The sequence below is a fragment of the Vulpes lagopus genome, chromosome 3, assembly GCF_018345385.1.
Source record: "Vulpes lagopus strain Blue_001 chromosome 3, ASM1834538v1, whole genome shotgun sequence".
Classification (NCBI taxonomy): domain Eukaryota; kingdom Metazoa; phylum Chordata; class Mammalia; order Carnivora; family Canidae; genus Vulpes; species Vulpes lagopus.
The window spans coordinates 30,826,940-30,971,118 of record NC_054826.1 but is presented as its reverse complement, the minus strand read 5'-3'; the positions used below and the strand labels follow the sequence as shown (position 1 = coordinate 30,971,118).

At 42.8% G+C, this 144,179-nt stretch overlaps 1 protein-coding gene across 2 annotated transcripts; it reads left to right on the top strand.

The window, feature by feature from the left end:
• Window positions 1-46,024: 46,024 nt before the first annotated feature.
• GLRA1 (glycine receptor alpha 1) lies at window positions 46,025-132,038 on the top strand. 2 transcript variants are annotated; one of them, XM_041747653.1, is made up of 9 exons: window positions 46,025-46,293; window positions 80,608-80,735; window positions 86,316-86,383; window positions 107,908-108,131; window positions 110,819-110,901; window positions 112,065-112,202; window positions 114,341-114,555; window positions 124,512-124,658; window positions 131,748-132,038. In XM_041747653.1, the coding sequence occupies exons 1-9, from the start codon at window positions 46,238-46,240 to the stop codon at window positions 132,036-132,038; spliced, it is 1,350 nt and encodes a 449-aa protein (XP_041603587.1). In that variant the 5' UTR covers window positions 46,025-46,237. The 2 variants fall into 2 exon arrangements, with proteins under 2 accessions (XP_041603587.1, XP_041603586.1); XM_041747652.1 differs by having other exon boundaries at window positions 131,724-132,038.
• The last annotated feature ends 12,141 nt before the right edge of the window (window positions 132,039-144,179 follow it).

The window sequence follows — 144,179 nt, the reverse complement described above, 5'->3', positions numbered from 1 at the left end:
ATGGCAGCAGGTCACTTACAATCCACCCAAGTCTTGCCCTGTTTTTTTAGTGCCACTGACAAAAGGGAGGAGGAGATCCTTGGAGCAGAGCTGTGGCTTCTTGGAAAGGAATGAGGTAAAACAATTGTCTCCCCACCTGAACGTCAGCTCAGAGGCCTCACTGTACTCTGGAGGCATCCTAAATGGCACAGAATTGTAGGTGTCTCTGCCTGGAAAGCAGGGGGGCTAGGACTGCCTCGGGATTTCAGGACAATTTGAAGAGCCCCTGCCCAAAGCTATCACTCCCACCACCTGCAACAATGCCTGAACCCACATTATTAGAATCTAATGTGCTCTTGTAATCTAGCGATTTCCAGCCTAAAGGATTTGCAGTCTTTCGTATGGGATAATACTTTAAGCTTTTATCATGTAATTCTTTGGGGAGTTTGAAGACCAGTAAGTGAAAGCAAGGCGTCTGGAATGAGACTCTGCATGTGAGCCACTAGTTTTGTAAAACTACCTAAAAAGTAAATGTGACCTTTGGTTGTTCCATTAAGAGCAGAGGGTACAAATTAAGATGATGATCCCAAAGATTTCCATATATTCAGAGTCCACCAGAGTGGCCAGAGTAATTTTCATTGTTGTTGGAAGACCCAAGCTCTTCTAGTGACCTGAGAAGTCCTGTACAACACAGTCCCAGCACCCCTCCAGCCCCTGGCTGCTGTTGTTCTCTCCCTCACTAAGCCCCAACTATATGCCTATCACCTTGTCTTCCTCAGGACCTTTGCATGTGCTGTTTCTGCCCCTCTCCCTCTTCCCCTAGCCAGCCCCTGCTCACCCTGAAGCCTCAACTATATGCTACTTCCTTACCAAACTTTTCCGTGACCCCACAATTCCTCAGGCTACACACCAGAGGGTCTTCTTCTGCTCCACTATAGTAGCAGTAACAACAGCTAACATTTTCTCAGCATTCAAAATGTGCCACCCTTGACTCTAAGCACTTTTCATTTATTAATTCCTAATCATAACCCTAATGAAGTAGCTATTATTATTTTCCCCCATTTAATAGATGGAGGAAATTGTGTACCAGAAAGATGAATCAACTTGCCCAACATAACCAAATAGTGAATAGTGAAGCTCAAGTTCAAACCAACCCAGTCTAACTCCACAATCATTTGCTCAATGCATGTTTTTCCCCACCACACTCCAGAAACCAGGAACCAGATCCTCTGAAGCCTTCCATCACCAACACCTAGCACCATGCCTGGCACATTGCAGGCACTTAGCAATTATTTGTTGAATGAGTAATTGAATGAGTAGCTCGGGGGGGTGGCCAAAGAATGATGAGAAGTATATAAATTATATCACAAGAGAAATGGGTGATGTTAAGAAGATGGTGAGCTGAGAAAAAGATGCAGGACCAACCTGAAACTTGAGGAGGAAACAGGTTTCTTCTGGGTGGCTACAGAAGATAGAGCCAGAAACAACCGGTTTAAAAAAAAAAAATCACAGAAAGATTTTAGCTCAGTAAAAAGACCATCACTCAGTATTACTCCAAAATATAAAGTGCTTCCTTTAGGCAGTTAAACAAAGGCTGGAAAAGCATTTGATAGGATGGTACCTGGAGAGACTGGTGTTCCAGATGGGGATCCAAACTGGATGGTCCCTCTGCATCCCTCCAACCCTGATATTCTAAGGACACACCCACCTCTTCTTTTTTAAAGATTTTATTTATTTATTCATGAGAGACACAGAGACTCAGAGAGGCAGAGACACAGGCAGAGGGAGAAGCAGGCTCCCTCTGGGGAGCCTGACGCCAGGATCATGCCCTGAGCTGAAGGCAGCGCCCAACCTGAGCCACCCAGGCGTCTCCCACCCACCACTTCCTACCCCTCGTTCCCAGAGGCTCCAAAGAGAACATTTCAGCAGAACAGTAAGCCCACGATGTTTGTCATAATTTGCTCCTGGGAATAAAAAGATGAAGTGGAGTTTTAACAAACAATCCAAAAGGCAGACGACCCCCTACTCCACTGCACCATAACAAGAGCCTGGCAGTCCAGTGAGGAAGGAAAGCACGTGAAACAAGGAGGTCCTCTCCTAAACACCCCCCTACCTCCTCCTCAGCCACCAGCCCCCAATCCCCCACCCCAGAGCAAGCCTACTGCTCCTGCTGCCCTGCCTTTCCCAGAACAAGTGCTGCTCAGAGAGACAGAGGGATGCCTGGGGCTCCTCCAAGGGCTTGAGCAGTTTTCTTCTGCATTTCAGTGAATAGAGAGATCAATGCTTCTACTAGATACCCTTTGAAATATTTTGATATATTTTGACTTTATGAATTGAATTAGATTGAATCATTGTATACTGAAACTAGGAGGGAACCTAAATATTATTCCCTCCAATCCCTTTGTTTTAAAGGAAAGGAAACTCAGGCACAGAAAGGGGTGATAGCTTGTCTAAGATTACACAGTAAACTGGTACCAAATTGGAACTCAATCTGCAGTCTCCCAACCTCTGATCTAAACCTTACTTTTCTAAAGTTCTCCAAGACTGCTTTCTCAGAGTTGTGGTGGGTTTTTTTTTTTTTTGTATATTTTTTTTTATTGGAGTTCCATTTGCCCACATATAGCATAACACCCAGTGCTCATCCCATCAAGTGCCCCCCTCAGTAACCATCACCCAGTCACCCCGTCCCCTTGCCCACCTCCCCTTCCACTACCCTTTGTTCCACTAACTCCCCAGAGTTAGGAGTCTCTCGTGTTCTGCCCCCCTCTCTGATTTTTCCCACTCGTTTCCTCTCCTTTTCCTTTTAATCCCTTTCACTGTTTTTTATATTCCCCATATCAGTGAAACCATATAATGTTTGTCCTTCTCCGATTGACTTATACTCAGCATAATACCCTCCAGTTCCATCCATGTTGAGGCAAATGGTGGGTATTCGTCATTCTCAGAGTTGTTTCTTTCTGAGTTGAGGCAGGCTCTGTATGTTCAACTTCTTGCATATCACCCCCCTTGGAGAGCCTTTAGCATGGTTCTACTAGGTGGAAACTCCACTTGTGACTAGGAATTAACTTTCAACTCTTGAAAACCTTTTCACAAGGACCAGGTGATTTCTTTCCTGTCATTCAAACCAGAGACTCTGGAAACAGGAGCAGAACAGAAACCAAAGGGCATGTGCCCAAATGACCTACCCATAATACTCTCTGACATTCTGATGTATGTTTGGAGGCTGGGCTGGTGAACTGGCCCTCCCTATAACACTGGGGAAGAGGCAGCTCTGGAATGAGCAAGCTGAAAATAACCTTAAAGATCTCCTGGCCCCGTGATTCTCCAAAAACTAGTTCCTGAGTCTGCCACAGCAAAGTGAAAAAATGAGGAAATGTTTAATGAGGTTTGTATGTATGCACAGACACCTTTCCTGAGAAAGACCATCCTTTATCCTAAGACTATGCTCTTCTTTCCTTTATAGTCACTATATATCACTGCTTTTATAAAACAGTGCTGACAGTAGATAGTACTTGGTTTGTGGTTTTGTTTTTAATATTCTTACCAGCAAAATGAAAACTGACAACAAAGCTGACAACCCTGTGCTTGGGTACCCCAATTTTTTGGAAACTTTAGAAATCTGTAAAGTCTGAAAATCATCGACCTGGTATACCAGGTATACCACTTCTCTTTTTACAGTTGTGGGACCAGAGGGCCTTAGAAAAATAAAATGTATCATGTTCTGTGAAAGAAAATTCCTTAAATGGAGTCAGACATGTTTAGGGGCCATAAAATAGAGCTGGGAGCCACTGGGGAGTTCTTCAGCACATCCTCACCCAGATGGAACGTGCACCTAAGGACTGTGCAAACAAAATCCTGGAAAACATCCATGCACTTTGGCCAGAAGGCCAGAAAGATGCTTTTCCAACCTTTTTCAATTTGACTATCCAATCAAATCCTTAACAACTCAGCATTATTTTAACTAGCACCAATCACATTTTATTCAAAACAACTTAGGTAAATTTCCTCTTTCCTCTTGAAAAACCTTAACCTCTTTTGTCTCTTGTGAGTACACTTTCCATTTTGGTTGACTCTGTATCTCCTGGTTTACAATCCCTAAGACCCCAAATAAATGCATACATTTATTTTTGTTTTCCCTTGGTCAACAGTTTTCACAGTCTACAAACCAAATCCAATCTTAAGCATCCATAAAACTACTCCCACCTCAGCATTAGAGTTGCTATGTGATCCTGGATAAGTTGCTTAACTTTGGGTCTCTATTTCCTCATCTAGAAAATGGGCACAATAATTTCCTGCCTTGAATTCTTCCCAGGTGGTAAAGGCTAACATACGTGAGAGTGTTTTGAATATAAGGGGTTATAATCAGCTCTGTGCAAATAACTACAAACCCCAGTACCCAGTACAGGGGAGGCAGGCAGTGGAACCCAGGGAAGGAGGCCAAGAGTGAGTGTGAACAGTCTCACTGTTGAGAATGCAATGAGCACAGTGACAAGTGAAGAAAATTAGCAAGTTTGGCATCTGAAGGGAGGAGAGTGCCTACCCCAGCTAAGTATTGCTGTGCAGTAATAGAAGCTTAGTTTAACCAGATATTTTCATTTTCAAGAGCATTAGGACTTGAATTTTTATGCACTATCCTTTAATTTTTAAATATTGGCCACAAATTCAAGCTTGAAAATTTGTGAGAGACAAAATAATGTTATAAGTGGGCTGCTTATGTCAACATTTGGTCTCAGTGACTCCACTTCTCCCCTTTTCTGGAAGATCCACGTGTACAGACAGGTCGTATCAATAAGTGCCAGAGTGCTCTTTATTGCCTAATGACAAGAACACAGTTCATGACAAACCTGAACAATACAAATGGGCAGCCAAGACTAGCCCCTGAGGATCTGTACACACATTTCGGAATTCGACAAGAGATAAAGCTGGCTAAGGAAAACACTTCATGAATTAGGATGACACTCTCTGTAAAGGCTCTCCTCTCTAACACTCTAAACCATTTCTCTGAATTATCTAACCAACTTGAAATAAAACTTCCTCATCCTAAAAACAGAACCAATTATACATGTCTTGCCTACCTACATAAGATATTGCATATAATTTGAATAAAATGGGTAAGTATACAGCAAGATTGTCGTCATCAGTATTCATTGTTGAGGACAGAACAAACAGCATGGCAGGCACTGTTGTATACTAGGTATATTAATTTATTTAATCCTCATAGCAATTCAATGAAGCAGATACTATTACCAATAACATTTTGTAAATCTGAGAACTAAGGCATAGAAAGGTTAAGTAATTGCCCAAGGTTGCACAGCTACATCGTGGCAGAAATGGGAGTCAACTGATTACAACCTTCTTTCCTGCTGAGTCTCAGAATCCTTGTCGGTAGACTGATCCAAGAAAGCCTTCCAACTGACCAAGCTGGTACGGAGATTAAAATCTATTTTCCCAAGCTGAGGGTCACTGCGAGGGAGGGGGTGGGAGGATGGGGCAACTGGGTGATAGGCATCAAGGAGGGCATGTAATATAATGAGCTCTCGGTGTTATATAAGACTGATGAATCACTGACTTCTACCTCTGAAGCAAATAATACATTATATATTCATTAATTGAATTTAAATTAAAAAACTAAATAAAAAAACAAAATGTTTGGTAGAATTTTAAAAATAAATAAATAAAATCTATGTTCCCCACTCTAGCCTGACTCAATGCCTGGCACCAAAGAGGTCCCATTCCCCTTACTCAATATTAGCTTCTCTCCTCTCAGACTTCTCAAGCTGCTGTGAAGATCCAGTCATATGATGGGTATAAGGAAGGATATCTTAACCTCAGCACTACTGACATTTGGGATCAGATAACTCTTTGGTATGAGGAGCTGTCCCATGCACTGCAGGATGGTTAGCAACATCCCTGGTCTCCCCCCACTAGACACCAGTACCACACTCAACCATCCCCTTTCCTGTCAGCTGAGACAACAAAAAATGTCTTTGAGCATTGCCAGATGTCCCCTGGGGGACGAAACTGTCCCTGGTTGTCCAGATGTGTAAGGTATGATTAGTCAAATTCCTCCTCCAGGACGGAGGACAATTCACCCTGTCTCCCTCCCTCTGCTCCCCTCTGTTGCTCGGGGCTGCCAAGCCATCTCCCTGCACAGTGAGCGGGCTCAGCCCTGGACTGTGGAGTAAGAGACATCTCCCCAGGAGCTGCCTCTCTGCCATTCTAGAACAAATCCCCAAGAAACTTCTCATGTTAAGGGTTTCACGTTAATTCCTGCAGGAAACAGATGAAGTTTGAGGAGTAACAAACAAGACAGGAATGGGGAATAAGAACAGAAATCCCGGAGTTCTCCCAACAATAGAGACATATTATAAAACCTACCTCATAGCATTTGGAGAACCCAACAAGGCTTTGGGAAGCACTCAGGTAAATAATAAGCACAAATAGTAGCCACCTTAAATTATTACCCTTTCATTCCACAAATACTCTTTCATCCACATGAGGCATCAGCGATTTTGTAACAGCTTTACTTGCAGGATCCTACCCCTAATACTTACAAGGAAGGCTCTGTCACCACTGCTGAGGTTCTCAGCAGTTTATGGATCAAAGCACTGAGCTTCAGTGTAGTAAACAACTTGCCAAGTGCAGGCTACACGGTGGACAAACAGGATCCAAGGCTGGGGCACCACAGCAAACACACACAGCTTGATACAGCAAAAGGAGATTCGCATCCCAATCGCTCTGCCATTTATTCTGTGGTGGTCCAGAGTCCATGTCTCAGCCTCCCTGAGGCCCAATTTCCTCATCTAGAAGACAAGGGGTGCTATAATTCCAGAACCTTCATATGTTATCTCCTCTCGAACCTTCCTCCACAACAAGCAATGGTAATTTGTCATTAAATTAGGATTAAGAAGAAAATGTTTGAGGGGAAAAAAAAAAAAAGAAGATTAACTCTCAAAGTGAGTGTTTCCCATTATAAAACTCCATTTTCTCACTAAACACTGGATTAATGTTGTTTCAATTGTGTTGCTAGAATGGGTGGGGGAGGGGAGTGGTAATGAATTTCTGCTAAGCAAAAATATTCATCAGCTGTAGAAGAAGATCTAAATTAATGAGGAAGAAACACTAAAACACAAAACAAAAAAACTTTCATGCCAGGCCAGCTTTCACTAGAATCATATTATTAGCAAAATGCAGCGAAACAGCAATTGGTTCAAAGTGGAGAACAAAGAACAACCAAAGAGAAAGCAGTGGCCTATTTATTCATAGAAGCCCAGAATTGTGGAGCAAGAAGGAAACCTTAGTGAGTAAAACATTCTCCACAAGTAACCAAATAATAGTAATGACGACGATTAAGGGCTTTACATATATTATCTCATTTAATCCTCACAATCCAAGAATATAAGCACTGTCTCCCTCTTTTTGCTAAGGAAACTCCACCTAGTGAGACTTACTTCCTTGCCCAGCTAAGCAAATTGCAGAGCCACGATTCAAACCCAGATCTGATGTCAAATTTTGTTCTCTAAACTCTACACCATATCGCTTCACTCAGGCTGACCTGTTTGAATGTCTCTAATTGCCAGCATACACGCCACCCCATGAAGTGGCCCAATCCCATGGTAGACAGGTCTTCACTACAAGAGTGCTTCCTAAATTGAGCTGAACATACCTACTTGTGACTTTATCCAAAAGACACTGACTCTGCCACCCTCTCACCCCCAGTGCTGTGACCCTCCCACAGAACCAAACAGCTCCCTTTTCTTCACAGTAACCTTCAGAGATTTAAAGTCACTGATCACTCTGACATCTCTCTTCTCCACGGTAAACATCTCCAGCTCTTTCCTTTGTTCCCCACTGGCAACATTTCCAGACTCTTCTTATCTCAACCGCCTTCTTCAGGACACATTCAAGTTTGACAGTGAGACTCTTAGAGAACTGAACCCAGATTTTATTTTTTTAATATTTCATTTATGTATTTATTCATAAGAGACACAGAGAGAGAGACAGAGACATAGGCAGAGGGAGAAGCAAGCTCCTCAAAGGGAGCCTGATGTGGGACTCAATCCCAGGACCCCGGGATCATGACCTGAGCCAAAGATAGGTGCTCAACCGCTTAGCCACCCAAGCATCCCTGAACCCAGATTTAATAGTGTATCCCAGCCAGAAGAGAACGAAGAAGGACTATCTCTCCCTTCATTCTAGGTGTGCTCCTTCTGTTCGTGTACTCCAGGAGCCTATGATCTGGATTGGCAGCCAGATCACATATTGGCTCATGATGGGCTTGCTCCCAAAGGGCTAAGATGTCTCTGAGTCTTCTGCAAAGTGGTCTTCTGTAGCCAGTGCATGATTCAGTTCATGCAACTAGTTCAATAACTAGTTGATGCATAGCAGAATGTGACCAAATATCCCACCAGACAAAAGCACCAAGGAAGCTCATGTGTTCTGTCCTACTCAAAATCACTTTTCTTTGTGAGGTGACTAATTGCTATCAGTTGGTCCAACAGGAACAGATCATCCTGTTAACTAATAAATTAATCATCACCCCTGAGGGCTTTATTTTATAAAGCATTTCATATCAATAACAAAACTACCATTTTGAGCACTATTAGGTGGACACCAGGCCAGTTGATTGTCCTAACACTCCAGATAATCCTGAAAGTTTGGCATGATTCTTCCCTTTTTCCAGATGAAGAAACTGAACCACGGAGTTTAGTAACCAGCCCAAAGTTTTCACAGCCCAATTTACCACTTTGTCTCTTATAAGAACCAGGTCTGGGATTCAAATCCAGATCTGCTGGAACCAAAGCTCCCACATTTCTGGCTTCTGAGTTCAAACTTCCTGCACTGGTCCATCGTGGGCTGCTGAGTTTGTCCATTTGTCTAACTTCTCAGTTAATTGTCACAAGGATCTTAAATCCTGAGAAGGGACAGACCAAGGGACTCGTCCATGGTCCCAGAGATGGGTCTTCTTCTTTCATCAGCTAGTTGCTCCTTATCCTGGAGCCAGGCACAGAGGACCCCACCATGGCCACCCTGCTTTATTAATCCATGCTCTTGTTTCTAGCTGAGGCTCCCAGAGCTCAGAGGACCTCTGCAGGTCAGAGAGTTGGAGAGGGCCAAGTCACATCTCCTGCAGAGAAAACCAATCAATCTCATGTCAACCCACCTGCTCTCAGAAAGAGCAGCTGATCAGCCACAGCTGATAAGAGGGAGGTAATTTAAAGGTCAGATGAAGGCTGGATGTCTATCTGCCCTTCTTTCGTGACAAATGTGTCTGAGATGTGAGCATACTGAGATGGTGATATTTTAAGATGGGTAGCTTATCAGGAACACTGAATTTACCCAGCCTATGGAAATCCCATTTTATAAAATGCAGTGTCTAGGGTTATGAAAGGCAGAGCAATGGACTGAAATGAGCACTAGAATAGGAGCAGAGAGCCCAGAATATATATGGGCCTTGGCATCAGCTGCTCGTCTTTGGACCCATTGCTTAAATCCCTTGAGTTTCACTTTGCTCATCTTTAAAATGAGGAGTTATGTGAGCCACTGTCATAGCAATGCTGTAATTAGATGGAATTGCCCTTAGATTTCTAGTCTCATGCTGCACAAGGCTAGCTAGAGCTCCGAGGACACTCAGAAAGCAACTGGCAATGCAGGTTATCAGTGGTGGAAACCTATTCTCAAAAGGAATCTTGTGTAGAACCCCAATATGTCAAACTCATTAAATTTGGACTACTGCTCTAGTCGTTAGAGTTGGAGCACCCCACCCCCACCCCAGAATCACCAGCACCTCTCCGAAACCTGAACACACGAGAGAACAATCTGAAAGACAGCCATCCAAGAGTCCATTTTACAAATGGGGAGACTGAGGCCTAGAGAAGCAAATTAACTCAGAGTCTCAATGTGAGCTTAGGTCAGAATCCTGGCTAGAATGCAGGAATCACAAATTCCAACTGAGTGCACTTTCTACAACATTCTGAGTTGCTCATTCTTTTGCTTCTGTGTAACTATATGTGTATGATGTTAAATACGGTGTTCTAGAAGGTGACATCTCCCACCTCTGCTTCAATAAAAACAAGTCCACTTTTAGGTCTGTGTCTGTTAATAGCATCAGCTAATATTTATTGAGCACTTACTATGTGCCAGGTCCTATGCCAAGCATTTTTATATACATTATCTCATTTAATACTCCCAGTGAGCTTGTAGGATCACTGTTGTTTTCATTCCCATCCTAGACATGAGGAAACTGGGGGGGGTTAGAAAAATTAACTTGCTCAAGGCCATACAGCCAGCAAGAAGTAGAGCCAAAATCAACCCCTTTGCTCTCCTGAGTGTCACTTCCTTTTAAGAAAGAGGCCCACAATGTGAAAGGCCCTGCTCTGAGATGGAGGAGCAGCTGACTTTTCTCTTTTTTTCTAGGCTTCCCACCTCTATCTTGGGTGAGTCAGTCAGATAACAGGTCCACCTCTTCCCAGAAGTGAAATGATGGGCCTTTTGCAGGGCCACCAGTTGAGATCCCCGCCAAAAGTGTGCCCTCTACCAGCCTCACACATGCTAGTGACCTGCTGGTACCTTCCACTGCCACCAAAGCTACCACCAAATCCAGCCAGGTTCCTGAGAGCTCAAAGCAAATGGCAGCTACTCAGCCTACTCTGTGCTTCCCTTCCCTCCCCCTGCTTCACCTGCAGCCAGCTGTCTCATCTTTGATGGTTCTACAAGGCACGTGAGATGTGCGTGCAACTTCTCTGGGGTCATGCTAAGTTACTGTCAGGCCCAAACCCAAACCTCAGCTTTGGAACAACCTACTTTCCACCAACCAATCCCTGTAGTTTTTAGTTGTCCCTGACCTTTCCTGCTTTGACCCCAAAAATACCAGCTCTGCACAAGGCTGCTGAGACAAAGGCTATATATAAATGCCTGTGCCCTGACATTCCTATTTCAGAAGTAGTCGATACATTCCAGCTTAAAGGTTCCACTCAACTCACCAAGCTTGCCTGGGACCCAAGTGACTGGGTCCCATTGGAAAGGACTCAAAAAGGAGATGCTAGGTAGACACTCTCTGACCTGAAACACAAGTTAGCAGGGTCAGCTGGGGCAGCAGATCCCAATGCCAGCTCTAGACATGCTGTCCAGCTCAAAAAGAACTCAGATATCAGCTGGCTCATTCTACAACCATACTACAAAATACGGCCACAAAAAGGATAGTACAGGGTGACACTTAATGACAAGGAATAGTGTTCATGCTTTTAAAAAGCAAAACAAAACAAAACAGGGGTACCTGGGTGGCTCAGTTAGTTAAGTGGTGGATTCATGATCTTGGCTCAGCTCATGCTCTCAGGGTCCTAGGATCAAGCCCCACTGTGCTCAGTGGGCAATCTGCTTAAGGATTCTCTCCCTCTGCCCCTCCTGCTCATTCTCTCTTTCTCTCTCTCTCTCTCTCTCAAATAAATACATCTTTAAAAAACAAAACAAAAACATATTTTATTATACTGTCAAAGCATATACATTTGTTGCATATGCAAATAGAATACACACACCCTAAAAATTAAAAATGGGATATTATTGTATGAACTGTTTTCTATCATGATTTTTTCCCTTAGAGTAGCATAAACATCTCTTTGCACATGCATACACATCTGTGTGCATGAACCTCCTCAGTGTTAATTGTCAGTGATTTTGCTCTTTCTTATTTCCATAGTTTTGGTAGACAGATGTTGATTTAGCACATCTACACTCTCCTTCTCCTTTGGGGAACAACCCACCCTGCCCCAACAGTTGTGGCAGGGCAATCATAGTGCTCTTGCCCTCACCCCCAGCATCACCACCCCACCCCCAGGACTGTCACATGACTCAAGTTAGCCAAGCAAAGTTCTCTGCCTCCCTGCACATAATAGATGGTTCAGAGAGAGCTTATGGCCCAGCGTGAGCCTCTAAGATTTAATATCTGAACATTGTAGGAGAAAGAAGCTTGCCTTCCCTCTGGAATTTCAAGCTGAAAAGATCATATAAGCCAAAAACTGCTGGGAGACTTATTTTCCTGCTTTCGTGATATTTAAGGGAGAAACCATGCCTTAAAGTGAAGGCAAGGCAGAGGAGAAAGTAGAGCCAAAAATGCAGAAAGAGCCCTAATAACATGATTTGAGCTTCTGTATCCAATCATGCCTGATGCCTGAAATTCCTAACCATGTCATTCAATAGATCCCTTCTTAAACCAAGTGAAATGGATTTCCATAATAGACCTAATATGTATGTTTTCTAATAGCCAGATGTGTGTATGTCACTTTTTTAAGAACAATGGTAAATAAGCCCAACCATTTTTTAAGAACACTTTTTAAGAACAATGGTAAATAAGCACAACCATTTTTTAAGAACACTTTTTAAGAACACTTTTTAAGAACAATGGTAAATAAACCCAACCATTTTTTGTTATTTAAATTCAATTAGCCAACATATAGTGCATCATTAGTTTCAGATGTACAAATCAGTCATTTATTAGTTGCATATAATAACACCCAGTGCTCATCACATCACATGCCCTCCTTAATGCCTATCACCCAGTTACCCCGTCCCCCCACCCACCTCCCTGCCAGCAACCCTCAGTTTCTTTCCCATAGTTAAGAGTCTCTCATGGTTTGTCTCCCTTTCTGATTTCTTCCCATTCCATTTTTCCTTCCCTTCCCCTATGATTCTTCTGCACTGTTTCTTACATTCCTCATATGAGTGAAACCATATGATAATTGTCTTTCTTTGATTATGTTGCTCAGCATAATACCCTCCAGTTCCATCCATGTCGGTGTAAATGGTAGGATTTCATCTTTTCTGATGGCTGAGTAATATTCGTGTGTGTGTGTGTGTGTGTGTGTGTACACCACATCTTTATCCGTTCATCTGTCGATGGATATCTTGGCTCTTTCCATAGTTTCGCTATTGTGGACATTGCTACTATAAACACTGGGGTGCCCCTTCAGGTCACTACATTTGTATCCTTTGGGGTAAATATCCAGTAGTGCAATTGCTGGGTCATAGGGTAGCTCTATTTTTAACTTCTTTAGGAATCTCCATACTGTTTTCCAGAGTGGCTGTACAAGCTCACATTTCCACCAACAGTATGAGAGTGAACCCAGTCATTCTTTAAGTTATCAATGTATTCCTCAAAGCTCTCTTCTCTCATTTTATAGCACCAATTTTGTATTCCATATTCCCACATATTAATTAGTTTGTTTTTCATATGTTAATCCAATTAAAAAGTAGGCAGAGGAACTAAATACACATCTCTCCAAAGAATACATCCAAATGACCAACAGGTACATGAAAACATGTTTAACATTACTAATTATCAGGGAATTGCAAATCAAAACCACAATGAGATATCACCTCATAACTGTTCAAATGGTTATTATCAAGAAAATTTTTGGTCAGAATGTGGAGAAAAGGGAAATCTTGTACATAGCTGGTGGAAATGTATGTTAATCCAGCCACTATGGAAAACAATGTGGAGGTTCCTCAAAAAATTAAAAATAGAACTATCAGATAATCCAGCAATTCCACTTCTGGAGATACACTCAAAGAAAATGAAAACACAGTATGAAGAGATCCTGTGCTCTTCCACATTTATTACAACATTATTCACAATAGCCAAGATATGGAAACAACTTAAATGCCTGTAAACAGGTGAATGAATAAAGATCATAAAGATAAATACATATAAATGGAATATTATTTAGTTATAAGAAAGACAGACATCCTGTGGACATTATGCTAAGTATGGTAAGTCATAGAAAAACAAATACTATATCACTTATATGTGGAATCTAAAAAAGCCAAACTTGTAACAGGAAGCAAAATTGTGGTTACCATGAGCTGGGGTTGGGAGATGGCAGGGGAACTAAGGAGATGTTTAAGGGTGCAAACTTGGGGCACCTGGTGGCTTAGTGGTTGAGCGGGTCTGCCTTTGGCTCAGGTTGTGCTCCCAGAGTCCTGGAATTGAGTCCCGCATCAGGGTCCCCGCGGAAGTCGGCTTCTCCCTCTGCCTACATCTCTGCCTCTCTCTCTGTGTCTCTCACAAATAAATAAATCTTTTTTTAAGGGGGTACAAACTCACAGTGAGTAATAAATAAATTCTAGAGATCTAATGCACTATAGAGTGAATATAGACAGTAATATTGTATTATAAGGATCAAACTTGCTAGAAGACTAGATCCTAATTATTCCAACTATAAAAAGAAATAATTATGTGACAGGATAGAGGTACTCATCTCCAAATATCAATTATAGTGCAATATATAAATATATCAAATCAACATGTTGCACATCTTAAGTTTTCACAATGTTGTGTGCCTACTATATTTCAATCAAAAAAATAAAAGAACTTCCCACATAAAAATTCTTTCAAAGAAGGAACTAGGTCTACCTCATTCCATGATGCTGAGCACCACTTGCTTTGTTCAAAGTAGGAACTCAGAAAGTCCCTCCCTGCCCACCCTTCAGAGGGGAGAGCACTGAGAGCATTCTTACTCTCTTATGAAGTTCATAAGAGCACAGTCTGGGATTTAGATCTGTGTTCATGTATAGAAGGATCAGATGTTAGAGTAGAAAGAAACTTCAGCCATCCACCCAGTCCAGTGGTTTTCAAACTGGATCTACAAAATCTAGAGCTGTGTGTGGATGCTGGCAGGCAGGAGTCTCAGAGTCTAATGAGAGAGTCAAGTGCTTAAGCTGAGTGAACTAACCTAGCCCCTATTTCCACCAGAGTAGCCCCCATTTAAACCATCAAATATTGAGAGTGGAAAAACAGTCTAGTGCTTTAAAAAAATTAAATCACAGATCCAACCAACTCCCTTATTTTATACAAGAGCAAGTTAGGCCTGGGGAAGAAGAGTGCTTGCTCAGTGTCACTGATAGAGCTAGGTTGGCATTTGGTCTCCTAAAGTCCAGGTCAATACATGCTCTAAACTACTCTCTGCTTTTCCAGATGACTTTGAGCCTCCAGTCTCCAAGGTTTTGAGGGTCCACTACAGTGAGGTTCCAAGGTTCATGAGGCTCAACTATCAGAATCATCTGAGAGATTGAAAATGCTAACTCCCGGGCTCCAACCCAGACCTACTGAAACCTATTGTCAGGTGTGTGATCCCAGAATGCACTTTTTAACAACCTTGCTCTATAGTTTAGGCAGCACTAGTCTAGACTCCCTCCAGAAATTGAGACCCTTGCTATTCTTTTTTTTTTTTTTTAGATTTTATTTATTTATTCATAAGACACAGAGAGAAAGGCAGAGACACAGGCAGAGGGAGAAGCAGGCTCCCTGTGGGGAGCCTAATGTGGGACTCCATCCTAGGACCCCAGGATCATGCCCTGAGCCAAAGGCAGACACTCAACCACTGAGCCACCCAGATACCTGAGACCCTTGCTATTCTTTTTTTTTTATTTTTATTTATTTATGATAGTCACACAGAGAGAGAGAGAGAGAGGCAGAGACATAGGCAGAGGGAGAAGCAGGCTCCATGCACTGGGAGCCCGACGTGGGATTCGATCCCGGGTCTCCAGGATTGCGCCCTGGGCCAAAGGCAGGTGCTAAACCACTGCGCCACCCAGGGATCCCGACCCTTGCTATTCTTATCTGGAAATCCTATCCATCCTACCAGCTCCCTGCCTGGCTAACCCCCTGCCCTCCTGGGGAGTAGTAATTGAATGTCACATGTTGAGCATAATCCTAGAAAATCCTCTGTCATCATGCTCAAGTCCCAACAGCTCAGAGTAATTAGATCTAGACTGGGGAGAGGCACAAAGGAATCATATATTAATGCAATTTGAAGTTTCTGAGGTTCATACAATGAGGGAGACCAGGATCAGCAAAGGAAAGTACAACCACAAATTCCAAGGGAGGGGCAGCGTGGGAGAGCCACAATACCTCTTGGAACTCTCCTGGTTCACTTCAGCTTCTCTTACCCTCCATCAGACAAGTGCAGGCATACATGGTGGCAAATTTCATCCTTTGTAATGTTAAGTGGTGACGAACTTAGAGCTCCCCTTCCCTGGACTAGCTGCATCTTAGCAACTTGCTTAAAAACTACGAACATTTCCTGAGTTTTTTCCAGACCTTTTGACTCAGAAACCACAGTAGTGTAACAATGGCATCTGCATTTTTATAAAGATCCCCGTCGATTTTTATGTAGCCAGCCCAACTGCAATCTATTAACTAAATTTGGGAACCCCCATACATGTTCACATTTGACGGTTGCTGGATGCTATTGAAAAAATTAGGGTAGGAAAAAGATACAAAAGAGGACCTAGAAGGAATGAAAGAATTAGAAGGTCACCATTTGCAACCACTCATGAAACGATGGATGTAGACAAGATGATCAGTGGATGTTAAACCCAGTAGGTAAGAAGTCGATGGAGAATGTTATCATGGTGGGACCAGGCTGACATCGTGGAGACTAGGTCAGCCTAACATGACACGCCCAAAATGTGACAGAAAAGCAAGAACATTGTCACTATGCCTACAGGGTCATCTAGCCTAAAAAAAAAAAAAAAACAGCCTGAATATAATTATATTACAGACTCAATTCCACTTTATAGGAAATGCTGGAGATAAAAGAACAACTTGAACACCACCAGGAAGAAGTAATCAACTACATCCATAATGTGAGATAATCGACAAAAGACCCAAGTTCTCTAGCTAACTCAATGGTATTAAAAGCTGGGGAGAAGAGGACATAATCAGAAAAGAAATGTAATTACCAATACAAAGTGTAAACCTTATTTAAATCCTGAGTTCAATAAATCAACTATTAGAAGCCATTTTTTGAGACTATCTGGGAAATTTAAATATGATTTGCTGTAGATGATATTAAGGGGTTATTATAAATGTTGCTAGGCACAATAATTAAGTCCTTCTCAGTTAAAGCTAAATATGAGGCATTTACAGCAAAAAAAAAAAAAAAAAAAGAAGAAGAAGGATTCTGGTGTTTACTTTAAAATGCTCCAGTGTTAAAAAAAAAAAAAAAAAAAAGTAGAGGGATAGTTAAAACAAGATTAGCAAAATACCAATAACTTCAGAACTGGGTTATGAGTTTATTATATCACTCTACTTTTTCTAAACACCTCCATTACAAAAAAAAAAAATTTAATTCCTGGCACGTACTGTGTGTCCCTAGTAAGAAATGAGTCCATGACTGGTGAGTGGGTGGGTAAGAGTGAAAACAAGCAAATTAAAAATATAACTGACGAAAGCATGGGAGGCTATGGCTAAATGAGCACCTACCCAGCATTGCCCAATATAAATATGAAAACATCTCTTTAGATGTTCATTCATTTTTGTTTCATGATATATTTCAAGCCTTATGTTAGATTCTATGGGGTGAAAAGTACCTTAAGGCAATCCAACTTAAAGCAAAATAGAATGCATAAAACAATAATTAAGAAAAGGCTGTGGAATGTCTGGGTGGCTCAGTCAGTTGGGCATCCAACTCTTGATATCAGCTTGGGTCATGATCTCAGGGTCGTGAGATCAAGCACCACATCAGGCTGGATGTGGAGCCTGCTTAAGACTCTGTCTCTGGCCCACCTCAGTGACTCAGTCGGTTAAGTGTCTGCCTTCAGCTCAGGTCATGATCCCGGGGTCATGGGATAGAGCCCCTCATTCGGGCTCCCTGCTCAGCAGGAGGTCTGCTTCTCCCTCTGCCGTTCCTCTTGCTTGTGCTCCCTCCTCACCCCCCCTCCACCACAAATAAATAAATTCTTTAAAAAAAAAAAAAAAAGATTCTCTCCCTCTGCCCCACTTCCTTCTTAAACAAACAAACAAAAAACTAACTTGTTTGAGCCCTTACTCTAGAAACTGTCCACTTAATATTACCTAACTGAATCCTCACAACCTTTAGAGGTAGCTGTTATTATCCCCATTTATAAAGAAATTGAGTCTTGATAAAGTCAAGTAACTCATCTGAAGTCACGCAGGTAGCAACTGTGGGAGCCAGGCAACCCCAGGGCCATCATAGGACACAGGGAGAAAATGTGCCTAGGAAGATGGAATCACTCGTTGCTTGTTCCTCTATAGGAGTAAGTTTAAACATGGAGAAGTTAATGTCATTGATTTGAACAAATTGGCAGCCTGGAAGGCGCAGGGGCCACTAAGAAGATTATACTAGTACCAGTTTTCTTTTATCTTTGGAACAGGAAGCTTAAAACATTTAAGAAAGTGTAAACATCTGAAAATGCTTAACCCATGAGAATCCTTCCTCCCTGGCCTTTCCTAGTCTTCAATTTCCAGAGAGCCAAGTCTTTAGGGATTGAGGTCTTGGAGTCAACTAGACAAGGGGTTAATCTTAGCCCTGCCACTTACCAGCTAGTGGCCTATGGGAAAGGAGGGGGTGTTCTTAGACTCTCTTTGCCTTGGATCCACCTGTAAAATGGGATGATAAGTTTCTACATAATGTGTTTAACACCATGCAGGGGATAAATAAATATTAGTTGCTATGAGATGAGGACACTTTACCATACTGATATTTTTCCTTCTTTCAGACCCCTTGAGCTCATTGACCAGTGAATTTCAACTATAATAAGCCAATGCTGGGCATACAGTAGACATTCCATAAACATTTATACTATTATTAATATGCTACCTGGTAATGTGTCTCCCACAGGCTTATAACATTAACTTTTATACATGCTTCTCAACTAGAATGTAAACTGAAGGTCAGAAGTTGTCTTTCAATTCTGTATCCCCCATTTCATGCAGTATGACATTAGAAGCTCAACACATGCTTGCTGGAATAGCTAAACAAGCAGAAAAGTGTTGGCTGTTTTTTTTGGACCAAGTGTCCAGGGCCCCAGGCATGTTCATAACCCAGCCTCTAGCTGAGTTCATTCCTATAAGAAACACGGCAAAATCAGAGTCCTGTGGGGGTCATTCCAGCCCCAAGTGACCAGAAGCAATTTCTCCCGACTCTGCAACACCCACCTCTCTCTCTGTTCTGCCGGGCCAGGGAGCGGACACATCCCTCTCGATGATTTGTGACGCCTCCGTTGGGACAGAGGGAATGCAGCAGCAGCGACATTGTCTACGCAGGGACGCATGCAGTGGGCTGGCCTGCTGGAGAGATGCAGGCTGGCCAAGGAGCCGAGGGCTGGCTCCCCTGGGCACAGCGCACTGCCGTGGCTGACCATGGCAATTCATCATGTTTAAAAACCTGCCTGAGGGAGGGGCCCTGAAAGGAGGCAGGGGAGCCAAAGCTGCAGGTTCTCAGAGAAATTCGGAGCTTGTGATCATTTTTTTTTCTTTTTTCACCAAGCCTAAAAGGATGGTGAGAAACATCCAATCTGCAGGATTCTACAAGCATGATCCAAAAGGAACACCCATTCTAGTCTAAACAGTCCAAATAACCCAGGAAAAACTGACCTCACCTATACGACAACTTCCCTTTTTTCCTACAAAGCATCTCCTCATACCAAGAACTTTAGACACCATTCTCTGTGCAAGGGAAAGAGCTCAGAGTGTAGATCCAAATGGTCTAGCCCAACCAGTGTGTGACCTTGGGTAAGTCACTTCTGCCCTCTCGACCTCAGTTTCTAATAAGAAAAATGTGGATAAGATTGAGGTGCACACATTTCAATGCTTTGGTGCAGGGGAGGCAGTTTACACCCATATATATGATGAGTGGGCAGATGGCAATGGTGCTGAGCTGCTTATACCGTCACCCAGCTCAAACTCTGGGTCTAACAAAAACACAGCAAAACAAAACTCTCATGTGTCTACTTGCTTGTGAACCACACTAAAGAGCCACTTAGGACCTTTCTAGTTCTAAAAAATTCTCCTGTTTCTTGTTTTGGTGGTACCTGCAACTTTCTCCCATGGCACCATCCCCTTGCCACCCTGCCACACAGTTGGCAACTGACATGATCATGGGAGGCAGCTGTAGGAACAGTCCAAGAGATTCCCTTCTCCTAAAGAGTGAATTGGGTCAGGGGAAGAAGGGCAGAAAATAGAGCTCTTTATTTAAGTCATTTCCCAATATCCCTACAGGTAAGAAAACTGAGACTTAAGGGAGTGAAATAAATCAGCTCAAAATCCCTCCACCAATGAAAAGCAGAGCCAGGATTCCAACCCAGGCCTGTCTGAATGAGAAACCCTTGCCTTCCTCCTCCTCCACATCTCCCCCAGTGGGGGGTCCACTGGCCCTTACTGAGCAAAACAAAAAAGGCAACCCCCTCTCAACTCACGCATGCAGACACGGGCACACACACATGCTGTGATCACAAGCTGCAGAGGAACATATATCCTCAACAACTTACCAATCCAGAGCTAGGTTTCCCTCTAGGGCATCTTCTCTCCACCGTCACCACCATTTCCATTTTTTGACATTTGACTTCACCCTTGTCTTTGCCTAGAATTTTCCCCTACCCAGGCTCCAAGGACCAGTTAGAGTCTTCCTCCTCCAGGAAGTCTTGCTTATTCATCCCTCTCTGTCCCCATTTGAAGTCCCTTCTCTTAAACAGTTTGCAGCCCATCCTAACAATAAAACTATGAATACAGTCTCAACAATAATAGTTTTTATTGAATTGTCAGGTTCGGTTCTCAATGTTTCACCGACGTAAAATGTCATCCTTGCAACAGCCCTGTGAGGTGAGTTCCAGAAGCACCTCCCTACAATAATAGCAAGTTCAGGCAACTCTTCCCAGGTCACAAACTCAAGCCACAGAGGGACGGGACCTAAACACAGGCAGTCCCAGCTGGTGCTAGCAGTCCCTAGCACCCCGCTGCCCTGCCTCATGCTTCCATGCTGCTTTACAAACAGCCTCTCACTTTCCAGCTCACGTTCCAACGCATAACCATCCTCAAATGTAAAAAAGGAGGAATCTTAAAAGAGAGCAACAAAGCTTCATCCAGGGGACTTGCGAAAATAACACACTTGGAACATGGTCACTCCAGGACTCCAGTCTGACAGACCCCCAGCCAGGCTGCTTACAACCAACACCAGAATATCTCCCAGAGACACGATCAGTACCAAAGAACTGTAGTTATGGGCCATGACCAGGGACCAGGGACAAGACCAGAGTGTGTCCAGGAAACAAAAGCCCAAAGTCAGGATCCAGGGAAGAGGAGGCGGCAGGTCCCAGGAGAGCAAATGCTGACAACTCTGTTCATCTCAGTGGAAGGCATGAAGCTGTTGTGTAGCTCAGGGTTCCCCATTCTAAGTATCCAATGAAGGACACAGACTTTGTGTGTTTCTCTTTTTCAAGAACTCTATGATCCCAAAGAGCCAACACAGTCATCCTCTTCTTAGAGAAAGTAAAACCAAGGCCCAGAGAGGAGAAGGGGTTGACAACAGAGTAAATTAGCACAAAGAACCAAACCCTAAGATGCTCCCATTAGCCTTTCTTCAACAGAAACACCCTCTACAGCACCCAGCAGCCCTGGAGAGGGGACCATCACTCGCTGGACTGGTGGCTTGAGAAATCACAGCCGTCTGGCCTCTGTCCCCAGATGTCCCCAGAGTCTATAGACAAGCACACCATGCACAAGAAGGTTGGGTGCCAAGCACACCATGCGCAAGAAGGTTGGGTGCCATCTGCACACAGCCTTAACGAGAGGACTGTGATTTCTTGGTGTCTTGGCCAAGCTGTTTGCTAGTTCCAACAAGTGAGAACCTTTGGCCTAACCTAACATAGGCCTTTAGCCCCTTTATGGCCTAAATAAATCACCTTGGACTCCTCTCATCTGCTCTGTAATGAATAGCTTCCTTGGTCGGAAAAGACTTTTTAAAAATCCTGACAGCAAGAAAAGAAGGAAATAAATCTTGTAGGGTTTATAGGCTTGAAAGGAAAGCAATCAGCTTGGTCTGTCTTTAAACAAAAAGAGATTCTAAAATGCACAGTTCCTTGGGGATCCCTTTGCTATGGAAGTTAAGGATGGTAACCAAGGGTCTTTGATGTGATGCCTGTGAAGAAGGAGAAGGTCTTTGGGGGAAAGCAGCATATGGAGGGTATTCTGACTTCAATGAAAGCCCACTAACAACTAATGTTTTTTGTCAATGGAATGGTTTGACTCTACTGAACAAGGTGTCAAGTGGAGGCTGAATCTGTAGAGGACACTGTAGCAGATCCTATGCAGGTAGAACACTAAATAGAAGCCTTGAAGTTCCTTCCGAGTCTCAGGTTCTAGTCGATTCTTGGAGGGCAATAGAATAAACAGCATAGATTTTAGAATAAGAATAATGCAGTTCAGTCCTGGCTCTGCTATTTAGAGGTTGAATGACCTTGGGCAAAGCGTTCCTAATCTTTAGAATGTGGCTGACCCTTCCTCTACCTTTTTGGTTAATCATGGGGTGCTGCCTGCCAACCACATAGGTACTCAGTGAACACTAGTTCCCTCCTTCTTAAGGGGATATACAGAATTCCAAGATCCCCTGATCCTAAGATTCATAAAATTGTTAAAAGTCTGTGATTCCAACAAAAGTAGGGCAAACAAAACATGGATGTGGAACCCTCCTTTCCTGCCTCTCCAGAACACCAAGGCAATCTTCTCTCCAACCTTTGAGATAATGCCCACATTGCCTTTTATTTTCAGACTTGCAATTTGGCAACCTGCTCTAGCTTTTCCCCATCTTTTTCTTCAAGTGACTTAGGCTGAGCTCTTGCTTGAGCCAAAAAAACAACAACAACGACAAAAAAAAAAAAAAAAAACACAACCACTACCAAACTGAAGTCTGCACCCTTCCCTCCAGAAGATAAATTATGTTGGTTTTTGCAGTGAGTGAATTGGGGCAGGAGAGAGATTTCACTAGAATAAAATGTTCTGTGCTGAAGAGGTGACTTGAAGTAGATATGCTTTGTTTGCAAAGGCTCCCGGACCCCCTTGGTTTGTGGGCTCCAGCCTGGGACTGCAACTGTCCTCCAGGCCCTCCCATGTGACCTGGGGTGAGCCTATGAAGACCCAGAGTGCAAGTAGCCCTGGACAGAAGGACCCTGACTATTGGCAGCCTGCCCTCTACCCCTCTACCCTCTTCCCCGCCTTAGGACAGAGCTGTCCATGGAGACAGGAAGAAATAAACCACTGTGATTCTTTTCAGGAGGAAGGGTGCTTTTAGCAGACTTGTCTGAGATCTCACACACGAGAAGAGGGGCCTGCTTCCACTGATTCGGTATTTCCCAACCAGTATGACACTGACTTCACATGGTACAGATGACTTTAGGTAAGATGCGGACACAACATTAAATCATAATGACTCATTCAGTAAGGAGGTTATCTCCTTCCCAACTCTCTTTAAATTCTTCTAATGATGAAGAAGGAAGCCTCCACTTGGTACCAGTGTGTCTTTCACCCTGTTCTCCCACTTATGAATCATCCTTTCTAACAAAAAGCAGGCCCTGGCCCAGGTCCTTCAGTAAGCAATAGTACCTGCTAGAACATAATTACTTTTGTTTTTGTTTATTAATTTTGTTTATTATTATTTTTTTATTTTGTTTATCTACTTTTTAAAGCAAATGGTAAAAGCTTCCTGTTGGTTGGAGTGTTATAAAAATCCTTTTTAAAGTAAATATATGTATGATTTTTAAAGTGGGCTGATTTTTTTAAATATTAAGTAAATAATATGGCTGGCACAAATCACAAAGATAGTACACAAAAAATTAAAATTGGAAAAGCACTGCTTTAGCTGGAAAGGAGTAGATGATGTGTAACTTTTGTCCTCCTTTCTCAAATTAAATAATCATGAAATAATACATCCTGTTGCCTCGTTTTTCCAACTGAAATGAAAATTTGGGCTCTCCCACTTCCTTTCTCCTTTCTTTCCCCAGGCTTCCTTAGCAGCAGAATTCGCGGCTGGTGAGTCGCAGGAGTGTATCATTTTCCTTCCCTTTAAGCTCCCAGTGAATGCTTTGAGCTATATGAATGCTCATCATAGTCATGTATTCATTCATCCATTTAGTAAACATCTTTGGGCAACCACTCTGGACCAGTCTTGGGCCGGGTGCCATGATACGGCAACGAACAGGTCTCTGCCTTCCTCAGGCTTATAGGCTAGATGGGGAGACAGAGCACTACACGGCAACTGCAAGGTAGTGTCACAACGACTGGAGCTGGGATCACATGCCACCAGGAGCACAAACCGGGGCTCAGAGAGAGCCAGGAAAGGGTAGCAGTTCCAGTGCAGTGGGATGTAGAGACATCGCAGCACCATCTCTTTCCTGCTGGGAGACCTGGGGCAAGTGACTTCAACCTTCAGCCTCAGTTTCTTCGTCTGTGAAGTAAGGGTAATAACTTTATCTCCCTCTTAATACTATTGAGAGGATTAAATGAGATTAAATGAGATAGTGTCAAATGCTTCACCAAAGTGCCCAGCACATAATAAATGCTCAATAAATGACAAATAATTTCCTTCAGCATCTGTTACCCAAGGCTGGACTCTTACACACACATACACATTTGAGTTTTCACTCCAATATCCCTCCTTGACCAGAGCAAATTCTATTTGAAAAGCCAAAGAGAAGTCAGTATGCTCTTCAAGTACACAATAGACCTAGGACAATACTGAATAGAAAATATGTTCTTGCTTCTGATCTGATGGTATTTCCTTAAGTACAGTTTGATCTGGAGGAAGAATCCTTGGGTTGGAGCGGAGTCAGTTACAATGGCCAAGATGACAATGTTCAAAGGCAAAGGTGTGCAGGGAATGCTTCTTCATCACCAGTTGGGGATGGGGAGGAGAAAAATGTGGATAATAGCAAGATAACAAATATTAGAAGTAGGAAAGCAAGGAGAGAATAATCTCTCCTTACCTTAAAAATAGAAGAGGCTTCCAGATTCCAGTAGAAAATATGAGGGACTCGATGGAGCTGATATTTATGATTACACACAGTCTCTCACAAAACAAAGGTTAGAACTATTAAGGGAAATAAAAATATCTTGGTTTTCTAATGCTTTCACTTTTATGAAGTGGAGGCACACACATCCAATCCTCACAATGGCCCTGTGGTAGTTACTATTATTAGCTCCATTTTCTAAATGGAAAACTGAAGCTTGGAGAGAAGACTTGATTTGCCCAAGGTCACCCAGTGACAGGTGGAGTGCCGGGGGTCAACCTCAGGCCTCCTGACTCCAAGCCCAATGACCTTCTAGAACAGAGGTCAGCAAACTTTTTCTGCAAAGGGCTGAAGAGTGAACACATTATGTTTGTGTGTCTGTCACAACTGTCCCAATTAGCTGTTACGCAGCGAAAGCTGCCACAGACGATATGTAAACAAATGGGCACAGCGGTGTTTACAGGAGAACTTTATTGACAATGAAATTTGAATTTCATGTCATTTGCATGTTCATGAAATATTATTCTTTTAATTTTTTTTCAACCTTTTAATAATGTAAGACCCTGATGGGGTGCGGCAGGGGGAGCCACATGAAAATAGGCAGTAGGCTAGATGTGGTTATGGATAGTAGTTTCCCAATTCCTGTTCCAGAATATCTCAGAGAGGAGGGAAGTATAGCCCCTGTCTTCACAGACTTGAGAGAAAGAGAGGCATAACCAATTCTATTCCTAGAGAACTATCTTAAGTTTCATTTCAATCATTACACTACAACTTCAACAATACTAGTCATATCTGTGGGGAAACTTCTATTTAAACCTTTCTTCCATCACCGACTCACCTTTTGACTTAAATAAGTTTCTTTTTCAATGTTATAATACTTCAATAAATGAAAAACCCGTATTACTTGTCAAAAAAATAGAAAATGAACATAAAGAAAAACAATACAATTAAATTAGCACTATTAAGACTAGCTACTCACAACCACTGTCAAAGACTCTGGGCCTGAGGCCTGCCCTGCCCTCTGCCTTTATTTGAAAAAAGAAACTGAAAAGGGGTAAAAAGGTGTTAAAGACACAGCATCACCAGCATGAGACTTTCCTTTTGATGTAACTAGAAATACCGAAGAGGGAATAACTTTTATGCCATGTACTTCTAATCTATACTATGGGCTTTAGATATTATCTCCCCCATTTCTTCACATGTTCCCCAAGTCAACAGATGTGCAAGGTTATATTTTTAGGCTCTTCTATGTGAGGGAGGTAAAGACATGTTGACCAGGCTCCCTGAAGGAGGCTCATGCACATAGAAAGGTTAATTAGACCTGGCAGCTCTTGACTTTTATACCATGGAGGACCCATTTCACATTCACCTTCACGCATTCCTGGCTTCAAAATACTTCAATTTCCTAAACCACATGATTTAAGTTTTGATAATTGTCCTGTTTTCTTAACCAATTATCCTCATGAGAGACTATTTTGGACCACACTGAGTTACTCTAATTCCAGCCAAAGTTAAGGGGGGAATTCTAACAGGAGAATTGACCAGGATGGTCTCACTTGTGTTACTGTAGTGAGAAACCAGCTGGTTCCAAATCAAGTGCTTTCAACACCAAACACCACTGCCCTGCTCTGATGCCATGAACAGAATATGAATTCAGGACCAGTTCTCCCGGGCCACTGATTATACTATATCACACAGAAGTGGTATGGGAAAGGGAATGAAACAAACTTGATGGTAATTTTTTAAAAAGAAAGAATGCTAACTGTATACACCAATAGACAAAAGGATAAAGAAGATACTTTATACACACATACACAATGGAATATTAGTCAGCCATAAAAAAGAATGAATCTTGACATTCACAACACAAAGATGGACCTAGAGGGTAGTATGCTAAATGAATTATCAATGACAAATACCTTATGATTTCACTTATTTGTGGAACCCAAAAAAAAACAAAACAAGCAAGCAAACACACACACAGTAGTTTCATGAATACAGAGAACTCGTGTGAGAAGGAAGGGGAATAGGGGAATGGATGAAGCAGATGAAGGCAATTAAGAAGAACAAGTGTTCAGGGGCACCCGAGTGGCTCAGTCAGTTAAGCATCTGATTCTTCATTTTGGTTCACGTCATGAACTCAAGGTCCTAGGATCAAACTCTGCATGGGCTCCATGCTCAGCAGGGAGTCTGCCTGGAATTCTCTTTCCCTCTCACTTTGCCCCTCCCCCTGTTCACTTGCTCTGTCTTTAAAAAAAAATAAATATTTAAAAAAGAAGTACAAACTTCCAGTTATAAAATAAATAACTCATGGGGATGAAAAGTACAACATAGGGAATATAGTCAATAATATTGTAACAACTTTGTATGGTGACAGATGGCAACTACACTTATAGCGGTAAGCCATTGTTTAATGTATAGAGTTGTTAAATCACTATTTGTATACCTGAAACTAATATAACCTTGTATGTCAACCATACTTCAATTTTTAAAAATATTTGATAGAAAAAAAACAGAAAACATAGCATATGTTCAATTGCTTGCTTTCACATTCCTCTGAAAACCCATACATAAATATGGGAACTGTCCTTCATTTATAGATTGCAATGTAATCACCAAGAAGTAAATGTACTTTGTGGGAGGTGCTTCCTACCTGCAGTGCTCCCAGAGTGTTGGATAACTCAATAACCTTCTGAGTGGCCAGTAGTATAGCAGTGTAAGGCAACGTGGCTGCAATGCAGCTGCAGAAAATGCCCAGCAGGGCCTCTTCAAGGAGCTCCACAGAAGCAGCAGGACTGTCCCCTGGCAGTAACAGCAGAGAAACAGGCCCATCCTCACATCTCCTTAGTGACAGTCAACCCCCAGTGAACACAGACCTTTGGGGCTTGCAAAAAGCTCACCTCGTGAGCTCATTCTGTGCTCACAACTTCCTGAAAGTGGAACAGCTGAGTCCCAGTACCTGACGTGAGTTAAGCCCAAAACTCCTATTGCCTTAAATGACCTTTCTGACCCTGCCCACCTACCTGAAATGCATAGCCTCCAACTCTGGGATGGAAGATTGTCTCATGAAAAACAAAAACACTGCAAACTCATCATAACTTTCTCATGTTCTGGCAAATGCTTTCTGAGGGTGCGAGCTCCCATAGACCCAAATGTGGGTTCATTTCTAACTCAACTTTGCCTTAGCCTTAGTTTGGATTTCATGTTTCCTGTCAGCTTTATTCCTCACTGGTCTCCTCCATATCCTTGGCTGAGACCCATAGGCTACCTTCCAAGGGAGTTCTTCTAACCCTTGGCTCCTCCTAAGCTTACTCTCTAGAATACTCTCCCCTCCTTGATCTACCGTTGGCCCTCCCCAAAGTTTGAAGTCCACGTCCTTCAGGAGGCAACAAGTCCCTCTGGAGTGTGTCCACAGTCCCTTGCATGAGTGACCTCATGACACTCGTCCTCCCCTCCCCATGTTAGAGGGCTCTGTTTCCCAGATGATGAATTCCTTATGTGCAGGAACTATGTCGTCATCCCCACAGCATTCCCAGCACTAAATCCAAGACCTCTCCCAGTGGAGATACTCAAAGGATGCTGCCTGAATAAATAAATTACTCATGGAATAAGCAAGTGAACACAGGCTTGGGAGTCAGCTATAACTGACCTCAAACCCAGACTCTGATCTTTAAAATACTCTCCACATCTTTAAAATAACCCACAGGACAGTGGGCGAATCACTTAAATTCTCTAAGCCTCAACTTCATCATCTGTAACACCTGTAAGAGAGCCATACTATCCTCCCCAGGGGTTGCTGGAAGGTTAAATGACATAATGCATGCTAAATTCTTAGCACACGCCTGGAGCAAGAAGAGCATTCAACAGATGGCACCCACAGCTATAGACCTAGAACCTCGACTTTATACCAAACCCTGAGATAGGCACTGGGGTTGAGCAGTCATTAAAATACAGGCACTGCTTTATATTGTAATTAATTTATATAAGTCTTATCTACCCATTTATTTGGCACCATAATAAAAGAGCACATGCTTTGTGCTAAACAGTTCATATTAATTATCTCCTGTGATCTTCACAATAACCTTATAAATTAGCTCATTTAACAGATTAGGAAACAAGGTTGAAAAGTTAATTAACTTGCCTAAAGTCACACGGCTAACAAGGGACCAAACAGACACTTGAACACACTTTATCAGACTAGTTTCTCAATACCAAGCTCTCTTGTCTCTAAGAATTTGTTGCTGACCTTTCCCACTCTCACACTGACTTCTACATGAAAGTCACACTTTGGGCTACATAAACAGTTTATAAAACACAATTTGTTCATGAAGTCTGGGGTAGCTGAGGGGTAGAACAGGTGCCAGTAAATGGGGCCCAGGGAAAGAAGGAGTGGGGAAGCAACGGGGAAAGCAGGCTGACTCATTTTCAGGTCAACTCTCCCCTTGACAACTACCTGGCATACAATGTGTGGACTACATGAAAGATGGGGAAGAGGAGGCTCTGAGGAGCACCAGATTAGAGATCCTAAGTGGTCAAGAGAAACTTAACAATTCAAAGAATTAGGGAGTCAGGCAGGACAAAACACGAAACAAAGGAGAACCAAAGCAGAGTTTCCCATAAGTGAGAACAGCTGGCTCAAATCCAACTTGCTGCCTGGTCTCCTTGTTTGATATTAAGTAAACCTTCTAGACTCAGATCCATCATTACTGAAACAGGGTACCTAAAACCTGCCCTGCCACGATTGTTGAATCACTGAGAGACTCCAAGAAGATTCCTTACTGTGCTTTGAAAAAATTAAAGAAGGTATATTTGAGCATGGTTTTTAAAATATTTCTTGTAGGCAACAACCATGATGATAGAGGGTGCATCCGCCAGTTGCTCATGGAGAGGGGTTCGCATCCTAGCTTGGGTTCCTTGGGCAAACCCCTTATGTTCCTGGTGCCTAGTTTTCCTATCTCTGAATCAAGAATATGAACATCAACCTTTCAGGGTTGGCCTGACTGCTTAATGTGAAGATGTACCTATTGGCTCATTGTACACGCATGTTATCTTGTCAGATCTACAACGTTTGGTCAATTTGTTAAATTTATTATATAAATAATAAGTCCTCTCCTATAGTCCTCCTAACAGAAGGCAACAGGAGTCACCAGCAATGGTCCAAACCTTGGGGTCAGGTGGATCTGCTTTGGTGTCTCAACTCTATACCTTATTAGCTGGGCGGGAGGAGTTAGCATGCCTGTGTTTATCTTCAAAGCAGAAGTGAAAACATTACCTCATTTCTCTTCTTTAAAATGGAGATGATATTAAGTATATAAAACATATTCAAGTACCTACCATGTGTAATCATTTCTTATCAAGGAGCTTATATAAAAATTTATATGAGTCTGAGTCAATTTTGTTCCACTTTTATTAAATCTCAAAACTTGCAGGACGGAGATTTACTCTGGGAACAATTTTGCTCTTAAGCAAGGGGTGGGCTGAGGACTTGAGATCTCCTCTTACCATTCTCTAAATGACCAAAGGACAAGAATGGATTTTCTCTTCCCAAGGAACATACTTTGTTGATGCACTAATAACCCAGGCACTGGAAATTCAGGTCAGGGATTTGGGGGGAAACTGAAGAAACTGCCATCAATCTTGTGGGAATCCAATGTTAGACTTTAAGCTTTTAAAACAAAAAAAAGGACCCCTTGCTTCTGAAATTCAGGAGAAAACTGCCTTTAACGAGTGCCGGCATCCAGGATCCCAGAAGAGATTGGAGAAATGATACTCTGTTTTTATATCACATTGTTGGCTTTGGAAGGTAACCGGAGGCTCAAAGGCTCAGATCTCCAGGCGCACGGTCAGCTGTCCACTGAGTGCTAAGGGGCACAGGCTGTGGGGCCCCTGTGGGCCTGCTTAGACCTCTTGCCTGAGAGACCTGAGATAGTACCAGAAGGGGAGGACAGAGCCAGCCCCCAGGAAGCGCAGGTCACAGACCCTGAGTAGCGATCACGACCTCAGCAGCTAGAGAGGGAAGTGATGGGTGATGGGGACAGTGGGGCACTTTCCTTGTGCCAGGCTAAGTGCTCCTTGTACATTACTACACAACATCCCAGTGAGGTAGGAGGTAGGTACTGTGCTGTGACCACCACTTTACAGATAAGGAAACTGAGGTTCAGAGAGGTTAAGTAGCTTTGCCAAGGTCACACATTAGTAAGTAGGGGACCAGAATTTGGACCCTACAGGCTACACTCTTAGTCACTGTCACCATTGCCTATGTGTATATTAAATGAGGATTTGCATCTTGAATATAAGCTTTGCTCCCAAGAACATTCCACAGCCAACTACACTAAAGACCTTGAATACTGCCGTGTGAAAAGGAAGGGAGCCTAGCAGCCCCATCCCTCCTCAGATCTCCTCTACACTATCCTTGCCAACTGGTCACCCAATACCTGCTTTCATATCTTCAATGACACAGATTGTTAACTTACACAGTAGCCCTTCACCTTTGAGGAGCTCTGACTACAGGAAATCCTACATTGAATTAAATATGTCTCACTGAAATGTCTACCCACTGGTCTTATTTCTGCCCTTTGAAATTTTGCAGAGCCAGTTCAACCCTTTTTCCACCTAACAGCCCTCTGGGTACTTTGAAAATGACAATTCTGGTCCCTTTAGATATACCACCCCCATCTCTCCCTACAGCTATAGAAAAAAATATTAAAGCATTTATTTACTTGTTCACACTCTCAATAAACATTGCCAGAATACCGACCACAGATCAAACACTCTGCTATTTATGTGCCGAGGGAACCATGGAGCTTAAATTCTAGAAGAGAAGATAAAAATGCACACAAATGATTACATTACAAGGTGGAAAATTATGAAACTGTAAGAATACCTGAAGAATGACTGTATGGGTTCAGAAGAGTTTTTCCAGCTGGGCATGTGAAGATGACCCAGAGATGTTGTTTGAGCCTGGTCTTGAAGACTGAGGAGCATTACTGACCATCTACCGTTGCAAAGAACGGAGTGGACGAAGGGTCCTAAGGTGGTATAACGATGAGAGCATTGGGCTGGGAACAGATCTACTACACGGCATCTGTCTCTCTACACCTCATTCAGGCAAGGATCTATAAAATGGAACTAACAGCACCTGCCCTGACTCTCCCCAAGTTGCCATGAGGATCAGGTGCAAGGGTTTTAAAATAAGATGATAATGAGAGCAAAATGCCCCAAGTGTGCAAGGAATTGGTAAGCCATATTTTCTTATTTGGAGATTACTCTGGCACTTCCACAGTTTGGTGAGAGCCAGAAGAATCAGAAGACACCTGCTTTGGTGACAGCGCATTGACAGGCTTCTATTCCAGCACAAGCAGAAGGAGAAGATGAAAACCAAAATCTAGAGACCAGCAACATGGTCTGAGTGTGAGACAAAGCAACCAAATAACAGCCTCAGTTCCTCAGCACCATCTCATTACAGAATAATCCTATAAGGCATGATCAAAGAAAGGATCAACAGCTCAAACATATTATCAGTCACCTAAGCCTTGGGAGGAGAAGGCCCACTGAGAGATTAAGACACTTAGGACATGTCAGAGAGGTTTTCCTGCAGTTAGAGCTTCACTAATTGATATCCAAGCATTGGCAACCACTGCCTGGCTCGTTATGACCTCCACCTGAGAAAGGAGAGTCTGCCCTCACACAGACTCAAGGGCCCAAAGCTCAGAGAGGTGCATGGTGAGACTTTCTGCAAGGTCACACAAGATACTCTTTTGCCTCTAATCAGGCTACACCGATACACAGTTGGGTTGGGTACAAGTTGCATGTGCACATAGTCAATCAACCATCAAGAGGCATATATTGAACACTATATGAATCAGGGCTCTTTCAGGTGCAAAGGAAAAAGAAATCCAACTATAACTGGCTTAAGCACAAAATCAATTAATTGGTCCATTTAACTAAAAAGAGGCTGATCATGATTTGAGGCTGGCTGGATGCAGGCACTCAAACAGTATCGCTGGGAAACTGACTTTCTCCAACTCTCAATTCTGATTTCCTCATATTGGCTCCATCTTCTTTGTTTTGTTTTGGTGGGAGGAAGGGGGAGTGAGCTCTCCTATTTACATCCTCAAAGCATGAAGTCTAATTAGTAGATTTGGGTCATATGTTTATTCCTGAATCCATGTTCAGGGGCTGGAATATATTGATGAAGCAGTCTGTCAGACCCTCCCACCTCTGGATCTTGGGCTAATCCCATCCAACCACCTAGATTTACAATGGGTAGGTAAGGGTATTCCTCAAGGAAAAACCAGATGCTTTTACCAGAAGATTGACAAATGGATGCTGGTTGGGCAAAGGCAACAGATGTCTACTCTCAAAATTCTTCTGGTGGAAATCCAAAAGGGAAATACACAATAATGCTACATTTTTTCATCAAGGAAACCATTCTTTAGTTGAGAGAAAGTTGTCACATGTAAAATTAATAGAAAGCCTAACTGATTATAACAAATAACCTTAAACATACACTATACATCATAATTCTGAAAAATGACATGGGCTGCTATACCTGAGCAAAACACTTGATCTCTCTATGCCTTAAATATCATTTCTCTGTAAAATGGGGGCAATAATAGACTCTATTTCACGTGGTCATTGTGATCATTTAATAAAAGAGTTATCAGAAGAATGAAGCACAGTGCATGTCACATAGTAAATAAATCTTAAAAAAATAAATAAATAAAAAATAAATCTTGTAGGACTTCATTCATTCATTCAATGCTTGCTATGTGCCAAGAACTACTATAAGAACTGGTAATACAGTTAGGAAGAAACTTCCTATTATTGTGCTGCTTATATTCTGAAACGAAAAAGCAGGGCACCTGGGTGACTCAGTTGGTTAAGCATCTGCCTTTAGCTCAGGTCTTGATTCCAAGGTCCTGGGATTGAGCCCTGCATCAGACTCCCTGCTCTGCATGGAGCCTGCTTCTCTCTCCCCATCTGCTGCCCCCCTTGCTTGTGCGCTCGCTCTCTCTCTCTCTCTCTCTCTGTCAAATAAATAAATAAAATCTTTAAGAATAAATAAAATGAAAAAGCAAATATATAAATGAACAAAAAATTTTAGGTAAGAATAATTGTCATAAAAAAATAAAACAGAATGGAAGATATACTTCAGGGAGAATGATAAGAGAAGTCTTTTTGAGGAGTAGCATTTTAACAGAGATATGAATGACAAAAACAACTAATTATGTGAAGATCGGTTGCTTGGTAAGATAAGGGGAGAGGGGCATGAGGTATGGTCACAGAGGGGAGTTAGGGCTGATCATATAAGTCTGTGGTGAGGAATTATATTTCATTCTTAGTACAAATGGTATTAAATGCAAAGGTTTAATATTTTACTTTTTATTTTTAAAAAGATTTTATCTATTTATTTGAGAGAGAGAGCACAAACAGAGAGGGAGAAGCAGAGGGAGAGGGAGAAGCAGACTCCCCACCCAGCAGGGAGCCCAATGCAGGGCTCCATCCCAGGACCCTGGATCATGATTGAGCAGAAAGCAGATGCTTAACTGACTGAGCCACCCAGGTGCCCACAAAGGTTTAATATTTTAAATATTACTCTGGCTTCTGTATAAATAATGGACTATGGTTGGATGTAAAAATAAGAGCCAGGGAAGAAAAAATGCTTGATGGAAGAATAGAAGTGAAAAGGTAACAGCCAATCCCTTAAGAAAGCCTAAGACAGAGATAAAAAGGGGCCCTAAGGGAGCCAGTTGAAGGAGTCATGAGCATGGTGCAGAGAAGTGGCGGGAATCCTCAGTGGCTCCTTACTGCTTCCTTATTATGAAGAAGCAACCTGTGTCTGACAAACTCTCCTACTGTGAAAAACTACAAAAAACTGGATCAAAAATAAAACTGAGTGTTTCAAGGTATGTGGGAGCCACCAAGGCAGCCATGACTCAAAAGCCTGAATCAGTGCTTTCTGTACTCAGGACATTTCCTGATTCTCACTGCAGAACAAAAAGGAGAAAGAGAAAACAGTGGCCTAGCAGTTTCACTGGGGTACAAGACCAAAAATAAAAAAAATAGTTATAGGCACCCAGAAATTGAAAAGCCAAGACCCTAGAGAAAAGGGAATCACAGAAAAGTGAGACCAACATCCGCATGCAATTTCTCATCAGTGCCTTTGCCAAGTTCTCAGATGGTGAGAGTCTAAAAAGCCAAGCAAACATCACTGATAACCTCCTCCAGGAGGTGGAGCTGATTTTCCTCTCCCTGAGTGAGAGTAAGACTTAATGACACATGGAGAGAACAGAGTATGGGAACAGAAATACAATAACTCTGCTGTGGAGAAACCTGCCAGACACCACCTAAATTAAGAGTCATGGAATATCACATACCCACTGAGATCCCATAACAAGGAGGGGACCTCACCACTATGGTGTTCTTTCAGAAACTCATAACCTCAGTCTAATCATGAGAAAAAAAATCAAACTCAGATTGAGTGTCATTCCATAAAATACCTAACCACCACTCCTGAGGCCATAAAGGTCATGAAAAACAATGAAGGACTGAGAATCCATCACATCGCAGAGGAGACTAAAGAGACATGATGAGTAATGTGTATCCTGGTATCCTGGATTGGGGTCTGCAGCAGTAAAAGGACAAAAAAAAGAAAAAACTGGAAAAATACAAATAAAGTTTATAGTTCAGCAAATAGTGATATGTCAATATTGCTTCCTTACTCTTGACAAATGTATCATATTATGTAAGATGTTAACATGAGGGAAAACTAGGTGAAGGGTATATGGGAACTTTTCTGTAAATTCCAAAATAAAATGACTGATAATGATGCAGGTGGTACTTCAAGGAGGATGGTCAGGGAGGGGCTTCATTACAGAGACAAGATTCCATCAAAATCCTAGAGGAGAACACAGGCAACACCCTTTTTGAACTTGGCCACAGCAACTTCTTGCAAGATACATCCACGAAGGCAAGAGAAATAAAAGCAAAAATGAACTATTGGGACTTCATCAAGATAAGAAACTTTTGCACAGCAAAAGATACAGTCGACAATACCAACAGGATGGGACAACCTACAGGATGGGAGAAGATATTTGCAAATGACATATCAGATAAAGGGCTAGCATCCAAGATCTACAAAGAACTTATTAAACTCAACAGCAAAGAAACAAACAATCCAATCCTGAAATGGGCAAAAGACATGAACAGAAATCTCACAGAGGAAGACATAGACATGGCCAACAAGCACATGAGAAAATGCTCCGCATCACTTGCCATCAGGGAAATACAAATCAAAACCACAATGAGATACCACCTCACACCAGTGAGAATGGGGAAAATTAACAAGACAGGGAACAACAAATGTTGGGGAGGATGTGGAAAAAGGGGAACCCTCTTTCACTGTTGGGGGAATGTGAACTGGTGCAGCCACTCTGGAAAACTGTGTGGAGGTTCCTCAAAGAGTTAAAAACAGATCCGCCCTTCGACCCAGCAATTGCACTGCTGGGGATTTACCCCAAAGATACAGATGCAGTGAAATGCTGGGACACCTGCACCCCGATGTTTATAGCAGCAATGTCCACAATAGCCAAACTGTAGAAGGAGCCTCGGTGTCCATCGAAAGATGAATGGATAAAGAAGCTGTGGTCTATGTATACAATGGAATATTACTCAGCCATTAGAAACGACGAATGCCCACCATTTGCTTCAACATGGAGGGACCTGGAGGGTATTATGCTGAGTGAAATAAGTCAATCAGAAAAGGACAAACATTATATGGTCTCACTCATTTGGGGAATATAAAAATTAGTGAAAAGGAATAAAGGGAAAGGAGAGAAAATGAGTGAAAATATCAGTGAGGGTGACAAAACATGAGAGACACCTAACTCTGGGAAATGAACAAGGGGTATTGGAAGGGGAGGTGGGTGGGGGGTTGGGGTGACTGGGTGATGGGCACTGAGGGGGGCACTTGGTGTGATGAGCACTGGGTGTTATGCTGTATGTTAGCAAATTGAACTCCAATAAAAAAATTTTAATTGAAAAGAAACAAAACAAAATCCAGTTTTTAAAATATCAGGCAATAGAGGGAGCAGATAGCCCAAATTCTAGAATTCTTAGGCAGGAATTTTAAAATAATTGTGATGATTATGTTCCAGAAAATGGATGAAAAGATGGAGAATTTCTCCAGAGTACTGCAATCTATTTTTAAAAAGAAGAAAGAGGGATCCCTGGGTGGCTCAGTGGTTGAGTGTTTGCCTTTGGCTCAGGACATGATCCTGGGGTCCTGGGATGGAGTTGCATATCAGGCTCCTCACGGGAAGCCTGTTTTTCCCTCTGCCTATATCCCTTTCTCTCTCTCTCTATGTCTCTCATGAATAAATAAATAAAATCTTTTTTAAAAAATTAAAAAGAAATGAAAATGCTAGCCTGAAAATTAAAACAATTGAAATTAATTCAGTATACAAGTGTAAAACCAGATTAAACACAGCAGAAGAGATGATTAGTGAAAAGAGTAGAAAAGATCCAGAAGACTCAGAGAAAGAGGGGGAAATAGAAAATGCAAAAACAGGCATATAGTGACATGGAAACATCACAAAAAGTATTAGCATGTGTGTAATTGGGATTCTTAGCATGTGTGTAAGTGGAAAGGAGAGAAAGGAGGAGCAATAATGAAAGAAATACTATTGATGAACTACATCAAGACACAAATTCAAAATAACTCTGTAAGTCTCAGCAGGATGTTCATAAGAACACCAAACCTCAGCAGTCCACAATGGCTGCTGAGGGTGGAGGTGGCAGTGGATGGGAGGCTGGGTCTGGGGGTCTCTAGGATGGGGCAGAGGGTGGTGCTCAGGGGGCCTAGAAGAGGGCCTGGACACCTGCCTGCTTCAGTTGGAGTATGGGCTCCAGGAAGGCAAATCCCATCACCAGTGTTTGAAGGAAGGATCTCGCAAGGTTTGAAATATTCATTCTTCGGATGTAAAATATCAGTGTTCGATGCCAGATCAAAATTCAGAGGAAGATAACTCTGGGAAATAAACAAGGGGTCGTAGAAAGGGAGGTGGGCGGGGGGTGGGGATGACTGGGTGTCGGGCACTGAAGGGGGCACTTGATGGGTTGAGCACTGGGTGTTGTTCTATATGTTGGCAAATTGAACACCAATAAAAAATAAATAAAAATAAAAACATTCAGAGGAAGAAAAGGATATTGATAGTGCTGTGTCAAAACAAGGTGAAAATGACAGAGGATTTTCTTTGGTCATTGAAAGAGAGAAGCCAAAATGGAAATCATACTTTCTACTCTATCTGTTTGGTTGAACCAGTTTTTCCCTCTATTGAACACTGGAGAAAATGGGTGAGTTCTATTTTTTAATAAGTATAAAGCGAATGATTCTCTTGCTCTAAGTTATTTTTAGAAGAAACACTTAATTGAACAATTATGGGCTGGGAGCATAATCAATGTGTTTAAGAATTATTCTGAAAGCAAAAGGAATGGAAAGTTGCTATTTTCAAACCTGACTCTTCAAGCAAATGACACAATTTGTATATCGTTTGTGAATGGTATAAATGTGGTTAATGGGACTGATATAATCCATTACATAGAGCCTAATGAGAAAATGTCTTTCAGCAAAGTTTAACATAAAACTTTATTCAGTCTTTCCTATGTAGTTCTAAAATAGTGTTCAATAGGATGAAAGGTACAGCATAGGGAATACAATCAATGGTACTGAAACAGTGTTGTATGGTAACAGATGGTAGCTACACTCCTGAGCACAGCATAACATATAGACCTGGTGAATCACTATGTTGTACACTTGAAACTAATGTAACTTTTTGCTTCAACTATACTTCAATAAAAAATATATATGCACACATACACCCACAAAATAACTAGTTAATTAGAATAGTGTTTGACTCCTTGGGAAAAAAGCAAACAATCATAGGCACATGATATAAAACTGATAAAACCAAAGTCAGTAAAATATTAAAACCACCAGAAAACAAAGATGCATTACCTTTAAAGGAACAAAAATAAAGCCTATAGCTGACTTTTCAAAGATATTATATCAGGCAGAAAATGGAATGACATAATCAACAGAATACTTCCAAATACCTCTAAGGATCAAAATCTAAAGCAGAGAGGATACTAGAAAATATTTTGAACTGAATAATATTGAAAACCTAACTTGTGGGATGCATTTCAAGTAAAGCTCAGGAGAAAGGACAAAGTCTTAAATATATATTAGAAAATAAGGAAAGTTAAAAGTCAATTATTAAAGCATCCACTTCAAGAAGCCAGAAAAAAAATCCACAAATTAAACAAGCAAAAAAATGCATAAGTTGAGAGTGAAAAAGAAAGAAAAAGAAAAGAAAGAATAGAAAACAAGTTTATAATATAGAAAAAATGTTAAAGCTAGTTATCTGAAGTGACCAATAAAACGGCTGATCCCCTAGAAAGAACAATCAAGAAAAAAGAAAGCACAAATTATCCTATGACAAATAGAAAAGAAGACATCACTACAGATTCTATAGACAAAGTAAGAGGATTATGGCAATTTTATGCAAATAAATGTGAAAATTTATATTAAATGGACAAGTGCCTAGAAAAAAACAACTTATAAAACCACTACAAGTAGAAATATACAATCAACAATCCTGTAGCTAATAAATAAATTTAATCCGTAAATAAAAACTTCCCACAAAGAAATCTTCAGGCCCAAATGGCTTTACCAATGAACACTTCCAAACATTCCAAAAACAGAAATAATACCGATCTTACATAGATGTTTCTTTTTTTTTTTTTTAGATGTTTCTAAAGAATAGAAAAAACAGTGGTGATGAGGCCACCACCACCTTTATACCAAAACCTGAAAAAGACATCTTTAAAAAGGAAAATTCTGAGTTAACCTCTCTCATGAATGAAGATTATTTAATTTTGCCAAAAACAAGCAAAATGGAAGTAATAGACACTAGAATAGTCGATACATTTGGCATACAATGACTGGCAGAGGATATGAGGCAGGTTTCTAGGGTGCTGGTCATGTTCTATGTCATGGTATGCATAGCACCCATTTTGCAAGTAACTTAACAAAAGTTACACATTTTATATATGTGCATTTCCACTTTAAATGGTTTTTAAATATGCAATACAAGAATCTCTCTGCATCACCCCCTTCCTTCAACCAACACTGATTATGACCCATTTGCCATAGTTCCCAGCATAGAGAAAGCAACTAATAAATATTTGTTAAAAACCAAATGAACAACTCTTTTATTAGAGGTCTAAAACCTCAGCACAGTGTCAGACATACAGCTGGTGTTCAAAATATATGTACTTTTTAAACGAATGAACCACTGAGTAAAAACTCAGAAGAAGAAAAAAAAAAAACATATCCTCTGCCAAACCTTAATGCCAAAACTCCTTGTGGAGGCAGTGAGAGACCCAATAAAAGGAATTGACTGAACAAACATGAAAGAAGAGTTAGGAACAGACTGAGAAGAAAGTGGGAAAAAAGAGACAGAGATGGTTTGATGGAAAGATTGGAAAGCAGCACAGGGGGATAATGAAAAGTCTCACATGGACGTCAAGCCGCTAGAGCCCAGCACACGAGGATAGACGTGGCTGCAAAACTAAATTGGGGTAGTCTCTGGGCAGAAAGCTGGGGGCTGATCAGTCTTGATATGAGGCATTTTTCCTCACTGATCCTACCTCCTCTTCTTTTATTTTAGGTCTGCAAATAAAGTATTGGGAGCTAGGACTGGAGAGACAGGAGTCCGGGGTTCTAGATTCAGCTTTGTAGGGATACCTTAAGCCAATCATTCAAATTTCCGGGCTTCCTGGTGACTAATCAGAAGAATGGGAGGAGGAAAAAAAAAGAAGAAGAAGAAGAATGGGAGGAAAGGTGTCTCAATATTTTAAGCACGCATTCCTTATGATTAAAAATTCTCCAAGTGCCCCTGAGATGTCCCAAGGAGTTCTGAAGTCCCTCCTTTAAAGCACAGAGGACAGGACACCTGGATGGCTCAGTGGCTGAGCATTTGCCTTTGGCTCAGGGAGTGATCCTGGAGTCCCAGAATCAAGTCCCACATTGGACTTCCCATGGGGAGCCTGCTTCTCCCTCTGCCTATGTCTCTGCCTTTCTCTGTGTGTCTCTCATGAATAAATAAAGTCTTTTTAAAAACTAAGCACAATATTTTCTGATGTGTAAAGTGTAAATAACTTCTCCACCCTTGAGTTCTAGTCTTCTTTGTTAAGATTTGATATCCAGGGATGCCTGAGTGGCTCAGTGGTTGAACATCTGCCTTTGGCTCAGGTCGTGATCCCAGGGTCCTGGGATGGAGTCCCGCATTGGGTTCCTCACACAAAAGCCTGCTTCTCCCTCTGCTTATGTCTCTGCCTCGCTCTCTGCGCCTCTCATGAATAAATAAATAAAATCTTTGGGGAAAAAAAGCTAAGCACAAAGGACATACCATTGCTTTGCAATTAAAAAAAAAAAAGGAGCAAGTTCATTCTCTAAGTTGGGCTGGGTTAGGAAAGGCTGGTAGTAAGCCTCCTGCTCCTTGGACGAAAGGCTCTTCCATAATACCATTTGAAGACCCATATTCATCAAAATACTTCAGCACAATTAGGCAAGCTGCTCAGTTGCTCCAAATATCCATCTCTCTTTACAAAGTATCATCGAAGCCTGTCAAAGCAGTATTGAAACATCCAGGACTCTCCTCTGTGAATGCCATTATGGTCAGAGGCTTGGCATTGCGTTAATTACATTAGCAGGTTCAGGCCTGCATAATCTCACCTGATTAACACTATTCCTTCCTCTTTCTTCCTTCAGACCCTCTGCCTGAATTTTTTTCTTCTTCCTTCATTTATTCACTCATTCATCCTTGCAAGAAATATTTACTGAGCTCCTCCTATCTGCCAGGCACTGTGCCAGGTGCTAGACATATGTCAGTAACTTCAGCCAGGTGAAGTCCCTTCCTTTGTAGGTTTCCTTTACCTTCTCACTCCATGCCCTTCATTTCAGTTGGAACAAAAAATAGTGGAAAGACCCTCTAGCTATAATTAGGTACCTGTATTCTTGTCCCAACTTTACTACTAGTCTAAAGGGTGAGTCACTTAACCTCTCAGGATATAATTTTCCTTTCCTGTAAATAAAAGTACTGAACGAGAACAGTCTAAGAATTTCTCACGTGGACTTTTTTCAGTAGCTTCTAACTAGTCTCCCTGTTTTCATTTTGCCCCTCCCTTCCCTACAAATTTTACTCTAAACACAGTAGCCAGACTAATCTTGTTAAAATGTTAAGTCAGATCTTGTTACTCAAAACCTTCTAAAGAGTTTCACTCAAAATAAAACCCAAAGTCCTTACTGTGCCCTGAAGGTAGTATATGCCCTCGCCTCCAAGCACTAGTCTAACCTCCTCTTTCCTCGCCCTCTCACCTTCATTCATTCCACCCAGGCATGCTGGCCTCCTGGCTGTTTCTTGCACACTCTAAGCATACTCACCTCTCAAGATCTTTGTATTTGCTTTCCCACTGCCTGGAAAGCTCTCCTTCCCCTCCCCAAGGTCACATGGTTCATACCTTCACTTCCTTCAGTTATTTGTTCAAATGTTTTCCTTTCAGAAAGCATTGTCTGATCTGACCCTATATTAAGTAGTACCTCTGTATCCCTCTAGGCCCTCAGACTGCTTTCTTCTCTTTAATCCTTAGGATTGCCTACTCCATCATAATTTTTTATCTTCTCTCTCCTTCCACTGGAAGATACACTCCATCAGAATAGAGATCTTTACCTGTCTCGTTCCCTGCTGTAACCCCAGGGCCTAGAATAGTGACTGACACATAGTAAATGCTCAATAAATGAATGGATGAATGAATGAAATGAAAGAATGAATCACCTCTGGGAATAAAATAAGAGTGTAGGTCAAAATGTATTCATACTTAGAAAAGCTCAAATCTGGCTACCTATAAGGAGCCACTCAAGTATTGGAATTAGGCTATACAAAATACTCACCATTACACAAGGGACCATCTGCTGGAGCCAATCCATTCCATTCCATTGAGATTTCTGTTTCATAGCATGGTAGTCATAATAAGATTAGACCTGAACGCCATTTATTTTATTCAGTTTCTTGTGACAAAAAGAATAGATGCTATGCTCCCTGTATGACTTAGGCCCAAAGAGATTTGGTCATTTACCAAACATTATCCAGCCTTTTTTTAAAGATTTTATTTATTTATTTGACACAGAGAGAGAGCACAAGCAGGGGGAGCAGCAGAGGGAGAGGGAGAAGCAGGCTGCCCCACTGAGCAGGGATCCCAATGTGGGCCTTGATCTCAGGACCCCAGGATCATGACCTGAGCCAGAGTCAGGTGCTTAACCCACTGAGCCACCCAGGTGCCCCTCATCCAGCCTTTTTAAGGCAGAGATAAAATAAGAACATAAATCTCTGACCTCCAAGCCTGCAGATATTTTCAATAGTGACTTACAGAAGACAGAAAGATCCAAGTATAATGCTTAGAGGCATAAGAAATATATGAGACGTGGGGTAAAAAAGTGTAGATTCACAACAATAAGGAACTTTTCCCACTGAACCTCTGAAGTGATTTCATGTCCAGAAGTTCAAAGTATTGTTCATCTTACATATTGTTGGATCCCCAGTGCTTGGCATACTCAAGTACGATGACTAAAAGTAACAGCCTCAGAGTAAAGAGAAGCCTACTAGAAAACAGGGGCCCCCAGGTAATAAGTATTCTCATCTCTTGCACAGCCCAAAGCCTTGAAGCCAGTCACACCAGCAGCAACAACAACAACAAAACACACACACACACACACACACAGTATCCTTTGAAGGAATCCAGTTGCTTCCTAGCCAGGTAAGGAACAAGGACAAAGTTGTGACATCACAGTTTGTTTTAGTACCTTCAGGGATACAACAATGACACAAATAGATGCATACATATATGCCCATGTGGACAGAGACCCATTTACAAACACAAATGTACAAATACACATATGCACTGCCCATTCGCTTCAGAATTAGGGCAGATACCAAATCACAAATCAATTTATATATATAGAAATAAACATGTTTGTCTTGCCCAAGCTACTCACAAATGTACACAAACACGTACATAAGCACATTCACAAAGATAATATTTACCTCAAGGTATTACCATGAGAAGTAAGTGAGATTATGTGAACTGCACACTAGTACCTGATACATAAAAGGCATGTAATAAAGGTTAGCAATAGATATACATGGATAGATAATACAAATGTATATCAGATTCATATGAATAACTACCTTCAAAGCAAAATTTCCTTTTCAGTCACTACTCAGAATCTCATGGAAATTCTAAGCAGCCCATCACTGTTCCAGTGTGTAGATGCCAGTAAAAGAGAGTAATGTGGGGTGTGTCATAACAGTGGCATGGTGGTTGGAGGTGAAGGATCCCTGCTGGTAGGAGGCTGGTGAACAAAGCTTTCCAGACTTCTCTGGAGAGAAGGCCTAGGCCTGGAGACAGCTGAGCTGTTAAGAACTATACTAGGGAGAACTAACCTCCAAAACCTCAAAAGAAGGAGTTCCTAACACTGCTGAGAAAGAGGAAAGGGTGGTCCGGCTCAGTAGGCTGGGAGGGAGAGACCTGAGAGTTCCAGCCAGTTCAAATCAGTCAGAAAATCCTGCAGAGGCTATTAATCCACTAAAGTCTGGTAGCTTGGAGAAAATCTGATTAACTCCACCTCCCCAGCTGGGCTCTAGAGTGAAATGTATAGCTGGTTTCTGAGACTCAAATAAGGGGGGAAACGGAGAAGCAGGATGCTGGGGAGAGTAGGAATGGTTAAGTACTGGATACCTGTGTGTACAGCTTGGCTCAATCATTATTAGGGAACAGGACACAGCTCTCTTAGGCTCTGTCACCCCAGCTTGTGACATGTAAGTAAAACTGTCTCCTGTCCAGTCGGAAGAGGGCATATCTTCCTTATCTCCCCAAAGGGTTCCAGCAGTGAGGCCAGGACTGCTCCCTCTTGACCCTGGACAATGCTCAAGGAATTTCTCCTGCATTTTCTTGTTGCAGTGGCCCAGGGGAAGAGGAGGAGACTTTTATGGACCAGACTTCTTGAAACCTCTCCTTTACCTCTGTACCAAATATTACAACTTCAGAGCTTTAAAGAAACTCAGGGATCTGGTTCAATTCTTCCCTTTTAAGATGATACACTGAGCCCCGAGGCAGATTTGAACTGGGACCTGTGGTGTTTGTTTTACTTACATACAACTACATAATTTAAATATCGAGGCAATATTTTGAGACCTCAAGAGATTAACTTCATAATCTCACCCACCCCACTGCCCGCTTGCAAAGGGGAGGAGAGACGCGGATCTCATCCAGCACTTCAAGCGTTAAACTCAACCCAGAGTCTAATACGCGATTGGCCAAACACTGAGAAAAGATCTGGTTTTCGCAGCCGCGGGCCAATGAGCACCTCGAGTGGGAGGGTTTGAAGATACTAAGGAGTTTTTCCCCCCTTTTTTCCCTCTCCACCCCCCTCCCATCGGCCTTCACCCGCCACCCCCTTTCTAACCCCCATGCCGCCAGTTTGTTAAATTAATGCAGTAAGAAAGTCTGAAGATCTGAAGGAGTCCTGGCCAAAGGAAGATGGGCGAGCTCAGAAAATCGAGATGCATCTGAAGCCTTGGGCTCCTGAGCCCCGCGGGGTCGCCATGGACCCCGGCAGCCCCTGAAACTTGCCCTGAGCTCTCTCACGCCTGCAGCCCCGAGCAATGGGACACCTCTCCTGCAGCGATCATAACTTATTCGGCGGGGACCAGAGAACAGGGATCGCAAGACGACAGCAGACCGGCACGCAGGCAGGGGAACGAGATTCCGGGACTCGGTCGCGATGCGCCAGCCTGGCACATTCTCCGGGATTTAACTGAAGGCAGCACCGTCAATCGCTTGCCCTCGCCCCTAACCCCCTCAGGCCAGCCCAGGGGCATAAAGCCCAGCTCTCGCTACCCAAGATGCTCGCCCAACCTAACGGTCCGAGGCCAGCGCTCTGATCGCCACAGAAGATTTTTTTTTCTTGCATGGACCTGGCCGTTTAAACAGAAAAACAGGGGTAAAAAAGAAAATATACCCACCCCCAAACGTGCCTCCCCAGCGCCGCAGGGAGCCAACAGACAAGCTGGAGTTTAACAAACAGCAATACTCTTCGCGCTCCTGAAAAGCAGGGCTGGACGCTCTCCGTGGTGCTGAAACGCTTCGCGGCTGCCTCTGTCCGTGGTACCTACAGCCTCCTCGTTCCAATTTCCCCCGGGGCTCTTCCTCCGCACCCCTGTTCTCCACCTCCCCTTAGCATCTGGATTATTTTTTCAATAGCGCTCGCTGGTTTTGTTAAGTGCCAATCTGAAACATTTTTGCCCCCATAACTCCTGGACTACAAAGCACAAGGACCTGAAAAATGTACAGCTTCAATACTCTCCGACTCTACCTTTGGGAGACCATTGTATTCTTCAGGTATGCAATTTTCTACTGACCACATCGCTGTAATGGAAATGGGGGAAAGGAGCACTGAGGCTGACTCTGTCCGTGATCCCCCCATTTGGGGGGAGGGGGCTGTTGTATACCGCTGCAATCGGGTCCTTCCATCCCCCGCCCCCCCACCCCACCCCGCCCGCAGGGTGTCTGGCTTGTGCGTGGAGAGGTCTGAGACAGTCTCTGCTCTGGCATCTGTTTGCCTGTTTTTTGTGATTTGTTTGTCCTTCCACCTGCTATACCCCCGTCCCATCCCTGGCCCCCAGCCCCTCTGCATATTGGCTCTCACTGGGCTGAGGACTTTAAGGGGAAGCTTTAGGAGTTACTCAGTTTAATTAGGACTGCATTCTCTCTAACCGCAGTGCCGAAAACCTCAGCTCTCCCGTCTGGGAGCCAAGTGACAACTAGCGGTGACGGGGAAGGTTGCACTCGAACTCGCTGGACACAGAACATTTTATTTTCTCTCCTTTTTTGTTGTTGTTTTCTTTTTCTGCGGTGGGGACGGGGCAGAGGGGAGAGTTGCTGAGGTTTACTGCTTGGAAACAATAGTGTTAGGACCTTAGGTTGTAAAGCCCTGAACTTGGGTGCATCTACTTAGGAACAGATCCTGGGAAACATTTCCCTTTTGAAACTTTGACTCCCTCCTCTCACCCACTCACCTTTCCAAACTCTACTTTGTTAGCTGAAGATCCTGAACTGATGGACGATTCTTGTTTGTTTTGTTTAATTTATATCTGTTCCTTAGTCTGCAGCTGAGTTCCCTCACCCATTATCTCCCAGGTTAAAATTTTCTACCTACAGACTTAGCATTCTATGTTAGTACAAGTGAAAAGTGAAAAATCACCTTTTCGGGAAGCATTGAAATAGATAGTCCTTTTGTAAGTGGGTGAATCAGCCATCATCAGAGATGGTTATGATAAATTCCATTTATATGAATTGAAAAAAAAATGTTTCTTCTTCCATGACCCGCAGGGATCATTAATCTTTCTCATTTTAGATACCTGACTCTCATGTTTTACCATGGCATTATATTAACAGCCATTTGAAAAAAAATACTCTAGGTTATTTTTAAAAATAAGTAACCATCAAATATTATTCTCTCCCATCATAAACCAGCAAATAATTCTTGGTTTTCCTTTTAACATTATAGAGAATTCTGCATATGAATTGTTGATTTGATTAACCTGTCGGTTGCTTTATTAAATGAATGACACCTCTCTCAGACCCCAGGTTGTAAGGGTCTATATATGAATCACTCTTCATGTCTTTCTCTTGAGATGAAGAAAAGACCCCCCCCTCCTTCCCTGAGATACCCAGCGCTAAAGCTTCTAATCTCCAGTTCAAATAATTCTTTGATAGGCCATAGTCCTCCCACAGCTCAGAATGCAAATAGTCAGGGACTAAGATAAAATGAAAAAAGTGCAACAATCCAGGGCCCTGTGAATTGGAGTGAAATGTAGCTACTTTATGGGGGAAAGGGCAAGAAGTATCCTCTCAACAATATCAAATCCTTTCTCCCTTCCATACATATAGCACTGTAAAATGATGTGGATGTGGGGTACTTGGTAACATTTGTATGCAAATTGATTCTCTGTTTGGCTTACCGAGACAGAACTGAACCAGAAAGATTAAAGAGCAAATTAATAGGACCAAGCACATCACCCACCCCATGCACACATCAGATTCCTTTTTTCTTGATGAACAACAGTATGCTTGATTTTCTTCTCTCCGACATTGTCTTTCACAAAAGAGAGACACTGTCTAAAAGGTTTGCATTGTAATCATTTTCATAATGTGATGAATCCACCGTGTTAATTCTTTAAGTAAACTGGTGGTGGCCCGTCAAGAAGCCTCACTCTACATCTCCTTCCTCTACGTGTGTCATGGCATATCTAAGCTACAATGTGTATGGGATTCTGTGTTTATAAGGAAAGAAGAGTCATGACTCTGGAGAGCTGGGAAGGGGTTGGCACTACTGCACTTTCAAAATATAGGAATGGCTACATCATCTGAGGAGTAAATGTTGTTTCAGAAATGTTCTGAAACATAAAATAATAAAACTAGCAATTGAACTAGAGAAATACCCTTAGCAATTTTTCAGAGAGATGGAGGGAAAAAAGGTTAAAAGGAGGAAAAGTATTGTCTTTGTGTAATTGGTACTTTCATTTCTAACTCTCTCATTTTTTAAATTTTAGGTGAAAATACAGAAGCACTAAAATCTGGGGACTCAATAGAATTGTATGTGGGGGTAAACAGAGATAGGCAGCTCCCTAGCAGGTTCCATGTGAATAACTCTTTCTCCCCCAAGGGACAGGTACCTGTGTTGGAATAAGCCAGTCCAAGCATCTTAGGCACCCAGGTACTCCTCAGATTAAATGATGCCAGCTGCTCACCTTGTTGGGGAAGTCTAGGGGCTAGAAAAGGAAAGGCCATCAATAACAGAAGTACCGCTGGCTCAGTACATAACCAGCAAAATGGCAATAATGATGGTAAAACAAAATAACAATCAAAGTGAGCCAGAAATATCAGATGGTGCCAACACAGAACAAATTGAGGCCTTAGACAGAGCTCAGGGGAGAGAGATATAGGGTACTGGGAGGCACACAGCATTGCAGTGCTCATCAACTATGACCCCATAAGTAAAATGAGGTGATTTGGCTGAAGTTCCTGCTCTGGTATTTTAAAAGCCTATGGTTCTAAAATTCCATGAGTGACATTCTAGGATTCAATAACCTAAATTTTGTCTCTTTATTTTCAGTTGGAGATGAGGCTTTATATCCAGACTAGTCAAAAATAATAGGCAAAGATATGTTTTGTTTTGTTTTGTTTTTTATGGTAGAAGCACATTCCTTTCAAACCTCCTTTCAAGCCAAAGGGAACTTGCTTTGATTCCCAGAGCCCTTCCAGTGGCTTATGGCTGGAAGGGACCAGGAAGACCCCAACATTTTTTTATCTTCTATTCAAATAGACTCATAGCATATAACATGTTTCTCAGTCTCAGCACTATCGACATTTTGAACTGGATAATCTTTATTAGGAGGGCTGTCCTGCACAGTGTAAGATGTTTAGCAGTACCATGGCCCCAGTGGCACTCCTGCCCCCGCATCATGACAATCAAAAATGTCTACGGACATTGCCAAAAATCCTGCGGTGAGGGTTGGGGTGCAAAAATTATCTGCAGTTGAGAACCACTGGTATAGAATGACCAAATATTTAATCTGCTGTTCTGATATACTAATTATAATGAGGAAAAAAGTCTAGTTTCCTTGAGAAAATGCCCCTTATGAAACACACAAAGCACCCCAATGAAGCAAAAAGGGACCTAGCTTATGCTTGCAAAGGGAATAAAGGTATAGGAGATGAACTAAGTCTAATAGATGGGTGGTTTTCCCAAAAGATGATCAGCTTTTCTTTATGTGCCACTTCCATCTGCCACCCCAGTAGATGCTTCTTTGCACAGGGTTTTGTGCTGAATATGGCACTCATTTACTAAGAAAGGTCACCAAAACCTTAAAGGAAAGATATCTCTATTCACACTAGGGTCAAAAGGAATATGGAAAAAATATTGTTTCATATCTTGGTCCTGGAAAACCACCAAGTTGAAGGGTGAATGAGTCTTCCTTTGAGGTGGCCTGTCTGGTTTCTCAGTCTCCACGCTGGCCAAGAGGGGCAGATAACCATCTCGATCTTTCCTCCTGGTAGCATAACTGTATTTTCCCTCAAATCTTACCCACTGTATTGTGGGCCCTGCAAAAAGTATCTAAGAGCTTCTGAAATGGGCCAAGGATTTTCTCCTAAGGAAAGAAGTTTCTTGGGCAAGTTTGCACCAGGGCCAATCAAAATGTCAGTCTACCCTCTTCTGGGAGCTTAGGAATGTTGAGTAAGAGAAAAGAAAACATCAAGTCTTTTATTCCCAAAGGACAGTTTAGACAAGGACCCAAGGCTGGTAAATAGAATTATGAATTAACACATAGCTTCTGCATATTTGCAAAACTGGTAATGACCTATTGGGGGATATTTAGGAAATTTATTCTTGAGACCAACTTGTTAGGAAAGAGGTTGCAAACATGTGGTGCGGTGGAGAGAGCAGTTAGGCTATGATTTGAAAACCACCTCTCCCCTTCTAAAGTCAGCTCTGCTCCTATCCTGCAGCATGGCTTTGACAAGTCTCTTTGCATCATGGGAACTCAATTTGCTCACCAATCAACTCAAATGACTGATTCCAGCACCTTTAAGTGCCCTCCAATCTGGGGTAAGGTCTTTATAAAAGACAGAGGCCCGTACCCACAAAGGCTCAAACTGGATTTGCCTCAGTGCCGGCACTGCCTTCTTTTCTTCACCAGGCATTTATTTATCATGTATGTATGCACCTGGTCCAAAGCTAGGCACTCTGCAGAGGGGACAAAGGTAACAGATGCCACAGTCCTTGTTCTTGCAGAGAGGAGAGACACTGCTCCCTTTAAAGCTACATTAAAAGCCTTTTTCCTCCTTCAGAAGGCCCATAGAGCTCCTCTCTAGACAGCCTGTGTACGCGTCCTGCGACAGCATCACATTTATGTGGGCGTCATTAACTTTATTTCCTTCATCAGCTGGCAGAAGCCAGAATGATTTTTAAGATGGATGGCACTGTCTCCCGCCTGGCCATCTTGATGCTATTCTGCAGGTTTTCTGCTGCTTTAGGAAAAGCGGCGTTGGCCCAAAGGGCATGAGACCTGGGATCCAGAATTTAGCCAGTGGCATGACCTTGAGAGGGTTCCATGACCTTTCTGGCCCTCAGTTTCCCCAGCTGTAAAATGAAAGGAATCAACAAATCGCTCTCCAAAATCATTTTTAACTGTGCCAGTTAAGGATTATCTTCTTCCAATATCCTCCATGACAGAAGTTTTGCTTATAAATATTGTGGCATATTTCAACAGTTATAAGAAATAGCAATGTTGCATCATATTCAGGCTCAAAAGTCTGAAAGAATTGAGGACCTCATTAAGCAACTTCACTCTGGAGGGTTATCCCACTCTAGATACAATTATTGAAAAATTGCATAAATATGTCCGTTTCCCCAGGAAGTGCTTTGGATGATGAAAAAACAGGGTGCTTGATTTAGTATCCCCATAGATCCAAAGAGTGGCATAAGAAAGAGACCAAAAACTTCTCTGCTTTCACCAGGGATTTTGTTTGGGTTTCTTCCTCCCCCATAAAATCTGTTTCTAAAATTTTGTTTGCCAAAGCCTATTCGTCATTAACTTATTTTCCTCATCTTTATTAATCAAAGGCATACATAACTGTCAGGAACTCTGAACATTATGGGATAAGCGACGTCACCACCCTGAGTTGACCTAAGAGAAAACAAAAGTAGAGACATGTGATGCTTTTTAGTGACTCCATAGAGCTTTGTCAGAAGTAAATATGCAATTTGTTAGAGTCTCCGAAATGTTTAAAATGAATTCTGAATCCTCATTACTATTTCATGAACCCCCTAGGTATCCAGGGACCCCATTTGGGAAACATTAAATTTGATTTATTCTATATAGCTCCAAGAGAAGAAATGGAGCAAATTGATGGATAATTATTTTAATGTACACACTCACATTCTAGTACAATGTAATTTGGAAATTAATGACGGATCTGTCAAATGGTGCAATGGGCTACCTCGGTGGTAGTAAGGGTCCCTGTCACTGGAGGTATGAAAGCAGAGAAATCCACCTCCCAGGAAGGATGTAGAAGAAATTCAAGCTGCTTTTGTAGATTGAGATTTATAATTTTCTGCATTAAAGTCAATAAATGCAGGTCAGAGACAAATCTTCACAATACTTCTATTCCCTCCTTTCCTGACCCCCAAATTACGATCCTATCTTTGTAAGCTCTCTGGTTGTGCCACAAACACGCATTCACTCAAATCATTTCCTTCTTCAAAATGGATTGGTGATGAATAAATTGGGAAATGATCGCGCACACGCGTGCGCGCACACACACACACGATGCAACAAAGGATTATTAAAAGGAAATCACCTGGTTATGTAAGAGGCGGGTTTTAAGAAATGAGAAGGACCTCAGAATAAGAACATATCAGAGCCAGAAAGACCACTAGGTAGTGCACCGGTCTGCAGACAAGTCCATGGGCACGGTGGCCTGTATGGCTGAAGGTCTTTCAACCCTGATCTCCAGCCGTCCCTCCTGAACCAAGCCTCTGTTAAGCCTAACACACAACTGAAAACACCATAGGGCCAGCCAGCAAATTCATTCAGAAAGCACATTGGAAGGGAACAATACCCGGGGATGCTGAGGAGAGGGGCTTATCCACACAGGGCCTATGCTTTGTAATGTAAGCCCTGATGGGGGGTGCTGAGGCCCCAAAGCTTTTGAAACTCCTTATAAAAGAGCCCTTTGTGGTTTTCTGAAGTTGATATTGTCCGAGTCTCCCGAGGCTAATTCAGTGCAATTAGATTACCACTCTCTGCCTTTAGATTCGGCTGTTTTTCAGTGTCCGTTGCTAAATGAGTTTACCGTCTTAACAGGGAGCTGCTGACAGTCATTAATCCCAGCCGTGAAATGGGCAGCGTTCTCTCTTGCCTCGCATACTGGGGAACCCACAGGCACCTAGGCTATAAGCCTTTGCTCCCTTCATGGCAAAGTCCTCAATTTCCCACCCGTTCACCCTGAGAGAATCACACGTTCCTTCTGAGCGTTTTAAGTACCAATAGAATCAGGGAGACTTAAGGCAGTTCTATAATTCAATAGCTCTCAAATCTAGCTGTGAGGGGCTTGTCAAACATCTAGTTTCCTGCCACCATACTAGACTACTGAATCAGAATCTCTCAGGAGGGGGACCCAGAAACTCATAATGTTAGCAAGAGTCTCTAAATCAGTGCTTTTTTAAACTTCAGTATGAACCACTTGAGAACCTCATTTAGCTGCTGATTCGTCTCGGGTAGGGCCTGAGAGTCTGCTTTTCTAACAGTTCCCAGGTGATGCTGATGCTTCCATGGACCAAAGGTTTCAATAGTAGGGCTCTAAATGATTCTGGCTGGGGACCCCTGACATAGATCAACCCTTCTATTTTGCAGATGAGAAGAGAACAAATGACTTCCTTAAGGTTATAGAGTGAAATAGCAGAGCTCCCCAAGTCCTACATAATTATATTCATCCCCAAACTTATCGCCCTGCGTGTCATCTCTCAGGGCTGTGTGCCCTCAACTCTACCACTGCACTTTCTTCGTTTGGCACTCTCACACACTGTCCTCCCTCATGAACACAGACACACACCACAAGAAGGGTTCCTCAGAGAGCTATCCCCATTCTCAAACGGAGGGCCTGGGCCATAAGGTCCTAGTACAAGAGCTCTCATTTACACAGCTGGGAATTCCTGTCATGATGTTGGATAAAGAGAAGGGGCACCTGAGGACCAGGCTTTGAATCCCAGCCGCAGGGGGTCCTAAGACACAGAAGTGAGAATCTATCGGAATTGATGGAGGAGGTAGACCAAGGTGATCAGGAGATCTGTGGTTTCTCGCTCCAAGGGTAACCTCACTGACCAGCACCCCTGCACACATTGCACCAACATAACTAGAGTATTGTTTAGGACTCCCAGATGTTCAGAAGCTGTTGCCCCATGCTACCACCTGTCTAACCTCAGGACCACATCCTTCCTTCTTCTCTGCCTTCTTAGACTTTTTATCCTTTCCACAAAGCACATTATTATCTTATTCATCAAAAAAAAGTAACTGCTATGATCTTCGGCCTTTGAGAGCTGCGTGTTTATTGCTATGTGCTCAGTTCTGCAACATTGCTTAGATCTAGAGAAAGGCGGCACAGCCGCAGCAACCCTGGCTGCCAGGCAGACTTGCAGCACTCTCTTACAAGAGCACTTGACAGTTGGCTGAGTGTTTCGCACTCACAATCCCATGGTAGCATCCCAGTCACCTTAAAAAATAAATACAAGACAGTGGTTACTCTCCCCATTTAGAGTTGAGAAAACTGAGATTTGGAAAAGTGACTTGCCTAAGAATATATATATATATATATATATACACACACACATACACACACACACACATACACACACACATACACACACATACACACACACACACATGTGTATATACACATATATATAAAATTCCTAAAGCTGCAGACCAATGAGCTGGTACAGTTCTAAGGCTGATAGCCCCACCTTCTGCCAGTGGGCCACAGTGGGAGGATGGAAAGAAGCCTACAAGAGAAGAGCTGGGAATTTCCATCAGGCCTTTAGTTTGACAGCCATATTCCTCTGATTCTTAGCCAGATAGGTATTTCTTTCTCTGTTCCTGATCATTTTTAATGATACAATATATGAACACATTCCTTTTTAAAAATCTAATACTAGACTTCAACCTAAGAATCCCTTTTGATAGGCTCTCCAGGTCTGTCCCAGCTTTTGTTTCTTTAAGGGGTGTTGTACTTGATAATTTTTATTCATATATGTATGTGTATATGGATACATACATACATGTGTACAACTATTGAAATATATATCTTATTATTTTGAGGAATCATATTGCCTATATAATTCTGCAATTTGTTTTGTCCACATATCACCATGTCTTGGGAAGCTTTACCTGTTGAGGCATATAGCTCCACCTCATTCTTTTAACTATTGCAGAGCATTTAATGTTATGTATATCCCATTGTTTTCCAGCCATCCCCCTAGTGATGGGTATTTATACTTTCTTCTCAATTTTCCACTGCCATCAGTGCTGCAATAATCTCAGTGTACCAACATCTTTGTGAACACATGTGATGTTTTTCCAGGCAGATAACAAGAACAAGAAATGAAATTGCTAGGGCACAGAGTATGTGCATCTTTTATGCGAATAGATACTGCAGGCTAATGTTCCTTTCTTCCCAAATCTTCCCTTCTTCCTTCCTCATGATGCTCCCTCTCAAGCTGGGCTGCAACAAAGCACTGATAATAGTTGTTACTATTTATTGAATATTTATTGAAAGCCAGGTCCTGTGCTCACAACATCATGTGCTTCATCTCATAACCCTACAAAAATCCTCAGACATAAGTGCTATTATATTCCCTTTTACAGTTGATAAAACTGAAGCATAAAGAGGTTACGTAATTTGCCCAAGGTAAGACAACCAGTAAGAGGCAAAGTCGGGATTCAAAACTAGGCTAACTCCAGAAAACATTCTCTTAGTCATTGCACTGATATTATTACTCCAAGAATGAACTAAGGAGGAGGAAAGAGAGGACCGAACCGGATGAAGACAAAGGTAGCAAAGACATTAATTTCCCTCTCTAGATAACCGAGGGCTCATCTCTTTCAGATGGTTCCAGATAATCATAAAGTTAACGTACATCTATAATCATATGTGAGTTTTCAATCTCCACCCTTCTCATAAGAGGGGAATGGCACTAACTCCCACCCCCATCACAGAGGGACGTGGCAAGGGCTCTAAGGGCACACAGGTCACTACAATACCTTTCTTCTTCATCTGCCTTGCCTTATGAACTAAAGTGCTTAATTGAAAGAGCTGTTGAGGGTTCTGTAAGACAATTTCTGCCTAGGCTGGGAGGCTGAGAAGAAAGGTAGCATAATCTGTGGCCCACATGTTTGTTTGTTTGTTTTTGTTTTGTTTTGTTTTTTTCAAATTTTTTTAGAGAGAGAGAGAGAGTGTATGTGAGCAGGGGCAGGGAGGGGCAGAGGGAGAGAGAGAGTCATAAGCAGGCTCCACACTCAGCATAGAGCCTGGCTTGGGGCTCAATCTTATGACCCTGAGATCATGACCTGAACCAAAATCAAAAGCCGGATGCTTAATCAACTGAGACATGAAGGAGCCCCCAAATATCTTCTTAATTGTCAGTCCTTAGTCCTCAGACCAAAGCCTTGCTTCCTAATCCACAAACACACAAGACTGAGAATACTCAGTTTCCCTTTATCTCCAATCTCCAGGGAAGGAGGTTGGAGAGGCAGCCCAAGCTCCAGCATTGGAGGTCTCACCATAGGCTCCAGATTTGTCATTCCCAAAGCATGGACAAGGGCTTCTCAGAACATCTCTAGTCTGGGAAACCACGCCTGGGCCAGATAAGGATGGCAGGAGCAGAATGGGGACAGGAAGCAAGGACTAGGCCATAGGCCAGCTCTCCTTGTAATCATGAGCGGCACTCCAGGCCTGGTTTGTGGGAAGCCCGAACATTGCTCTCTCACACATCCATTTTCAAGAGCTCTCTGAGTGACACCAGAGACTTCTCCAAGTGTATCCATAGCAGGTCTGCTTCTAATAGAAGAAAAAATACAATAAAAACAAAGTCTCCTATTATCGACTCTTGAAATAAACTTGCTGGTTTGTTTACATTATAAGCATTACAGGTTTGTTATAAAATATTTAAACCACATAGGGAAATATGATTAAAACTAAAATCCACAGAAGTCTTACCCCCTGGGGTAAATCACTTAACAGTTTGATATTCAGCATTCAAGATGATTTTAATAACATAATGACAAAAACATGAGTGCTTACTATGTGCCTGACATCTTTCTAAAAGCTGAATTGGTATTAAGCCATGTAGGCTTCAGAGCACTCCTATAAAGCATTGTTCATTCATAGTATAGATGAGGTTACAGATGAGGAAGCAGAGAGGTTAAATAATTTTCCTAGGGTTACCCACCATGGAAATGGCAATGCTGGATTGAAATCCAAGCAGTCTGGCTTCAGATGGACTTTAACCGCCATGTTACTCTAGTGAGCCATTTCTATTTTAAAAAAATGAAATTATACTAAACACCATGTTCTGCAACTTCCTTTTTTCATTCACTAATACGTTGCCAGTGTGCATACAGATTTACCTCATTCCTTTCTGCATTTGTGCTGCCCTTTGCTGAGCCTGCCAAGTTTTAGCAGGACACAACTCTGCCTTTCACCGTATAGCTTCCACCTCCATGTCCAACTCTTTTCCTTCACACAAACCAAATTCCAGCCCAAACTGAGCTTCTCATTGGTCTCTGCAGTATGCCTGTTATTCCCATCCCTATACTGTCCTCATACTGTTCCCTATCCCTCCATAGATCTAGGGGAAAAAAAAAAAACTCTCCCTCTTTTTGCCCTGAAAGCCATACCAACCAGCTCTGAATTCTAGTTAATTTGACTTTGAATCCTGCCTCTGTCACTTCCTTGCTGTATGATCTTGGCAGTGCACTCAACCTTTCTGAAGCTTCCAGTTTCTCATCTTAAAAACTAAAGATAAGAACTTCACCAATAGATCAATGAAGTTATCTTTCATGCACTTTTCCACACTGCACATAAGCCCTTAACGAATGGCAATTCCTTCTCCACATCTCTGAGATCCCATCCATGCCTCAAGGTCCAGCTCTAGCCTCACTTCCTCTGTGAGGCAGCCCCTGGACCACCATCGCCCAACTGGCCATAGACTCTCTTTCCTAAGTCCCCTTGGAGATGTAGGCATGACCCTTAGCGCTCAGGTTACTCACAGTGGCCTTCTGTGCATTTGAGTGCCCTTCTAACTTCCCTATTGGACTGTAAGCCCTTAAAAGTCTAGAAACTTAATGAATTTTGTGGGACATGTGGAAGGACAACAAGAAGATAAAAACACACCCCCTGGTGCTTCCCAGAGTTTTCAACTTGTTCTATTCCTTCCTCATACATTGCATTGTCCCTGTGGTTTATGTATATCAGGTTTCAGTGCTTGTTGAATTGAATTGCTTGGTCCCCACATGCCTGCTCCCAGAATCTTCTTTTTGGCTCTGCAGAAGTCCAAGACCGGAAGGCTTCCAACCAGCCAACCCCAAAGCACTCCTGTGTCTCACTGTGACCCCTTTTTGCTCCAAGACATGAGTCACAGTGACAGTGAGCAGGACATGGCAGCTCAGCCCAGGCTCAGTAGCCATTGCAGTGAGTTGCTCAGCTTTATCCTTGCCATCTAGATGAACGTGTTCAAACCCTAGGCCTTTCAAAACATCTGAGCCAATACAGATCAAGCTGCTTCCCACCATGACCCAGGTCTGCAGAAAGGCCCCTTCCATAGGGACAAGACAAACTTCCTAAAATGGTTTTCAATTATGCAGAAAGCATGAACTTCATCACAGATAGTTTACTTGGTGTGACCTAAAACATTTAGTAGAAAAGAAAAACTATTGACAGGAGCCGAGAAAAGACTGCATCACATCTAGAGAGAAGGGGCTTGGAGGATTCCCTTGAATAGGCCTTGGAACATAAAAAGCTAAGCTTCCGGGAACCCTGGGTGGCACAGTGGTTTAGCGCCTGCCTTTGGCCCAGGGCATGATCCTGGAGACCTGGGATCGAATCCCACGTTGGGCTCCCGGTACATGGAGCCTGCTTCTCCCTCTGCCTATGTCTCTGCCTCTCTCTCTCTCTCTGTGTGTGACTATCATAAATAAATAAAAATTTAAAAATAAAAAAAAGCTAGGCTTCCTGGAAAAGAGGGTGACAAGATTCAATAAAAGGTGTAACCCCCATTTTGCCTCAAAATCAAACATCCTGGAGATGAGAACAAGATTTTCCTTCCCCTGCAATTCCTGCTCTAGGTTTGTAGCTGAGTCTCAGTTTTTCCATCCCTATAGTAAGACTGGACTGTGTAAAGACTATGGGTCTTTCCATCTGTCATTGCATAATTCTTAAATTAAGTTGTCTCAGAGAAGACCGAGCAGTTAAAAACTCTTATGAATCAGTCAGACATATTCTGGAATCCTGGTTATACCACTTGATACCTGTATGTCCTGGACAGAGATTATTTTTAAGATTCCTAAGCCTCAGTTTCCCTCATCTGTAAAATGGCAATGATTAGTATCCACTCCCCCACACCTAAAAAAAAATCATCCTAAGGATTAAATGGGAGATGGTATATAGGGTGTTAGCCATACATGTGTCACACAGAGACCACGTAAAGCAGGAAAGCCATGATGACTATTATTACTGAAAGGGAATAGGTACAGAGCATTGTGAGAACATAAAGAGGAGTCTGATTAACTCTACCTAGAGGTGGGGAGACAGCACAAAGTTGAAGGAGTCGGGACACTTAAACTGGGCCACAAAGAATGACTAATTCACCAGGTGGCAGCAAGTGCCAAGAGAGAATATTGCAGGCAGAGGGAGAAGGCTTGCAGAACAGACAAGCAGGAGGATGGGGAGCTCAAGGACACTGCGAGGGCCAGCCATCTACTGTCACCAGGCTCAGCCCAGTCCTGCTCCATCCTGTTCCCTCCCAAGGGGCCTTTTATCAACTGGAATCCCCAGCTGAGAGTGGGCAATTTGCTCATGATCCCAAAAATATTTCTTGAAGTCCTACTATAAGCCAGAATTGTTCTAAGTTCTGGGGACAGATACAGTGATGAACAGAACAGATGTAGTCTCTGCTCTCATGCAGCTTAACTTCCAGAGGGGTCTACAAACAAACAACTTAAGAAACTATAGATTTTCAGGTCATGAGCACAACTACAACCTGAGTAAATCAGATAATGGGACAGAGAATAGTCTACTGGAATCCACCCCAGGCTGCCTATACTTGCACATGCAAACACCAACTCCCTTAGACTTATATCATGCAGGGAACACCTGAGTGGCTCAGTCCACTAAGCATGCAACTCTTTATTTTGGCTCTGATCATGATCTCAGGGTCACGAGATGGAGCCCTGTGTCAGGCTCCATGCTCAGTGCTCAGTAGGGAATCTTCTTGAGATTCTCTCCCTCCCTCTCCCTCTGTCCCTCACCTTACTGTGTTCTCTTTCTCTCTCTAAAATAAATAAAATCTTTAAAAAGAAAGACATATCATAGGGAGATGGGCAGGTGAGGAAAGCCCTTTTCTTTTTACTGATGAGGAAACTGAAACTCTGAGAGGAGCAATGATTCATCCAAAATCTCAAGGCCAATAAGTTCCACAGGCAGGTGACCTCATTCCATGCAGAAAAGTCAAAAATATCCAGGACAAAAGATTAAAATGGAGGGGGAGCATGGAGAGCAAGTAGCAAAACAGTATGTACAGTAAGATCCCATTTTTATTTTTTTAATGTTTTATTGTTCTCGTATAGGGAAAAAGAAGTCTAGAGAAATGGACCCAAAACTGTTTATAGTTGTTATTATCTCTTGAGAATGAGACTATGGGGGAATTTTATTTCCTACATTAAATATTTTGGTAATGCTTGAATGTTTTACAATATATATTACTTTTGAAAGCTGAAAAAATAGATTTTGTCAAAAGAGGTTGTCAGAGAGCATGGGAACACAATCAAACTTGGAGCCCACCTAAATAAGAGACACACGTACCAGGTAGGGGAAAAAAGACATTTGGAGTGGTCTGAACCAGTGCCCAGTTGATTGGTTTCTCCAAATGAAAATGAGCCTAGAGGCAAAGACTGTTTGGTGTGTTTGGAGGAATTTTCTGAGCAAATAGAAGTTTCTTCCCCCCCCCTCCACCCCCCACCCCCGTATCACTGTGCTAGAAGTAAGATGTCATTGAAAAATGAGAAGCCAGAGTTATGTTATAGACTTGAGCTTCAGAACAAGTGATGGATGCAACATATTTTCATCAGGATACTGAAGCCCTACCCAATTCTTTTTGTAATTTCATAAAATCCTCCTGGTCATTTAAAAAAAAAAACTTAGGGACCCCCGGGTGGCGCAGCGGTTTGGCGCCTGCCTTTGGCCCAGGGCGCGATCCTGGAGACCTGGGATCGAATCCCACATCGGGCTCCCGGTGCATGGAGCCTGCTTCTCCCTCTGCCTGTGTCTCTGCCTCTCTCTCTCTCTCTCTCTCTGTGACTATCATAAATAAATAAAAATTTAAAAAAAAAATAAATAAATAAAAAAATAAAATAAATAAAAAAAAAAACTTAGAGATGGAAAGAATTAACTGACCCAATCCTTTCAATTCCCAGGGAGGAACAGAAGCCAGAGGGAAAGAGATTTGTATAAAGTCCACCGTGAATTAACGCCCAGCCCAGACAAGGACTGAGGACTCTATGTCTCTTCTCACTAAGACATTTTCCCCTTAAACCTAAAGATTGTTCCACTGATAGTGTGTAAGACAAATTTCAATGGTACAGGATAATTTTCTTTAATTTTACTTATCATGAATTTTCTTTTACTAGGTACTAGAATTTAGCAATTTCATTGTAATGCTAGTAGTTTTTGTTAAGCTAAGAAATAAAATTAAGGGTAAATATCAGTGAGGGTAACAGAACATGAGAGACTCCTAACTCTGGGAAATGAACAAGGGGTAGTGGAAAGGGAGGTGGGCAGGGAGAAGGGGTGACTAGGTGACGGGCACTGAGGGGGGCACTTGACGGGATGAGCATTGGGTGTTATACTATATGTTGGCAAATCAAACTCCAATAAAAAAATGTACAAAAAATAAAATTTAAAAAAAATTATGAATTGGGCAAAACTTGTCATACAATATGTGGGCAATTTGAGTTTAAAGTATGCTGGACTCTACCATTTCATCTTTGACACTGCCATTGGGGTAGATGGAAAACATCAGAAAGAGTGAAACTCAGTGCTGAGCAACGCCTAACTATATCATTAAATCTCAAACAGCTTCTCAGTGTGAGTCATGGACATGGGCTGCTAAATGAATTCAAATAGCTGGAGGAAAGAAGGCATGTTTGGGTAAAAAGTGGTGCATTCAGCAGACAGAGCACAGTGGGGACAAGGTTACCAGCAAGTATCTATTGAAACTGTATTCATAGTTTTCTGTTCCCTTCTCATGTTCTAACATCTAGGACTCCCAAACCTTTGTCTTATGAACAGAAATTCCTCTAAATGATGTTTGGGTTTTTTTTTTAAGATTTTATTTACTGGGATCCCTGGGTGGCGCAGCGGTTTGGCGCCTGCCTTTGGCCCAGGGCGCGATCCTGGAGACCCAGGATCGAATCCCGCATCGGGCTCCCGGTGCATGGAGCCTGCTTCTCCCTCTGCCTGTGTCTCTGCCTCTCTCTCTCTCTCTCTGTGACTATCATAAATAAATAATAATAATAATAAATTTTAAAAAAAGATTTTATTTACTTAATCATGAGAGACAGAGAGAGAGAGAGAGAAAAACAGAGACACAGGCAGAGGGAGAGCAGGCTCCATGCAGGGAGCCCGATGTGGGACTTGATCCCGGGACTCCAGGATCACGCCCTGGGCTGAAGGCAGGTGCTAAACCACTAAGCCATTCAGGGATCCCATAAATGATGTTTATAATATTATCAAATAACATGTATTTAGAGTCTACTATATGCCAGGAACTTTTCTGAAAGCTCCATATGCATTAACTTTTTAATCTGTAAGGCCACTCTATGAAGTAGGTATCATTACCACCCCCATTTTGTGCATGAGTACCCCAAAGCAGTGATTCTATCAATCTGGGACACCTTGAGGCCAATCAGTCCAAAATCTTCATATGCAGAAAGACATTGGACAAACCTCTCCAGAGGTGTGTTGGGGCAGAGTGGAGGAAAGGGAGTCTCCGAAGAAGAAAACTGAGAGACTCACCCCCATTCATAGCCTTTCCCAGTTAGGAAAGGAGGTGGGGAGAACTTGATGAAACAGTTCCCTCAGTTCCGCCACCCAAAGTCCTAATTTCCTTTCCATCTGTCACCATGGATTCATGAAGAGACAAAAGAGAATAAGAAATAATATGGGGGGAAAAAAAGAAATAATATGGGGCAAGACATAAGAGGGGGGCAAGGTGTAGGGGTGGGGGGAAAAGGGGAGACAAGCAGAGTAATCAAGAGGGAAGAATCTCGCCCAGGTTCAACCAACACCATCCTGGGTGAGTCTCTCCCGCCTCTGGACCCCAGTATTCTCCTCTGTAAGTGGATGAGTGGACTGGACTAGCTGACTTTAAAGATCTCTCTCAGCTCCCTCATTCTAGGATTCAGAAACAAATGAAGGAAAAGGAGGAAGGTAGAAAACTAGAGGGGAAGAAGGGAAGGAAAGAGGCAAATGCTAAGGAGGAATGATGGAAGGGGAGGAAACAAGGGAAGAAAAAGAGGCATTTCCCAAATTAGTTGGAGTCTGCCTTCTTGTTGAAAGAGAAGAAAGGACTCTCGTATCAAGAATTATAGCAATAAAATAGCTTTAGCCTCAGGCAGTCAGCTCCAATGCCTCACCCCCGTGGGAGCCATGGCTGGGGGGGGGAGGGCCAGGGCAGATGTCTGAAGAACAGGACCCTGAAGCAGCCCAGGGACGCAAATGGGAGGGGTGGGTGCCTGGTTCTCAGGTCTAGGAAGGAGGGCAGCCCCTCCTCCTCTGGGCCTGACAATGGACAACAATGATTAGCATATTCCCAGGTTCTGAGGGATGTCCCCGGGAAGCAACTAGAGGGTGTGCCCAAAGGAGCTAGAGCTGTAACATTATCACGTAGTGCCTGCAAGGATGCAATCCTGGGAACCACCAAACAGAAAATCCCAGGCTACCAAGAGATCTTTCAAGGTCATCTTCTCCAACCTCCTGCCTCTAAGCATCCCTTCCCTAAGAGCCCTGTGCCAAAGGAGTTAGCACAGAGGGACACTCAGTCCTATTCTCCAGTTTGCAGAGCTGTCTGAGCCACCCCAGGCCTTGAGGCCCTTGAGGACAAAGACATGAGCACCTCTGACTGATTGAATACACCCTTAATGCACAGGGCAGGGTGCTGGGCACACAGTGGGCTCGCCAATAATTGATCAATAGGTGATACGGTTCTATTCTCTCTCCCAATAATATCTATTCTGTTGCTCAACATTTCAGTCTAAACATTCTTCCTTTTGTTTATTCCACTGTCCCTGTTTCAAAGTCCAACCTGTCATTTGCCTAAGAGGGCAGAACCTGGCAGAGCCCAGCCTCTATAGAAGTGAGGTAGAGTACGGACTCTGCAGGTGACGGGCCAAATCTGGAATTGACCCAAGGGAAGAAGTGAGTAGACAGCGTCACTACATAAACGCAGGTGCAAAGAAAAAGATCTTGGTTAACTGTTCACGTAACATAACAATGAGCAACTTCTGTATACCAGGTTCTTGTCTAAGCAATTTATCTGAATTTTTTACTCTTCCTAACAATCCTACAGTTAGAATTAAGTATTCCTAGCTTACAGAAGAAACTGAGGCTCAGAAATGTTAAGCAACTTTCAAGGTCATAAAGTAAGTAGCAAAGTCACAATTTTAGTCCACTCTTTTTTTGTTTTAAGATTTTATTCATTTATTCATGAGAGACACAGAGAGAGGCAGAGACATAGGCAGAGGGAAAAACAGGCTCCATGCAGGGAGCCCAACACCGGACTCAATTCAGGGACTCCAGGATCACGCCCTGGGCCAAAGGCTGTATGAGCCACCCACGTGCCCCATCTAGTCCACTTTTTAACCGGTTCATCCTTACAGCCCATTGCTCAGTTCAGCCTATCCGTGAATACTTCTGGTGACAAGAAACATGCCACCTCCTGATGCTGCTGCCTCTTCCATTACTGGGTGGCCCTAATGGTCAATACGGTCTTCCCTCACATGTATCAGGCAGCCAGCCGCCTCCATCTCTCAAAGTCCCACCTGCCTTCCCTGGCCGCCTGAAACAGGACAGGGGGCTGTAAAAGGTACCTGGGCTACGGACTCAGAAAAATCTGGTTCTATTCCTACCTACCACCTCCCAGTCATGTCACTCTCAACCAAGTCACTTCCACCATCTGTGCCTCGGTCTCTTCATCTGTGCAACAGGAACACAAATATGTATGACGTCAAGTATTTGGGAGAAGAAAAAAGACATAATGCTTGCAAAGGGCTTAACTCAGTGCCTGGCAAACAGTAAATATTCAAGAACATTATTTTATTGAGTCCCTCTTCCCCACGACAACCCAACAGAGATTTATAAAAAATGATCTCTCTGCCTAAATCTTCTCTGAGCCTAACACCCACAGAGTCTTTAATTATTCCTTACAGGTCAATTTCAAGTTTGTTTACCAGCCCAGTTGTTCCTTTTTGGGCCTGTTCCAACCTGCTAATGCCCTTCTTAAAATGCAAGGCCTACAATGGAATATAATAAATTAGCCAAGATTGGAAGTGCAGCCCACATCCCTTATTTCCTGCCATACCTGCCTCTTTTAGTCTTTATATTTTTTTGAAGTTCTTCAGGATTATCAGGTGTAACCTAGACTGGGCATAAAATTTTAGCAAAGAATGTTTGAATCTTTAAGAAACTTTAAGTTTTATTTGTAATAATGGCTAACACACCAAGTGGTGTGCTATGTGTCTAGCACCACATCTGCATCTGACACACATTTTCTCCCTCACCCCAACAGTCCTAGGAATACACTATTACTCTACTTTTTCTGATAAAGAAATAGATTTAAAGAGGTTAGATGACTTGCCCAAGATCACATAGCTATGTGGCAGATTTGAGTCCACCACGCCATCCTATCTCTCATATCAAGCATTTATGGAATGCTTATCATATCTAAGTACTTCCAGGGATAAAAGAAAAAATTGGGTATGAAACAGGCAGAAGACATAGGCAGGGGCAATTTAATATTAAAAAAAAAAAAAAAGAAATGGGGACTCCTGGGTGGCTGAGCAGTTGAGTGTCTGCCTTCAGCTCAGGGCGTGATCCCGGTTCAGGGATCGAGTCCCACATCGGGCTCCCCATAGGGAGCCTGCTTCTCCCTCTGCCTGTGTCTCTGCCTCTCTCTGTGTCTCTCACGAATAAATAAATGAAACCTTAAAAAAAAAAAAAAAAGAAACGTATTGCCCCTACAACATTGGACTTCTGAACTATGCTGTCACAAAGGTCTCTCCTTCTCCCTTCTAGTACACTCCAATGCCTAGGGCTTCTTGGGTAATATGAGTTAATGGAGAAAAAGGAAAAAGATAGAAGTGGTCATCTCTCTTCTTTTAACTTTCAGTGCCTCACCATTTCCTTCAACTCTTTCCCCTAGCAGACTCTACCTTAGAAAGAGTCTCATTTTCAATGAGGAGCCTGCTGGTTGTGGGGTTGGGGGAGATGGAAACTCCTTTACACTGGTGTCATTTTTCTGCCTTAGAAATAGTCATACTCCTTGACTCAGCAATTTTGCTTCTAGGACACAAACAGAGGTTTGTGACCAAGGGAAGTTATTTTGCTTCTAGGACATGAACACAGGTTTGTGACCAAGGGGAGTTTTCATAGCAACATTTATAATAGCTAAAATTGAAAATAATACAAATGCCCATCAGTAGAGGGATAGCTAAGTGAATGCTAATAACGCCACACACTGGCATAGGTTGTCATTTATAATCGTGTTTCTAAAGGTTTAATAACAAGAGAAAAATGCTTATTTAGAATCTTCAGTTAAAAAAAAAAAAAGCAGGAAACAAAACCGATTAGAATCTGTAGAGGAAAAAAGAAAACCCAGAAGAAATTTACTAATATGGTAACAGTAGGTATCTAGATAATGGGATTTCCAGGTGGTTTGGTTTTTTTTTGTTTTGTTTTGTTTTGTTTTGTTTTTTGCAATTTGTGTTTTTCCAATGTACATTTATTGTTTTAATCATCAGAGGAAAATGTTATTTTTTAAAGGGTTGAAAGAATCTGGTCTGAGGCCAGCCAGCCAGCTTGTGAAAAACGGTTTTTGCCACTGGACAGTTTCCATCTGTGCAGCAGCAATTACTACTCTGTTACCATCAGATCATCTTAATCTTATTGATTGAAATGCCAAAGTAATGCTATTAATTTACTACTTAACAGATAAATTACTAAGAGCATGGGAGAAGGATCCCCAGAGAGTGCTCCTTTAGGTGTGACAGTGGGTGGTCCTTGAACATTCAAGCACAAAGCACAAAGAAGCCTCTAGAAATTCATCTATTTATCCCTCATCATAGAGCCTAGATCAACTGACTTTCTCTGAATCAATAAAAATTGTATTGGACATTCACAATGTGCCAAGTACCAAAATAAGCACTACAAAAGAATTACTTATTCTTTACAATAATCCTAGGAGCAGCAACTACCATTACCCCTATTTTACACATGCAGAAACAAAGACAGGATGGGTCACTTGTCCCAAGGCCACACAGCTAGTAGATGGCAGAGCCTGAGCATGATGGCAGAGTCCATAGAACATTCCCGTTTCAGTTCAGAAGGGAGTTCTTACTTGGGTAGCACCTTACGTTTTCAACATGATTTCAAATGTAATTTATAAGTTAGGACAGAAGGTATCTATACTCTATGGATGAGGAAACTGATGCTTAAAGATGATGAAGGGCTGGCTCGACATCACACAAGAAAGGAATGGGGGGGGCAGGGGAGGAGGGGAGTCAAAGCCAGGATTTCTGACTCTACATCCATTGCTTGTCCCATCCCCTGGGCTACTTCTCCTCACAGTCTCTGAGACCTACAGCAAGAAGCAGAAGGCAAAAAACAAAAAAAAAACAAAAAAAAAAAACAAAAAAAAAGAAGCAGAAGGCAGGGACGCCTGGGTGGCTCAGTGGTTGAGCATTTGCCTTTGGCTCAGATGGTAATCCCAGGGTCTTGAAGTCCCATATCAGGTTCACCAAAGGGAGCCTGCTTCTCCGTCTGCTTTTATCTCTGCTTCTCTGTGTGTCTCTCATGAATAAATAGATAAAATCTTAATAATAAAAAAAAGGCAGGAGGCAATGGAATCCACCCCCCTGCAAGGTCCCCCCACGATTTACAAAGAGGTGACCTTGCTGGAGGATCCTGCAGGGTAGAAAGGAAAGAAACTCCAAAAGGAAAAGACAAACTCAGCAGAGACCCTTGTGTTCCTGCAGCCATTAGCCTCCTTCATCCTCAGTCCAGGAAGGGGCACCTGGTCTTTCCTTCATCATCTGTCTATCTTCTTTTCCCCTCACTGGGTCCCACGGGTTTCATGGACACGTCTTCTCCTGAATTCTCCTCAGTCAATGTTTCTTACAGAAGCTTATACTGAACCATAGAGGAGTGGAAACTCAACACAAAGCATATTCCAGTTGAGCGAGCTGTTTTAGCACATGTGAACAGCTGCTGCAAAACTTAGGCCAAAATCCCACCTCAGTTAGTCATGTATCAATTCTACCATCAGAGCACCTTGGTTATTAGGTCATTTAAGCTCTCCACACCTTCGTTTCCTCATCTGAAAAATGAAGGAGAAACTGGTACCTACTTCATTAGAGTTGCTGGATAGATTAGAAAACCTGTATGGAAAAGTTCTTGGCTCTGTACGTGACACCCAGAAACTGTTCAAGCATTGACGGCATCTGCTATTTATTGCTAGCTAACCTCTGAGTCAGTTTCCTTCTCTATGAGATAGAGATGATCATCCCTACTGATTTTGTAAAACTGTAACATACGGTCATTAACTTACAGCAGGTGTTCAATAACTTTTTTTTTTTAATGTACAAGATGACCAAGTCCTAGAATTCTATGACTCCTCTTCCTCTGTCTTCCCCAAGACTTTGGAACCTGCTGAGTGAGACAAAGAAGTTCCACCCCACTGAGCAGAGCTGCAGCTCCCTGTCTTAGAGGATTCAGGGGAATGAACAAGGGCTCTTTAGAGAAGTATTAGAGCCCTGGAGCTTCTGGAAAACTCCATATTTACATACAAATCCCCACTTCAACTAAACCCTCTCCACTCACAGTGAAGTGTTCTCTTTCTGAAGACCAGTCACTCAGTTGATTAAAGGCAGCTTCAGACTTGAATCCAACTTGCTCTTTCTACAATTTAAAGTCATTCTTCCTCAGAGCCCAGTGAAGATTGTTTATTTTCTCAACGTCATCCTTTGAAATCAGTCTCCTGGATGCTTGAGGGCCACACACATCCAAGCTCCACTCATGAAAACCTCTATTTTCTCTGGGATAAATAGCCCCTTTTTTGTTGAAGCATTTCCTATGGCTTCATTGCAGCATGGCTTATTTTCCACTACAGGCCTGAACTAGTATAGACTTTGAAGGAAAAAGTGATGTTTTTTCTAATAGGCCCAGATATTCAAGCACTTACGTGTCTTCATGAAGGACTTCCTCTTTCAGTTTGGGAGTTCGTGCAAACTCAGGGCTGGGGCATATTCGCTACTGATAAAGTTAAGAGAAAAGTTTGTCAGGTCTGGTGTACCTGGAAAAGTTATTTAACCTTTTTGAACCTCAGTTTCCTCATCAGTAAAATGGGAGTAATGAATCCCAACCCATAGGATTATATTAGGGACTAAATATTGAAAATAAAGCTCTTAGTGTAATCCCTGGTACTTTATAACTACTCAACATGGGCCAGCTGTTATTATTACGTTATTCATATTTTGTTTAATAACCTAGTAAAATGCCTGACTTACGGTAGGCACTGCATAAATAGCTTGAGATAAATAAGTAAACAGATGAAGTAATAAATTAATGCTCAAATGAGAGGATGATGACCTTCAAGTGCCTAGTGAATGAAAAAGGCTGACTGCCCTCTGAAAGGAAGAGCTTGTTCCCACTGCATCTGTAAAAGCACGGGACATTTGGCCATTCAAACAACACCTGTAGTGGTAAAGGCAGGTTGTATTTAAAGATGAGTGAACTGAGATGGAAAAAAATTAAGCAAAAGTCAAGTTAATGACAGAGATATTCTGAGAAACAATTTAATGAATAGCCAAGAAGGTTTCACCCATCCCCTTCCAGTCTTTTGGGAATGGCCAAATAGTCAGGATGCCCAGACCACATCTGGAGATCCTAGTCACATTATGGCTCTGCTACCCAAGATCCTGAGCAGATCTCTCAACCTTCCAGTGGAGGCTCAATGTCATCACCAGTACACGGAGATGCTGTCACGGGCATGCAGTGACATATATGGAAGTGCCACATACATGGAAAGCACTATTTGTATGCGAGTGATCCATCATATTGTTCTCAACCCATACTTCCTGATTCCCAGAATTCTAGGAATTCCCATCGGTCATTCTGAGAGCCATGCAAACATTTTATCATGAACCACAGTGGCTCCTCAGAGGGATTTTGCAATCACTACCACTTGGAAGAGTCAGCAGAGTGTAATAGTTAATAGTGTGGGCTTTAGAGGCTGTGTCCCTTATAAGCTATACAACCTTGGCCACATTTTTGAAAATGCAAGCATCAGCTTCCTCATCTGTAAAATGTAAGTAATGATGTCTTCTTCATAGGGTTGTTGAGAAGATTAAATATAGTGACACATGTAAAGTACCCAGCGCATAATAAGTGCTAAGTGAATGGGAGCTATCACTACCATGAGCTAATATCATGACTTTATCTGTTTTTATCCTTTTATTATTTCTTCTCAATATTTATACTCCCAGGTCTTAGCAACCTCAAATGACCAAACCCTGCTTGGTGCAATTTTTCCTCCCAAAACTTTTTGTCCAGAAGCCCTGAGCTCCATTCTCTGCAAAGACATATTTTTCCAGTGAGATTTATCTGATTAAAAAGAAAGCTGCATCGAAGGTAATGAGAGCCATTTGCTCTCCTGTCCAGCTCGTGGGATGCATGCTGATTATGCAGGGCCTGCTAAGAGCTTTGACTCTGGCACAGCAAACCCCATTGGCCTGTTCTTTAGCACTCAAGTCTCTGAAGGATCCCCCTGGATTCTTCATACTATAATTCATGGGAGAGTTGGGGTGGGGGGCTATTTGATACCCACAGGCTTAAGCCAAGTGTTCTTTTGCCATGGAACCAGATTGCAGAATGACACAGATGGTCAGAGGCATGGGAAAATTGACCCAAGTGAGACATATAGGGACAGTCAGTGAGATGGTTGTTGTAGAACGGACAATGTGAGATGGTTGTGGTAAGGGAGGTGCATGGGGGGTGGGGGTGACTGGGTGATGGGCACTGAAGAGGGCACTTGATGGGATGAGCACTGGGTGTTATGCTATATGTTGGCAAATTTAACTCCAATTTAAAAATATGTAAAAAAATTATATACCTCTTAAAAAATAAAAAATAAATAAATTAAAACAAAAAAATTGTATTTAGGGATCTATGGGGGGAGAAATGTGAGGTTTATGCACAGACCTGGGTTTGACCTAGGCCACTGGCCTGAGTCAACCCATGGGAGGGTTGTGGATGCTCTCAAAAGAAAAGGATGGCTTTTCCTATTTTCCTGCCTTGGATTTTCCCAGAGGACATCAAGTATTTTCCTCAGAGACTGACTAAAGGTATCAGAGCCAGAATTTGGGTCAAATCACATCACTGAGGCCCAGTAACTGCACAGCTAAATTCTGCTTCCCCCGGGATACCAGGTGCTTCTTACCCATTTAACAAACATCTATTGGGCCCTGACCATATGCCAGGCTCTGTGCTTCATGGAAACCATACTTATTAAGAGCCTGGAAAGAAACTTGCAAACACCATTCTTTCAGGGTCTTGTCTATAGGGCCCCTCGATTGCCCCCAATCCTGAAGAAAAGGAAGGCTATAGAGTAGAAGGTTGATCTTGAACAGAAAACACAAAGGGCTGCTGTCATTCCAGCCTGGAGACCAACATGTGGAGGACAATAAGAGGGGCTAGAGGAGGGAAAGTTTGGATGTCATTTAAGCAAATACAGTGTGGTGTCCACAGCTAGATCACCGTGCACATCTTAAGCCTTCATTGACTTACTTGTAAAATAGGATAGACATCTTACCACTTGGGCTATTGGCAGGATAAAGTGAAATAAAAGATATCATGCCATTTGTTGCCATCAAACAAGAAAAATAAAAACACAGCTTTTGGGAAATAAAATGAGAGGCTGTGGGAAGTACAGACTCCCTCTCCTGTGGGATTTGATTACCTACAGGAAATTCTACACTAGATAGACTGGGATTGAGGCTCTGTGATGCCATAGCTGGGCTAGGACTAGGGTGAGGCAAGCAAGGCACCCAGGATACCAAATTTAAAGAGGGGCTCACTCTTGGGCCCCATGGTTGGCATGTCCAAAACCCTGAGAGCGAGTGTCTCCTTCAATTTCCCAAGAAGCATCCTCCCCTTGCCCTACTGCTGGCCTGTTTCGTGTAGATACATGAAACAAAGCAGAAGAGTTTGTAGATAGAAGGTTATCCAGAGCAACAGACCAGAAGCAATGATAAAGTAAATGAAAGATCCCTAGAGATTCCTACTTCCCTAGGGGCAGAGGGAAAACCAGAGGGAGTCTCAAGGTTCCTTCCAGCTCAAAGATCCAAGATTTTATCTTTCTTCACAACAGAATTGTATTCAAATACTTGTGCTTTCTGATACAGATAAGGTTTTCTTATAGGAAGCAGATATAGCTGCGGAGGTGGGGTAGGATGGGGAAAAGAAGTGTTTTTCCATAAGTCCCTGGGGGGAACTGGACTCTGAGCAAGCCAACTGTGACATTCTGCTCCCAGGGATGCTTAGCAGATCATGAAGTGAGAGTAATAAGATGTCAGGCACTCCCTGGCCAGCCTAAGCCCCTCACTGCAATCAAATAAAATTGGAATTGCACAGCTGGCCATGAAAAGCCAGATGTTGACCTAAGGATGCAACCCAGGCCAAGCTGAGGGAGACCAGCAGGGGCCACCCTGCACAACAACCCCCAGGTTCCTGGCTGTCAGAGCCAGGGACGGGAAACTGGTCCAGTCCACAAGGCCAGAGAGTGCCAGCCACCCCTCTTCCCAGGAGTCTAGGATATGGAGCCGTCCCCAGTACCTCTTCCCATTCCTTTTCCCAGGACAGCCCGTGGGCAGAAGAAAGCTTTCTCCCCCAAATGCACAACATGGACAATGGCAAACGTTGGTTCTCTCTGAAAGTGCAGGGGCTAAAATTAATAAAACTCAGGAAAATTCTCTGATTCATGTCCCCACCACCCCCTAAACACCACCTGTCTTCTCTGAACCACCATAGCAGTCCGATTATGTCACCTAAGCTGGGTGGCAGCCTCTGATATTTGTTAATATACCTAATCTGTTCTACCTGCAACAGAGGGCAACAAGGGGGCAAAGGCCATTCATCAACAAATGATTATTGATTGCCACCACATGCCAAGCACTGAATGAGACAGACACAAACTCTGCCCACCTGAGGGGCTTTTTCTATAAGGCAGTGACATGTTCATCTGCATCTCCCCCAACACGCTTTATACATATAGGGGGTGCTTCATCAATCAGAAGGATCACAGGATTTCACAGCAAGAGGGCCTGCAAAACTGAGACGACCTAGCACTCCACAATCTAGTCCCTTGACAGACTGATGATCCATTCTACCTTCCCTGCTGGGTCAAGCCCCAGAGCTGCTCTCCAAGCAGCCATCACCTTGAACGGAGTGGACACTCAACACAAAACATTCATCGTGCCCAATCTAATGCCAATCTGCCACTCACAGACGACGAAGCAGTGGGCCGCCTATGAGAAAGATTTAGCCCGAGACCACACAGAAAGTTGGAGATAGATCGACGGCTATACCCACAGTGACGTTCAAAACTGTGTTGTGAGTAAATGCCCGTGGAAGCACAGAGCACACTTTCTAACAACATTTGACTAGATTTCCAGGTACTTTCTGCACAGAATAAATACTGGCTCATTGGATAATGTCCCTTCCAAGGCAAAGCATGGCTAGATATTCCAGCCCACTTCAGAGGATAAGTTGCCTGGAAGCCAAATTGGACACCCCTCATTTGCAGTTGTTTTTGAAGGGCCCATTCCTCAAGCTTGGCCAAACCACATAGTTCAGTACAACCAGGAAGAGCAGAGAAACCAGGATGGCTTATTTTTAATGTAAAGGGATTAGGGGACAGGCAATCTTCCCTTAACTGTTAGATCCACCATAAGGACACAGACCAGTGGGGGGCCAATCTCTACTACTCCCAACCACAGAGACTCCATGTTTCATCCTTACCTCTTATCATTGTCTTCTCTCTCTCTCTCTCCCTCTCTCTCTCTGTCTCTCTCTCTTCCACCCCTTCCTTCTCTCCCTCATACACACTAAGTTTCTTTCACTTCTAGACTGTACACATGCTGTTCCTTCTACTCAAAACACTCCTCCTCCCCTCTTTCTTCCAGGCCAATTCCACACCCAACCTGCAAGCTCTACTGTAAAATTGGCTTTTTCCTCAAAGCCCCCTGGGAAGCCCCCACCCTCCCACTACGTGCAGTCAAGTGCTCGTCCCCTGTCTTCACTGAGCCCCTTGAGTATAGCACTGGCCACAGCTCAGGCACCTTCACATCTGCACACTCTGCTCCCCACTCCACCTCCCCTCTCTTCTCAGCCTGCACCTGCAGCTTCTCCTCCAGTGTGCCTTGCCTCTCCTTTGGCTACCCTCTGCCCGTTAGTCTCTCCTCTGAACCTCACCTTATAACTTCCTTCCCCTTTTCCATCCTTGACCTCCTGACTTCTCTACTGGTGTTGAACCAAGGAGATGCAATCTGTCGGGAGGATGTCCTCTGCCAACCCAGAATGGTTCTTGGTGGTGCGGTGTCATGCAGGGTATAATTGAAAACTGTTTCTCCCCAGCATTGTTGCCAAGCCCAGTTCATCTGAAATTCGGATGGACAGCTCCATATTGATTCCCTATTTCCAATTGATGTTGCAACAGGAGAATGAGAATCTGAGCATTGATCTGGCCTTTCTTGCAACAAATCCCTGGAAAATGAGTTGTTCCATTGGAGAGAAATCTCGAGACTGGGTTGGGAAAAACCAAGTCACAAACATGCTCACATTCCCCCAAAAGAGTCAAATTTAGATGTCCAGATGAGATGTGTGAAAAAGAAAAAAAAAGGGGGGGGGGTGAATATTACAGACTAATAAAATGACAGTTTAGGGCCAGAAGGACTCCTTGAGATTATTCTAACCCCCTTATTTTATAGCTTGGGAAACTGAAAGCCATAAAGGGAAAGTCACACAGCTCTCACTTCACTATGTCACCCTGCCTCCATCCCCCCACCCTTGGCTGGGAAACCCACTCCTGGATTTTTCCATGGTCTCTTACATTAGGAGTCAAAACTGACGGGCTTTAAGTACCAAAGTCTCCCAGCATGACAAATCTCCTAACTAAAAGGTGACAGAGTTTAGCACTCTGTCCAGTCTGTGCGGCTTTTGCCACAAAGCCTTCTCGGTGAGGCACAGAACACTTGGTCCCTAAAGCTCTCATGGTCTTTCTGAAATTACTATGAATCAAATTTGTCTCAATCGAGTCTGATTCACTGCATTACAGTGCAGTAATCCCTGAAACAATTTGCATCATTTCCAAATACTTTCATAGGGTCAGCAAATCCGAACAATCAAATGTTTCCCTTCTCAGATTCATCCCCAGCTTCTCTGTTCAGTGTAGCTCACAGTCTATGGGCCAACGTTCAAGTTCACCAGAGGTAGTGGTTCTAACGCCGGGACACCTGCACCCCGATGTTTCTAGCAGCAATGTCCACAATAGCCAAACTGTGGAAGGAGCCTCGGTGTCCATCGAAAGATGAATGGATAAAGAAGATGTGGTTTATGTATACAATGGAATATTACTCAGCCATTAGAAACGACAAATACCCACCATTTGCTTTGACGTGGATGGAACTGGAGGGTATTATGCTGAGTGAAGTAAGTCAATCGGAGAAGGACAAACATTATATGGTCTCATTCATTTGGGGAATATAAAAAATAGTGAAAGGGAATAGAGGGGAAGGGAGAAGAAATGAGTAGGAAATATCAGAAAGGGAGACAGAACATGAAGACTCCTAACTCTGGGAAACGAACTAGGGGTGGTGGAAGGGGAGGAGGGCGGGGAGTTGGGGGTGAATGGGTGACGGGCACTGAGGGGGGCACTTGACGGGATGAGCACTGGGTGTTATTCTGTATGTTGGCAAATTGAACACCAATAAAAAATAAATTTATTATTTTAAAATAAAATAAAATAAAATAAAATAAAAGAGGTAGTGGTTCTAAAAGTGCACCAAGGGTTCCTTGATGAGTATTTACTTTGCACACAAGCACAGAGCACAGACTGACTATAGGGGGCCCTTGAACTAATTCTGTGCAAAATGTACTTTCTGAATATAGACAGAAATGTACAATGATTATCCAGTGGAGGGGCATGGCTACTTTGACACTCAAATGGAGCCTTTGTATTTGAAAAAGAATTAGAGAAATTTTGGTGTAGGGCAAAAAGAGATGGGGGATGGCTGGGGGTGGTTCACCCACAATATCGGTGAATTACTATTGTATATTTGTCTTTCGGTTCTTCTCGTTATCTCAAGAAGAGTCTCAGTCAGGTGTTAATATGTCTCCAAACTTTTGTGATACCTCCTGGTCTTCCCCTGGGATTCCCGGCAGGCTTTGCGTTCTGAAAGTTGGTGATCAACCACGTGTTGATTTTTAGACTTCTTTAGTAGAATTTTAGACTTCTCTTTTTGTTTTGTTTTCACTACTTTCATTATTGGGGTTATGTCTATTACGGCAAATAATACTGCTTTTTCATTTTTAAGTAGTGAAATACCAAGTTCAGTGTTTAAAAATAGTTTGGGGGTACCTGGGTGTCTCAAGGGGTTATGCATCTGCCTTTGGCTCAGGTTGTGATCCCAGGGTCCTGGGATCGAGCCCAATGTCAGGCTCCCTGCTCAGCAGGGAGCCTGCTTCTCCCTTCTCCCACTCCCCCTGCTTGTGCTCAATCTCTCTCTCTCTCTCTGTACAATACATAAATAAAATCTTTTAAAAACAAAAAGAGCAAGTTTGAACGAAGTGAGGCAATTTAAGGAAACATTGTAACTTACTAGGAGAGGTGGTGCAGAAACAAGGCCAAAAATGTGAAAGGGATATCCAAAAACCCACTGGTATGTGATGTGTGGGGAAGTTGGGACTAGCAAATCTCAGAATTTCAAAGAATTCTGCTGTGAATCACTTGACGAAACAGATCACGTGGTGACCCACAACTCTTTCTTCTCCACCTTACAGTGTGGTGAGTGCAGTTGTTCCAGAATTGCTGGAAGTCAGACTCATGTTCTGATGTTCCTGAATGTAGCAGATAGTAGCAAGAGCAGCTATGTTATTGATACTCTTTGCAATTTACAAGGCTTTCCCATACATTGTAGCTTTTGGATGAAGCAACACTTAACAGTTTGATTTCTAAACCCTTCTGTCCTTAAAGTGCCCTGTGACTTGAGGCCAGTTACTTAACCTCTCAGAGTCTCCATGCCCTCAAGTTCAGCATCCCCTGCCAGGGCTTGCAGTGAGTCAGTGGCCAGGTGCTGCAGACATGAGCGCTAGGGTGACCAGAGGACTCCTCAGCTTGGGGGAGGATTCAGGTATTAAATGGCACATTTTGCTAATAGCAAGTGGTAGGGGATAATTTGGGGCAAATTCATTCTCTCACTGTACAGCATAATAGGATTCAGGCTTATGAAAGAGGCCTAAGGGCTAAGAGATGGCTGGTGCTCCAGTAGCTGCTGGGAGGGAGTACTATGTTCCCAAATCTTATTATCTGAGAGAAGCGGCTGCAGAGAGAACAGGAACTTATGAAAGCTTCATAACCCCACTCCTAGAAAGGTTCTAGAAGTGAATTATAGCAGCAGAAAAGTCATAAATCACCAGCTGCATGCCTGTGGTCACTTTTGTTCACACCAGAGCCACAGAGCAGCCATGAGTCTGGTGCTGAATGGGGAAAAGGCTGGGACTGTGAGCCATGGAAGGTATCTGGCAAGACTTCCCAGCCATGTGGAGCCTATGGTGCCACTGAAAGCAGCAGTGAGACCAGAAAGAAGACCCCAGACTGGCTCTGAACTGCTTCACAAACACACACACAAAAACACACACACACACAGCAAGGCAAGAGCAAGACAATGTATTACATGCCCACTATGTTCCAAGAACCGTCCTAGGTGTTTTTTATGTCAATTACTGCTTGTGTAAAACTAATTTGACCTAGGAGGCAACTCAAGTTCAGAGAGGTTGTGTAACTTCCCCAAGGTCACACAGCTTATAAATGAGACAAGATAAATTCCAATCATCTGTTCTTTTCACTCTTTTTGTGCTTTCTTATATTACCTCTCACAGTTCATTTTGGAAACACATATATGCACTACACATACCACATATATACATCCACACAAGCATTCCATATATTCATACCCTATAGCTCATATATTCCACCCCACATATACACACACAAATGCCATACTTAACAACGTACTTTCACATGAACATAGGTATTCACGTTTGCACACGTGTATCTATGTAACACAATCCACTGCACATCCACAAACACCTATCACATCCCAATCCCCACACACGCCCATACATGTCTACCCACTTGTACACATGACACCAACTCACAAACATCCAGAATCACACACAAAAGAAAAAAAAAAAACAGGAAAATGTATTTGTCTTTCACCCTGTCGGTAAAAATGAGCTCTTTAGTATATGGGTAAGGGATCTTCAGGTGACATGAGTGTCTGAATAATCCTGAAATGCCTTCTGAACCTGCACAGGAATACCAGATTGCTTTCAGTATTCTTCATTACTGGAAATAATAGCGTAATTACTTTAAAATTGTTAGTCCATACATGAATATTTATGAATACCCTCCTAACCAGAATATTTGTTTAATTAAAGTAGCATAGTATTCATTCATTCATTCACTGCACAATCACTGAGCACCAATTATGTTTGAGATACGTGATAGATATAGCAGGGGATTAAAAGAACAAATAAACAATAAATGGAAACACCATGGTTGGGCAGCCCGGGTGGCTTGGTGGTTGAGCGTCTGCCTTTGGCCCAGGGCCTGATCCTGGAGACCCAGGATCGAGTCCCACATCGGGCTCCCTGCATGGAGCCTGCTTCTCCCTGTCTGTGTCTCTGCCTCTCTCTCTCTCTCTCTCTCTGACTCTCATGAATGAATAAATAGATTTTAAAAATCTTAAAAAAAAAAAAAAACACCATGATTCCTGGTCTTCAAATGCAAACACAAGTAACTATATTACAAGGTAGCACAGTCCAGGACCTGGTGAATGAGGGGATGAGAGGAAAAGGCAACAAGGAGACAAGATGGCTCTGGAGCTTGTAGACTAGCCAGTGGACAGACGCTGGTGCTGTCTGGGGAAGTGTGCTCTGGAGGAGCTGGTTCAGAGAGGAAGCTATGGCATTCCGTTTGGGAGATGAATTTGAGGCACAGGACATCTAGATAGACATGCCCTGCAGGTGTTTGCACGGGAGGAAAGGGGGCTTCCTGAGCAGCCAGGCAGAGATACAGATTTGAAAGTCATCCATTAAAGGTCATCACTTAAACCGTTACAGCTGTGAGATCAGAAACAAGCCAAGGTGAAGAACAAGAGAGGTTGAGTGCATATCCTTGGGGAACACCTACTTGGCTAGGTGACAGAAGTTCCCATCTTATGCAACACACACACACGTGTGTGTATGTGCACACACTCATCCCTCTATGCATGCACATCCTTCAACTTACCAGCTGCTGACAGCACCACACCCCAGGGTTGCACTTGATCCAGCTATCTCCTGGTACAATTTCAGGACTGGGAAAGCTCAGTTGCCCAAAGAACCTGAATGATTGTTCTTTCACCTTTCAGCTTTCAATCTTGACTCTTTTAGAAATCTATCCACCTTTGAGATTGTGGCAAGGGGACAGCCACTGTCCTTAGACTCAGTAATTCATGCTATGGCATGAATGAGGACCCGAACCACAATGTCACGTGGGAGTGGGGGATGGGGGTTGGTGACAGAAACAAGTGTGAAGCACTCCAGCAGCCTTGAATCCCCCAATCCTGATACACTGAGGCAGACTGATTTACTCTGGGACCTACATTGTTCTCTTCCACTAACTATACCTCAATTTTCCCAACTGAGCATTTTCTAAAGTGTATGTTTCATGAGATGGTAGTCCCATAAGCATAGGCCTCTAAGCTTGTTAAAGCTTCTGAGAAGACTCGAGGTAAAGATGCCTGATTAAATTTCTGTTCCCCAATGCATTTGACTTGGGCAACATTTTTTTTAATTAGTGACTGATTCTGAAGAGAAACTTTGGGGAAAAGCTGAACTATTAGATCTCTAAGATTCTCTCTAGATGTGCTATTCCCCAGACCCATAACAGTGCAGTCACTCAGAACACGGGGCTGGGCCTCGGGGGAAGTTGACCCTTCAATCTCCTCCCAGGTAGGCCCAGCAGCCGAGTATGATTGCACAAAACCCCAGAGATGCAACCTGAAGAGGCAGCAGCTTCTCCACAGCATGAGACAGGCAGCTGCCTGACAGGATTCCATGTTGGCTGATGTCTGGCCAAACAAACAATTTAACCTGGCCTTTCCTCATTAAGGACCCACACTCCCTGTTTCCTAGGCTGAGAACACTCTGGTGGTTCTTGGATCTGGGCAAGGCTGGGATATGATCACAAGGCCATCATTAACCCTCTGCTTTCCTCTCTTTTCTTAGCCTTGCTGCTTCCAAGGAGGCTGAAGCTGCCCGCTCTGCACCCAAGCCCATGTCACCCTCGGATTTCCTGGATAAGCTAATGGGGAGAACCTCTGGATATGATGCCAGGATCAGGCCCAACTTCAAAGGTAGAGAAAACTTTCCTTCCAGATTCTCAGGGATCTGCTTTCCTAAATTACAGAAGCAAACAGCATGGTATTGTACGCAGATGGCAAACACATGGTATGACTCCGACTCTTTCCCAGATGCAGACATTGTTCTGTCTTCTCCCCACCAAGCCCAAACAAAGCTTCAGAGAACCCAGCTCAACAGTACCTCTGCCTGCCAGGGGTTAGTATGTGAATGAAAACCTATTTGCTCCCTCTGGTGTAATAGACAGATAGACAAATATGGAACATGGAGAAAGGGGTTCATGTTTTGCTTCAGGTGCAAACGTATACTCTGAACTTTGATAAGCCTCTTCCTTCCTCTGGGCCTCAGTTCCTCATCTCTGCAGTGATAGAGTTGGATGTATCTGTGGGTTATAAACTATGCTTCATGGAGTTCTCAGGTTTCCACCATGTGCCCAAAAAAGGGACACAGGGAATAATGAGCAAGCCCACCCTCACTTTTCCTCTAAGCAGTTTACTGTTATTTGTTTTAGAGAAGAAACTTCCAACTAAAATTCATCTGCTGAAAGTTCCCAAGGATTAGTATATAATTTTGAAATAGTCCAGTCTAGGGGCTCCTAGGTGGCTCAGTCAGTTAAGCATCTGCCTTTGGCTCAGGTCATGATCCCAGGATCCTGGAATCCAGCCCTGCCTTGGGTTCCCTACTCAGCAGGAAGTCTCCCTCTCCCTCTGCTGCTCCTGCTGTTTGCACATGTGCACTCATGCTCTCACTCTCTCTTTCTGTCAAATATAAGTAAAGATCTTTAAAAAAAAAAAAAAAAAAAAGGTCTAGGCTAAATCAGAGTCACAATTTCAAATGGCTCCAGGGATAACAAGTAAGGTGAGCCCAAAGTGAGGACAAAGGGAGTTGTAGCCACTATGGAAAAACAGAGGTACAGTCTCCTCGAAAGGGCACAGCCTCTCCTTAGCCCCAGGCCACAGTTACCCTACAGGAATTAGGGCCTCATGTTTCCTAATCATCCAGTACTCTAAGAAGAGCCAGAAATCAAGATTTAGGCAAAATTTCCTGATTCCTAAAACATGTGAATTCAAAAAAAAAAAACATGTTGGTGAGCCAGATATGCCCTGTGGGTGACCAATTTACACATCCTCACCAGTGTGATCTAAGAAGCTTCTTTCAGCTCTGAAGGGCTCTATGAGACCCTGACGTCTGCTACTAGAGGAGACAGGTTCCCTTAGTCATGTCTGTGGATACCCAAAGAAGTTGCAGCAATCCCAAACTGCCAAGCAGAGTTCTATAGGTACGATTGTAAGGAGCTCCCTGGGACCCCAAGCTCTCTGACCTTCCTTCCAGTACCCCTTTAAAATCTTATTTCAAGGATCAACTGCCAGCCTCCTAATCAATTCTTGATTCCAGATGCCCTTCCTCACTGTTCCTTTCGGCTCAAGTCCAAGACCAAACAAGGGATGTGACAGCTAGTAACAGCTTCCTAATATTTGCTTACCTGGCTCCCCCTTCTCCAAGTACCCTTCTCAGAGTGCTCTGCAAATGGAAAGTGCTCTGTGAAATGCATAGGGATTGGTTGTTTGGGGCCCACCTCCCACTCCTCTCTACCTCCAGGCTCCTCTGACCCCTTCTCCCTGGGCCCTATCTCCCAGCATCCTTAGCATGACCATGGTTCCCTCAAGAACAGGTAAATCATGACCAGTGCTCCTGCCATAGTGCCTGGGACCACACCTTTCACCAGGGTCACAACCTCAAACACGCAGAGGGATCATGTATGGCACATGAGTGAAGCGGGACCGGGATAAGAAAAAAACAGAAAGCACAGGCTCATCTAAGGGCAGCCACTTGTCAGGTGCTAAGGTAGCTGCCAGGTAGGAATACAGGCCCTGGGCAGCAGGCCTTCCGAGATAAGACTTGAGGGTTTTCTAGGAAGTCTTCCAAGTTGGCAGCTAAATGACACCTTTTAGAAACTCCATTGGCCAAACATGGTCAAGAACAAGGACCACCAGGTTGCCTCCAGGGCCGCCTTCAGTTTTCCCGAATTCCAGCTCACCACGCCCCCTGGTGGGCTCTCTCGGAACTCCACCCGGAGTGTCTAGCTCTCCCGAGAGAGGAATCCCTTTCGTTGCATGTGTACCATACAGCGTTCATGTATTAGTTATCCTTTGTGCATAGCACAGTACTTGGCACATAGGTGGCCCTCAATAATCCTTTCAAAAACAAATGAATGAACGAAGGAACCAAAATATATGCAAAGGCATAGGGCAGTTAAGTGACTTTCCCAAGGGATGCCATCTAGATTAGGGATTTTCACTCAGCTACATTTACTCAATTCTTGGTACCATGCTAGTGATTTGTTGATTTGTTTATTCATTCATTAATTTATTTACTTGTTTATTTGCTTAGCAATGGACAGTTTTAAGAAATAAAATTTTGCTCAGACTATAAAATTATTGAATCAACACTCTTCTCCTCCCTATCCCCATCTAGGAGCCTTACTTTGAATATCTGGTCCCCAAATCTACAGCACTAGATAATGTCTTAGTCGCTTCCCAAAACTGCAGTGTCTCTACTCCCTTCAGTCCCCTCTAAGTCAGGCCCTGAGCAAGGTAAATCTTCTAGGACACACCCCCCCCCCTCCCTCCACCCTACCCTCTAAAACTGGGAAGCAAGGGTTCACCACTCTGCCTTGTGGTAAGGGGTGAAACATTGGCATGAAGGTTCTTCTGCCCCTGAGTCCCAAGGTCCTTTCACACTTCCACTCCAGGCACAAATAAGACTTCCAAAAGCCACAGAGCTTACAAACACAGAGCTCCTGAAAAGGCCATGCAGATAAGGCCTCTGTAACCCTAACACAAGAGGAAGAGGTCTGCATTGTTTGGAAACTCTACAGAGTGATTAATCACCCAGCAGTTTCCTTCAAACACCAGAAATCTTGCCTGCTCTTGACTCTCCTGAAGATCAGGATGGCAGGGAACAGCAGGCTCAGTCTGCAGAACACAGTGGCAATGCAAATCAGAGTACGGAAGTAAAGCATGCTAACACTGGAGTCCAGTCCTCCCACCACTGACCTGATAGTGTGACCCGAAGTACATCACTTGACATATCTGGGCCTTTGTTTCTGCATCTGCAGAAGGATCCAGTAGGGCTTCAGACCTTCTAGCTCTGATAGTCTGTATCTTCTTTAAGACTTTGTATAGGATAATGGCTCCCAGGATTGGGGCACAGCCTAATACAAACACATACACAAAAGCAAAATTAAACTTTAATATTTAATGAAATATATACATTATCCTGCTGCCAAAGGCGGCCGGATTGTAATTTTCTCGAGGATAATTTAATTTCAGATTTATATCAATGAACCACACCTCCCCATGGGGTCCCTTTGGCTGGCGCCCTCTCACACACATAAATCAGGATCTAATTTATATGGGAGTCACAGCACCAGATGCTTGCAGGGCCTGGGTGGGAACTCTGAGTGCGTCATTTCAAGGCACTGGCAGTAACTCTTTGGGGCATCTTAATGGTATGAGACTGAATGAAAAGAAAAGCCTGGGTCTGAGTCTAAATGAGGGGAAAAAATTAATGGGTCTTTGTTTAGGTGGAAGTGACAAGGAGGCTGATTTTCACTCAGCATAAGGGAAATGTTTTAGCAGACAGAAGTATCCAACTATGGAAAGAGCTACTCAAGACAAAATGAGTTCCCCATCACTGAGGTGTTCAGCCTTGAATGGGCAGCTGGTGCCACTACAACAGTGGTTCCTAAACTTGGCTGTGTGTGAGAATCACCGGGTAGCTCGTTAAACAATACATTCTGGGCTAATTTCCGGAGATCTGGGTTCACTGGGTCTGGGGTTGGGCCAAGGAATCTGCAGTTTAAATTATGCCCCAGGTGATTCTACTACAGACAGTACTTTGGGAAGAAATTGATAAGGTGACCTTTAAGAAACCTTCCAGCCCTGAAATCCTGTAACCATGTAATTCACATGGGTAGCTTCCATACGGGAATTCCAAACCAAAGGAGCTCAAAGTGTCTACCCAGATCATGCACTACTCTCCCAGACTTACGGGGAAATTGTAACCCAGAAACAGGAAGAGACGCGCCTGAATAAAATAGCCAATGAGTATCAGAGCTGTGTTGAAAACCCAGGGAGCCTTGGAGGGAAAACTTGGATCCTACCTTAAGACTGAGTCCCTTCCTGCACACCAAGATTTCTGAAAAGAAGGAAACTGACTGAGTTTGGGTAAAATGTTTGGGCTACTTTTTTAAAGAGGTAACAGAAGACACAAAGACATCTGCTTCCTTCTTTCCACTGTCAGAAAACTTGGGTGTGAGTTCCGGCTCTACCACATGCTTGATAAATAAGCCCAAGTGAGTTATTAAAACTCTCTGCTCCATAGCAGGGACAGTAATTTTGCCATGGCTCCCTCAGGACCTCATGGGGATTAACAAAAAAGCAGACCCGAAAAAATTCACAGATTGCCCATTGCAATCTTCATGTGAAGGATGATGAGCTATTTATTATCCAAGTCTTACCCGCCTTCAAGGTCAGCTCAAGGTTTATCACCTTCATGAGGTCTTTCCTAATGCCTTGTTCCCCAGAACCTCTCTTATACCTAAACTCCTCCTGCTTATAGCAATCTATCCCATGGTCTCACATTTCTCTCTGGGTATTTTATCTCAGCCCCCTTGTCAGTTCATGTAGAAGCCCAGTGCTTAAAATCCTGGAGTCCGCCACTCTGTGACCTTGAACATGCCCCTTCCTTTCTCTGAATCTCTTTCCTCCAAGTACAACCAATCACTAGCTTTGCAATTAGAGAAATCTGAACTCAAACTCTGGCTCAACCATATGCTGGCTGTGTGGCTTCTCTGAGCCTCTGTTTCTTCACCTGCAAAGTGGAGGTAATAACCATGTCCTCTTCTGGAGTTGTTGAGAGGATATAATGAGATAGTATCGATAACACTCTTAGCACAGCACAGTATAAAATGAAAAGATTGACAGAGGCCCCCTAACAATGAGATCCCAAAGACAAATGTTCCTTCATTTCTTTCCTATCCTTTGCAGTAGAATTAAAAAAGTTTGTCTGAAAAGTATTTAATAAAGACTTATGGACTTCCCTCAAGGTTCCCTCTGGATTCTTCAGCTGGTAATTCCCATCAACACCCTTTCAGGCAATCATTCTTGGTTCATAAGTTCAAGGCAAGGAACTTGCTGTTCCTTGCGATTCCCAAGATGGCCTCCAAATGTTGGAGCCGTAAATACATTTCAGCCACAAATTAGAAGGCAGCCGATGGGGTTTGGAGAAGGGATTTCAACCATATGGCAGGATGATGAATCATCCTGTGTTAATGAAAGTACATCTCAGTTCAGCCCCTGGTGTTCTGTACCTGATGCTCACTTGGGGACCAGGGAATCTGGCATAGTGATGTGGCTGGGAGTCCCTGCTGCTCAGGGTTGGTGTGGAGGGCAAGTAAGGGTCTCCTCTGCCAAGAGGAATCCATCCCTGAAGTCACTGTTCCAGGAATGGGTCCTATCCTGTGGGTTTCTTCTGGGCCATGGAGCTAAGCAGGAATCTCTCTTGATTGGCAGGTCCCCCGGTGAATGTGAGCTGCAACATTTTCATCAACAGCTTTGGTTCCATTGCTGAGACAACTATGGTGAGTGAATCAAAATATGGGCTGCTATTTCCTGCTGAGGACATCTCTCTCCCAGAAATATGTACGCTCTGCATGGAGTTTCCCCAAGAAGGTGGGGAATCTGGTGTTTTTTCAGATCTCCAGTACATACCATGCGACTTAGGCATTTTTACTCTCCTATTCAATGTTTGGGGTGAAGACATACACCTGCAAATGCTCAAAGAGCCAGCAGGGCCAGCACATGCCAAACACCCAGGATGCAGAAACAAAATTATAGGGTTGCCTGGGTGGCTCAGGGTGTGATCCTCAGGGGAGTCCTGGGATCTAGTCCCACATCAAGCCCCTTGTAAGGGAGCCTGCTTCTCCATCCGCCTATGTCTCTGCCTCTTAGTGTGTGTCTCTCATGAAAAAATAAAATCTTAAAAAAAAAAAAAAAAGAAAATGTAAAGAGCTGCATGTAAGCTTACAATTCAACTCTGCAATAGCAGAAGACTGCTTATAGAAGCCGCAGTAGGTCTTTTGGGTTGATTCAACTCTTCTCTCAGTTTTTGTGTGTATTTCAAAATTTGCATAGTAAAAAGTTTAAAATAAACCAACTATACTGGAAAAAAAGACTAGAAGGAAAAATACCAAAATATTAATAGCAGTTATCCCTGGCTTGCAGACTTATGGATAATTTTTAATTTTCTTCTTTCAGTCTTTCCCTATTTTTTGAATTTCTGCAAGGAGCAAATCATATATTTGTGATTGTAAATAGATGCAATGATACTTTAAATTTTTTTCCCAATCCTTGAAAACAAAACAAAACAAAAGTCAATTGTACTTGCTTTGAAGGGAATGATCTAGCTCATGAGAAAACAATTTAAGCAGCCTAAAGTCATCTCTTTATGAGCCAAATGAGAGCAGCCAGCTAATCATCAAGTCCTATAGACAGATGTTACTGCCAGGAAATCCTCTAAACTACCCATTTCTGGGGATGCCTGGGTGGCTCAGCAGTTGAGCGTCTGCCTTCAGCTCAGGATGTGATCCCAGGATCTGAGATCGAGTCTCACATTGAGCTCCCTGCATGGAGCTTGCTTCTTCCTCTGCCTGTCTCTGCCTGTCTCTGTCTCTCTCTCTCTCTCTCTGTCTGTCTCTGTCTCTCTCTCTCTCTCTCATAAATAAATAAATAAATAAATATCTTAAAAAAAAAAAAAGGCAAAAACAGCTACCCATTTCTAGACATCCCTTGCCCCTGGCTAGTTCAGGCTTCCATGGGGCTTATTCACATTACTGCAAAAGAGCCTTAACTCTCATCTTGCTCCACTACGATCCTTCTTTCTCACAGGCTGGTCTTCCTAAAATACAGATCTAACCCCACCATCATCCAGCTTCTACACCTCCCTGGTGGCTCCCCCTCAGCTTCACCATTAAGCCCCAATTCCTTTGAAAAGCTTAGAAGGTCCTCCGTGATTCTGCCCTGCTTCAACTCTTCTCTCTCTCGCTCGCTTCCTCTTCTGGATAATGGAAACGCCTAAGAGTTCTCTAGACAGGTGTGTCTCTGTGTTGATGCCATTGAGGACTCTGCCTAGAGCACCCACACTAGCCCCCCTTCCCTTGCTGATTCCTATTCCCCTTTAAGTCTATGCTAGAATTACCTGCAGAAGCAGCCCGCACACTCAAACACGTGTGTACGTGTGTGAGTTCACCTGTGTGCTTGACCCAAGGCTACGAGTTCTTTCCACCCATTCTCATGACACATTTTACAGTTCCCATAATAGCACTTACCACTCACAAGTAACACGGTTAATGGTCTGCTTATTCATTCCTGCTCTTGCTATAATGTAAGTTATTTCTGGGGTGGAATCTTGTCTCATTTCCTGTGGTAACCTCAGCAGCTGGAACAGTGATTTAATAATGAGTACTCAATAACTTTTTTAAATAAATAAACCAAATCAAGTATATTGTCTGTTGATTCGTACAATGATTGGGTCCTAAGCATTTATGGAGAGTAGATCTAATCTTTCAGCCCCAGACTAGCAAAAATCACTGATCTCTATAGATTGTGGGGCAAATGGTCCAAAATCTGTCCTTTTGCAAAGAGACCTGTCTTAATAGAGTCAAGTAGACCCTGCTCACATCCAAAGGACAAATGATAAAAAAAAATTCCCTAAAATGAATAGGCCTATTATCTCCAAATGGAGATGATCCCACCTGTTGACTAGGAACAAATATGACTGCTTTTCACTGGGCATCCAGGTCAAAACGGCAAGTTTTTCCACACTTTGAATGGATGTCTTAAGAGCTCCTAATGCTTTTCTTCTTGTTCCTCCAAAATCAGAAGCACATTGACCCTTGAATTATTCATACTCTCTGTGTGGTGAGTGTTGATACTTGCACTCTTCTAGAATGGTACATGGTTATCAGATTAGGTCAAGGACCACCCAGCTATGTAAAGAACTTGGTTATTTAAGAACAGGTGTACATTCCTGCTCTTCCAGCAGGAAGAGCACCCCAACCACCCCAACCACCTGGAACCACCCCAACCACCTGGAAGAGCATTCCAGCCCACCCCAACCTGTTTCCCTACAATGGCCACACATAGATCTATTTCCTTGACACAGATTCCTCCTAAAAGAACAGCAGTTTGGGGCACCTGGCCTAGTCAGTTAAGCATCTGACTCTTGATTTTGGCTCAGGTCAAAGAGAGGGAAAGGAGAGAGATCGTGGAGCCTGCTTAAGATTCTCTCTCTTCTTCTCTTTACCCCCTCCCCCTCCTCTCTCTCTCTTAAAAAGAATAGCAGTTTGCCTTTATTTTGTGTGGTGGTTACCAGCCAGGCTCTGGTGTCACATAGATCCAGTCTCATTCACTATATATGAGAATCCACTTTTCTTCATGTCTTTAAGCCTAAATTTCCCCATCTGTAAAATCCCAATGGTGACTAATATATTGACCTCATCGAGGTATCATGGGTGGAAATTAAGTGCAAGACAGTTTTCGTCACAGTAAATGCTTTTTGTAAGTGCTCTTAATGTTTCCCATGATAATGCTGATGATGAAGATGATGATGGTGACCCCAGAGCTATCACTAATCATCTGTGTGACCTTGAATCTCCGTTTTCCCCTCTCCCATGTCTCCTGCCTACCTTTCTAGACTTCACTCCTGCTACATTTTGCTCTCTATAGAGATAGTGTAGCAATTAGGACACAGTCTTCCATGGCCAAGCAAAACATGAGGTTCAGCTCTATGACCTGGGGCAGAGTAGCCTGAGTCAGTCTCTCCTCATCTGTAGAGGGGAATACCAGTAGCATCCACCTTGCCACATGGGGTAAGGATTCAGAGATAAAGTGTAGAAGGTGCCAAGCATGGTGCTTGACACAAAGTACACACACAGTGAATGTCAGCTATTATTATTAAATACTACTCATAATTTTCAACATATTTCATGCCCACTCTCTCATCTGATTCCTTCACTAAATACTAGGTCTTCCAACCACTCTCTACACAGTAGACACGGTAAACACTATGTCCCCCAGTTTCCAGCTAAAGAAATAGATTTGGACACATTGTATCACAGAACTAGTTAGCTCCCAGGCAAGGATGAAGATCCTGTTCTCCTAACCCATAGAAGGTGTTTGCAGTGCCCCACACTGCCATAACATCAAAAGGCAATGACTCAGGAAGCCGAGAGACCACAGACCCACACAGCACGCTTAAGCAACCACCTAACTATTATCAGAAGTAGAAACCCAACCTCACATCGTGCCAGGCTCAGCACACCTCAGGGGAAAACAGAACAGATGGAACATGGGAAGAGCCCCAAGGGAAGCCTGGGGGGGCGTGGCCCCCTGCGGTGGAGATACAGAATCCTGAGACGAAGAATGAAGAATTGGCAATGATGTGCCTCCTTGGGAGTGGTCCACAGGTGGCACAGTTTTCTCCTTATTATTTAATGTTAATTCAGAATAGGAGTTACCATTTTCAGCTTGTACATTCCATAATACTGTGACTTTTTCCCACTGGGTCCTTAGTTATCTATATGCGTTTAATTTACTTTGCAGATGATTTCCGAAAAACATAACCTAATATCTCAGAACTAGAAGAAAACCTGAAGAACCTAAGGCAGTCCTTCATTTTACAGAGAGGGAATATGACGGCTAGAGTGGGGACATCACTTGAGCAAGGCCACAAAGTACGGAGCAAGTGTGACAAAACCCCAGGTCTGACACTCTTCCAAGTGGCCAACACTTCCCCTCCCCCTCAGCTTCTTTCTCACCAAGATCCCACCCACCAAACCCTTTGAATCACTTTCCCCATTCAAACCTCCTTTCTTGTCATGCAGAATATGCTTGGAGAGTAAGACTGGACTCATCTTAAAAACAAGAGCCACACCACACCTTAAATGCTACTGTGTGCCAGGCAGAGTGTGGAGCACTTCTGCATATATCATCTCATTCCGAGCTCACCACAATCTCCAGGGAGCAGGAAATGTTATCCCCATTTTATAGATAAGTAATATAAGGCTCAGAAAGATTAAGTGACTTGTATCAAGTCACACAACTGATCAGTGGCAGAGATAGAATTTGAACTCAGATCTTATCTCACCCCAAAGCCCATCTTCTCTTGAGCCAAATATAAATATTTAATTCCTGGATGTTTGGAATATCCCAGCCTCTACTTGTTTCCTTTCATCATAAGGAAATCAGAGATGAAAGGCAACTTCACTGAATAGACTTCCAGCCCAGGACTCTGCCTCACCAACCACGCAAAGAGCTAGCTGTGCCTCCTGGGCCCATGGTAATATGGACATAGTCCCAATGCCAGAAACTTTCCAGGCTGTGTTTGTTCTCCAAGAGCAGCAGGAGTGCATAGCAGCTCTATAAACAGCTGGAGTCCCCAGGCCTGATTGTCTGCCTCCCAGGGCCTGGCTTTATTCACCGGAGCTAACAGACCTGAGAGCAGAGAGAGGCAGCCAGAAAAGCAACAGGGGTCTCTATCCATTCCCGATGAGGGGAAGGCTGAAGCTGCCAGCCCTTCATCTGACCTTACCAGACACTTTCATTGAGTCCACCCAGAAAATAAAGGTAGGGTTGTAGTGGGAATGGAAAAGAGAGAAGAGAGAAGGGGGTCCTGAACTAGAGCAGCCCCTGTGGCAGGCTACAAGAGAAGGATCTGGAGCTAGAACCTAGAAGAATCCATCCAGCTTGTCTGGACACACATAAGTGTGTATTAAGTGCTTATGCAGCAGCATCTCTGTGCAGTGTTTATGCACATGTGTATACTGTGGGCTTGTATATTTGTGCAAATGTACACATAGGTATGTGTATATGTACATGGTAGCTTAAAGATATTGAAACAGGTAGCCTTAAAGAGAAATGTTATGGCCAAGTACAGGTATGAGCATAAGTATGTCTGCTTCTGTGGTTCTACATGTACAAGTAAGTAAGTGGGGATGCACAGATATCTGTGTGCGCACATATATGTAAGAATAAGTAAAAGTTCTTAAGAGGGAATGAAGTATATTATTTTCAGTTTTGCAATTATATATGGGTATTTGTGACTAGATGAGCACATATTTAAGTACACTTCAATATTTGAATAAGCACATTTATATGTGTATGTATATGCATGTGTGTGTGAATGTGTATACACACAATTACATGTGAATAAGTGATACACAATTAAATGTGTATCAGTATGTGAGTATGAGTATGTCTATGTGATTGTGCACATATGGGGACACCCTGGTAGCTCGAATTCATGTATAATATATATATATATATATATATATATATATATATATATATATATATATGAGACAGAGTGTATGTATGTGTGTGAGTATGTGTGTCTGAGTGCATGTGGATTGACATCCTTCGGGCGTGAATTCCAGGACATGTGTTCCAGACTCTCTTGCCAAGTCTTGGGCTAGTTTGGCATAGAGACAGGCACACTGTGTCCAGGACCCCCAGTGATTGGTGACAGCCTATCCAAATATAGTCCACAAGTTTGGCCTCATTTGTAGATATTAAGGAGCAATGGACAGAATCCTGACCCAGAAATCGAGATACTGGGAGTTGAGTTCTAGCTCTGCCATCATTTGATGGCAGTAGTATACTGTGGGCTTACAGTATCTGGTATCCGTCCGTCCTAGGTATCTGGCTCTAAGAGTGGTGTAGAGAACACACGAGTAAGAGGTATGAAAGCCTTTCGTGAATGCTACAGAAATGTAAAGGATTGTTAACTACTGAACCAATCAGCCAAGTACTCCAATACATGCAAGCCTAAGGAGATGGCTTCTTGTTTTTTTTTTTTTTCTTCTGTTCCCGATTTATTCATTTATCCTCTCCACCTCCATTTATTAACATCCTATATGTGCTGAACATGGCAATAAGCTCCAGGAAGAGTTCTGTCTTATTCACATTAGTCTAGGCTTTCCTGCTGCAACAAATAACCCCCCAAATTTCAAAGTCTTAAAACAACAAAGATTGATTTATCACTCATCTAAAATCTGCTACAAATCCAGGGAACTCTCTAAAACTACTGTCCTCCATGTCGTGGCTGAGCACGGCATCTCCATATCAATATGTGATTTCACATTTGCCATGCAAGGCAACAAAGCCTTGTTGCAAGGCAACAAAGCTTGAGCTGCAGCTAGTCAACGCTTTCCTCCCATAAGTGACATAGACCACTTCTGTTCATATCTCACTCTCCAAAGGATGTCTTGTGGTGCCGCCTGAAGAAAAGTATAATCCCCTCAAGTCCTCAAAAGTAAACGGAAATAGTAGGTCTCTGCTCTCTCTATTGGAGATGGTGAACAATAAAACCAAAGCTAACAACGCAGAGTGATGAGAGAGGTAACAGAGGTTTGCCCAGGATACTGTGGGACGTAGCAAATAATGATGACCAATAGCAGTATTGGCCAATGCTCACTCCACATGTCTAATGTGCCAGGTGCTATGAAAATGCTGTTGTATGATTTTGAGTAATTTTTCTAAAGCCTAAATCTGATCATGGTACTCTCCAGGTTAAAACCTTACAGCAGAGAATGATGCCATGGAATGACCCAACAGCAAGAGGGTTTTTAAAAACCCGTGTGTGTTCAACAGTGCTAAAAGAGGGTGAAAGTCGAGTAAGAAAAGACAATAGCATCCAATGGGTTTAGCAGTGTGGGCTACGGGAAGGGAACATGTATGAAATTAGAAATGTAACCTCAGGGGCATGGAGAGAGCAGAAGACAAACTGAAGCAAAGACAGTAGGAAGATAATTCTTCCAAAAAGTTCTGCTCTGAAGAGAAGGTGAGGTGGCAGTGTTTGTCATTTATTGATCACTTTACTGAAAACCAGGCATCTGTGGTTAGCAAATTATGAGGATTACTCCATATAATCTAACAATCCCATTTTACAGATAAGGAAACTAAAATTGAGAGAGACTTAACTCACTCACACTTTTCCAGCTGATAAATGTCCTCGCCAGTTACTATCTCCAGGCTGCCTGACTTCTGGAGCCCTGCTCTTGGCCTGGTCCACCTACACAGCATGGGGCAAGAAGAAAGGTGGCAGAGCCAACAGGATGATGGGCCATGGGAGGACCTGACCTTATCCTGGTCTTCTGCACTGTGGTCTAGTTAATCAGTAGGATTGTGGGATTCTATCAGAACTTGTACCACAACAAGACCTTGGCCATTTATCCCTTTGGATATTCACAAATGAAACCTCAAGATACACAAAAACAGCTATCACATAGGAGATTAAATGCCCCTTAGTTCAACCCTAAATGTTCATACACTGTTTGGAAAGTAGTACTTTACAGTGCAAACCTACTTCTGGGATCAAGTGACTTAATGAAGCAGATATTTTGAATCATAGAAGATAAAGCTAAATCCACCTACTTTTTTCCAACTCTACTGCTGTCAGGTCTAGTTGACATCACCTCTCTCCTATTTGACTAAAGCAACCTCCTAACTGGCCTCTGTGCCTTCCCTCTTCATGTCCTCCCCTCCTATAGTGGCTAGAGGAATGTTTTTAAGCCCTAAATCAGATCACAACATTCTCTTTCTTCAAACCCTGCAGCAATTTCCCTTCCTCTGGTCTGTTCCCTCTGCCCAGAGAGATCTCTGTGTGAATGGCTCCTTCCCATCCTGCAAGTCTCAGGTCAGATGTCTCTTCAGAGGGCTGCTCCCTGACTCCCTATCTAAAAATGACCCCCCCTTCCAGTCACTATCACATCATTTGTTCTAGTATCCTTAAAGCAGTGTCTCGAATGTAAAAATTCACTTGTTAGTTGTCTTATTTGCTTTTTTATTGGAAGGGGGTTCTTGTCTCTCTCAATCACCGAACACATTGCCTGAACCATAGGCAGTCAATCAATACTGAGAAAGAATTAGCCTTGGAGGTCTGCTAGTTGAACGGCCATCTGTCATCAGAATCTCTACCATAAACATTGTGGCCAAGTAGTTGTATACCTCCAGATGCAGGGAGCTCCCTATCTTCCAAGGCAGCCCAATTTGCCTTTGGACAACTCTGAAATCTCCACTTACCCATGGTTTTTATTCTGTTCCTAGGGCCACAGAGAACCAATCTATTCACCTGACAGCCCTTCAAATAACTGAGATAGTCCTCTTGCCCCCTGCCCACACCTGGACTCTTCAAGCATCCCCCCTGGTGCCCAGTTCCTTTACCATCATGGTGCTCTCCAAGTACATCCAGGGCCATCAACTTCCATCTTGAGATGAGAAGCCAACAACTGAACCCGAGCCCCCAAGAGTACTTAGAGCAGAGCAAGGCAAGGTCACTGCCATCCCAATTCTAGGTTAGTGGGCTTCAAAGCATTGCTTCTAAAAACAGCTCTACCACCACAGTTCAGTTTTAAGCTAAATCTTATGTAGCACTTTGACAAACTGATTAAACCAAACCAAACCAAACCAGGCTGTTCTGTACGAAGTGGAGCAAAGGCCAGGAATCTCATTCCCTCGGTTTTTCCCTTAATCCCTGCCTCCCAGGGAACCTTCTCAGAATACTAAAGTCATTTCTACACGTGCCACCCAAAGACATTTCCTTTAGGTAGCCATGTCACAGTGTTGACTCACACTATGCTACAGAGCTAAACTCTGGAACATTCTTTTAAGTACACAAGTAAGAGATAAAAAGAAGCTTTTGTAATAAGTCTAATGAAAAAGAAAAGAGAGAAAGAAAACAGAAATACCCCTGCCTCCCGTGTTCCTCCAATTCCTACTGCCCTATCCTGAGTTAACCACTACAAATAAATAAGTCAGTGTATATCCTACTGCCCTCCTTGGTCCCACATATCCTCATGTACACATGCACAACCATTATATAACTAGGACTGTGCTCTTTTCCTTCACTATGTCTTGGAATTTCTCCCCATCACTGCATATGGGTCTAACTCATTCTTACCTCTTTGCATAACACCAACTTGGAATATAAGAGGTGGTTTGTTATTACCACATTCCAGATATGACAAATACTTTTAATCTGTTTCCAAACTTTATGGCTTGCCTGTAAAATCCCATGCTCCTTGGGGCACCCGGGTGACTCAGTCAGCTAGGCACCCGACTTTTTTTTTTTTTAATTTTTTTTAATTAATTTTTATTGGTGTTCATTTACCAACATACAGAAAAACACCCAGTGCTCATCCTGTCAAGTGTCCACCTCAGTGCCCGTCACCCATTCCCCTCCAACACCCGCCCTCCTCCCCTTCCACCACCCCTAGTTCGTTTCCCCGAGTTAGGAGTCTTTATGTTCTGTCTCCCTTCCTGATATTTCCCAACATTTCTTTTCCCTTCCTTTATATTCCCTTTCACTATTATTCATATTCCCCAAATGAATGAGAACATACACTGTTTTTCCTTCTCCGATTGACTTACTTCACTCAGCATAATACCCTCCAGTTCCATCCACGTTGAAGCAAATGGTGGGTATTTGTCGTTTCTAATTGCTGAGTAATATTCCATTGTATACCTAAACCACATCTTCTTTATCCATTCATCTTTCGATGGACACCGAGGCTCCTTCCACAGTTTGGCTATTGTGGCCATTGCTGATAGAAACATCGGGGTGCAGGTGTCCCGACGTTTCATTGCATCTGAATCTTTGGGGTAAATCCCCAACAGTGCAATTGCTGGGTCATAGGGCAGGTCTATTTTTAACTCTTTGAGGAACCTCCACACAGTTTTCCAGAGTGGCTGCACCAGTTCGCATTCCCACCAACAGTGTAAGAGGGTTCCCCTTTCTCCACATCCTCTCCAACATTTGTGGTTTCCTGCCTTGTTAATTTTCCCCATTCTCACTGGTGTGAGGTGGTATCTCATTGTGGTTTTGATTTGTATTTCCCTGATGGCAAGTGATGCAGAGCATTTTCTCATGTGCATGTTGGCCATGTCCATGTCTTCCTCTGTGAGATTTCTCTTCATGTCTTTTGCCCATTTCATGATTGGATTGTTTGTTTCTTTGCTGTTGAGTTTAATAAGTTCTTTATAGATTTTGGAAACTAGCCCTTGATCTGATATGTCATTTGCAAATATCTTCTCCCATTCTGTAGGTTGTCTTTTAGTTTTGTTGACTGTATCCTTTGCTGTGCAAAAGCTTCTTATCTTGATGAAGTCCCATTAGTTCATTTTTGCTTTTGTTTCTTTTGCCTTTGTGGATGTATCTTGCAAGAAGTTACTGTGGCCGAGTTCAAAGAGGGTGTTGCCTGTGTTCTCTTCTATGATTTTGATGGACTCTTGTCTCACATTTAGATCTCTCATCCATTTTGAGTTTATCTTTGTGTATGGTGAAAGAGAGCGGTCCAGTTTCATTCTTCTGCATGTGGATGTCCAATTTTCCCAGCACCATTTATTGAAGAGACTGTCTTTCTTCCAATGGATAGTCTTTCCTCCTTTATCGAATATTAGATGACCGTACATTTCAGGGTCCACTTCTGGGTTCTCTATTCTGTTCCATTGATCTATGTGTCTGTTTTTGTGCCAGTACCACACTGTCTTGATGACCACAGCTTTGTAGTACAACCTGAAATCTGGCATTGTGATGCCCCCAGATATGGTTTTCTTTTTTAAAATTCCCCTGGCTATTCGGGGTCTTTTCTGATTCCACACAAATCTTAAAATAATTTGTTCTAACTCTCTGAAGAAAGTCCATGGTATTTTGATAGGGATTGCATTAAACGTATAAATTGCCCTGGGTAACATTGACATTTTTACAATATTAATTCTGCCAATCCATGAGCATGGAATATTTTTCCATCTCTTTGTGTCTTCCTCAATTTCTTTCAGAAGTGTTCTGTAGTTTTTAGGGTATAGATCTTTTACCTCTTTGGTTAGGTTTATTCCTAGGTATCTTATGCTTTTGGCACCCGACTCTTGATTTACGCTCAGGTGGTGAGATAGAGCCCCGTATCACATCTGGCTCCACACTCAACAGAGAGCCTGCTTGAGATTCTCTCTCCTCCTCTGCCCCTCCCCTTGTTCATGGGTTCTTTCTCTTTCTCTCTCTCTCAAATAAATAAGTCTTTTAAAAAATGCCATGTTTGGAAAAGGCCATCATTTTGTGGTATTTAACCACTCTTTTCCTGATGGACCTTTTACATTTATGCAGCTTTTCACTATTACAAACAATGCCACAAAGAATATTCTTGTACCTAACTCTGCGCGTTTCCTCAGGATACGTTCCAGCAGAGGAATGAATAGATCAAAAGACATGAAACTTTTTTGTGATTTTGACAGACGTATTACCCAGCTCACTTCCAAAGAAGCTTCTAATTCACTGTCCCCACAACAGTGTTTGTCTCTCTTTATCCTTGCCAACCCAAGACATTATCAAGCCTTTTCATTTTTACCAAATGGGATTTTTAAAATGGTACTTCATTATCATTTTCAATTTTCACTCCAGACTCCTAGTGAATTTGAGTATCTTTGCATATTGTTTTGCATACTGAGCATTATCAATAGTATTATAGGTTTCTCTTTTTACGTGTACCTCCTTTATGTAGTTGGTTTTATCTTTTGTAAAGTATTTGGTGGTGGTTTACCTCCATTTTTCTCTAATTCGATAGTAATCTTTCCATCATTATCCTTAAGTGATCAGTATTTCTCCACCAATATGAAATGCTATCTTTCTCATAAATGAAATCTCCATATATACCTAGGTCTGTTTCCAGTCTCCATGTGTTCTGCTGCTCATTTGTCTGTTTCTGCACCAATACCACACTATTCTAATTACTATGGTTTAACATTATATTTCTATATGTGGTAGAAACAGTTCTCTGTTGTTTTTCTTTCCTAAGATTTTCCTGATGTTTCTAGTCCATTGTCCTCCCATATGAACCTTAGAATCAGCTTGTTGAGGCTGATAAAAATCACCTCAGGTTTTTATTGGGATTGCATTGAGTTTATAGATTAATTTGGGAGGAACTGACATCTTTACAATATTATATAAACACAATATGTCTCTCCATTTATCTAGGTATTCCTTTATGCCCTTTGGTAAAGTTTTAGAGTTGTTGGGTTCACTTTTTTTTTTTAAATATCTAGGAGTCACATATTTCTTGTTAGGTTTATTCATGGATACTTTGTGAGGTTGATTGCTATTTTGAATGAGATCCTTTTTGTTGTTGTTGCTTTTTTCCATTACACTTCAGTCTCTTTACACAGCTCATGCTAGGTCATTTTTTATACTCTTGGGTTTGGGGATCCAAGAGAAAGTCTATTAAATGTCATCCAATTAGATACGGCTCAACACTCTACAAAGCCTCGGTAAACTGAATACTAAAAGAAGGCCAAGGAGAGAAGGCTTAGAAATGCCATTAGAGTCTGTTAGAGACAGAAAATGGGGCTGTAGGCAGCCTTGATATCATCTGCTGGATGCCTCTCTCCCCAGTACACCACCGAGGGGGCCATAACAATAGGGAATTCGTGACAGCTCAGAGTTGGCCCTCTATCAGATCATATTCAGGAAGGCTGACTCATGACACTCAACCCCACAAAATACTCAAGTGGGTTGGACTGCCACGTTATTTAATTTACAATGCGGCTTTCTATTCTAGTAATAGGAATGCTCATGTCCTCTGTGAAAGCACTCCCTTGCCACTCTCCGAATACCAGGGAAGCCAATCAGGAGTCACATTTGACATATCTGGAACTAAAGGAAAAGAAGATAGTCTTGAGGGAGATTTCATCTAGGCCAGAAAGAGGTCTAAGAAAGCATCCTTGCCTCACCACTCAGAAACCCTCTTTGCAGGAATGAAAGCATTGGTATTCCCCCAACCAGATGATGCTAGATTACCAATTGCCAAATTCCTGCTCCTCAAACACCCTTTTCTCATACTATTGAACGAATGTCTCCCATATGTTTATAAACAGTTCCCTAAATGAGACACAGTACAGCAAATTAGGGTTTCAGTTATTAAATTACAAGCATAGGCCTGTTCTAAATCATCAGGATTACACGTAAGACACTGTGATTGATGCTGGGCCTTGCCAAACTCCTCTACTGCACATTCTTCCCTGTTATTAGTTTAACTTACACAGAGCAACTTTGTTTCCATATTTCTAAATATGTTCGTGGCATATCTCACTACTCCTCCCTACACTGCCAATACTGTCTTCTTTCCTCTTTCCAGGCTAACTTCCCTCCACCCCAGTTTGCACCCTTTGGCAACCAGTTATGAAGCCACCTCACTGTTTAATATCTCAATCCAAAGTTCTCCAACTGCTACTGATTATAAGGGCATGCATGAACCAACCTGTCACATAGGCTCAGTGGGGTCCCAATACACTATGTCTGCTGTATTTTTCATCTACCCATGTAGGAACTTGTTTTTTTTAAAAAAAAGGAACTAGAGAGGCAGCATTAAGTGTCAAAAGAATGTGAAATTGGGAGTCAGACAGCCCTGGATTCATATTCCTGCTCTAGCACCTACTAGCTATGAGAACTTGAGCAAGACACTTAACCTCTATTTGACCTCTCTGGATTTTAGTTTCCTCCCCTATAAAATGAGGATAATAATACCCAACGTTCTAGGTTGATGAAAGGTTTAGAGATACAATGCATATAAAGTTCTAGCAAATGCAAGACTCCCAAGAAAAGTAGCTGCTATTAGCATTTTTATGTAATTATTAAACTCACGCTGTGTTTTAGTGATCCCCTAAAGACAAACAAAGATGCTCAGCTCCACTGGTCCAAACCATCTACAGTTCTTCACAACAAATGTATCTCTGAGTGCACGAAATCTAAAAGAGAATACACTAGGCAGGAATGGTGACTTGGGAGAGGTTTGAGCCACAGAGCAGATCCCTGGAACCAAGGATTCAACAGATCAGGATCTGGGGCGTCCACCAGCACTGAACTTGAGTGTAGAGCAGACAATGGGTCAAACTGGAAATGAGGCAGGAGCTCTAGCAGACTTCTGGACCTGGGGCAGAAGTTTTTTGTTTTTTGCCTTTTAATACTTCCTGATAATTGTGGATATCTACAAATCCACAGCTACATACCTGCAGCCAGCGACAGTATCCAATGGCATCTTCTTTAAATTTCTTTTTATTGGAGTTCGATTTGCCAACATATAGCATGTCACCCAGTTTTCATCCCATCAAGTGCCCCCCTCAGGGCCCATCACCCAGTCACCCCATCCCCCCGCCCACCTCCCTTTCCACCACCCCTAGTTCGTTTCCCAGAGTTAGGTGTCTCTCATGTTCTGTCACCCTCTCTGATATTTCCCACTCATTTTCTCTCCTTTCCCCTTTATTCCCTTTCACTATTTTCTATATTCCCCCAATGAATGAGACCATATAATGTTTGTCCTTCTCTGATTGACTTATTTCACTAAGCATAATACCCTCCAGTTCCATCCACATCGAAGCAAATGATAGGTATTTGCCATTTCTAATGGCTGAGTAATATTTCCAATGGCATTTAGGTGTCATGAAACTGTCACTTGGAGCAATTCTAGGAGATTCTGGGCAGTGCAGTCTAGGAGTTAAGTGTTTAGGCTCTGGCATGAACAACTTGGGTCCAAATGTCAGCTTTGGCCTTTACTAGCTGTCTGATGTCAGAAACAGTACTTTAACCTCTGTGTGCCTTGATTTATCTAACTATAAAATGGGAATGATAATAGAACCTTCATCATAGGATTATTATGAAGATAAAATAACACACATCATGCTCTTGGAATCATTCCTTCCATGTGGTAAAGTCTCAATCTTACAAATTAGTATTATTTGCACCATTGTTATCAGTTCTGGATCTACCAGTAACTAGTGGTGAGAACTCAGGATTTTAGGGCCTTAGCTTCTACATTTGCCCAATGGGGAAAAGAATCTTCTCTTTATGCCAAATGTCATAGAACACAATTAATGTGAAGATGCTCTGAAAAGTAAAAAGCAGCAACTAAATACGACACATTATTAATTTTAAAAAGCCAATGCAGTATACTACCTAAAAGCAGACTTTGGGGGCACCTGGGTGGCTCAGTGGTTGAGCATCTGCCTTCGGCTCAGGGCGTGATCCAGGGGTCCTGGGATCAAGTACCGCATCAGGCTCCCCATAGGGAGCTTGCTTCCCTCTGCCTATGTCTCTGCCTCTCTCTGTGTGTCTCTCATGAATAAATAAATAAAATCGTAAAAAAAAAAAAGTGGGGTAGGGTTAGGATGTCTGTATGCAAGTCCCACCTAAGTCACTGACTTGCTGTGTGGCCCAAGGAAGGTCCCTTTCCCTCTCTGGGCCATGTGTAAAATGAAGAAGTTGAGACGGAATTCTCCAAAGGTTCTTTCTAACTGTAATATTTGATGATGGCGGTAACAGAAGTATGATTCTCTCACTTACGCCACTCTCCATTCCTGCTGTCTTAGTTTAGCTGGCCCTAATTAGACTGCCACAAGAGCCTCAAAATGGATCTCCCTATACCTGTTTTCTCTCATTTCTAAGACTTCATGGCCATTGCTGGCACACTGGCCTTCCTGAAGTCAAATGGAGATATTGCTCCACTGCTTAAGACCCCAGAGGTGCCCAGTTGACTACACAATAAAATCCAAACCCCTTGGTTTGGCAGTGAATGATATCCAGAGTCTCATGCTCAGAGAGCATGAATTTGTATAATCAGACAATCCAGATTCAAATTCTGACTTTACTGACTACTGTGTAAGTCTGAACAATTTACTTATCCTCTCTGAGTCTTCGTCCATAGCTTAGGTTGAAAATACCTATGTAATAGGATTGTTTTAAAGATAAAATGAGGGATGCCTGGGTGGCTCAGCAGTTGAAGGTCTGTCTTTGGCTCAGGGCGTGATTGGGGGATCTGGGATGGAGTCCCACATCGGGCTCCCTGCATGGAGCCTGCCTCTCCCTCTGCCTCTCTCTCTCTCTCTCTCTCTCTCTCATGAATAAATAAATAAAATCTTTTTTAAAAATAAGATGAAATGATGGCATGTTTAGCACAATGCCTGGCACATAGTACGTCCTCAATAAGGGGGACCTTTTATTACTTATATGGCTAGTGGTTGAGCTAAGTTGAACGGCCTGAATGCCCCTACCTCCACACCTTTGCTTGTGCTGTACCTTCTACACAAGATTCCTTTGACCTGACTATATCCATCCTAATCTAAATACTCTGAGGCCACACCACAGTCTTCAAGTCCCTCCTGCTCTAAGCCTGACTCTTCAAACCTGGATGTCCCCCTCACACATCACTGGTCTCCTTTCCAGCTGAAATGAGATATAGTTCCCATCTCAGAGCAGAGATGTTAACTTCAGTAGGATGGAGCAAACTGAAAGGGGCTATTTCCAATGTCACCTTCTCTCTGATAGCTTTTCCAGAATAATCCAACCTAGCTAGAAGCTATCTCAATGGCTTTGAAAGCAATATCTAATAGCAATTTTTTAGAACCTCTTTGACCTCTATCACTGTCAGTTTTATGTGGTAGATATTTGTGTCCATCTCTTAACCTCACCTGCCAGATAATTTGAACTGTCTGAGGGTAGAACCAAGACCTTTTGCCTTCATCCTCACCATTCTAGGCCTAATAAATGTTTATAGAATAGAAATGGATTGAGCGAAGAGACACCCCTTTGACAGCCAGAATGCTGAGACCTAGGAAGTTATAAGAATCTAGTTCTTTGTCCAGGGCTTGGGTGATGTCTCTTGGCTCTGATTGTAATGGGCAACATCTTGCCCACCACATCCCCTTCTCACCACCACACTTATGCAGGCTCTTTCCTGCTAAACCACTCATGCTTCCTATTTTGCCAGAGTACTGAGTTTAGAGGAATTTACTGGGAAAGATTAGAATCTGAAATTAGACGCAATAGGGGTGGCAGTGGGGGGGGGGGGGGCAGATCCCACGGCAGGTGGCACACAGGAAGCCGCCAATAAATATTTATTGAATGACAAAATGAGTGAATGAAGGGACTAATGCTCTACCTTGGTCTTATAAGCAAGGTAGTTGCCCTGTTACCAGAAAAGAGACCATCAGGGACTCTCACAGAGAGGATAGGTGAGTTGATGCTAAAGACTATTGAGCTAGAGCTCTGGAAATCCCTCCCACCTCAGATTTAGATGGGCCACTGTTGAGAGCTTGAGACCTGGAAGCCAACTACTGGAGGGGGAACCTGAGGTTCTAGGGCGGAGAACACAAATGTTGCTCCTCTGACCCCTGAACTTGAACAGAGACCCCCAGCATGTCGAACACTGACCAGTGTGATTGCAGGGCTAAGTAAGCAAAACTGCATTTAGCTTTCAGCCTATTATGCCAATTATATTGATCGCCTCCGAACTGCATATCCCACTGCTGTTTCCCAACTAGGGATGAGAAAATCGATGTTAACAGCTTGTTTGGGCAGCAGCTGCTAAGGGGAGGAGCAGGGGCTGCCGGGAGAAGGAGTTAAGCTGCCTGAGGACACCAGATACATTCTCCAGGTCTCCTGCTCTCACTTTTCATTAGTCATTTCATAATGAGACCCTATCACGTTTATTTCGTTTTTCTTCTTTTAAGGGATGTACCTTTATCTTTTGTATATGTACATGTAAATGTACACGCATTTACTTTTGTAATTAGAAAAAAATCAATATTTTTAAAATATCAGTCACAAAATGCAAATGTAACAAAGCCCTCCCCTAGTTAAAATTCCTCAAAGGCTCCACACAACTCTCAGGATGAAGTCCAAATTCCTCAGGACAGTTGGCGAGGCCCTGCAAGCATCCTCCCCTCACTCATGTATATATTTTTCTTTCCCTGCCCTTCCTCTGCCTCTAGGCCTTCCAATATAGGGGCTCCTACTGCTCCAGAGTGCTTTTCCTCTTGGGCTCAACCATATTTGGTCTCACCAAATATCACTTCTTCTGGAGCCTTCCCTGACCACCAGGCCCCTGTCTAGCTGGAGAACCTGTCTTCTACATCTCCCTGGCACCCTGTACTTAATCCCTAGGGAAGCCCTGAGCTCTGTGTGGTGTAAATATTACACTCAGGTTCCGTGGCTGCAAGAATATGTATTTTTTGTTCATGGCAGATTCTCCAGGGCCTAGAACCATGCCTAGCACTCAATAGATGCTCAGTTAAATGTTGCTGGAAAAAAATTAAATAACAATTAGCTATTTGATTTGGGAGGTCCTTAAAGACCATCTGTGCTAACTCCTTTGAACACTGAGGCTTAGAAAAGCAAATTCAGATTCCAAATTTTAGTCCTTTCTTGAATTGCTGTGTGACCTTAGAAAATGCTTTCCCTCTCCAGGCCTCAGTCTCTCCACTCTAAAATGAGGAAAGCTCCTCCTGCTCTTTTTCTGGCTTTGCCTCCTCCTCTTTCTAGGTATTGGGTAGGTCAGGTTCATCCTCTCAAACTGTTGCCAATCAAGTCGAGAAGATAAGACACATGCAGTGCTAAATGACATGTTTCCAGTGATTCCATTTTGCTAGGAGATCAGAAAAGGAAAAGACCGTGGACACCTAGGGGCACCAAGGCTACTGCAGGAGACAGCGCCTCAGCTAAGCAGGCAAAATTCACAGAGGCAGTGAGGATGAAAGAGGAGCATCCCTGGCACAGAACAGGCCATGTGCACCAGTGGGACAGAACAGCGGGTTGGGCTGACTGACGTGCCTTCAGAACCCAACTCGGCCACTTACTAGCTCTGGGCCTTGGACAAGTCTCACAACCTTTCCAAACCTCAGTCTCCTTCTGCTCACTATGGGAACTTGAATGTCTAGTTTCCCAGGGGTGGTTTTGCAAGGAATAAGTATATGTGACAGTATCTAGAACAGCGCCTGATGCCTAACAGACTGTTTTAAGAAATGCCACTTTCTTTTCTTCCTTCCAGCCACATCAACAGGATTGTCATGTCACTGGCAAGAACATCAAAAGTGCAGCTGGGGTTTGCTGACTGAAGGCTTTTCCTGCCCAACCTCTCATCCACTCCAACCACTCATAGCCTGTGTTCCTCTGACGTGACTTGCCCAGTGCCCCGTCACACACACGCAAACATATGCAAACAAACACACACGCACACACACTTCATGTAATATCCAAGAGAGAAAGGCTATTTCTAATTCCCTGATAAGAGGGGGGCCAGATTGGGAGCTGTCCGTTACTGTGAGCAGGATAAACAAAATATCAACATCCAGCTCTGGCCTAGAGTTCTCTCTCCACCACGGGACTTATAAGACATGAGATTATGAGACCAAATGTCATTTTCTATGGGGCTGGAGGGAGAGTCTTCAATTAAATTATAGAACAATCCTATAAAATACTTTGGAACATTTTATGAGGCTATTGATATTTCTGGAGGCAAGTAGAATGAGGCATGTACCATGGGGGCAACTGGCAGGGGTAAGGGTGAGGGTGAGGGTGGCGAGGAGGGTCATTTGTTCTAGTCCATCCCTGCTGATGACAGATCAAGAGTGATTAGGAAAATAAAATGTAGCATGATCTCATTTATCCAGCACTTTCGGGGAAAACGGCAGCAGGTGCTCCTGTGTGGAGATGATTCCTGGAAGGACAGCATTCAGAGTTGGACTTGAACTGAGGTTATTAATCTTTTGGGGAGCTATAGACCCTTTTGAGAATCTAATATAGACAGCCATGCACTTCTTCCTAGGAAAACACAAACACCCAATTCTACTTGCACTATAGTGATACTATGGATCCCAGATTTACAATGCCTCCCTAACAAAATTGAAAACATGTCTTCATGAAAATATTTAACTTCATGACCCACTTTCATGGCATGGAGACCTCCCCAAACCACTAACTGCTTCTCAGGCTGTGCATGGGAGCTGAATGGACTCTGTCAGCAACTCTAGGACCAGTTGAACAAATCCTCAGCTAGGGAGTCAGGACTCGCGCTCCAGAATCAGCTCTGACCTGCCTCTTCTGAGTGAAACTGGATCAGTCTTAACTCTCTGGACTTCAGTTTCTCCATTCAGAAAAGAAACAAAGGTGGAGGGTGGGAGAGGGAGTTTTGACTAGGATGGCAATTACTAACATACGTTCCATAAAAGGCAAGCATCGTGCACAAAATGCAAGAGTTGTATGCCCAAAATAAATCCAGGAAATGTATATTCTGTTCCCCTCTTGGAGATACATAGAAATAATTAGCTTTTTCAGGTCTCTGAGAAGTCCTACAATAAGAAATCAGTTGCATTTGGTTTAGTCCAACATTTCCCTAACTGGTTTAATCATGACCTTTTTTTCCAGCAGACTACATAACAGTCCCATCAAAGAAGCCTTAGGCTTAGCACTGAGTTTAGAACCCAGTAAGATACTACTCCACAGCATCTATTAATCCTCCCCAGGGGCACCTGGCTGGCTCAGTTGGGAGAACATGCGATTCTTGATCTCCAGGTCATGAGTTCAGCCCCACATTGGGTTTTAGAGCTTACATCAGAAAAAGAAAATTAAAAAGAAAATCCTCCCCAAACACATAAATCAACACCTATGATAGAAGGTTGCAGAAGGCTGGTATTGAAACAAAGTGGTGTGAACCCTATGGCCAGGAGGAGCACCACAGAATTCACCCATCCTTCCTTCATTGCTTGGGAATTAATTGTTCTCTTCAGACAGAACAGTTTGAATGATCGGGCATCAGCTTTTTGCCTCTCCCTTTGCTCCTTCAGTCCATCTAGCAGAGCAACCCTCAAACTTCACTGTGCATGGGAATTACTGCCCTGATGACCTCGATAATAAAAGAGGGATTGACTTCAACTTTATCTGTAACGTACTCTTTCTCTTTTCAAAAAAATGAAACAAACATGACAAAATGTCAACAGGATGACAATAGATGTTTATTACATCAGTTGGAACTTTATTTTTAAGATTTTTCACAAGAATAACATTTAAATAATCTCAATTCAGAACTTAATATATTTAATAGGGCATTTAGAGAATTTTCAGGGATGACTCCCCTGACTTTTTCCTGATGCATGAACTTCATAAGTTGCAACCTCACTCATAATTCTCCAGGAGGGATTTTGTGGAGCACTGAATGAAAGCACCTGGGCCCTCCAAGAGTTGACATCCCAGGGTCTAACCCCCTGACTCTAACTCCTTATTTCCTGGCTATAGGACTATAGGGTTAACATCTTCCTGCGGCAGCAGTGGAATGACCCCCGGCTGGCCTACAATGAATACCCAGATGACTCTCTGGACCTGGACCCATCCATGTTGGATTCCATCTGGAAACCTGACCTGTTCTTCGCCAATGAGAAGGGGGCCCACTTCCACGAGATCACCACAGACAACAAACTGCTGAGGATCTCCCGGAACGGAAATGTCCTCTACAGCATCAGGTGAATTCCTCACAGGTTCACCCCTGCCGTCAGCCTCAGAACACACCTTGTCCCATTGCCTCCTGGGAGGAGACATTAACAAGCGGGCCAACCATGGGTAAACAGGCCCTGGCAATCCCACACCCCTGCACAATATGCAGAGCCAGCTATGTAAATTACACTCAGGAGCAAGAATAACAGACCATGCAAAGTACTAGGAGTCAATGGTTCCTTATAACCAGGGGAACCAAGGAAGCACCTCAGAGAGAGGCGTTAAGGTTAGGCCCCTAAGCTTACCCAGCATTTTGATAAAACAAGAAGGGAAAAGAGCATTCAAAGACACTGCTCAGCAGCAGAGGTGTTCAGTGACTCAAAATGGTATGTTCTAGAGAGCCGCTGTTCAACACTATGCCTAGAATTAACAATACTATATTATACACAAAAACTTTTGTTAAAAGGCTAGATCTCATGTTAAATGTTCTTACCACAATTTAAAAAAAAAAAAAAGGCAGGAGCAAAGGCACAAAGCCTGAAAAGTCATAGCAACTTCAACAAAAATGGGCCTTCCAAGTGGATGGTGCTACTCACAGGTATAAGCCAGGGCTGCTCCCTCCCTTCTATAAACCCTTTCTATCCTCCATGCCTTGCACTGAGTCTAGGAAGCTGGACCCCCTTCCCAGCTGGGAAATACCCTGCAGATACTGGTTAGGGGCAAACTTTCAGAGTCTCCTGCCAAATCTCCCCATGTAATTCCCAATTTCCTCCCCCAAGTCATGGAGAAAATGACCAATATCCATGTTAGATTCTCACACATGCGTATTCACGGAGAATTTACTGACTAGGCTGAGTATTTTACATATGTTATTTGTAATCCTTCTAACAATCCCATGAAGTAGTTTCTATTACACCCATTTTTGCAGATTAGAGAAGTAAAGATCTACAAGCTTAAGTAACTTGCCAAAGTTCCTACAGCAACCTAGTGGCACAGCCCAGATTCTAATCTGTGTGTACCTGATGCCCACTCAGAGCTTGGCAGAACAGTCCAGGGCATCCAGGAGGCACTCATTTGATGAATGAATGAATATGTTTTTATTTTAAAGAGCTTACAAGGTACACTGGCCCTAAATGACTCCTCCTCACCCTCCATTTCTTTTGGGGAAATAAATCTTCCTGTTTCCATTAGGAGATGAGCTTTAAATGTCCAGGCCCATCAGAGAGGCTGCAACCGTCCTAACCTTCAGAGATTGGGCCCGGGGTGTCTTCTGAGAATAGTCCAGGTGGGAGAGGGGACTTAAGAACCTTAGCAGGGAAAGGAAGCACCAAGCAGGGGATGAGTGGGAAGAGCCAGAGGCTAATGCAGCCTTCCTCACCCTGGAGCCCATCCTGCCAGGGTACATCCAGATGGAAGGGTGATGGGCTCAGGATGGCCGCCAGTGCCCTGACTGGCTGGGGTTACCCTTGCTTGGATTTTGCTGCTGCCAGGCTAGTTTCATATCTCCACAGAGCTAAGCCCCATGCAGCATGACAGAAGGACAAATCAGCAGAAAGTGATGTTCCCAAGGTCATTCAACTTCGGGAAATTAACCTAGTGTGACAGCTGCCCCACTTTGGAGCTTTTATCTTCAGAAATTCAACTGTGTTCACTTTCTCTTCACCATCTCCCTCCCGCTTCCTTCTCTTTTCCCCCTCTTGCTTCTACCTTGTGCTTAAATGGGGCCCAAACCAGAGCAGTGGGTGTGTGCATGAGGAAGGAAGCTGCAGCTAAGGTGCCAGCAGCCAAGTGTCGCTAGACCACCACCAATGAGGTGCTTTCAGGATAGTGTTGGAAAGCAAACACATGAGCTCAGAATCTAAAGGCCAAGAGATATAGTTTTTAATCCTGCCTTTGAGTCATCACTTGCTGTGTGACCTTGCAGGAGTCCCAACCAATCTTTCTCTGTACCTCAGTTTTCTCACCTGTCAAATGAGGGAGTTGGCCTGATGATCTAAGCTCTGAGAGTCTTTCTTCTCTATTCTCTGCAGCAAGTGCTCAGATGTGGGCACAGCCTTTCAAGCTGAGGCCTTGCATCCCAGCCCGAGCTGTGGACTTTGCTTCTGTGAGGGGGACTCCCTCTAGTTCTAAGGCTCAGCCTCAGCACGGTTGAACAACCCAAAATAGCTCTCCCAGAAGCCAGGGGCACCCACCACTTCCCAACTGACCCTGGCATGGGCCCACAGATGTGAGCCAGCTCTATTTGGATACCCAGAAGGCAAGGGCCTCTTTAAAATAACTTTTGCTGAGTCCAGTGTATGCAGGGAGGCAGCAAAGAACAACTTGAAGCACCTGCTGCAGAGGTACTGGATGCCTGAGCCCTAGGGCTGCTCAACTTGAAATTCAAGCTCTGTAGAAGAGTAGGGATCAAGGGCAATCCCTGGCCTCCAGGCCTTCAGGCCACTTGCTGAAGACAGATGTCTAGAAGCCAGACAGACTCCACAAGAAACCAGAAGTTCCACTGACTGTGTGTGACTTTAGGCAACATAAAGTATCTCTCTGAACCTCCATTTCCATATCTGGAAGGTAGAAATACACATATGTTATTTCCATAAATACTAGTTCCCTGACCTCCTTGACCTCTCCAAGATAAGGGATTTTCTGGTAATAACTAAAATGGAGGCACAACTTCCCTGGTCTGTGGCTCTAGCATCATTCAACCCCCTTCTCTTCCCAGAATCACCCTAACACTGGCCTGCCCCATGGACTTGAAGAATTTCCCCATGGACGTCCAGACGTGTATCATGCAACTGGAAAGCTGTGAGTCCCTTGCATGAGGGTTTTATAAAGAACCAGGCTCCCTTTTACCCATGGGACCTACAGAAATTCCCATACAGCTGCTTCTAACTGCTAGACCCCAAGAGATTACTGTACTAGCCCAAAATACCAAATGAGGGGCTTTGTTTTAGAAAATGCATTAGAAACACAACCCCCTTTATACTGTCTCGCTGAGGCTTAGCTTTGGAGTCAGCACTATTCTCCCAAGAGGCACTGTTCCATGTCCCTTGTGAATATGCTCTCCAGGAACAGAGGAGAAAGAGCTTGAATAAGTCATGGTCCTTGAACTCACAGGGGTGCTCCCTGCGGCTGGTGAGATAGACAGCTAGCTGCACAAATAACTCTAACATGGGGCAGCAAGTGGTAAGTGTGTTGTTGGAAGTACAAATGTTGTGGCCTCATGGCAGAGAGAGTGCTTTCTTCTGACTAGGAAAGGGAGGGGGTACTGAAGGGAGTTTTATGTAGGAGGTAGCTGACTTCACTGACTACAAACAGAAACCAATCTAATTTAAAAGGTGGAATTAGATGGAAGGACTTAGGGGTTCCTCATGGACTTGGAAGAGAAGCTGAAAGTACAGGCACCACAGCAGAGGATGTAGGCAGTGGGAACTAATGGAGCAGTCCCTTGGAGTCCCACCTCAGAGAGACAACTCTGAATCTTTTGTCACTTGACTCAAGATTCAAAGTCCTGGGACAGACCATCTGACTGGTCTAGTTGAGTCATTATCTAACACCTTATCTAACACCTTGGCCCCCAGCTAATAGTCCCACAACAGCGTTCTATAGAGCCATTCCCCAGAGGAAAAGCTGCTGTGAGTAGAGGAGGGAACTTGCAAGGTCAAATAGCAGATGTAGTAAACTATGATCGTGGGGGTAAGGATGGAAGCAAAAGGATAAGCTAATGTAAGGTGGTGGGAGAGATAAGAAGCGAGGTAGAAGGGCAGGGGGTTAGATATAAACAATCAAACCAGTTTTAGCCTCCTTGGAAGGGGCAGGGTGGAAGAGGAGGTTGGTAAGGCAACATGGTCTCATGAGTGCCATCTAGTGCCTGATGCCTCTCAGCCTCCAACCCAAACCAACTCTGACATGCTTCAAATAAGTGCTTCTGGGTGGTGACTGCTCTTTCTTCTGATCCCCCATCCCAGTTGGCTATACCATGAATGACCTGATCTTCGAGTGGCAGGAGCAGGGAGCTGTGCAGGTGGCAGATGGACTAACTCTACCCCAGTTTATCTTGAAAGAGGAGAAAGATTTGAGATACTGCACGAAGCATTACAACACAGGTAGGTGCAAGGGTATCCTCCTCAGGTCCCACCCCCAAACCAGGGTCAGAGGTAATTCCAAATATTCATTCAACCTTTGATTCAACAGATCTTCTCAGGTGCCTATGATGGACATGGTTATGTGTTTATTACCTAGTGGTTAAGAGAATAGTCTTTGAAACCAAGAAAATGGCTCTGACACTTTCTTCCTGGATGTCCTGGGGCAAGTAAGTAAAGCTTAGGCCACACCTCACTGAAAGGGAAGCTAGGAGAGACTGTCTTCATTCCAGGTAGCAGCATGCCAGTTCCAAATGAATCCTATTCCTAAGGCAGAAGGGAGGAGCTGATATTAGGGCATCTGACAGTGTCTGTCACAGAGAAACTGGCATTTCTGACAGGGCACAGGAACACAGAATGCTCTCATCAGACAGCAGGAGAGAGCTGAGAAGTGCCACTAGGGTTGTAAACAGTGCAATTGGAAAGGGTCCCCTAGACTGTGAACTGCAAGAGGGTGTAGAAACCATGACTGTTTTGCTCAGCTGTCTTCCAGGCACAGCACAGCTTCTGGTGGAAGATCAGACCAAGACTGGCCTTTCCTGCCCTACCCTGGGCTGGAAAGGAGCTCACAGAGACACAGTGGAAGAAAGATAGGCAGTTAGGATGCCAGCTGGAGTATTGGGTAGGAGGCTGCTCTCCTAGCCCAGCTGCAAAAGGTGGTTGCATAAAAATGGCTGTTGACAGAAGCCAGGGAGGGGAGGAGGTGAAGCAGGGGAGTTGAGAGAAATCACGCTGCGCCCTGGTACAAAGAGAAGGCCCAGACCAAGGGCAGGCAGCCTGGTCTCTGGTCTCTTGAGGACAGCTGCCCCTTCCTGGATAACCTCCAAGATGTCTCAGAACCTCCAGAGATACTCTCCTGATCACTGCGCATGCTGAGATACAGAGAAGTAATGATACACCCATTAGCAGCCATGAGAGCAGGGACTTCCCACGAATCACATAATCACACTGACTCGCATACCATAGCTTGAAACACCATTCTCTCATTCATTATCTCATTGGCTCTTCACTATTTCCACTTAAGCGAGGGCTGAGTTCTGTGCTAAGCCCTGTGGATACAAGGGCAGAGGCTGATGAGGCCCTGCCCACATGCAGCAGACAGTCCAGGGAGCTCTAGGAAATTCCCTAGTAACTGCACTGCAGTGGGCTGGAGATGAGAACCAGCCCCCCTCCATGGGTCAGCCCTGCCCCAGTTTCAGGCAAGCACAGATGGGGAGAAGACCAGCTGCCCGCAGTCCAGTGCAGAAGAGAGAGAGAGAGACACCGACGTGACTATGCCCTCACTGTATTATGCCCTAAAGGCCAGATAACTGCATGAACAGAACTGAACTGAAGGAACTTGCAAGGAAGAGTCATTCTGCCTGGGTAGACTTCACATTCTGCACCGCAGAGGAGCAGGAGGGTTGCTCTGGCTGGTTGTGGGGAGGAGTCCCCGGTTTATCCCAGACAGAGGGATTAGCAGGAGCCAAAGCCCAGAAAGGCCAAAGTGTAGGACATGTTCAAGGCAAAGGATACAGTGGAAGGCATCGTGATTAGGGTGAAAGAAGAAGGGAAAAGGGATGGAAAACCAGGCCACAGCATGACTACGAACAGCAGACTGAAAAGTTTGAACTTCTTCTTGTAAATAATAGGGATTTTATGGTTTGAGAAAAGAAGGAAGGAAAGAAAGGTTTTCATAAGAGGAAGTAACAAGATCAAGCCACGTTTGGGGAAAATAACTGGCAGAAGGATAAAGAATGGTCCACTTAGGCACACTCTTAGCAACAAAACATGGCTGATGAGGGTGATGGCAACTGAGCATACATGGTGTGAGGGCAGTGCTAAGTTCTTTATAGGCATCATCTCATTTTATCCTCACAGTAACCATATGAGGTATCATCATCATCATATGGTACTCATCATATGAGTAACCATAGGTATCATCATCATCATCATCCCCAATTTTCCACAGATGAGGAAACTGAGACATAGAGATTCAATCACGTGCCTGAGGACACAGCTAGTGTGAGGCTGAACCAGGACCCCCACTGAGGTTGTTCTGACCTCAACGTCTGGTTCCTACTCACCAGGCTACTTTGCCTTCTCACTATAATTTCTTGCAGGTAAATTCACCTGCATTGAGGCCCGGTTCCACCTGGAGCGACAGATGGGCTACTACCTGATCCAGATGTACATTCCCAGCCTGCTCATTGTCATTCTCTCATGGATTTCCTTCTGGATCAACATGGATGCCGCACCAGCCCGTGTGGGCCTGGGCATCACCACTGTGCTCACCATGACCACCCAGAGCTCTGGCTCCCGAGCATCCCTGCCCAAGGTAAGTCCTACTGCCAGAGAGCACAGAACACCTGTACTCATCTCCCTACCCTGCCTGAGAGAAAGGGAGCACAAGGCATTAGTCACTATTTCTTTATCTACTACACTTGGCAGGATCCAGCATGCTGATCCATCAAATCTTCTCCTCCAGACTGAACATTACGTTGTATACAGTGGCCAAACCCCACATTTTGCTCCATGCTCTACCAACATTACACACACACACCCTGTTTCATTTACTATTCACACTCAACTCTACCACTTCCTCCATTCACTTTTGTGGCTACATACAACATCCTGCTCCTTTCACCATTAACAGTAGATACTTTGGGATGGGGGTCTCCAAGACCACCCCCATGTTCAGAGAGTTAGTACAACTCACAGGACTCTACAAAATGTTGTACTCACAGCTAAGATTTCTTACAGTGTCGTATTAAGGATACACAGCTAGGCAGGCGCCCAGGTGGCTCAGTCGGTTGAGTGTCCAACTCTTGGTTTCTGCTCGGGGCATGATCTCAGGGTCGTGGAATGGAGCCCCACATGGGGCTCTGAGCTCAGCAAGGAGTCTGCTTCCCCTCTCCCCTGTCCCTCCCCCAACTCACACATGCACTCTCTCTCTAAAATGAATAAATAGGGGTGCCTGGGTGGCTCAGTGGTTGAGCATCTGCCTTCAGCTCAGGGCGTGATCCAGTCCCACATCAGGCTTCCTGAAAGCCTGCTTCTCCCTCTGCCTGTGTCTCTGTCTCTCTGTGTGTGTGTCTCTCGTGAATAAATAAATAAAATCTTTTTAAAAACTAAATTAAATTAAATTTAAAAATCTTTGAAAAAAATTAAAATCTCTAAAAATAAAATAAAGTAAAATTAAATTAAAAAGAATACACAGCTAGGTGATAAAGGAAAAAGACACAGGCAGGGTCTGGAGAAATCCGTGTGCAGGCTTCTTGTTTTCTCCCTCCCATTGAGAGATGACACAGAGCACATTCTTACCCTAACAATCAAAAGGCAGTCACATGTGTGGGATGTTTCTGCCCAGGGAGATAGAGATATTATTTTGAGATTCATTTAAGATTCAGTATCGATGGTTTTTATTGGGTGCTGGTCACATAGGCACCCTCTGCCAAGCACATACCAAAACTCCAGATTCCCAGAAGAAAAGCAGACGCTCTGCATACACCATATTGCTTATATAGGCAGTCTAGGCACAGTGAGGCATCCTTATCTGTTAGGGAAAGTGGGAACATTCCCCAAATCCAAGTTCCCAGATGTCAACCAAGGGCCAATCTTGCAAGCAGGTCCTTTGCAAGATAGCAGCCTCATCTGAAAAATCACACATGAATTTTTTTCTGTACATACCTCAATCCTCTTTTACGTTTCTAATGTTCAACATGACATTCTGCCACTTTCACTATTCACTCTTGAACCATACTCTGCTCCATTCACTATTAACACTAGACACAGCACTTCACTCCATTCACTATTAAAGCCAGATACACATTCTGCTCCATTCACTCTGTGCTAGACACAACATTCTGCTCCATTCTTCTAACACCAGACACAGCATTCCACTTCATTCATTACTGACACCAGCCACTAATTCTCCTCCAGTCACCCTTACAATAAATGCAACATTCTGTTCCTTTCACTGTTAACACCAGACCTCATATTCTGCTTAATTCACTTTTAACACTAGACATAATGTTCTGCTTCATTTACTATTAATGCCAGACACCACATACTCCTCCATTCACCCATATGTGAGGTACAACATTCTGCTGCCTTCACTATGAATGCTTGATGCCTCATTCTGCTTTTAATGCTAGGCACTGCGTTCTACTACACTCACTACTATCATTTGAGCCACATTCTGCTTTAATCACTCAACAGCAGACACAACATTCAGCTCTACCATTAATGCCAGACTCCATATTCTTCCTTCAGCTTTATGCTAAATGTACCATTCTGCACCATTTCCAATTAATGCCTCATTTAACATTCTGTTTTGATATAGAAAAGTTGGAAGAATATACAATGATCACTCTAATATCCCTCACCTGGATTCTGTTATAATCCTGCCACATTTACTTTAATTCTCCCTCTGTATAGATAGGTAAATGGATAGGTAGATAAGTAGGTAAGTAGGTAGGTAGGTAGACAGCCACAATTTTTGCTGAATCATTTGATGGTTACAGACATCATAACAAGCCATCTCTAAATAAGGAATAGGGTCACAATGATATTTGTCACATCTAAAAATATTCATATTAAGGGATCCCTGGGTGGCTCAGCAGTTTAGCGCCTGCCTTTGGCCCAGGGCGTGATCCTGGAGACCCGGGATTGAATCCCATGTCAGGCTCCGGTGCATGGAGCCTGCTTCTCCCTCTGCCTGTGTCTCTGCCTCTCTCTCTCTCTCTCTCTCTGTGACTATCATAAATAAATAAAAAATTTAAAAAAAATAAAAATAAAAATCTTGTAAGGTGGAATTGTCACCAATTCACACTGCATTTCTAAAAAAATAAAAAATAAAATAAAAAATAAAAAATGAAAATGTTCATATTAAAAAAATGTTAACATTAATTCAACAATAATTATATTTATATCATATATCAATTTTATATAATTACTGAATTAGAAATAATTCTATAATATCATCTAATACAGAAACTTTATTTAAATTTTCCCAGTTGTCAAAAAATATCATCAGTAAAAATGGTGAGGGATCCAATCAAGGATCCAGTCACGATTCATATTGTATATGGTTACTCTTTTAATCTAGAATAGTCAACCCACTGTTTTTTGTTTTCATAATATTTCATGTTCCATTAACTTTTTAAATATTTTGTTTGTTTGGGACTAAGAAAGCATGGGGGTTGGGGGGGAGGGACAGTCTGAGGGAAAGGGAGAAGCAGACCCCCACTGAACAGGAAGCCCTATGTAGGGCTCCATCCCAGAGTCCTGAGATCATGACCTGGGCCAAAGGCAGACACTTAACCAACTGAGCCACCCAGGCACCACAGATGTCCCATTAACTTTTAATGTGAGAGATGACATTCTGCTTCATCTCCCATCAACACTCTCTCCTTTATTCACTCTTACAAAAAAAAAACCACAATAATCTACCCTTTGCACTATTGACACTAGACTTTGCATTCTGCTAGATTCACTATAAATGCTTGAAACCAAATTCCATTTACTGTTACCACTTGGCAACACATTCTGCTCTGTGCAATTGTAACAACATATGTATCTGCTTCCTTTTCCTTATGTTAGACTCAACATCCTGCTCCACTGTCTATTGTTGGTGCCACATTCTCTTTCACTTATGATTTACAATAGACTCAACATTCTGCTCCATTCATTGTTGACACCAGACTTGGTATTTGGCTCCATATACTATTAGCACTCAACCTCACATTCTTCCTCATTCACTTTTTTAAAAACATAAAATCCAGGGGCAATTAATATATCCATAAAGTTGCACGTCCTCACAGCTATCTAATTTCAGGACATTTTCATCACCCCAAAAAGAAACCCCCATTACCCATCAATAGTCATCCTTCATTCCCCTCTCTAACCAGCCTCTGGCAATGCCTACTCTACTTTTCACCTCCATGATCTTGCTTATCCTGGACATCTCATATAAATGGAATCATATGTGTACTTTCATTTAGCACAATGTTTTCAAGATTCATCTGTACATTGTATCAGTATTTCATTCTCTTTTGTAGCTGAGTAATATTTCCATTGTATGGGTCTATCATTTTTCTTATCTGTTTATCAGTTGAGGGACATTTGAGTTATTTCCACTTTTTGGCTATTGTAAATAATGCTGCTATGAACATCTGTGTAGAAGTTTTTGTATGGACATATGTTTTCAACTCTGATAGATATATATATCTAGGAGTGGAATTGTTGGGTCATATGGAAACTACATATTAAACTTGTGAGGAAAAAAAAAATAATAAAAAAAAAATAAAAAATAAACTTGTGAGGAACTACCAAACTATTCTCCAAAGTGTCTACACTACTTCATAATCTTACCAGGGTTCCAATTTCTCCACTTCCTCACTAATGCTTCTATCGTCTTTTTTTATTATAAACATCTTAATGGATGTGAAGTAGTATCTATCTCATTGTAGTTTTGGTTTGCATTTTCCTAGTGATTAATAATGTTGAGTATTCTTTTCATGTGTTTATTGGCCATTTCTGTAACTTCTTAGGAGAAATATCCAAATATTTTGACCAATTTATAATAAAGGTATTTCTCTTTTTATTATTGAGTTATAAGAGTTCCTTGTGCATTATAAATGTTAATCCCTTATCAAATACATGATTTGCAAATATTTCCTCACATTTTGTGGGTTGTCTTTTCACTTGATTGTGTCCTTTAATACACAAAAGTTATTAATTTTGATGAAGTAAAACTTACCTATTTTTTCTTTTGTTGCTTGGCCTTTGGTATTGTATCTAAGAAACTAATGCCTAATCTAATGTCACAAAAATTTATACCTATGTTCTTTTCTAAGAATTTGGTAGTTTAGCCCTAATTTAGGCTTTAATCCATTTTGCATTTTGCATATAGTATGAGGGAGGGATATCATTCTTTTGCATGTGGATGTCCTGTTACTGCTGCACTATTTGTTGAAAGGACTATCCTTTCCCTCCATTGAGTTTATAACCTTGTCAAAAATCAACTGACCATAAATATATAGGTTTATTTCTGAACTCTCAGTTCTATTCCACTGACATACTTAACCTATGTCAGTACCACACTGTTGATTACTTTTGCTTTGTAGTAAGTTTTAAAATTGGCAAGTGTGAGTCCTCTAACTTTGTTCTTTTTAAAGATTGGTTTGAAAAAAAAAATAAAAAAAAAATAAAGATTGGTTTGGCTATCCTGGGTCCCTTATATTTCCATATGAACCAGAATATGAATTTTTAAGTTGTTTGTCAATTTCTGCAACAAAAATAAAAAGGGAAGTTAGATTAAAAATGCACTGCGTCTGTGGATGAATTTGGAATGTTGCCATCTTAATGATAGCAAGTCTTCCAATCCATAAGCAAAGGATGTCTTTTCATTTCATAGGTCATTCCACTGTCTTCTACACTGCTTGATTCTTTTCTTTTTTTCCCAAGATTTTATTTAAATTCAAGTTAACATATAGTGTAGTATTAGTTTCAGGAGAATTTAGTGATTCATCACTTACATATAACACCCATTGTTCATCACAAGTGCACTCTTTAATGCCCATCATCCATTTACCCCACCCTCACCCATCTCCTGCCAGCAACCCTCAGTCTATTCTCTATAGTTAAGAGTCTCTTATGGTTTGCCTCCCTCTCTGCTTTTATCTTATTTTATTTTACCTTCCCTTCCTCTATGTTCATGTTTGTTTCTTAAATTCCACATGCATGAAAGCATATGGCATTTGTCTTTCTCTGACTTATTTCACTTAGCATAATACCCTCTAGTTCTATCCATGTCATTGCAAATGACAAGGTTTCATTCTTTTTGATGGCTGAGTAATATTCCAGTGTGTGTATGTGTGTGTGTGTGTACACCTCACATCTTCTTTACCAGTCATCAGTTGATGGACATTTGGGCTCTTTCCATAGTTTGGCTATTATTGATAATGCTGCTATAAACATTGGGGTGCACATGCCCTTTCAAATCACTATTTTTGTATCCTTTTGATAAGTACCTAGTAGTACAATTGCTAGATCATAGTATAGTTCTATTTTTAACTTTTTGAGGAACCTCCCTACTGTTTTCCAGAGTGGCTGCATCACTTTGCATTCCCACAAACAGTGTAAGAGGGTTCCTCTTTCTCTCCCTCCTCACCAACATCTGTTGTTTCCTGAGTTGTTAATTTTAGGCATTCTGACAGGTATAAGGTGTTATCTCTCATGGTGGTTTTAGTTTTTATTCCCTCATAATGAGTGATGTTGAGCATTTTTTCATGTGTCTGTTAGCCATCTGTATTAGACTGCTTGAATTCTAATGAGAAATCTCACTACTCAGGATGACTGGGTGGCTCAGTGGTTGAGTGTCTGCCTTTGGCTCAGGGTGTGATCCTGGGGTCCTGGGATCAAGTTCCACACTGGGCTTCCTGCATGGAGCCTGCTTCTCCCTCTGCCTGTGTCTCTGCCTCTATGTGTGTGTGTCTTTCATGAATAAATAAAATCTTAAAAAAAAAAAAAACCTCACTCCTCACAATTGCAATGCAGTTCTTTATGCCCATGGGTCATCTCTGTGCTTTAATAATTTCTATTCCCCCACTCCAACTTAAAAGTATATAATCAATCCAATGAGAAATCAGTTGTCATTCTTATTGAGGATCCCTTGTATACGATGAGTTGCTTTTCTCTTGCAGCTTATTTAAGATTCTCTCTTTGTCTTCTGGCAGTTTGATTATGAAGTGTGTAGGTGTGGAGCTCTTTATTTTGCTTGGAGTTCATACTTCTTAGATGTGGACATTAATTAGTGTTTTTCTTCAAATTTGAGGATGTTTTGGCCATTATTTCTTCAAATATTTTGCTTCTTTTTTCTCCTTCAGGCACACTCATTAAACATGTTAGTGTATTTGATGGTTCCTCACAGATCTCTGAGGCTCTGTTCATTTTTCTTCATTCTGTTCTTCAGACAAGATAACCTTGAGTTCACTGATTCTTCAACTTCACTGATTCTTCTGTCGGCTCAAATATGCTATTTATCGTCTCTAGTGAACTCTTCAGTTATTTTTCAACTCCAGAATTTCTATTTGGTTCTTTTTATCATTCCTATCTCCTATTCTGTTTGGTAAGACTTTATACTGGTACTTTCCTTTAGTTGTTTATACAGGTCTCCTTTAGTTCTTTGAACACATTTAAAGTAACTGATTTAAAACTTTCAGTAAGGGACACCTGAATGGCTCAGCAGTTGAGTGTCTGCCTTGGGCCCAGGGCGTGATCCTGGAGTGCCACATCGGGCTTCCTACATGGAGCCTGTTTCTTTCTCTGCTTATGTCTCTGCCTCTCTCTGTATGTGTCTCTCATGAATAAATAAATTAAAAATCTTTGGGGGAAAAAAAAGCCTTCAGTAAATCCAACATCTGGGCTTCCTCAGGGGCAGCTTCTTTTGACTACTTTTTTTTTTGTTTTTTGTTTTTCTGTGTATGGGGCTTAGTCAATTTGGGCTGTGATAATGAAGTACCAGAGACTGGGTGACTTATAAATAACAAAAATTTATTTTTCAGAGTTCTGGAGACTGGAAGTCTGAGATCAGGTGCCAGCATAGTAGGGTTCTGGTGAGGACCCTCTTCCAGTTGCAAATTGCCTACTTATTATTATATCCTCACAGGGTGGACAGAGAACTAGCTAGCTAGCTGGTATCCTTTTATAAAGGCACTAATCCCTTCATGAGGGTTCCACTCTTATGATCTAATGACATCCTAATGGCCCCAACTCCAAATACCATCACATTGGAATTAGGATTTCAATCTATGAAGGGAGGGGGGCAGGGACACAAACATTTAGTCCATTGCAAGGCCATCCTTTATATCTTTGTATATCTTATAATTTTGGGTTGAAAACTACATTTTACATAATGTAATGGCATCTCGGGAAATCAGATTCTTGTTGCTGTTTGTTTAGTAACTCTTGTGAATTAATTCTCTAAGGTCTGTATTGTATTGTATATGGTCTTTGTTGTATAGGGTCAGTGAAGTCTCTGCTCAGCTTGGTGGTTAGCTAAAATTGGACAGAAATTTGCTTAAATGTGTGGAACCTAGAAATCTCCCAACTTTCTCCTAAGGCTCTACAGATATATTAGAACACACCTCCAACACTCAGCCAAGCAGTTTACAGTTTTGCCTTACCCTTCACTTGCAGCTTGCTCAGTGTGTCAAGGTTAGACAGAGTTGAGAGGGAAGGGGCCTTCTCAGGTCTTCCCTGAGTAGAACACAGGCTTAAGTATGCACACCAATTCCCAGAAATATGTCAGAGCTTTCTAAAGCCCCCTATGGACATCTCATTCCCCCAGATTTTCCTTTTAAGCTTTTTTAATCAACCTATTGTTTGCCTCAACTATTACCTACTGCCTCAGGCTGATGTGATGTTCAACAATTGCCACTGACTGTTTTCAACAGATGCCTCCAGGGAAAAGGCTGTTCACATTGGGCCCGCTCCAAGTCAGGCCAAATAAAGACAGCCCTTTTTGTGAGTGAGGTCTTTCAGAAAGGAAGACAAGTTAAATAATGACAGTTCTCTGGGAATGGGACTTTAAAGAAGCTCCAACTCTGTTCTACCCCATACACTGATTGCCTGGATACTGGTTTTCAGAATGATTACAGGCTGTTGGTTTTCAAGGCTAGCACAGAACTGGAGACAGGAGAACAGGAATTTGGCAGGTTAAAACACCAGAAGGCCCCAAGAGAAATGAAAACATATGTCCACACAAAAACTTGTACAACAGATGTTCACAGCAGCATTATTGATAATAGCCCAAAAGTTGAAACTTAAATGTCCATCAACTGATGACTGGATCAACAAAATGTGGTATATCCACATAATGAAATATTATTTGGCCATAATAGAGAATGACATGAAATATAGGGGTGGCTCAGTCAGTTAAGTGTCTGACTCTTGGTCTTGGCATGGATCATGATCTCAGTGTCATGAGATCAAGCCCTGCAGCAGGCTCTATGCTGAGCGGGAAATCTGCTTGGGTTTCTCTCTTCCTCTCCTGCTTGCACTATTTTTTTCTCAAATAAATCTTTTTTTTAAAAAAGAATGAAATATAGGGGATCCCTGGGTAGCTCAGCGGTTTGGTTCCTGCCTTTGGCCCAAGGTGAGATTTTGGAGTCCCGGGATGGAGTCCCACGTCAGGCTCCCTGCATGGAGCCTGCTTCTCCCTCTGCCTGTGTCTCTGTCTCTCATGAATAAAGAAAGGAAAGGAAAAGGAAAAGGGGAAAAGGGGAAAAGGGGAAAAGGGGAAAAGGGGAAAAGGGGAAAAGGAAAGAAAAGAAAAGAAAAAAAGAAAAGAAAAGAAAAGAAAAGAAAAGAAAAGAAAAGAAAAGAAAAAAGACAGACTACAACATGGATGAATCTTGAAAATATGCTAAGTAAATGAAGCTAGTCATAAAAGGACACATGGTGTATGATTCCACTCATAGGAAATGCTCAGAATGGGGAAACCTATAAAGACAGAATGTAGATTAATGGTTGCTTGGTATGGGGTAGGGGGAGAGACAGGAATTGGCGGAATAGGGAAAAGAATGATGGCTAAAGGTTACTAGGTTTCTTTTGGAGGTGATGAAAACATTCCAAAATTGACTGTGATGATGGTTGCATATATCTCAAATGTATTTAAAACTATTGAAATATACACTTTAAGTGTGTGAATTGTATGGTATATGAATTACATCTCAATGAAGCTAGGTTTTTTTGTTTGTTTGTTTGTTTTTTTTAATGCTACAAAGTTTGATGCTCTTACTGGCATTCAGCTGACTTTTTAAGTAAATTCTTTCAAGATTGCTGTTAGCCTTTGGTTAACAGAGCTTCTGAGACAATTGATTCTGACTATTTCTGCTGTTGTCTTCATTCCTTTTATAGAGAAAAGAATTCTTGAAGATCTTACTCTGATACTTTTTAACATTATCTGTTTACTTTTAATGATATATATACCGTTCTGTTCCTATCACCCTTAGACTAAACACAACATTCCATTTCACTCAATTTTGTTGCTAGATACCCCATCCTCCTCTCTTTACTACTCTTCTGGGTACCATATTATATTTTCTCTAGTGTTTTAGACAGTCTTCTTGATTCATTTTTCTTCTGTTTTCCTTTGTACCTTCCTAATATCCTAGCTGAGGAGGGAAAAGCAGTGGGTGATGGGGGAGTTACTGAGGAGCAGAAATACTGAGATATTTCATTCTCCCCTACCTTCATGCCCCTGTGTTCTTCTCATCCCCACTTCAGGTGTCCTATGTGAAAGCCATTGACATTTGGATGGCAGTGTGCCTCCTCTTCGTGTTCTCAGCCCTGCTTGAGTATGCTGCTGTCAACTTTGTGTCTCGGCAGCACAAAGAACTACTCCGATTCAGGAGGAAGCGAAGACATCACAAGGTAGGACTTTGAATCACTACCTAAGGAGGGAGAGTTGGTAGTAAACAGAAGAGTTCCAAGCAGCCTTGTCTTGTGATATGTGTTTCACTGGACCATCCTTCTCAGTGCGTAAGGCAGATATAAAATAGGGATTGAAGTCCTAGAAGACCTAACTTCCCATCCCATAAATAATGCCTTGTTGGGTCTGTAGGCAGTTATTCTTCCAACCATAACACATAGAAATGATCCAGTTATACCTGAAAACAGAAGTGACAGAGCAAACACTGAGAGGCTAAGATAATAACTAGCTGTGACCTTGAAGCGTGGCAGGCTGAAAGATTTTTATTGGTGTTTTCTGCAAGGCTGCATTATTTCCAAGGGTTTGGTTCTAGAAGGGCATTGCACCACAAAAGGTTAAGATCTTTGAGTAGAATGTCCAAGTGCCAGGTCTTTGCTTCCTACTTCCATAAAAGGGGCCTCATGCAAGATTCTCCCCCAGAGTGCATTCTCTCACTTTATGAGGGTGTGAATAAAAAACTACTTGGCAGACCATCTATACACAGTCACCAACCTCTGCTAACTCAGAGGCTGTGTTCCAACCAGCAAATGCCATTGGGGAGAGTGCCGTCTGTGGGAACAAACTGATTGTACACCTTGGTCTATAAATATTTCCCCAAAGACCTCACCTCACCTTTTTTTTTTTCCTCCAACCACAATTATTTTTACTATGAAACAGAATTTCCTTACAAATTAAGTAGTTTTTACAGTGGTGACATTTATCATTGATGTGATCTGTTTAATATGACTGTAGTCAAAAGGGAAGTTGGGCTTGTTATTTTTCCAGAAATTGAAGAAAGTACCGTCATTAAGATAAGGAAGAGAAAGATTTGTATCCATCTTTTTGGGACATGTGAGAGTGCAGTCTCACAGTTGGAGAATTTGTGGCTATTGCTGGAGGAACTGGAGATGCTCTCTAGTAATCCTCACCTCTGGATATCAGAGAATCCACTTTTCTTTCCAGCCTCATCTTTACACCACTTTCTCCTTTGATCTCTGAGCACCAACTACCCTATTTTTTTCCCTTGTTGCTCAAACATACACATAGGACTTTAGATGTCTTGTTCTTTCCTGGAATGCCCTCCCGTGCATTTGCTTAGTGTTAACCAAGCACTTATTTTCTGGTTCTTAGCTGAGTCATCTTTCCTGATACCTGAGTCAAGGTCTAGGTCCTGTAGTGAGGTACTCATGCAAGGCTGTCAAGTATGGCCATGCAGACTATATCCTACACAGGCCCCTAGCCAATGAAGCACTTTTCCCCAAGACCTGTCTCAGCATAGACTGTATCAGCCAAAGGAAGGGATTCCCATTCATATGTTTAGAAAGGAGGGACAAGGATGCTGTGTGAGCTAACAAAGGTCATGCTCTAATAGAACTCAGTTTCCCTCCTTCTGAACATTTATCTTGATTTACAATTATACATTCAGTGATGTAGTTGTTTTGTGCTTATCTCTTCCACTGAATTATAAGCTCCATAATGGTGGAGACCGTGTCTATTTTTGCTCAGTGCTGTCTCTGGTAACTAACACAATGCCTGACACATAGTGAATATGCTATAGGCATTTACTGAACAAATGGACAAAGGGATAACCTAATGAACAAAGAGGAGCCCTTCCGGTCAGAGAGCCTACCCAGAAGTTTTTCCAGCAATAGATTAGATTAAAGCAAACAAGAACCCATAATACACTGACCTGTCAGGCCATACCAAATACCTGCCATACACCACAGATGTATAAGCTTTAGACTGACCTGCTTCAAATAGCTGTCTACTACTCAGCTGCAATGTGTTGTGTCAAAGGACCCTCTTTGTTTTTTTTTTTTTTTAAGATTTTAGTTATTTATTCATGAGAGATGGAGAGAGAGAGAGAGAGAGAGAGAGAGAGAGAGAGAGAGAGAAGCAGAGACACAGGCAGAGGAAGAAGCAGGCTCCATGCAGGGAACCCGACATGGGACTTGATCCCAGGTCTCCAGGATCATGCCCTGAGCCAAAGGCAGGCACCAAATCGCTGAGCCACCCAGGAGTCCCATCCCTGTTTTTTGTTTTGTTTTGTTTTGTTTTTGTTTTGTTTTTGTTTTTTTTTATCACTGTGATTTAAAGATAGCCTTTTTCTTGGCCCAGTTTCTCCATCTGTAAAATGGACTGAATTGGCACAATGGAGGACTGTGGTGAAGATTAAATCAGATTATGAGGTAGCTTTAAGTTTTGTTCCTGCCAAATAAGGGCCAGGGAATAAAATGATTACACGCACACAGTATTTTCATCAGTGTATTTCTTAAACATCAGCTATCTGATTCAATTAACTTCTAGTAGTTTACCATAGGCAGGAGGCAGACATTTCAAGACAGAAAATGTCTATGGGCGTTCAGGTGTAACCATCCTTCTAAATCTGCATTAGAAGAGAAAACTATCGGGATCCCTGGGTGGCTCAGAGGTTTGGCACCTGCCTTTGGCCAGGGGAGTGATCCTGGAGTCCTGGGATCGAGTCCCACATCTGATCCTGGAGTCCTGGGATGGAGTCCCACATCAGGCTCCCGGCATGGAGCCTGCTTCTCCCTCTGCCTGTGTCTCTGCCCCTCTCTGTCTCTCATGAATAAAAAAATAAAATCTAAAAAAAAAAGGAAGAGAAAACTATCTTCAGTGCAGCAAGCCAGACAGGCATTCTCAAAAGACCTCTAGTTTTAGTCCCTACTGCCCATTGGATACTTAGCCTTTGACTATTAAAATAATCCAAGCAAGGAACTAATCAAACGTGCCTATCTTGGGAATTTATTATTTTTCCTTTTTTCCCACTGGCTAGCTGCTTTTTCCATTTTCCTCAGGTAAAAGAGGGTTAATATATTTGTTAAAGGGACACTTATTTGGGAAGATTATGTCCAAAATATTTGACTAACATCAGGCCAGTAGACTGTGCACTGCACAACTCCAGGGGATGCTATTTGCATAGGCTAAATGTAAATGGAACCCCCTGAAAATGTGCAGTATGGGGGGCCTACAGTACTTCCAAAGGCTGCCTCCACCCTCACCAACTCCTTACCAGTTTTACACACTAGAGGAAAATTAAACTTTCTCTGGGGCCAGGTGAAATGTCAATAAAGCCACTATCAGATTTGATCAGAAATCTGGGCTCCATTCCCTCCTCCCTCTCTCACAGCATGTTAGTAGTGCTGAAAGAGTTCTTAGAGGGCATCTCTGTCCATTCTGCCCATGCAAGTGACAACAGCAAGGAGAAGCAAGTCACTAGGATCACAGAGGTGCTAGGGGCAAAAGCAGGGTAGGTACTTGAGGTCCCACGGCTCCTACTGACCCTATACCATCAGTTGCTTATCTGTCCATCAATGTTTCCATCCTGAAGCCAATAAAAATAACCCTGAGATTTATTAGATCACAAATAAGAAGCAAGACTTATCCCAAGACAAAGGTCAAAAACCAGCTGCCAGGGCAGCCCCGGTGGCGCAGCGGTTTGGCGCCGCCTGCAGCCTGGAGTGTGATCCTGGAGACCCAGGATCGAGTCCCGCATCGGGCTCCCTGCATGGAGCCTGCTTCTCCCTCTGTCTGTGTCTCTGCCCCTCTCTCTCTGTGCCTATGAATAAATAAATAAAATCTTTAAAAAAAAAATTAAAAAAAAAAAAAAAAAAAAAAACCAGCTGCCAGAGTTCTAATTCAACATGCATCTATCTGTATTTTCACTAGCAGTGTCTTAGAAGTCTAAAATAAGGGCCAGCATTTAAAAATCACACTTTTATCTTCACTCAAAAAGTCACAGCCTCTGGTCCCACTGGATTCACGTCCCACCTGATACAAGGTCATAAGAACTGCCTGTGGGTAGGAACACACTCTCTGCTTTGCCATGGTCTCTTCTGACTAGAGATTTTTTTTTCAGCCCTGGCTTATTTCTTCACTCACATTTCTCCTGCACAGCCCCTTATGTGTGGCTGAATCAGTGTGACCTTGTTCCTCAGGGTTCTGAAATTGGCTGAAATGTCAGAAACTACAAGGATGCAGAATTGCATAAAGCAGCACTTCCTTTGCAGTAAACCCCTCTGGATGTGGCTTGTACATCAGCAGTGCATAAGCTTGGGCTGCAGAAACCTCCCTTCAGTGGGAAGGGTGCAAAGGGGGTTTTCAGCCCCAGATGGTGAGTGAAAAGTAACTAGCTCCATGCCTGAGTTTGTCAGAGCCTGTGATCTTGGCCAGGCTCCTCAACTCCCACCATCCTCCCATGTTACCTCATTTGTTGGGCACAAAGCATCTGGTCCTCAAATTCCCTGGCCGGCCTCATTAGTCAGATTATTAGGAAATCTGCGATCCCGACTGGGCAGGCACACTCCCAACCTCCCTGGGTTCTAGAAGAGACAACCAGATTTCCCCCGGCTCCGTCCCCAAGCTTTCATTTCCTGCCATCTGCTGGAGAGAACAGGAATAGCAAGCCTCTCTCCAGTCATTTCTAGCGAATTTCCTTTCTCCTAACTAAAGTGTGAAATTGATGATCATCTAACTAGATGGGGCCTCCAGGCCACACCTCCACCCCTTCCACTCCCATGTTTAATAGATGAGGAAGGCAGAGAATAATTCGCCCAAAGCTGTATATAAAATTAATTTGGTGCTTCCCTTGCATAACTAGAACCCAGCGAGAAAACATTTTCAAGCATCACATCCTGCAGCTAGGGCAGATTTATAAGCAATGGAGTTGGACTCAAACCCCCTTCCAGGCGCAGGGTCCAGTAATTTGGACAGCTGCCCCCAACTCCTTTCCTTGGCCCTGGCACAAACCTTCTACTGTTGCCCTACTCAGAGACAAATATTTATTGAGATCTATTTGCCAAGCACATGTTCTTTCCCCCTTTCTGCCGTGAGGGTCTTGGACCAGATTCAACCATTTGCCAAAGATTTCTTGAGCATTTTTCACGTCTCAAATCCCCTGGTGCCAGGAATACAACCTCATAAAAAAAAGAAAAAAAAAAAAAAAAAAGGAAACTAGGAGTAGTGAAGATATACTAGTAAACATTTACTTATTTATTCCACAAATATTTGCTGAGCTTTGAGCTTATGTCCTGGAACTCTGTGCATATGTTCAGTGTTGAGGGTGCAATTACATGAGTAAGACTCTGCCTTCATAAAGCTTAGAGTCTAATGGGAGAAATAGACATGAATTAAGAAACATAATGTACAGCGCCTGGGTGGCTCAGAGTCAGCATCTGGCTCTGGATTTTGGCTCAGGCCATGGTCTCAGGGTCTTAACATCCAGCCCCATGTCAGGCTCTGCACTGGGCATGGACCCTACTTAAGATTCTCTTTCTCTCCTTCTGCCCTTGCTCCACCCTCACTCTCTAAAAAATAAAAATAAAAAGGTTTGCAAGAGATAAAGATTATATTTTTTTAAAAGAAACATAATTTGATAAGAGCTTAAAAAAAAGAGAGGGATGTACATGGAGCTCATGGAGCACATAGCAGGAGCACCTCACTATCCTTGCCCTCAGGGAAGGCTTCAGAGTAAGACATTAGTTCAGTGAAAGAGAAGGCATTGGAAGCAGAGGTTAGGAGTATGTGCCAGGAAGACAGAACAATTTGAACAGAGGCCCACAGCTGAAAAAGGAGAATGGCACTTTTGAATATATGTACATATTTCAGGGTGACTGGCGCATAGAATGCCAGACGGAGAACGGCACAGATGAGACTGGAGAGGCAGGCAGAGTTCAGGTCATCCAAGGCCTCATTTACCATGTTAGGATGTTAATTACCCTGAAGCCAGGGGCAGCCTATTAAGAAGTTCAAACAAAAGACCAGTAAGATCTGTGTTATGACAACTCAGATGGGTTGGGGGGACCGGACTGGAGACAGGAGGAAGACTGGGCTGAAGTTGTCACAAGTTGCTCCTAGGGTGGCCCAAGAAAGGGTGGCAGGAACAGACCTGGAAAGGGGCTCCTCTACTGTGTCTTCTGTTTTACGTCAGCCCTGTCCTACACAGGAACAAGCAGAAGATAGGCCTCCTACTCTAAGAACCCTCACTCCCTAGGAACACAATGTGAGCTGATAAAAATTCCCCAGAGCTACACACTGAATCAACAGCTCAGCTGAGGCTCTCGGTGCCACCAGAGCTCACCCGGGAAGATGATAAAGCCAGACATGATGAGAGCAGACAACAGTGTCTCCATAAGTCAGATCAGTAAAAGATAACCAGGAGCTAGGAAAGGGAGAAATTAGAAGAATAAAGGCAGCAGGCATGTTGGTAGTGAGCATATAAGGCAGGGAGAGAGAAATGCACAAGGGCTGACTTGCAAAGTGCAACCGAACTGCCAGGTATGCAAAGCAGAAAGCAAGGGAAAGGACAGAAGCCTGTAAAGGTAAGTTGAGCCAGATGATGGAGGGCCTTGAATGATAACTTAATCCAGAGGTACATCTGAGGTCACAAGTGCCAGGGCTGTGGGAACGTGGAGGGAGAAAGAAGCTATGGCTTCCCCGCCGTGTGAAACAGGTGAGGTCCATAGCATTGCTCTCTCCTAGGCCATCTGCCCCCTCCCTCCAACCCATGCCCAAGAAAACATCATCTGGGGAATGGGGTGGAGAAAGAGGGCAAGGAGGCAACAGAGGCAAAGCAGGGGATCTCTCCAAATTTTCCCCTTGATTTCTAACAAAACAGCACCCAGAACATCTGCTCATGTATAACCTCTGATGATCAAAAGAACCTTTTGATGTAGTAGGGTGAATATTTTCCCTCACAGGAAACGATGAAGTAAAAACCCCTGAGACTCAAAGAAGTAACTTGCCTAAGGCCACACAGCCAGCAAGTGACCAAGCCAGACTTGGACATAGGTCTTATGCAGACCTACTCTAGGCATTTCCTATCCCCTGGTTTGCATCTGTTTCAGCATGCAAGTGGCGCCCCTCTATAAGGCATAACTCCCCAGCCAGCTTAAAAGCCTTCAGAAAACCTGGAATGATAGAGGCAGGGAGAACCAGATGGGCCTGGCCTGGCCCCCAGGGGAGTGCCTTGCAGGGAGGGTGCCCAGCCCCTGTCTTATTTTAAGTAGAGCCCCATGCTGAATCTATTCCAGGAGGATGAGGCTGGAGAAGGCCGCTTCAACTTCTCTGCCTATGGGATGGGCCCAGCCTGTCTGCAGGCCAAAGATGGCATCTCGGTTAAAGGAGCCAACAACAACAATACCACCAACCCCCCTCCCGCACCATCTAAGTCCCCAGAGGAGATGCGAAAACTCTTCATCCAGAGGGCCAAGAAGATCGACAAAATATCCCGCATTGGCTTCCCCATGGCCTTCCTCATCTTCAACATGTTCTACTGGATCATCTACAAGATTGTCCGCAGGGAGGATGTCCACAACCAGTGACGGGTCTGGGATGGAGGGGTGGGGGGAGGCTGGGAGAGGGCAGAGTGGGAATAGCACAGGAATCTGAGAGCCTAAGGAAAAGGAGAGGGAGGGGGCACACATACAAACTCCTTTCTCTGCACTATGTGCAATAGCAAAATGCAGTGATGCATGAATCTTAGAATGTGGCACTATTTAACCTGGGGTGGGCTGGTGGGAGGGGGGTGGGAAGGGCTTTTCTAATATAAGAACTGAGGGGTCGGGAGGAAGGGGAGGGCTAGGGGTGGGGGCTAGGGAGTGGGGGAATAACAGCTTTCAAAAATTTGAGTCCATGGGCTGTGCAGTTTTCCTATTTGGAAGAAGAGTGCAGTCTGCCCCAGAGCAGAAGGAAAGCAATGTAATATATGATATATATTCATGCTTAATATTAATGCAAAACACAAGAACAAAAGATTTGTTTCTAAAACTATCAGCCTAGTAACTGCTTAAATTTTTATAGTCACAGAAGTGACGGACAATTTTTCCCAGAGTGGAAATAGTCACAAATAAGCTTGCTCTGGTGTGTGTCCCATATCACAGCCCTCCAAATGCCATGCCTGTCTTCAAACTGGCCTGGGTGGACACATGCCAAAAAGCCATTCCACCTCTGCTTCAAGAGGGTTATGCGGCCTGGTCATGGGTGTGGAAATAGGGAAGGATGGAGAGAAGAGAGGGTATGACTAAGGAGATGGGAAATCTCAGAGGCCCAAGGATTGATAATCAAGATAACTCCCATATCAGTCCTCAGGTCTCAAGGCTAAGGACCACACCTGCCTCTCTCTAAGCCCTCTTGCTTCTATGCTTCAACACCCACCCCACTTACCCTTCACTGCCACCCAGAAATGGCCGCCATGGTTTTCCCATTATATTGCTAATATGCAATCTTTTTTATGGTTAAAAAAAAAGTAATAATCTCAAGAAAAATATGCAGATAGATGGAGTATACACAGATGCACTTTTTTCAAATATCTATTTTTTTGGAGAGTCTCTTTGGAATTGCAAGTGGATATATATTTGGGAAGGTGGGGTCCGTGGGATGAAGTAGATTTATTATATAGTGGTTCTACAGAGTGAAGTTTTAAGATGTGAAAGGGTAGTAATGAGGCAGCCACAACTCAGATATATACAGGTGGAAAGAGATAGTGATGTTGAGAAAGTCTGTTCATTATATTTTGACATTTCATATGCCACAAATAATGTGGGAAGCGTGGGGGGATGACCCCATTATATTTTTATAAGTCTTTTTTGTTTTTCTTTTGGTGCTTTGCTTAGCTTTAACATTTAGGAAAGTTAGATAAATATTTCTTTGCTTCTAACTCTGAAGTGCCAGAACTATCCCAGGTTAGCTAGCGCACTCCAGAAAAAAAGGAGAGAGACTAGGAAATAAGTTGTAAGGGTGGGGGCCTGCTAAAGGACATGGATGTTCACTGATGGAAGGTCTGCAAAAGGGACCATAGAATTAAAGATAAGAGTAGCCCCCAGGAGCCTCTGTCCTCTCTGCCAACAGCATCATGCCTGAAATGATGGCACTGCTGTATGGGGCATGCTTCCCTGCTGTGGCCTGTGACCAGAATACTGGGTACATTTCTTCCTTTGCATGTTAGTGTCTTGGCTCTGGATGGTGGAACACAGCAGACAATCAGTTTGTCCTGAGGCTTGGGGTTTCACATGTGGCTTTAGAGTATCCCCAGTGTGGGGGAGGAGAGAAGGAAGACATTGGGAGCCTAACTCTTCCCTAAAGCTCCTTCCCCTAGGGAAATTTCTCCCATTCCCTGTGGCACAATAGCTAATACCTCTATAGAGGCCCCCCAAAAAACCAAGCCCAAGACAAAGATCTAGTGTGATCTTGGTAAAGAAAATGCACTGTGCAGCCAAAAAAGGATTTGGCTTTGAGGCTTGAATGAAAAAACTGTTTACATCCAGGTTCAAGGTCAGTAAGTCATTGCCTTCCCTTCTCTTGGCCTGGGTAGACCAGAAAGTTAAACTGTATTCTAGCCTTGGATGATGTGGGATAGAACCCGGAATCCTGAGTAGGAATCTCTCATCTACGATTATCCTTTTCCCCACCACAAACTGCATCTAAAGGAGGAAAGGTGAAACAGAGAGATTTCAACAAATACTGCCAGTTCCGGACTGAACTGATATTAGCACGACATTCACTTTAATTAAGGGAGGAAATCCTCAATTCTGCAGTGGCGCGCGAGTCATTGGAGAGGCTATTTGACCCTTTCACTAGCACTTTATATTCACTTTAAGGGGAAAAACATTTTTTAATTAAAAAAAAATTAAAGCAGCCCTTTTCTCTAGTTTACTCATTACTGGACTAAATTCATAATGTCTGATGTCTAGGTGATCAAGCAGCAAAGGCGTTAGGTCTCTGTCAGGGACTAAAGACAGCACCAATTGTTCCAAGACATTCTGCCTCCATTCACACAGCAGTATCTGCACATTTCAAACTGGGCTCCTCGTACAAGGTGTCTGGAATCTCTCTGAAAGAGAGAAATCACTGGGCCATTTGCCCAACCTCTGCTGGGTCCTTGAACTCCTGCCACTGTACCCAACCTATAGGCCCTCTGGGAGCTGCCAGGGCTAGTTGACAGCATCTAACAGACAATAGAGTCATCTTTTTGAGACACAGAGCGAGGTCACTGATATTTTTCCTCCAACTATTTCAAACTTGGTATTCCTCATGGAAAATTAATCTGAGTGATTACATTACAGCAGTGAAAACAAGCAGCAGAATTTTAGTCCGACCACTAATGTGTTGGGGAACCCTCAGTAAATGATTTAGCTTTAGTTCCTCTACAAACACAGTGGGGAGAGTGGTACAGATCTCTAACCCCTTCCAGTTCTAACTGGTCCATGTGCTTGAACTACTGGAGGTTTACACAGTGAAAAGTTTAATGTCACTTTCTGATTTCTGAACCCTCCAGATGCGCATACACACACACGTACATGGACCCACACAATCCTTGTCACCTTTCTTCTTTGGAAATTTTGCAGATTCATTTTGCTTTTTGCTCCACTTGGTCAAAGATGAACAGTGGTGGGAAGAGAACAATCCTTATAAAGTCAAAAATACCATCGTGAATTAGAAATGGAGCATGCTCAGAGAGAAGGTATTATCATTAATATATAATGAGGTAAGGATTGAGCAATAAATTGGTTTTTATCATGGTTTTTACCATATCAAATGGTAATTTTTTACCATATCAAATGGTTTACCATGATATGATCTTTACCATATCAACAAAAATAGATTTTATCATTATTAAAAAGAAAATCAACTAGATAATTTAGGCCAAGACCATTTTTAGCTGGCTCCAACAAATAGGACAATGCCTTCGTAATTTCCTCTTCAGTTTGTGCACAGAGGATATATTCTATTTTGGGGATGACGTATGCCAAATGTTATGGGAGGGGGAAAACCTTATTTAGATGTAATAAGTGGTTTGCTGGTTTTCAAACCCTCTACATGGTTAGACCAGTATTTATACAGGAAGGTTGAACTGGATACTGGCATAGAGCAGATGGTAAGTTCACCCACCTCCAATACTGCAGCTACACCTAAATTAAGAAATGTCAACTAAGCAGGTAGATAATAATACTAATAACTTCTCACCTTAGTTTGCAACTTACCTAGATTAGTTTTAAGAGCAGCCAAAATAAATGGCTCAGCTCTGCCACCCTCTGGTCCTTTCAAACATTCAAGAGTCCATTCTTGGCTAAGGCTATAGAGAGTGACCAAGGACAGGAGTGAATAGAAAGATGCAGAATAGAAAGATGCAGAGTGTGCATGTGAGAGAGACAGAGAAAGAGAGAAAAAGATAAAAGAAGGTGATCTGACCCAAATTATTTCTTCTTCTAAGCTTCAATAAATAAGAAATGTTTCCCTCTAAGAAGTATCAATATTTGTCATAGACTTTTTTCATACTAGGGAGAAATATGACAGGAGTTGGTCCCTTCCCTTCAAAGTACACATTAAAAAAAAAAAAAAAAGAGCACACATTTTTATGGGCATCATTAAAAAGAGATTGTGTCTTTTTGAGGCTCCATGATATTAGATTGCAGAGATCAGTCCCAGCTAAGCTGCTACCATCACGGGTGAAGTCAGTCTTCTGTGAAAATGAGACCCCTTAGTTAACTGTAACGCATTGAAATCGAAGGGAGCAGAGTTCTCACCATGTCTGCAGTAGCTGCCTCCTTAGTAAAAGCAGCTGGCAAGTGAAGGGCTTGCTGGTGGTACAATCTGTATGAACTTGAGGACTGGGGTCGAGAACAGAGACTGGCAACGTTTCTCCTGCCTGACTGGAATCCCAGCCCAGAGATGATGAGTACCGCTCTCTGGAAGCTACCAGATTCACTCAACAAGTACCTTCTGCACGGTCTCCCCGCCCTCCACCCCAGCTCTGAAAAGGGTCTTCTCCATGGGCTGTTGTTTCTCGGACTAGAAAGCTTGCACTCTAAGAGGCTGGTATGGTCTGCTGAGGAAGGTCGAATGGACCTCTACTCTCTGATATAGTGTCTTTGATCCAGGAAACTATCAGACCAAAAATTCTCTAAACAAACATGTTCTTAAAATATGATTTATCTGTTCTTCCTCCACTAAGCTCCTTCTCCCAGAAATCAACTCCAGGAACTTGAATTGAGAATCCTCTATTTTTTCTGCAGCTCTACAATGCCAGAAATAGCTTATCCTGACCAAAGGAAAGAGTAAAAGAAATATGCCTTGTTGTGTTTGAGCTGGCTTGTTGAACTACTTGTATCAGCGTTAAGGAAAAGCGTATGTTGGAAAGGCTTTGGTTTCACAGTACCCTGAAATCCCAATAAGAATATCCTTGGGTAGGTTGAAATCCTGGCAGAAATATAGAACTTCGAAAAATCCTAAACTGCTGCCCTCCCCACCCAAGTAATCTAGAATGCTGAGGGCCCAGAATAGATGATGCCTCTACCAAATTATTATCCTGTTGCTTCCTTTAGAATTTCTCAAGCTGTAAAGACAGCAATGGCAGGAGATAGGTTTGTTCAAACATGGGTGCTATTACATGCTGTTTTGATGGAGCTGTGTGGTTATTTAAAGCAATAATTAAGGTGCTTTATCATTCTTCAGAACAGCAAAATGAGTTCCAAAGTAGAAATTATTGCCCAATAATTTTTAGGATCATTAAGGCTTCTTCAGCTAGCATCCAGACCATTACTTCTCCCTCTTGTGCTCTCCCCCAGCCCCTCCCACTGCCTCCCTGCCAGCATTTCCTTTCTCATCAGTTTGTGCATCTCATTTTGTGAAACCAAACACTTCCAGAAGATGCTGGTTTATTTTTGAGGGCATGGGGGTGTGGGGAAGACTAGAATGGACATAGTAGCTCCTGTCTTGTTTGTTTTAAGGCTGCAATGTCTATTCTTCCTCTTGTATGTGCGTTTTGAAACTTCACTGCTCTGGAAAATTTCCATTGGAACATTGGGTCAAAAAGTCAGAGTCTAGAGAATGGCAAGCCCAAAATATACCCTTCAAGAGACCAGTGATGAAAATTATGTTCTACATAAGGCCATTAACCAGCTACAGAGCAGTACCAGCCACCTCATGTGGGGACAAAAGGCATTTCCTGTCTCATACAGATGCAAGCATTAACGGTCCCATTCCCACACTTGCCCTGCCGCACAATTCCCTGCATGGCCTTGGTTTTGGCCTGCCTTTCTTTAGATTCCACTGTTTTCTTAAAAGACTTCAGAAATTCAGTATCCTATTTAAACACCTGCCTTCTGAGGTGGACAGAGGCCAATAGGAAGTGAGTCCTTGTTCTGGTGCTCCCTCAGGCTCACCATGGAAACACAGGTAAGCTACTTTGGTCTTTCTTGGCCTGCTCACTACCCTGTTAAAAAGAGGAAGCTGAAGGAGATTTTTCAAAGGCAAATACTGGATACTTTGATGGGTTAAAGAAAAGGGTATACTGTATGTTAGAGAAGGTTTCATTATTCCCCTGTTTCAGTGTCAAGGTTGGAACCCCATCCCAGACCTTGTGGTAGGCAGGTAGGGAGAGGTTAAGAAAGAGGAAAGTCTTGGCCCTCAAGCTGATTACAATCTTAGTTTCTTGTTGTTGTTTTGGCCATGAAAGAAAGTCTTTCACAGCACTACTGGACTTGCTTCTAAGACTGGCTTCTCACCTGAGAATCCCATCAAACACCAGGACAACATTCCACTCTGGTATTTTAGCATGTATGTCCTGTGAAGGCTGTAACCCATTTCCCATGGCAGTTGAGTTCTCTCTGCCAGAGCCTCTGGAAGAATCAAAGAGAAACACATCAGAGCAGAACTTGTGAAATACTCCTAGGGAAGTAACTCCAATGACTCCAACCAAGTCCCCTCCCCACCTGTTTCCCCACACATACAATTTAATCATAGCAAGAAACTTCCAGCAAGATTTAAGAATATTTCCCCCTATTTGTCCATTATGCTGCCTGCAGTTACAGGCAGAAAAAGTGGGACTGCTCCAGACTACTAGAGAGAGTCATCTAAATTCAGACCTTGAGCTACACTATAGTAATATAAAGAAAAAATATTATAGCAGGTATAGCTGGACTTGGGCCAGCTCACTCCATGCCAGACCCAGAAACAAAACCTCACCCAGGCAATGATGTTTCTGAAATGGCTTCCATACTCCTGTAGCTCCAACACACACTCCTTATAGTCAGAAAACACTGCTCCTATCTTTCTGAGCAAGGACATATTTATGCTTTATATCAAGGAATCTCTTCAAAATATTTATAGGTTGACAGTATGACAAATGATCTTCATTATCTTCATCTGGTCCTGGAATTAATGAGAATATTGCAGACTGAAACCTTTTTTTTTGTTCCCAAGGTTTAGAATTTTTTTTAAAGACCATTTTAGATTTCCCATAATAAAATAGAAACCATAACTTCCTACCCTACTCTAGAAGGGATACATACATGATATAACAAATGTTTCACAAATACAGTGAAATGGTGAGTGCATAATCTAGGTGGTTACCATATCGTCCCTGTAAAATTCTACATATTTCCCCCTCAAGCTTCAGCTTTCCTATCTGTACAACAGAAGTATTGAATTCGTTGAGCTTGAAGGGTTTCCTCCACCAGCGGTCAAGTTTTCTTTTAAAGCCACTTCTCCAGTTGTCTTTTAGCTGCTGAAAAAAACAAGGCCTCCAGACTTAAGCTGGTCCCACTCTTCATCTTACCCTCTCAGTTTTCCTCTCTATACACATTTGTGGTTTTCTAGTGCAGCAGAAAGGGCACTAGCTTCCAAGAAAGCGGAGATGCAACTACCATGGGCACGCAGTTGGCTTCTTTATGTATTTGGGGACAGTAACAACCACATCACAGGTCCACTGTCTGGATAAGAATGACACAATTCGTATTAACCCCACCCCCTCACTGTAAACAATGTAAAGCACTGTCATTGTCTCACTCTCTCTGAATTTCTTACATCTTCCTCTGTTTGCCAGAAGAGGTCACCAAAGAGCTTGCTTTCAGAACTGAGGCTGGCTCCCCAAAAACCAAATCCACCTGCCCTACAGATCAGGCTATTCAGTGACATTTCAGGACTAGCCCCTCAGTGCTTACCTCAGAGCTTGAAAAGACACTGAAAAGACCTAAATTCTAGTCTGATTCCACTTATCAAGCACCTACATCCCTTTTGCCCAGTTATCATTTGAATACTACCTACATAAAAAGCACACATAGCTCTGCAAATAGGTGTCAATCACATGTGGACTAGTAACAGATTGTGAATGAACGCTCAATATCACAATTCAGCTATCAGGTACCACTATATATCAATTTAAATTACATAATTCCCACAATGGCCTTGATCTTCTCAATATATATAGATGAGGAAACTGAGGCTCAGAAAGTTTATTAGCCCAAGTCAAAGTCTTACCAAAGTTCGGATATGATTCTATAGACAACATGAAGCTAAATTTTGGAAATAGGCATGATCTGTTTACCTCTTCCACTTACCTGTTTTTTGACTTTCAACAAATTATTTGGCCCACTGTGACCTTAGTCACCCTGTAAAAAGCTCTAGCTTCCCAAATTATTGAGTATAAAAACCAAGTGATGGATGTGGTAACTTACTTACCATTTAAAAAAAAGAATGTGTTTATTAGCTCATTTTAACTTAAATGAATCTTGTAACTGCTGGACCCTTTTGCCTTGGTACAATCTACTTACACAAACATCTAAGCTCCTATAATTTGTTAAACACCAAGGAATACAATCTTGTAATAGACTCAAAATCAATCTTCTTAAGAGCCAAACAGGACAAGCTGTAGCCTTCCTTTTCTCAGAACTTGGATATAAACAATGCAAATCTATCAGCCCACCTTAAAAGTTGAGAGCCTACTAATCTAGTTTTGGGCATATGAAGGATTTAGAGTTGCTATGGGCCATTTAGTGGCTGTAGAATTGTGGAGCAACAAGGCAAGATGGGAATATATGCCATTTGGAGGATAGTGAGAATATGCTGGTTTTTGGTCCTGCATGAGAGCAGGGTGTGCCTGGAATGGCTCAGATTTGGCCAGCAGCAAGAGTAAGGACTAGACTTCTTAAGTCTTTCAAAACTCTGGAATCCCTTTATAAGGCATTCACTCAACCAAGACTAAGAACCTACTACAAACAATGCCAAGGCACGGGAACGAAAGATAAACACCATCCCTAACTAAATAACTTAAAATGCAGGGAGATAGGTAGGACATGGATATGGAGAACTCACTCAATGGAAGATATGGTGACAGAGGAGGAGGCAGAGACAGAATTCAGAGAAAGTGTCTCATAAGGACAATCCAAGGTCTCATGGACAACAGGACATGTGAGCTAAGTCTCTAAAACAGTGGTTAACTCTGAATTTATGTAATTGTGGTCTCTCCCACCTTTCAAAGGGTTAATACAGGTAAACCACTTCCTTCAGGCAGGTATTCAGGTAAAATGGGAGCATCTCTTCCTATGAGATACCATTGCAACAAGAGTATTAAAAATGGCAAGCTGACCAATGTTTCAGTAAAGGAGGGCCTTCTAATGCTTCTTTAAAACCCTTCCCCACCCCCAGGCTCTGGAGATAAAGTGAGAAAATGGAATTACAGGGAAATGTATGGAAAGACCCCTCCACCCAAAAAAATATTCTAAGTAGAAACGTAGCTTGCCTCCAAGTCCTTTTGTTCCTGACTTAATCCCCTGGGTAACTGGATGTGTGCTAATTAGCCAGACAAGTTCATGGGACAAGGCCTCTGCTTACCACCGTTTCGTAGGTCCCACTTGGCTTCATCTAGGTCTCTTCAGTTGTATCCAGAAGCTTGGACTTTGGCATACAGAACAAGAGCTGTAGCAGTAACACCAGGAATGGCTTATAGCTACTGCAGCAACTCCTGTGCAGTTCTGGATGCTGGTTGAGAAAATGGACACTCTGAATGGACCCTATTTAGTCACCTTGAGTCAGATTCAGTGAGTCTTCAGGTAACTCTACAGACTTGCTTTTAGATGACTTTTTGAAATGTCCCAGCCTGGAGAAAAAGCAGCTCAGCCTTTCAAGGTCTGAGTTACAAAGAAGCTCAGGGAGCAGGTCTCAAAAAATTAGTGTTTAAAAAAAAATTAATGTCAGTCAGGACTAGAATATATATGCTCTTTCCAGTCTGTCAGCTTTCTTTTTAACCTCCCTTATACCTGCCTATCACCCATCCACCTGTTTATTAAATCTATTATAGCAGGGCAGTGTACTTTAAAAGCATACCATCAAAATGAAACACAGCCTTTTTTCTTTCAACATAGAAGGGGATGATCCAAGTGCCAAAATAATCACTAATATGGGATGCAGAAAATATTAACGGAGAAAGGAGGGTGCCATGGAGCAGGAAGAAAATAAACCATGGAACATTTCAAGGCTTATGGGCCATTTGAGAAGAAGTACCTTAAAGAGGAGGCTGTGATGGATGGGGAGAGTATTCCAGCAAAGGGAACAACATGAGTAAAAATATGGAGGTAAAAAACAAGGGGTTACAAACATGGTATAGTGATGACCTGTTTGGCTAAAGTGTAATGAACAATAGGCTTGTTTGTAAAGATGGGATTTGAAATACATCATAACCATCTTAAATATAAAATAAGGGATCAGGACTCTGGATCAAGACAGTTCTTAAAGACCAATCAACAAAGTATCCCTTCATGGGCAGAGCAGCTCATTCCATCTTCTTCCCATTAGCTGATACTTCCAACCTAATTCAGATTTCCCTGTACTTATTACTTTGGGAGAACTGATCTTTTCCTTCATCTCAGAAGCAAATATAGTACCCACTAGAAATTCACATCAAGGGCATCAATCAACCCAAATATTAAGCATTTAGTTGTGCTAGGTAGACACCAGAAAGGGATAACACAGGTATGGTAAAGTCATAGTTCTACAGTTAGTTCACTATTCTACAGTGATTCTGAAAAAACTTCCAGAGTTGTAGCTTTGTCAACTATCAAGCCAATACTTAATACAGTGCACATGTTTCTAAAGGAGAGCTTGTGATCCAAATACTACTAACCTTTTGATGTGAAATAGTAAACAGAAGGAAAATACAGTCTAGCATGTCTTTTATTAGTTAGCTGTATCTGAAATGACTCCTTCCAACCTACAGAACTTCTCTATTCAAACCATAAGATCATGTCCATAAAGACAAAAGGGTGGGGGGGAGGGGAAGAGCCAGATATGAATAGAAAAAAAAGAAAACGTCACTGGCTTTTAATCAAGTCGTTCTACTGAAAGCATGTAGTTTTTTTCTTAACCATTTTCCTTTCTTGGGCAATCTTTAGAAAGAATGTTGTGGGGCAATAGGTCAGTATTACCTACCCTAGTAAATGAAAGACTTCCTCAAATCTTGTTGAAAAGTAGTACTTAAGTATCAAATAAGCAGTTTGCTAAACTCCATGGTTTCCACATTAGGTTTATTCTACCTCATTTAAAGGTGTAGCATGCTCCCATGCCTGAATGCCATGCAGAAAGCTAAAAAACTGTCCCAAAATGCACTTCAGAGCATTTAAAATTCGTATTATTTCATACTTTAATGGTTCAATCTTCCAGTACTCAATCCACTACATTTTCAACACTAATGAGAGTTAAAATGGGATGAATTAAATCCCTCTTGCTACTTAGTATACTGAGCACAGATAAAATAGCTACCTAAAGAGAAAAAAAGCTCAATAGCCAAGTTCTACTTTCAAGACAAATATAGCTGGTACCTCAGAGGTCTCCAAATATGTTTGAAAAGCTGGACACAATACATGTCTTGAGCTGCTAATGACTTGAAATGTACACAAAGTGAACCACAAAGTGACCAAGACAAAACCCATAACACTTTTAAGCCCTCTGGGTAAGAACAAGACAGCCAAAGGACATCCATGTCTCACTGTGTAGATCAGCATCAAAACTGACCTGTTGGCTAAAATAAAATCACTTTATCTAGACCTGACAAAATTATTGTAATGTAAATAGCATCACATTGGATTAAGAGCAGTTGGTGCATGACTGGAAAGGTGAGTGCTCACTCTGTAAGTATTCAAGAGTAACAAAAGGGCTTCCAAACCACAATTCTTTGGTTCTCTCAAGATAGGCCATGTCCAGAGACCTCATTCTCAACCCTGACTGCCCCAGGGAACCCACAGGAGATGGAATTACCTTGCAGCCATAATTGTTGTAAACATGTTGGAGCCATACTTGAAAAACAGCCAATAGAGAACATAGGACAAATAGGAATACTAGTGATTTCCAATTCAAAGCCAAGGCAACATCAATGAAAAGGTAGTATTAGACTGATTTACAACATTCCAAAGTAGTTAGAACATTATCAAGTAAAGGCTCCATCAAAAGGGAAAAGGGTTTATTTACATAATTTACCTAAAGCTTAGTAACCTTTATTTTTCACTTAAGATTCATCCACTAAGATGGGCCAGTTTCTGCCAATAGAGCCAGAGTGTGCACTCTCAAGGGTCTTACCCCAACCTTGCCAAAGCAGATGACTTCTGCCTAACTGAAGTCATCTCCAAAGGACTTGACCTTAGACTTGCCCCATTTCACACATTTGGATATTTGCACAAGACCTACCCTTTGTCTTA

Excerpts from the sequence above, each read along its gene's own strand:
- GLRA1 (XM_041747652.1), top strand. The coding sequence starts at position 46,238 with ATGTACAGCTTCAATACTCTCCGACTCTACCTTTGGGAGACCATTGTA. Across the intron at positions 108,132-110,818 it reads AATGTCCTCTACAGCATCAG|AATCACCCTAACACTGGCCT; the intron begins GTGAATTCCTCA and ends TTCTCTTCCCAG. Across the intron at positions 110,902-112,064 it reads TATCATGCAACTGGAAAGCT|TTGGCTATACCATGAATGAC; the intron begins GTGAGTCCCTTG and ends CCCCCATCCCAG.